We start from the raw sequence: 144,179 nt of genomic DNA, 5'->3' as shown, positions 1-144,179 counted from the left end.
TTCGGGACTCCTTCTGCTCTCACTCTCCTTAGAAGGTTACTAACACTGGCCATTAGCTTTCATCTGACATGGAAACCTAGAGTTTGCAATGGAGAAAAACCCTATTTACTTTCTCATCTGTCTTCTTATGCACTTATTGAAATGCTATGCAAAAAGTGTAGTTAACACTGATTTGTCAAGTTCTTTTTATGAGGAAAAAAACATTCTCAGTTCTCCAAGGCAGATCTGATCTTTCCTTTCTTCCCTCAAGCAGATGTCTGAGAGAGACAAAGTAATGCTCCGGTCACCACGAAGGAAGACCTCCTGTTCTTCACACCAAGACCTGCTGAAATGCAGGCACATAGTTTTCTCCTGTCAGTCCATAAAGGGAAACATTACCTTGTCATGCAGCAGTCACTGTCATAGACTGATTTCAAGATGTTGCCTATTGCTAGAATAGCACCTGACCACCTACAAAGAAACTAACAGCAAGATTCAGAAAACAGGGAGCAGGAGAACACACATTCAACACTGCAGTATGTTGGGTCTTAAGTCTGTACACACATAGGCAGGCATATATGTAGAGGGAAAGACAGAGAAAGAAGGGAATCTAGTGATGGGATGGTTTGCACCAAAGCTGCTTTGTTACTTCCAAAAATATCTGGTCCAATACGAAGTATTTCCTCCTCCTATATTCCTGCAAGCTTTGATTCTTTCTCCACCTAAAGTAGCCATGTCATTGCTTCTGAAATGTAAAGCCAAATTGCTTCTCAGAAAAGCCTAGCTGAGTTCTGGAATCATGTGTGTAGTTGAAGCACTCCAGCTATTTGACTGCCTACTTGTATTTGAATCACATGTTTCGTGCCAGCTATATAAAAAGATTGTTAACAAATGGCTGTTAAAACTAGAGACCTTGAAACTAATTATGTGCAGTGCTGGAAAAAACCTTGCTCTGCTAATTGAGCAGAGCTCATTACTTCTGAAGTAGGAAAGTCTAGCCTCCACTTGGAGTAAAACATACGGCAGGGTATACAAGTCAGTAGATGCATTTGAACTGTTACACTTCAAAGGGCTGAGCACCGATTGATCTGTTATTATCTGAAGACGGCAACTGCTCAGAGGCAGAGAGAAACTGAAAAAGTTTTGAGTTACAAGCTTAAACATGGAGTTCGGAAGAGTTTAGCTTTGCACTGATTGATTAAAGTATAAGAACACAGTAAATACAATTTAAAAGTTAAATTACCATATGGTTATAGCTAGAGGTAAATTTCAAAAGTAGCACATGTAAATAGTTTCTTGCTGTCTGAACAAATAATTTTACATTTAAACTAAGTTGTTTGGTAACTGCTGCAATTGATTTCTGCTTGTAGTCAGTTACTGAATGGTTTTGCAATTCATTTCAGTAGCCCCAGGATGAAACTCTGTATCTGCCATGCATATAATCTTCAATTGATACAGATTATGTTCATATAGTTAAAAGAAAAAAAAATTTAAAAATTAAAAAAATTAAAGAATGACCCAGCTACCATGTTCTGCCAGCTATTAAAGGAAATTGCCATCTTAAATGAAGGAATTTTGCAAAACTTGTTACAAGATTTTGGCATATTTAATCCAGTGTGCTGTCTGTGTTGGAAGAGTTTGGGAGATACAGGGAGCAACCCAGGCAGACCAGAGCCCCTCCAAGGAGTTCAGTGTAGGCATCATTCTGTTCAGTCAAGGTGGATTTGAACTTTGGAGTTACTGAGTTACTGGAAGCACTGCAGCGGTGCAGTGAAACACTGTGCAGCACTGGGCTAGAGAATACTATTTATGATTCTTTTAGCTTGTTACCAAATAGCTTCTAGGTTCTTCCGAAAGCCCAGTGAAAGTTGCTGTGGTTTTGCTTTCACTTTCAATTGTGGCCAACAGCCAGAAGTACTACAAGCAGGAGAGGAAGACGTCTTGCCCTCAGTACCCTGGACCTGTGATCCTTAGGAGACAAAGAAATCCAATATCCTCAGGATGACCTCTTCAATAGGGATGCAGTATTACAAGTTCAGCCCACAACGCCCTAGTAAGCCTTCTCCCCATGGCAGTCACAGAGCTGAAAATTCAACCCCCTTAGTTTTTACAAAGCAATATCAACAGGAAGATATCACATGGGAAGCACTGCTTGGTGGATCCCCATCAGTGCACATTTCCCACCCCCTGGCACAGATGGCAAGTAACACAGAATCCTCCATGACCCATTTTCAGATCCATTTGTCACCTGTTTCATATGCTTGTGTAAAATTTCAAGCTGAAAAAAAGCTCGCCACAGTTGTCACTGGATTAGAGGGAATCTCTTTTTCAGCTCAATACAACAAACATTTTTTCTGCCTTTGAAGAGACCCAGGTTAAGCCTTAGTCTATGGGCAGGATTGTACAGTCTTTGAAGCTCCACAGTGGATGCAACATTCACTATTTGACAGCGGAGAGGCATCCACCAAACGGTACAGAGTTACTCAGGTTTGGTAGTCATGGTTTAAAGGTCAGGGACAATACAAAGGTGGGACAAGTCCCAGTAATGAGAATAACAGGATTCTTCATCTACAGAGTGGAGGCAGACTATGGCATAGGCTGCTGAAGTTGCCCACTCCAGCAGATTCACTCCTCTGCTGAGGAGATAAGTACTTCCCATTTTTGTGTACATGATTTGGGTGTGCAGAACCCCACGATGGAATGGGGAGTGGAGGAGAGAAAACATTTTTCTTTCCATGAGGAAGCATGGATCTGCACTTTTCCTCAACTAGAAGGATTTCAGAAATTTCCCAAAGGCAAAGAGAGTTCTCAGTCTTGCCCTTGCCTGAAAGATCTTTTTTATTGCAGCAGAGCAGGGGAAAAGTGCAGCCTATAGGGCTTGAGTCATGAGAGTTATCAGTTGTAACATTCATCTATTTAATGCTAATTAAGTACAAGACAGTTCAAGCTGAATTTTTATGTACTTCACAGAAATCACATAATGGCTCAGAACCACAAAAATTAAAAAGGGAAGACCCATCTCAAGATAGGCCCATTTCTGAGTGAGTGAATGAGGGACTCTTAGCTGACTCAACATTTTTTGTCACTCACAGTGCATAGCCCTGGACTACGTTTTCACTCTACCTGGAACATTGTTTCTGAGTACAAGCATGTCAGAATGGACGTGAGGCTGTTTAAAGCAGGGATCTTGCTAGAGGGATGTTGTTTTGAAAGGGCAGCTTTCCTGAGAAATGGACATAAGTAACTCAGACACCATATGCTTGCTGTGAGGCTGTGCAAGGGCACGTGTAAATTGTCATGTGGCTGTGAAGTTGGATGCTGAGCTGCTGAGGGCACCAGAGTCAAACGCAAAGTAAGCAGCAGATTTGGGCGCAGCACTCTGATCAATATTTAGTGGGTGGAATTCATATTGCTCCTGCAGAGAGGCATTGGATGAGGAAGAAGAATCTGATTTTGGTAAGAAAGGAGGCATTTTCAGCTTGGATGATCAGAATCAGTTTAATTTGACCCTATACTCAGCCCTCAGAGTTGGCTGTACGTTTCTCAATGTAATTGTCTCCTGAAAGTTTATATGTCAAAAATAAGAACAGAGATTAAAGACCCCAAGTCTGTTCCCTATTCAGATTCAGCTGTGGTTTTTTTTCTTGCCATCTCTGGACCTGAATTCAGTATGAGTTCTCTCCTAAAAGTAACCGATTAACATATGAGATCTTCTGGCATCCCTAGTTTCAAATGAATTGCAGTCACTGCAAATGGTCTGATAAAATCAGATTGTTGGATAAAATCAGGAAATCTCTACATTTATTCTCTCATATTACTGAGCAGGCTCAATTTCATCATGGTGAAGTAGAAGCCAGTGGTTACAATTACTTTTCTTTCCTTTCATGTATTTTTTAATATTTTGGTTTAAGATGGTAAAATTACAAATTAATAAATCTGCACCATCCACTCAAGACTCTGTATAATAATATTATTCATATCTCTATGATTAGCAACAGCTGGAATAAATTTTAGAAAAAATATTAAAATCTATATTGTTAAATGAGCCACATGGAGTCACTGTAATTTGAGGATGGTGAAAGTTTCCATAAAAGCTACTGGGAAAGGAATGCAGATTTTTTTTTTTCCAGGTGACTTTTTTGGATTTTATTTTTGCAAGCAGCTACAGTTTTATTTTCCAGTGCTTAACTTTCTACTGTTTATGTTGAACAAACACTCCAGATAAAACAATGCATGAATCAGCCACTGTGGGCACTGTGTCTCACTAGTCCTGTTACACCAAGGTGTATGGAGGAGCTCTGGCAGCATTAAAGCAAGGATAGGTTCTCAAGCACAATTACAACAACCTAAGACAACACCAGTGCTATGCTATCTGGAAAGTTATCATGCAGGTCTGCTTTTCACCTGCAAATATCACCATGTGTCAGCTGCTGTTTTCCCAAAGTGTTTGAGAAATTCAGACAGTTAAAAATCAAAGCAATAAACCGCTGTACAGCTTCTCAAACGAAACAATCTGAGTCTGATTGAGAAGAGCAGTGTCAGGAGGAAGCGGGATAGAGGAGGCAGATAGGAACGACTGGAGTAGCTTTTCAATGCTCCCTTTTGCCTCTCCATTGTTTCCATAGACCATGCACCTAAGTGACCCTCAAACTGGTGGTAGGATAATTTGGACCCTCCCCAGTGATCCTTGCTCTTCAGCACTCATCTGCACTCCTGTGAGTCTGTTGTGAAAGGTAAAATATGTTGTAAAACTCAAGGAAATTTTAATAAAAATATTAAACCCATTCTGAATGAAAATGATTATGTGTGGAAACACCAGAAGGACCAGTAGAAGAAGCGCTGTGAGAATGGTAGGTGCAGATGGCACCTAGGTCACCAAGACGCCAGCACATCTACGTGCAGCTTACAAGGACCTCCCTAAACTGAAGACAGACTACACACAGAGTTAAACAGAGGACAGACTGTAAACCAAAGCCCTAAAGAAGGGATAGAAGGAAGAAAAGAACAGCTTTAGAGCCATCAAACATGCAGATAAGGAGAGAAAAATAAATCCTAATCCAGGGATGGAAGAGGATGAAGAACACATGAGGGCATGAGAGCGTGTGCAAATCCTGTTTTGTTTTGGGTAAAATCACCTTTCTCTCCTATATTAGCACACATTGAGCTTTGGTGCTTTGTTACTGCAGTGTTACAAAATTTGTTTTGGGGCTACACACCTGGCAATGTTAGAATTATGAGCCATACATGCTAACAATACTTACACATCTTTTATCCATGTGAATGCAAACTCTTGGCTTGCCTGAAATGCTCTGGGGAGACACAAAGATGATTTTTCTGTTTTCCCCAAGACAAGCGCACACATGAGCTCAGGATTTTCATCTCCTCCTGCTAATGGGGACCGCAGGACTCCCTCCTTTCAGAATCTGGGAACACAGACTCTTTCCAAGCGGTTGAGTCTCTCTTGCTTTCTTATGCTCACCCACACTCCATCATTTCAGCTGACTTCTCCTGCCTAATTCCACTCCAGTGTTATTCTCAGCCAGTAGGAACAATAGAAATTCAAAGGTTATATTGTTAAACAATTTAGAAAAACAAATTACTGAGCTTCGCCTAGCTTGGAGCCTACAAAATTTCCTATGGCTTCAGCCCAAAGCTAAAAGTCACCTGTAGTTCAGCTGAAACACTCTTAGGATCCCTGCAATGGGAGGCTGGAAACTTCCTGGACAGCATGTGGAGGCTGGAAGTCGTAGAAATCAAAATAAGCCACAGTTTGAGAGAAAATCTTGCGTGCTTGCTGTTACTAAACCTGCTCAGCAACACCTCTGTGTAGGGTTTTCTGTCACCTCTAGTAGACCAGTCCCATCCCTGGGACATCACATCAAATTCAGGTGCCTGGCTCTACCCTCACTGCTACATCCTAGGTCCTTCTTAGTTTTTCCTGTGGGCTGTTTAGAGGCTTTCAGAGATGCTCCATTTGCCCAGCATATCTTAACTATTACCAAGTTCATGCCACATCTCTCTTCCTCAGGCACAAAGCAGCCTTTGGTAGCTTAGATGTCACGTATGCTAAGACAGAGCTTCCCTGGAAGCTGCTTCAAGAATAATGAGTGGTTCTCCACAAGACTCAAGGATTTTTGTGACCTTCATCATCACCTCAGTGCAAAAGGCTGACACTCTACAGTATAAACAAAAAGGATAATAATAGCAAACAAACCACTCTATCAAACCACAATACACCTCTGTACTCTTACATGGGAGAAGATGGAGAGAAAAAACCTAATTATCTGAGAGTCAACATAATTTATATCACTACTGCTTAAACAGACCTGTTGAAAAAAAAGGGTAAAAACATACCAAGCTTGTTCTGAAGCTTGCTAGTTTTATAAGGGAAAGGACTTGAGAGGAGCCTGAAGGAAAACTCAGGCACAGCCCAACTTCAAAGAAGCGCTGCAGAGATCCACACTTTGCAATTTGGGCCTATTTCTAGATATCTCTGTATTTACATAAATTGTCAATTGTGAAGAAGAGAAAAATCATAACGATGGGGTTAGTTAGTCTTTTTTGGCATGAGGCTGGCGTCTGCCATGGGAAATTAATCCGTGCTAAGCTGCAGTAAGCTGAGCTGCTGAGTTTGTATTCATGTCACTGAGACCGCTTATACTTACTGCTGTTCTATAAACTCTTATTAGTCAGACCTGACAGTGGGTGACATCCTGATGAAAAGAATAGCCTATGGATCACCATTCATTCAATAACAGTTTATAAAAGTTATATTAAATGAGCCATTTTTCCTAAGACCACATACCAAAATATTTTTGGGAGATGACTAAAGTGATACTGGGGGATTTTTTTTTTTTTTGGAGAAGGGGATTAGAAAGTTCCAGGGTGCTTTGTCACTGAAATAACCACATCTGTCAGCTAAATTGGCACAGCTATTATATTTAGTTTCTAGACAGAGTTCCTCAGACGCTGAGGTCTTGGATACCTCCCAAAAGGTTTGCTCTCTGGACAGTTGAAGCAAAATAAAATTAGAGGGGAAAAGTAGTTCACAGCCACAGCTAGCATTTTAATTTTTTCTGAGTATTACATGGTCCAAAATGTTCTTGAGAAAAGATGGGCTCATGACGGGTGACTTGACAGGAATCACATTTTAATTTCCTTCATAAAATTTTGCAAGCTTCTCTCTCTCTTCAGTGGCCACCCTGTGGTTGTTGCCTTTTGGGGACCCATACGATTCTCCCTGTGAGGAAAAGATATCCCAAGGCATTTCCTTTTTTCTTTTGCAAGATGCGGTCAGAGGATCCCATTAAATTTTTTAATTTGTTTAACTGGCTTCTAACTTTGCAGACTTCTGTCATGCCATAAAATTGACTGATGAATGACAGAGCCCTGCTAGGTTTAGCTAGAGTGTAATGTGAGCTCCCAGGGCTGGAAACAATAAAACACCATTTTCTGAGAGATGGGGTTTTGCAAGGGACGTGCTAGCCCTGACTTCACCACACCCTTTCACTTTGTTAGCTCCAATTCGGCAAGTTACGGCTGGATTTTGTTACATTTTCTGTCATTATGAGCCCTCTGTTCTTAAATGTAGAAGAGGATCCTCTGGGTAGCTCAAGGTCATTTAGGAAGAGAGTCAATGAGCACCATGCTGGGGACTTGCTCTGCATATATGGGAGCCAGCATATGGGTTGCATAATGACACGGCCAAGGCCCATAGAGAGCAGTTCGTAAGAGAATTTAAGATGAATCAAAAGGCAACCTCTCCCCTCCCACACTGACCTTCTTTGGAGCTGCCCTATGCTGAAAATCCTCTCTCTTTCCATCTATCTATGTATTTTCAGAGGACCGTGGGTTGAAAAGAACAAAGAAACATTACAGTTCGTCTTTCAGCTATCGTTGTCACGTGCTGCTTTTGGAAACTAAATGACGAGATGTTCATGCCACATTTCAGCTCACTGTCATTAACACAGTCAGGCTGTGCTTGAAGAGAAACTTCCTCAAAACTCAATACTGTTTCCTTGGCTTTCTAGGTAAACCTGATCAGATCTGACTCCCTCCTGCAGAATATCCTCAACATCCAGGCAAAGACAATGATAAACATTTTCACCTCGTCAGGCTGCCTCCAAGTAATCTAATCAGATCTGGAACATTTTAATCCATAATGAATTGGTCAATCCAGCTGAAAGTGTCACTAAGTAATCACAATACCAAGCCTCAAACTTTGTGGACCACCCTGCCAGCTGTGCCAGCCTGGTCTCCCAGCTGTGCCATCAGCTGCACAGGCTCTAACCTGCCACCAGGACATGAGAGGCACCTGCACACAGGGGCCTAGCTTTTATTGCAACCACCCACAGAACCGCAGTCCCTCAGGCCTGCCCAGTGAAAACCTCCTGGCCCCAATTCGGGCAGGGAAATAAGGCAAAGAACTGGTGGAAGAAAACAAGCTTTGGCTTCATTATTGAAGCAGCATGGGTATAGGAAGGCTAAGAGATGTGCCCAGAGCTAGAAAGGAACTCAGGCAGAAAATACAGGCAGGAGGTGAAACCACATCTTCTGACTGTGAGGCCATCTTCGGCTCCTGAGGCCACGCAAGGATTGGGAAGAGAAAGATCTGTATGCAGTATAAAGACTCCCCACTCCAGGTTTCCCTAACTCTTGTGTTCTGGTTTGAACTAGGAGGAGGAGGCAGGAGTGAGGAAAGTGGGCATCAGTGTGCTGGTGCTTCTGGTAAGAGCTTCAGTACTAGCTGTTGTTACAGCTACTCAACAGAGCCAGCTATTTCTCTGCCCTGGCCAAGCACTGCTACAGTGCCCAGGAGAGGCTGGAACAAGGCTTTCCCCAAGCTTTCTGAAGTTTTTGTATAGACTTTTTCAGTCTTTGCACCCCAGGATTTTGAGACAGGAGTAAGACAGGACTTGCTCAGGAGGCAAAATCCTGTGCCCTCCCACTGCTGACCTCAGGACATGATTATATGTAAATCACCCCTAGAGCAAAATCCCTAACAGAATATGATAGGATGTCACATCAGTATAGCATCTTGCAGCAGCCTGTGCTTGTGTCAGAATCTGAGAAGCAGGAATGCACATGCCCTTACAGTGACAGCATAGGAGATTTTGTTTTGGTTTTGAATAAATGATTGATAGGGTAAAGGCAACTGGAGGGAACAGGTCAAACACAGCTAATGAAAAAAGTAGACCCAGTCGTCATTCTGTTATATCACTTGCTAATAGAGTAGTGTTTGGAAATAGCTTGTGTGTTGTAAGGCTTAAGGTTATCAGCAGAGTGACTGCAGAGAGCTAGTTAGAATTCATCCTGCATCTGTGACTGTAATCCAGCAATTTAGACGAAAACATGTACTCTGCATAGGTGCATGACATAGACTATTACTATCATTAATACAGTAATGGTCACAATAAATCACATATTGAGTGTCTTTGTTATTCCGAGGAAAACTTAATTATAATTTCCAAACTGGCAACATTTGATTTACTTTTTGCTATCTCTGAAATTGTATAATTGGTTCCCAAGTTACAACTCCTGCAAAATCTCTGCCTTGTCGTTGGTAGGAGATGTGCAGTTACAGCTGCAGCCATCACTGGCAAAGATAGCTTTCCCCTGAGAATATTAATTTTTAACATAAAAATGAAAGACGAGTAAAATTCCCCTTAAAAGAGGGGAATGCTTGGGAGGTGCCTCTCAGGGAGCCTCCCCTTGCACTGCTGAGCTGTCTTTGGTAAAAGGAGCTCTCTAGTGTCCAGTTGTAATACTGCAGTCCAGGAAGAAGCTATGAGCATACAACCTCATCAAATAGATGTGCAAATGGAAGGCCCAGGTCTCTTCTTTTAGGTGCTCAATGCTAATGTGTCATGTGCAAAGTGCTACTTAATCATCACCGTCACCAAAACCAATACCGTACTCCAAAGTTTTAAGGCACGGCACAAAGGTCTGGTTCATTCCCACCTATCTTTCTGAATCTGTTTCTTACAGGAACTTCTCCTGCACTGATGAAGTAGCTGCTGCTTGGTCTGTGGGGCAAGGATGTGTGTGCATGTCTGCCAACATACAGCCATGGAAAAAAGGTTTAAACTTCTGTTGTGCTCCTCCTCAGAGACAGCAAAGTGTCTGCCATTTTGGGGATCTAAGGTCATGTGCACATACTGGTTTGAGGTAGTATATCTGGTACATATGAATGCCTAATTGCAACTGCTGACTTTTAATGCATGCACCTGATTAAGTGCAATTGTCTCATGCCAGACAAAACAAGCCCATGGTCAGTAATCCTGGAAAGCAAATCACAATAAAGATTTGTGGATAGTAGTGTACAAAGGCAGATAGTCCCTCTGTCTTTCTAAAGTGAAGACCGTAACATTTTAATTGGCAGTTATTATACAGGTTTGAGTACATGCTAGAATAACAATATATTGTCTTTACACTGCTTTTAAGGCTTGCTTTTTTTTTTTCAACACGTTAGTGATGAGCTCTCTAATGTTGATAAAAATGAATTTTAAAAATCTATTTGGTTATCACAGATGGAGAATAATGATTTGACAAATTGGCAAACTGAGAGTATCTGCAAATATTATGAGACACTGGAAGCTCTTATAATATACACCATCATTTTTAATAGCATTTTGCTATTATGGTACCTCCCTTGTGGATACTGTGGTTCAATATTGCAAGTATGAAAAACGATGCCATAGTTGAAGCTTTGCCACCGAAGCTTTGCCACCGAAAAGCACCATCTTGTGTTTCCTATGCTCTGCTTCCCACAGCAAGGCTTATTCTAGAGTACAAAATAAATTAAGATGTAATAATTAACTAAATGTGTTTCAAAGGCAAGAAATCCCACACAGGGCTAAGTTGCTCACCTTTAATCACTGCAAACAAAATGACGGTGGATTTCCTGCAAGATACTGTGAGATAGAGGTTTAAACATTTTGCCTTTAGATGTCTTTGCAGCAATTTTTTCTTCTCCCATTATTGACATTTGTTTTCTGAGCTCAGCTTACAGAGAAGCCATAGTTTTAGTAGCTGAAAAATAATTTCAAGAATATAAGCCAAAAGCAACAAAGAATCTTAACAGATTCAGGTCACTCATGACAATAATCGTTTTTTCTCTACTTAGCATTTCAGCTCAGTATTAAGGTGATCACTCTTGATAAACACAAAAGTTATCAATACATTATTATGCCTAAGCACCCTATAAAATATCTTAAGATACAGCAGCCCATTTTCCCTTTATTTCTGCAAACCTGCAGGCATGGTATTAATGGTTTGACCATTGTCGTGACTTTTTTTCAAAATAAAACAAACTGTTGATATTTTCAGACCAGAAAAATAAAGCAAAGTGTTTCTTGCCTCCTCAGAAAACTCTTTGTAAAAAAGTCCTCTGATGCTTAATCTCAAAAACATGTGTCCCTTTTTCATTGAGATTTAGGTTAGAAGGCACTGTTAAGATCTTGTCTGAACTCCTGCGTAATACAGGGTGGAGAATTTCAGCAAAGTCCATGACTAAGTTCAGTTTTATTTGCAGTGTTGGGTCCTTGTAATGCACAGAGCCCTCACTCCCCACTGCTGAGGGTGTTGCTGTTGAATTCAACCAAACTGGAACAGAGCCTTAGAGAACAGAGCAGTTCCTGGAGTCCCACCACCATTTGTCAGGTAGAACCTGATATTTTACATGGTATCATCTTCGAAACTTATAAACCAGAAAATGTGTAAACTGTGTTTTAACAAGAATAAAATCCGTAATTCAGGACAGCACAGAAAGCACCTGGTTTCATGCTTCATTTCCTTTTTAAAACATAGAAGAGGCTCAGAGAAGCATCTGCTGAGCTTCTGAATGGGTTTGGATCAGCTGCAAGTGCTTGTTTGCCAAAAGCAAGTCCAGCTCACACATGAAATCAGGCAAATCTCATTTGCTGGGTCAGTTTCACATTTACTTCCCAAGCAGATAGCAAATCTGGACTGGTGGTAAATGTATCTGACAAAAACAAGCAGAAGCTCTGCATGTCCTTTACCACATGAGATTCCTAAATATCAGACAGTTGCAAAAAGAAAGTACCTAAACCTTTGGGGTTTAATTTCTGTTTTTCTTTCTCCACATTTCCGGATGCGGATTGATGGAAATCTCTATTAGATAGAGATTTGCAAGTGGAGAAAAATATTGTTGTTCCATGAATACTTTAAATACAGTATAAGTAGTTAGTTAATGTACAATTTCAGACTCTGAAGTAGCCACAGCATCTATCTGAGATCACTGAGTCACAGCCTGAGGGCCACCACAAATTCAGTGGAAACTCCAAAGAGCAAATCAGAATTTTTGGAGTGCCAGTGACCATACAGAAGAAATGTCTTCATTTGGTTGGTGTGAAGGGCCCCCTGGAAAAAAATTACTCAGAGTGTAGAAATAATGAAAAGCATCCATCTTACTCTCAGCTCAGCTGTGATTTTATTCTCCTTATTGGGGTGCAATGTTTACTTCTCTAGTGACCACACACACACACATCACCCCCCCAGAGCCTAGACAAGGTCACAGGTTTCAAATCTGAAGGGAAGTGCTGCAACTGTCAGCCCAAGGCACACTAACAAAAGGGCCAGCAGGAAACAGTCACTGCTGCTGTTCCTTCCAGCCAGCACTACCACCACAAGAAACAAGAAACTTGTGGACATGGGCTGACACTGCTAAATGCAACATCACAAGTATCTTCTTCAGAAATACACAAGTCATACAGGGTGCATCTGTGCTGTCACAGGCACAGAGATGACGTGACCACCCCGAGGAGGCTGGCACAGCCTCGGTATCAGCTCTAGAAAATCAGCAAAGTCATGCTGCCCCTGAACTCACCATCCCACCTCACCAGGGCTACTCAGTGGAGGCACATCATGTGTGGGTGTGACCACAGCTTCAGAGCTGGTTTGGTCTCTGCTGTCACTTGCAAGGTGTCTCTGCCCAACACTTCCCACGTTTTCTCTTCCCAGGGTGACAAATGTTTGCAGATCCATAACATCTGCCTTTGCCCTAAGTGACAGCGATACTTTTGAAAAAGGATTTAAGCTCCTTTGAAACTTGCATCCCAATACACAGTTATGCTGTGTGTCCCCCCTGCTATGCACATAACATGTAAACATTAGCAAATCCTAAAACAAGCGCAGATGCTTTATAATTTATACTAACTAGGAAGCCACTTCATAGAGCAAGAAAAACATGAACTGGTCTGCTCAGACGAGTACTTTGGAAAAGCAGTGCATGGGTTAAAAAAACTTAGTATCTGGTTAAAAACTAAATAGTAATAAAAAAGGACAATCCAACTAGCTGGTTTAAAAATTCTCAAGAGAATTGTGGAAGGCTTTCCTTTGTCAATGAGCTCGACACAACAGTACACCCTTTAAAGCTTCTGCCCATTGCCTTGCAAGCTCGCTTAGATTTTCCTGTGCTCTGATTCGGAGCTGCTAGGATTAGTGTGAGTGTCGTGTCTGAACCCTTGCAGTCCCCAGCAGACCTCCCCAGCCAGCAACACTGTGGTGGCAGGATAGATTTCCTACTGAAGGACAGTGGGAGATGCCAAAAGGCGAAGGATCTGGCCTCGTTACTAGTGGTGGTGTTGACAGTGAGTCACCCAGCTGCCTCTGCTGAAAATCAATCTCTCTTTCTCTCCAGTCCTGATGAATATTGATGAACTTCACAGCATCAAAAGAAGCAAAGGCAGGACAGCTGTTTGAGGGGACAAACACTTCAGTTCTGGATTGGAAAAAAAGAGGCAGACAGGGGAGTGGTTGTGATGAGCCAAGACACTCTTCTCCCTCATTTGTCAAAATGTGATTTACAGACACACTTCCATTCACCCTGTGGCTGCCAGTTTCCACATCCTATGTCCACAAATCTCTCTTGCTAATTGGATAGGCAATATGTGGGCTGCCTCCTCTATAAAAAGCTACTCTGAACTGGGATGCTTCCCAGCTCATTTTAATAAATCATGGCTGTAATTAAATTCTTTTGCTGCATATTTCTGCAATAAAATCTGTATCATTCACTTATTAGCCTTCTTTACCATCCAGCTATCATTTTGTCTTGCCTCTGAAGCTGCCTTTCCTGCCTGGTCATTTGAAGAATGCCATTCACTTTGAACCCCTAATCTAATTCAGCTGCTTTTTCCTTATCTTCAGATCCTCAGTCTTTCCATCTCAATAGCCCCACTTGTGCCTCCAGCCACTGTCCCTGCCATCAGTGACCACTTCAACTCACTCTCGATAATTCTGCTCAATAAAGTTGTCCCATGGCCTCAAGAACAGCTTCCACCAGCATGTCAGCAAGTGCACATGAGGCTACCCCTTCCCAGTGATCAGCTGCCAAAAACACTTATTTAGGTAAGAAAACCCCTTTGCTAATGACATTTGTTCCTCTTCTTTCGGGGCAGTGTCTGTGCTCCCTTATGGACCTTCACAGAGTTTACCATACCACAAGGGTTACTGCAAAGCAGATTAACTGTCTTGACCTGAGCAAAAGACTCTGCCCCAGAGCTTTGCCTGACTCTCTGAAAGAAAGTGCAACCTGGAACTTATTGCCCTCAGAGCTGTCAGACCCTGGAGGCCTCTGAGTTTGGTAGTGAGGAGACGTGGAGCCCCTGAAACTCTTGTGCTTCCTTCTTGTGAGGAAGAAGTCAAGAGACTAAGTTTGTCAAAGTTCCTCTTAGATGCAATTCCTCTTGTACATGGGCAGAATATGGGGATGAAGCCCTGAGCTGGATGCTCACACTTTTGAGTTTGGCAAAGCAACAAGGCTTGGAAGAGCCTTATCAGCTAGGCTGTCAGCTGGGGTACCAGCTATCTTGCTACAGGCTAGAGCCATCTCAGATCAAATGCAGCTGTCTCAATAAAGGGCCCCTTATATCAGTCACGATGGACAGGCATTGCTTTGAGTAAGCAAAATATTTCATTATTCATTTTACTAACTTCTCTGGTCAGACGCAAAAAATCCATGCATTTGGAAATTCCAAATTTCTTTACGGGAGCTGCAGTTTTGAAGGCTCAGATGGCAAAGGGTTCCTGCTGGACTAGATCTGCCAGGACACATCACACTAGCTGCACCCCACACCAGCCAAGCAAGGGGCAGGACATTGGTGAATGAGGGGAAGTTTGTTCAGGCCCAGACTCTATCCTATACTGGAGACTGTGGCATGAGACACTGAAGTCACAACTCTTAGAGACATTGCAGTGACGGTCTCCAGCAGAGCTCTCAGCCTGGTGTAGCTTTTAGCTGCAAATTTGAGGGACTGGATGGATTTGGGGTTTTTATTTGGTTGGGTTTTTTAACCACTAAAGTCAGAATTTCCCATGGAGAGAATAATATTTTCTATTCAGTTCTGGCAGCAAAGACCTTGAGGCATCTGGGCAAACTGAAGTGTAGACATTTTAAGCAATTTGCCCACTGACCATGGCAAAGGCTGTGGGTGCAGTCAGGAGAAGAACCCAGGAGCCCCAGCCCTCACCTTTAAATCTCACTCAATCATCAGAACTTCCCTTGGTTTTCATTTTCCTAAAAGTCCTGTCAATCCTAGTGTCCAAAGGTAATAGGACTGATTTCAGGAGCCATGTTTTGGAAAAGAATAGCCCCCCAAAAAATGACAACGAAGAAATAAATTAACTCAGAAGCTGGATGGGATGTGGGTCAGATAAAGCAGTGTAAATGTCCAGTCTCTTCCTTGAACAATCAGTGTTTCAAAGTCATGGATGTGTGAAGCAGCATCTTGTTTTGCACTTCTTCAGAAAACTTATCAACTTCTTTTTTAAACAGGGTCATTTTTAAAAGGCAGAATGCTTTGACTTTTACCACCTGAAAAGCATAACGTAAGAAGTTTTAATGTGTAAAGTTATAATGTAGGGTTGGCTTTATACTGACACTTAGTAGGTTTCAGATTCAAAATAGATTGAGATATGCCTCTTTTTTGCATAACTCCAAGCTCAGCTTCAAACATGTAAGTGGGAAAATTAACATTAAAATGAATCCTTAAACTGCAATTACTTGGAAGATGCAGAGCATGAAGTATTCAAATGGCTCTCACTCAGTGACCCAGTTAAAATATACAGATCGGTACTGCAATTTGGTTGCAAGCATTTCAGAGTCTTGAGGATGTGGAGGCTCTACCCTGCTCCCAGTTTAACTCTGCTGTTTGTACTCTAATGCAGTCCATAGAAACTAGATGTTCAAAACACTTTTCTCTTGAATGCATTTCCATTAGGTTGTGATCTTCCTCAGGCCTTACAGGGGAACAGGAAAATACTTAAGGTTGCAGGTGAGCTTTACAGAGATGTGTCAAGGTATTGTATGATCATTGATAATATGTAGATACCACTTACACTGGCACTGAAAATGCAATTGCTGTGTCACATTATTATGAAGTAAAAATGTATTATAGCAGATAAAAGGGAAATGAAATCCTGGTGTTTTCTATTATATGAAAATGTCTTTGTTGAAAGAGGCATTGGTGAAAGTATCATCTAAATACTAAGAAGAGAGAAAATTAATTCATTTTTTTTCCTATTTATTAGAAAAGGCATATTCTGAATCCACCAAGCAATGGAGTGTGCTAATGTAGTGTTATAAAAGCAGTGTCCTTGCCCTACAACAGGGTAGCAGAGCTCACAGTCAGTGTGAAGGAACTTGTTAAACTTTGCCCTGAAGATCCACAAGTTGCTTGACTTCCTCCAAGCAAAAGGGACAAAGCTGTCATCTTTTCCCCTCTCTCTTTTGTCTCCTTGTGACCAGCCTCGCTATTTTTAAGAGAAAGTGCAGGAATGAGGAAAGCTTAGAGCTACTGTAACACTCCTGGCAGGGGAACATGGTCAAGGCGGGGAATTCCAGGAACTCCAGCCTCAGACTTGTCTGTGAGAACCAAAGCAAGAACCTCATCAGCTGACAGCACCAGCAAAGGCTTTTGTCTTCCCTGTGGATTATCTGCTAGGGGAAAAGAAGCAGGATATATCTGGCAAATGTACAAGTTCTGAATGCAGTAACACGTTGTGGCTGCATTCCCCTTTTCATTACTGGTTTCAGGTTTAATTTCTTTTTTTCTTCCATATTCATTCGCAGCTGCTGGGCAGGGTCTGCAGGAAGCCTAGTGCAGTAGTCACAAGCATGACCTTTTCCGTATCGCAGCAATGATGAGCTGTGGCTGAGATAAGCTGCCTGATGTTCTCCAGGCATCTCTGCTGCAGCTCTCCTGCTGACATCAATGGGGGACTGATGCCAACGCCTCCCAACAGCTCCCGGTCACATTCATCTCAAAGAGCCTTCACTCTCCTCCCTCTGCTCAGCAAAGCAGGCTCTTGCAGTGAGCTTTTCAATTGCCTTTGTAAATGACAGATTGTCTGATACAGACGAGAGCTGTGAAACAGTAACCTGCCTACTGATGCCCATGTGGGAAAGCATTCGTCAGCTTCTCCTTTTGTGGTAGTTTGAAGGTGTTCCTGCTTCTCCTCCAGATATCTACACCTGGCCCTCACCACAGGGCTTTGCCCTTTCAGTTGGATGGGGGCCACACAAGCAGTTAATCTGACGTTTGGCACGGGTGAGGTGATGAGAGCGTTCTTCAGGGGAGCAGGGGCACACAGCAGGGCATGGTGGTTCACTGGGAACCTGCCAGAGCAGTTCCACAGCTCCACTTCTTTTCAGCTACTTCTCAGTAGACGTGTACTACAGTCCTATCTACTATTCCAGGTACCGCAAGACAAGTGAAGGAATGGGAACCACTAGTGAGGAAATGGAAACACTAACAGTTGGGTTTTTTTCCGAAAATCAGTTTTGGGAATCAAACGGCAATTATGCTTACAAGGCAAAATGAACACATCTCTCATGAAATGTTATGTTTAAGGAGCAGCTACACAATGCTGTGAGGCAAAGTGTCATGTCTGAAAGCTCTTATTTCTGTGAAGAGTTAACTTTTTATTCTGAAAGAAAGCCCCAATGTTGTCAATAAAATCTAAATATTAAGGGCAATAGACTCAACCTCTCTGAAGCCACTGAATACCGAACTATTATTGCATTCAGTGGGGCAGAACTGGACATATATAGCGCCAAGACATACTGTAAGGACCTTTTTGGACTTTTAGTATGTCTCAACATCGCTGTCTCCACAACGACCACTTCCTGACTCAGCATGAAGGAGCACATCTTGAAGGAGACACATAGTCCCCAACAAAAACCACATCTGCCCTAGATGAGAACGTCAGCAGTCTCAGCAGTCACCCATCGAGTTGCACCTACGCGTGAGCCGGGTGGAGGGGAAACCACGGCGAGACAGATCGGCCCCTCGCCAGCACGACCACCATGGACACCCGGGCATGCGCGCATGGAGGACCACGGGGTGGCACCTACAACAACGAGCCCCGTGGAAATGGGTGGACAAACTGTGGGGACGGGGACTATAAAAAAGACAGACTGCGTACTCCCTCGGAGAGGGGAACCAGCTCGGAGCCAGGAACGTGGAGCATCATTGGACTGACAGAACATCGCCAGATCCCTGGTCGTGGTGGTGGTAATTAGTTGCGCCTCTACCGTGTTCTTGCTTAGGGATTCCGACCTTTTCCTTTCTTCTCCTCTCTGTCCTATCGCTCTTATTAGTTGTTACAGAAAATAAAGTTTATAAGGTTATTCAGCATCTGACCTTGTTTGTGTCTTAATCTCACTCTCAGGATTGTTTAAGAACCCTCCCCGATATCGGATCGGGACACATACCTAGGTGCTCACAGGCTTAGGTCTACACCTATGTTTCAAAAGTTGTAGGCCACACATATTTCCTTTGTAAGATACCATGAACATCAATATTTAACAGTCTGATACAGAAATCTGATGAGCTGAGAAAAGAATAAATACAGGACCAGCAAATAAAAATGAAGCATGGAACAATATGGAGAACACTCAGCCAACCATTCCATTCAAAGCAGAGCTACCTTCAAAATTTGCTCAGGCTGTTCAGGGCCTTGAAGAGCTAAGTTTTGATAATTCAGGGCCTCTAGCCTCTCTGAACACATCTTCAGCTCTGCATCTCTCTCTGGGATAAAAACTTTTCCCATAGGCACTGTAGGAATTTCCCCTGGTACAAGATGTGCCTGGTGCCTTGTCATTTCTCTCTGGGCACCTCTCAGCAGCTCTGTTGTCTCTGTAACCCCCATTAGGTAGTTCAAGGCAGCAATAAAGTTCCACCTGAGTCTCCTCTTCTTAAGGCTGAACAAACCCATCTTCCTCAGCCTTTCCTTGAACATTATAAACTCATTCCCCCTGACCATGCTAGTGACCGTCCACTATCATTGCTCCAGTTTAGCAATGTCTTTATCACACTTTCTGGGAGCCAGAACCAGATGCATCCCACCAGATGTGGCCTCTCAAGTGCTGAATAGAGAACAATCATTCCCCTCAACCTGTCGTCTGCACTGATATCAATGAGCCCTGTGTTGTAGAATCACAGAATCATTCAGGTTGGAAAAGACCCTTGGGATCATCAAGTCCAACCATCAGCCCTACTCTACAAATTCTCCCCTACACCATATCCCCCAACATCTCATCTGGTGTGTTTGGCTCTTGTTGTTGAAATAGTACATTCTTGACTCATGTTCAGCTTGATGTCCATCAAGACTTCCACGTCCTTTTAGGTTGAGCTGATTTCTAGACAGCCAGTCCCAACTTTTACTGTTGCATGGAGTTATTATTTCCCAAGTGCAGGACTCTGCATTTGCCTTCTTGAATTTCATGATGCTTCTGTCATCTGATTTCTCCAGCTTGTTCATGTCCCCCTGAATGATGGCAGCCTTGCCCTCCAGCATATCAACTACTCCCAATATACAAAATAACTGGAAGAAACATCATGAAGGAGATGATAGTCAGCTTAATGGTACTGCATAAACTCAGAATGGAGTAGGACCGACAGTTATGCCATATCCATTCCTTTACTGGAAAACGCTCTGTGCTGCTGTCCTTCATGAGGTAGTTGATGCCCTTACTTTTGATGATGAAACCAAAGGATGACATGGTTTACAGAGGGACCTTACAGAATCCCTTTGAGAATATTTAGCAAGGACTAGTAGAATCAAGGTGCATTTTTACCTCCACCTCCAGTCCCAGAAATCAAAATTATTAGCATCAGCCCAAAGCATAAAGCACATCATCTGATCTGGGAAAAATGATGCACTTTCCTGTGACCTTAACTCAGTCATATAGGTCAATCAGCAAAAATGAGCTTCTTAAAATAACTTCTAAGCTGAGCTTCACTGCTCCTCTAAATAAGCATTTGTCCACAGGAAAAACAAACCAACCACCAAACAGCTATATTTCCTCTTCAGAGCTGCTTTTTCATTCAAATAAAAAGACAACAACTAAGTAGCAACAAGCAAGAATTAAAGGGAAGATAATGCTGTGTTCTTAGTCAAGCAAAACCTAAAAATTCTTAGAGTGAAGGGGAAAATGGTTCCTCTTCGTGAACTGTGCTGACAGCACTATCTGCACATTCCTCTTCCGGTTTTCACTCTTGCACACACAGCAGTGGCTATTACTTGGCCTGTTTGGATTGTCTATCATAGCACATTGAAACACCATGCAGTAAATCAATGCAAATCAATTCTTAAACTCATTAGAAAGAGTCAAGTGTGTGTTTAGAAAAAAAAAAAAAAAAAAGGAGAAACTCACCAGCTCAAAAGCAAACATGGGACAGCTTCCAATACAATATTTAGACCTGGGTGGCAGGAAGAGCAACTGTGAGAACTCACCCATCTGAAGGAGCAGGTTGACAGCCTGTCCTAGGGATGGAGACTCCTGCTGTCACTGCCCATTCCATAGATGGTCCTCTCTTGAGAAGGGCTCACTGCGCTGAGCTTCTCTAAGCCAGGAGACTTAGCCTCATTTTCTTTGATTTCAGCAGTTTTCTAGATTGAGGTCCAGCACAGATGTGCCTGAACTGTTCACAACAAAGAGCTGTTGTAGCAACACCAGCTGAGTTAGGCCAATACTTACCTACATACTCCCTAAAAGAGGTGCTTGAATTTGGGAAAATAAATGAACAAGAAAATAAGAGCTCAGAGAAAGGGTCCTCAAAGATTCCCCCCTTCAGCTCTCACAAACCTAAGGGGCTCAGAAACCTGTAGTGGACTTACAGCCCAGAGCAGAACACCAACCCCTTCCTGGCCAGCTCTGAACCACTGCTGGGGGACAGTGTGCTGGGTGATATTTCATGACTTCCTTGTGAGGGCTTCTGGTCTACAGAAACATGTTTGTCAGTTCACTGACAGTGCAGGGTAAGGAACAGATAGGAAAAGAAGAAAGCCAAGGATGGTAACTATACAGTTAGGAAAGAGACGGAGACAGTCAAAGGAGGTAGGGCACGGAAGGAAAGCACTTGGTAGTTTTAGAACAGTCATTTCATAAAGCAAAGGGCACAGGGAAATATTGTACCAACTAGCAAGAGGAATGGTATGTGAAAGGCACTCTGTTTCTTGGCCTGGTAAATGCATGTGCAGCCAGTCTTTGAAGTGGGACATGTGCAACATTACTCTACACTGCTCTTTCTTTTTTCTCTCTCTTTTTCTCCCAGAGGATGCAGAGCTGGGGGAGGGACTCCCCATCTGGGGATGACTGCAGAACCTCAGTGATTGCCCTTGGTCAAAGCCCACAGGCTCTGGAAGTGGAGTAGTGGTTCAGGGATCACTGCCTCTCCCTGCTGTAGTGCATTGCTGAGGTGGCCAGACATCATCTTGAGGGGCAGCAGCTCTGGGTCACCTTCCTCTCTTCCCCCTTCCCAGCCTTCTCTCTGCCATGGCTGTTGAGCTGAATAGGGCAGGAAAATCCTGCCCCTTTCAAAGCAAGGTCACAGCTTTTCCTGAGCTCAAAAGGGAGCAGGCACTTTGGATGCACAGTCTTGCTGATATGAGGGAACTGGCAGAACTGCATCAGCTCCACTGGGTAGCTTTGCCTCCACAAACGGCAGGGACAACCAATTATGGTGCTCGGGCATCTAAGAAACCCTGCAAACTATGTGTCAGAAGACCTCATCCTGCACTCACCCCAGGCATATTTTGTCTCTGCAAGAAGCAGATTCCTGACATCTGTCTCCCACTGATTTCAGGATTCAGCAGATTCCTGCCTCTGAGGGCATCTCTGTGCTGTGAGAAGCAGCTACTTTTGCTGCCTGCTCCTGAAACTGTTTCTTGCTGAGCCTGAAGCCACATCCCCTCTCCAAGGCTCCTCATGCCAGCAGCACTGTACAATGCAGGCTAGGACAGAACAAATAATTTTGCCACTAAAAAGGCAATTTCAGTTTCCTTGAAATCCCAGGATGTCTGCAAGCAGTTTTCACCAAAGAAAAAACATAAACATAAATTTCAGATTCGTTAAAACAAACCCTTTCTCTTAGACGATCTCCACTTGCAACAGTTCTTGACAGCAGTAAAGAAAGGAGATGCTGCCACAGACCACTTCAGTGACCAAGTGTTTGGCAGTCAGCTGGGATATGGGAAATGCCCGAATTAGGGCTGGACCCACAGGTTCCAGTGTCCTTTCTGTACCCTGTCAGGTAAAAGGGGAGTTTTGGAGATCTCCCTACTTTGTGGAACAGGGGAATGCCTCTGTCACAAAGCCCCATGAGCTCCTGTCCTGAGATTTAATTAGCAGGAGCTAGAAGGTTTGTGCTGTCTTTTGAGTCTTTAATATTCAGCTGCAGGGAGTCATTATTATATTAGAAAACAGCCCTTCTGTTGGAGTCAGGATCAAAGCTCAAGTAGGTTTGCCCCACTGTTTACCCTAGATTGTTTCCTCAGAAAAATCCTTTTGCACATGACCATTTCCTTGGGGTTCCTGCTTCCCTGGTTCTGCTTGTGTATAATCTAAGAGAAGCCGATGCCAGAGAAGACCACCCTGGCTGAACAGGGAGCTTTGGCTGCAACTCAGGGAGAAAAGGAGAGTTTACAGCCTTTGGAAGAAGGGGCTAGCCACACACAGTGATTACAAAGAGGCTGTGAGGCTATGCAGGGTGGAAATCAGAAGGGCTAAAGCCCAGCTGGAAATTAATTTGGCCTCTACAATCAAGGATAACAAGAAAAGTTTCTGTAAGTATGTCAGTAGCAAAAGAAAGACCAGGGAGAGCCTCCATCCCCTGCTAGATGCAGGAGGAAACATGGTAACAAGTGATGAGGAGAAGGCTGAGGTGCTTAATGCCTTCTTTGCCTCAGTCTTTAATAACAAGATTAGTTGTATTGATGAAATCCAGCCTCCACAGACAGAAGACGGAGACTGGGAGAACGACCCCCTGCAATCCAGGAGATAGTCAGTGACCTGCTGCATCACAGACAGGCACAAGTCTATGGGACCAGACAGGATACACCCGAGGGTGCTGAAGGAGCTGGCTGGGGTGCTCGCCAGGCCACTTTCTATCATTTACCAGCAGTCCTGGCTGACTGGGGAGGTCCCGACAGACTGGAAATTGGCCAGTGTGACGCCCATATATAAGAAGGGTTGGAAGGATGATCCGGAAAATTACAGGTCTGTCAGCTTGACTTCAGTGCCCGGGAAGCTGATGGAGCGGCTCATCCTCAGTACCATCATGCAACACATGAGGGACAACCAGATGATCAGGCCCAGTCAGCATGGGTTTATGAAAGGCAGGTCCTGCTTGACAAACCTGATCTCCTCCTATGACAGAGCGACCTGCTTATTGGATGAGGGAAAGGCTGTGGATGTAATTTACCTTGACTTTAGCAAGGCCTTTGACACCGTTTCCCACAACATTCTCCTGGCGAAACTGGCTGCTCGAGGTTTGGACAATCGTACATTGCGCTGGGTAAAAAAAATCGCTGGACGACCGGGCCCAGAGAGTTGTGGTGAACGGAGTTAAATCCAGTTGGTGGCCGGTCACGAGTGGTGTCCCCCAGGGCTCGGTTTTGGGGCCACTCCTGTTTAACATCTTTACTGGTGATCTGGAGGAGGGGATCGAGTGCACCCTCAGTCAGTTTGCAGATGACACCAGGTTGGGTGGGAGTGTTGATCTGCTCAAGGGTAGGGAGGCTCTGCAGAGAGACCTGGACAGGCTGGAGCCATGGGCTGAGGCCAACTGGAGGAGTTTCAATAAGGCCAAATGCCGGGGGCTGCCCTTGGGCCACAACAACCCCCAGCAGCGCTACAGGCTTGGGGAGGAGTGGCTGGAGAGCTGCCAGTCAGAGAGGGACCTGGGGGGGGTGATTGACAGCCGGCTGAACAGGAGCCAGCAGTGTGCCCAGGTGGCCAAGAAGGCCAATGGCATCCTGGCTTGTGTCAGCAATAGCGTGGCCAGCAGGGACAGGGAAGGGATCTTGCCCCTGTACTCGGCACTGGTGAAGCCGCACCTCGATTCCTGTGTTCAGTTTTGGGCCCCCCACTACAAAAAGGACACTGAGTTACTCGAACATGTCCAGAGAAGGGCTACAAAGCTGGTGCAGGGTCTGGAGCACATGTCTTATGAGGAGCGGCTGAGGGAATTGGGATTGTTTGGTCTGGAGAGGAGGAGGCTGAGGGGAGACCTCATCACCCTCTACAGCTACCTGAAAGGAGGATGCAGAGAGCTGGGTTTGAGCCTCTTTAGCCTAGTAGAAAGCGACAGGATGAGAGGGAATGGCCTCAAGTTGTGCCAGGGAAAGTTCAGACTGGATATTAGGAAGCATTTCTTTACAGAACGGGTTGTTAGGCATTGGAATGGGCTGCCCAGGGAGGTGGTGGAGTCCCCATCCCTGGAGGTGTTCAAGAGTAGGGTCGATTTAGAGCTTAAGGATATGCTGTAGGTGGGAACTGTGCTAGGCGAATGGTTGGACTAGATGATCTCCAGGGTCCTTTCCAACCTAGATGATTCTGTGATTCTGTGAATATCTACCTTGCTTTCCAAACAGCATCTCTCTTTCTCTCCAGAGGGCAAGCTAACCTGATCATTTTTTCATTTTCTGTCCGTGAGCTACTAAATCCAGGGAACTGAGTCTGTGTAGTGGAAACTCAAGGAAGCACTGGCTGCTAGACCTGCCTAAAGGGTATCTTTTGTCCCAGTTTAGCTGCTAGGCCCACTTTATTCTTTGAGTGCAATGTGCACCATGTAAATGCTGTTAGCTTGTTACCCCTGGGACAGAAAATTAATCAGCCTAACCACAGAGAAATGACATGTTGGCTTGTCAGGCATTTCCCCTCCTCCACAACTCCTTTTGTTACAAAAAGAGAGTGCCAAAATGGGAAAGAAAGCTCTTGTTTATCTTTCATGTGCAGTGAACGTGAGCTCACTTACCTGCTGAACCCACAAGGATACCTGTCCGTTGTTCCCTCCGCTGGCGCAGCCCCACAGATTGTGCTGGGTCTCTGCCCAACAGCCACCCAGAAGGATCCAAAAGAAGTGGCAGAGGCTCAATAAAATAGATGTTGTGCCTCACTCTGAAATAGATACGGCAAGATGAGCTGGAGAGGAAGAAAGAATCAATTTGTCTCCGGCCCCTGTAAAATCACAGACTGTGTTCTCAGTAATATGATCAGATTGGGGGCTAGATGATCAGCTTTGGCAATTCAGATAGAGTCTGTCTGCCAGCACTGTAATTGTAAACACAACCAACATCTGAATATAATAATAATAATGATAAAAAGTAATGTTACCATGGCCCACACCCACTGGGACATCTCATTTTTGCTTTGGCTTTAAGATAAAGGATGATGAGGATGTTTGGATCAACAGCTTCATTTCAGCCAGTGTTTCTGATAAGTCTGTCACCACATTTGTCTCTGGAAAATATTAAACACAACATAGAGCTCATTCCTAGATGATATAGGCAGCTTGTTTTTCTCATTTCACCACAAATCTTATTTATACATACACTGAAAATAGATTGATACCACACACAGAGCACATCTACAGGGCCTGATTTTCCAGTGTTATATTAGATTTATGATCTTGTAATTCCATAGACTTTAATGAGTTTTACCAGAATAAAGTTGGTTCCTAAAGAGAAAGGATGTATTATGAACTTGCACATATTACTTTTGTATCCACCCAGAAACGTTAGTATAGGCAGACACCTGGCACAGATGACAATACTTAAATTTGCCTCGTATTCCTTTTTATAGGACCCTGATTTCGGTTGCTTGCAACTGCCAAACATTCAGTGTTCAGGCAAAAATTTTCCTTCTAATGTGCTTGTCTCAGGCTAAATATTTTCAGAGTTCAAGCAAAATTAGTCCAGCCATTTTGAAGATGAATTTAGGGAAAACCACAGTGTTTCATCAATATTAAGAAAGGCTCCAACCACCTTATCTAGAAGCTCTTGAAGCTTTGAAGAAAGGCTTCAGAGCACTGAAAGGAAGCAGTATGCTGTATCCCAGAAGTGGATGTGCTGCTGCCTTGGAAATCTGTCCACAGTCCAAGAGAGATCTACCCAAAACCAGGAGTTCACACTCAGCAGTTGACTGTGCACCAGGCCCCGAGTTACCCATGTGTGCTTGCACTGGCATGCTCTGTCGCAATGGGAGATCTCTGTACTCGCACAAGGCATGCAGCAAACCCACAGTGGATGTTTATAAAATCATTTACAAGGAGCTGATCAATGCTGCAAGTGTTCTGCTACACAGCCACATGATGTTTGCTCCGCAGGCTTCAGCAAACAGAGGCTGGTGGAGTTCAGAGGGCCACAGAGATAGCAGCTGGGCAATATGGGCAAGCAGCAAACTTTAAAGAAGGCCAGAAAGGGGGAATGAGAAAGCTGCCCTAAGTTAGGGTTGTGTTTTGGGTTGTTTTTTTATAAAGGGCTACTGGCATGCCCTGGTTAGCACTGTCAAAACATCCCTGCTATTGTCTTTGCTTAGGCAGGGCTACATTCATTTCACCTGCTTACCCCTAAGGAAATACAGAAAATACTGCAGAACAATATGCTTTTCTTGGTGCATGAGCAGTCTTTAGACAACACAGAAACAAAATATTTAGAGTGGACTGGACCTCTGGAGTTAAAAGTCCAATAGCCCACCACCAATTTAAAGCAGGGCCAAGGACCAAGCAAGACTTTTCTGTAATTCTCTGCTTCTGGGGATCACTGTGGCATAAGACAGAACAGCAGCATGGCAGATAGCACCTCTCCTTTTGCCACCTCGCTCTTGGTGACAAAGCGCAGATTGTGCAGGTAGAAGGAAGCAGCCACCTTCACAAGCCACAGAGTGAGACAGGAGCTGACACAGGAGTGATATCTGTGGATGCACTCTTCTACAGCAACTCGAAGTCCACCTGAAGAACTCCCTAGCAAAGAAGGTAGCTCACTTTCTCTAGCAGCTGGCCATAGAGACCAGTGGTTCCCACACCCTGCAGCCCAGCGGTTCACAGTAAACGCACAGCACACCCCATGTTATTCAAATAGGGGATTCCACCCTTAACTTACATTTAATTTTGATGTTTAACAGAACTCTTGCAGACTAGCTGCTGACCACTCACCGTGGCCACTGACAGTTGTGAGCTGGAGACCACCCTGACAGAGCCAATAGCTCTTCAGTGCCCTCACTGCACAGTCAACTCAAGTGGAAGTCTCTGCTAAATCTCAGCCTAATAGCTCAGCCATTTTGCTGACCCCTGTGAGGGTACATATGGTTCCATATGGTGGGAAAGCAGTTTTTTTCAATTTGCTCCTAAGACCAAGTGTAGGAAATTATATACAAACCAATGTTAAGAGAATATTAAGGTTGCAGAATCAAGAAGTTACAAGCCAGAAACTGGCTGACAAGGTCTTAGTCACATAAAAGATCTAAATAAATGTGTCTTGATAGCCAAAAAATGCTCTCTGAAAGACAGGCTAAATAAACAGAAATAAAAGAATGAGGTTGCTTTGTTTGAGAACAGCTTCTTAAATCATGATCATCTTTCCAGACCATTTCCCTCTCTCCTTCCTAAACTCCTGCCAAACTGCAGCCAGGTTTAACATGAAGATTTCATAAAAGGTTAATCTTTGCACTTGAGAAGTAAGTAAAATTTGGGCTTCAGAGGTGATTTTCTTAGATCATTTTGAAGAGTTATAATGGTGTAAATTGAGTACCTTAAATTTACCACACTGAAAAGCTGCAGTGCTACATAATTCTTCCTGTAATTTTTCTTCCTCTATAAAGATGACATTCCTCCCTGTGGTGGGACTGCTATAGTTAAGGGTTAGACTTATCAAGGTAAAATCTGCTTTCAGCAAGAGGAAAAAATATTATAGAACAAGTCTGTTTAGGGTTGCACAAACAACACCAAATTCCACACACCACCACCCCCCCACCACCACCACCACCTCTCTGTCATCAGAGACATCCCAGATAAGTGCTGCATTTGGTAAGTTTGAGTAAGGAAAAAACATTTCCCATTAAAGCCAAGGAAGGGTGCTTGCTGTGAGGCAAACAGAAATATCCCCAGGCGGAGTTGCATCTGGCTAGGAAGAGACAAGCTAGCAGTTGGTGAGCCCTGTTGCCCGCGATGGCGGAGGAAGGCTGACCAGCCACGCAATCCCCACCATGCATTGCCAAAGCATCAGCCCAGCGTACACCTGCTATTCACAGCAGAGTCGGCACGGGCAGCAGATGTTCATGGGTTGGCACTCACATCCCAGCCTGAAGCGTTAAATTGACTCATGCCAGGGAAGAGGCGGGATGTTGCCGCTCCAGCTCCTCGGGTAATTTCTGAGCAGTGTTGTGCTCAGGGTCCTGTTGTGCGAACAGCAACGAGGGTCTGAACAGAGGAAAACAAAAGTTACACTGTGGGAGATATCTTTGGAGCCAGTGCTGAGTACCTATCAGCCCACAGCCTACAGGAGACACTAATCAAAAGGCTTTGACAATACCAGGGAAGAAAATAATCAAAGAAAGAAATGTGGCAAACCAAACAAGAAAGTCATATTCAAAATAAATTCAAACCCTTTTCCCTGAGAACTCCCGCACACTGCAAGCCCTGCAGCAGCTTGTCTCCAGCAGCTACAGGCTTCACAGAGCCTTATCCGCAGGTCAGAATAGGCAGCCGAAGCAAGCAGTCTCGAAATCTGGTGGCACTGTTCACACAGATCCTGCTGAGGAGTTGAGTGGGATTTTCAAATGCCAATCAAGTGGGAAACTTGTAGAAGAAATGAGTACAGAATCAGCACAGGCTGCAAGAGCCTAAAGCTAAAAGGACAGAAGTGGAGGATAGCCACAACTTGAGGCAGGGACGAAGAAGAGGGTGATTAGTAAAGGAAGGCCCATTTAAAATGGGAACAAGTCTTAGTCCTACCTGTCAAGTTCTGTCTTTCACTGATAGGAGCTGGTTTTTTTCTCAGGAGCATTTTTACTAGACCCCTGAAACTGCAGACATCAGTGAGAGCAGGCAAAATCATAGCTCTGGAGAAGGGCCAGAAGAGTTCAAAGCCCCTGGTTGGCAACCAGAGCATATCTGACAAGCACTGAGGGAAAATTTATGAGGTCCTGACTGCTAAAAGAGTATGTTTGGGATATAAAAAAGTAACAATTATGCAACCCACACTGTTTATTCTTTTCTTATGTGTGGAACTTTGGGCTAGCATGTTGAAACATAAAACAAGCTGAACACTTTTTAGATAGGATTTAGAGCATTCCCAGACTGACATTTAGTATCATGCCTTGCAGTTGAGCATACTATTCAACAAGCCACCTGCCTCTATAAATGTCACTATTTGGGTTCAAACTTGGTTACATATATCTCAAAGGAACTCCTGCTCTTTCAGTTCCTGCCTGTTTACATGGGGGTTTCATGCACACAGCACTGAAAAAGACAATTTGTAGAAAATAAAGGTTAAAGTCCTGGGTGATTTCTTTTGCTGGGAAGCAGTAGAAAGGGGTATATGAAATTTGCATTCCAGTAAAGACGCAGGACTGCCTACAGAATAAATTAATCCTGGCTTGTGCAACCAGAAACATCGTGAGAAATGACCCATGTGCAGCAGAGAGCAATGGATCACCAGGTGAGGTGACAGGCAGCTTTAGGTTTTAATATCTGGCGATTCCTGAGCCTTTTACAAAGCACCAGAGCTGCCCACAAGGGCTCTGTCTGGCTGCAGGGAATCCTCTTTGGTGCAAGCGCTGCAAAGACGTCGTCAGTAGTCATCCAGCCACACCCATGGTGGCAGGCAGAGAACAGAGTGTGAGATGCAGGGAGGCAGAAGCACGTCAGGGCTGCCATGTGATGGAGTTTTCAGAGTGCACAGTCAGCCACACCACAGTGCAGTCCCAGAAACTGTATTACCAAGTGCCTCCACTCTCATCAAGAGAAACGAAGGCAGCACTTGGAGCCAACCTCCGCCCAAGAGCAGCTGCACCAGCAATGGCTCCAGCACCGGCTGTATAAACCACCCTTGATTCTGGCTATATGCTCAGGCAGCTATATTAGAATCAAGAAGTAATTTAGATTGCAAAGGATCTCTGCAGGCCATCCAGTCCAACATCCTGCTCAAAGCAGGGCCAACTAGATTAGGTAGGTCGGGGCCTTGCCCTTGTTCACTAGGATGAAACACACGCCGCCACAGCTGCTCTGTTGCCTCTTTAATCACAGAGACATATTACCTAGATGTGTGCTCCAAAACCACAACATTTGCCACATGGTCTTAGGGTGGGGATCCTGTTGGGCAGAAGCCACTGGTAAATTTACTGCCTAGCCTTATATCACAGTGGACCACAGAGAGGGCTCCATCAAACTCTCATTCCTTTGCTAATGCAAAACTGGCAATTTCCTGCTTTACAGGGAAGAAAAAGCACATAGAATGTTTCCCTGGTGCCTAGTCACACCAAGGACCAGGGAGATTAGGAGGTGAATATGTTGAGATAGTTCACGGAACAATTAGGGGTGCTCCATGTCTCTCTCTAAAATGTCAATATGAATAATCAGGTCAGAAAACTAGTATTTTATAACAGAGACATTACACACATTGCTCTGCTTTAATGAAGCTCTCTTCCACTTGGCCTGAGAGACTGGATTTAAGCATTTTGGTATTGGAAGGTATCTGATATCTTTCTGCAACCAGCATCAATTAAGCTTTGAATACTGCAAAGAAGAGGGCAGCTAAGCCTACACCTGTCACCTCATGCAATCAAACCTAACCAAAAATTTAGCCTTCTGGGAAAGACAGATTGGTGACAGACAGAATGAAAAACATCTTGATGGCTAGCTGAGCTCTGCTTGACCTTATCTTCCTAACAGGCTCACTATTAAAAATATATATGTGTTACACATACATCATTGAAGATCATGGGATGAAAAGTCACACATGATCAAAGTCCCAAGGCACAACTTCTGGCATGTAATGGGAAACACTTTTTGCACTTTGTTGCGGAAGGTTTATAAATGGTTGTACTCCAAGAGTCGAGTACAACTTCTACAGTTAACTCTTCCTAGGTAGAGAATATAGTCCTTCAGGCAAAAACTGGGTGATGGTACATCAATTGCAGAAACGAGTTCTTGCTTGGCACAGGCAAGATGAGTAGTCTCCATTACATAACAGCCATTATTTGAACACATGGGAGAAATGAAGCAGGGATTTCTAGAACCATATGAATTCTAATATAGAACATAAAAATGTCCCATACTAAAAATAATCCTGAGGACAAGTCCTTATACTAAAAGCAAGATTATTGTAGATGAAACTTCACATCCTTCCTGCAAGTGAAGGGAACAACATATACAGAAGTGAAGCTCTTATACATAAAGAGTTGCAAAGCAACTTTGTGACTCTTACAACCAAGGTTTGCCACTCTGAACAAAGGCATTCTATCATTCCCTGAAATAAATAGAAACAGGGCCAAATGCAAGGTAAAGGTAATAGCAGGAGGAAAAAGTGCCCTAGACTGCTAACAAGGGCTATTCAGAAAACTGCTAAAAGGGATGCTTGACAGAGGTTTCAGTATCAGAAATCATGTGTGTAGAGCTCTAGGACCTTCTCCGCTCAAATACTCCTTCCTTGGATATTCAGTTGGCCTAGGGAATCAGGGTGATGGTGGGCGTTGAGATTTCTTTTTCCTTGATCCTGACTGGCATACACACTCTGCCAGAAGGAACCCATGAACATGTCAAAGTGAAAAATAAATCTATCTTTACTCTAAAAACGTTACATCTTTAAATGTTAGTCACCCATAGAATGGTACAGCTGAGCCCAATATGATCTTCTCATGGACCCAAAGGTTGCTGTAGACCAAACCACAGTGTCAGAAGTATGTAATAAAACCTATAGAAATGCCTTTTGCTATCAGCTTTCCTAGGAAATGCTGGACTTGAAGCAGCTCTCCAACACCATCATAGAGATTGCACCAATTTAAATCATCACAATTTGCAAAAAGCTATTAGTACTACAGAGCTCTGAACTACAAACTGATCCAGCAAAGTAGATAAGTAATAAGGGAACCTCTTTCTTTCAATGTCACCCCTGACTGTCTGTCTCCCTGCCTTCTGGCTCCTGTAGCAAGTCAGGCACATGGTAAAAAAATGTTTCAAGCCAGTGGGTGGCATCCAGTATTATATGCTGCATGTGTCGTTGATAGTTTGAATATATCAGATATTTTTAGCTACTGTAAGCAGTTCTAGGCAATCAAGTATTGTAATGAAGAGCAAACAGAAGCTCAGTTGTATCAGTTCAGTTAGGATTTTAAGGATTCAAGTTTTTCAACTCTGACAGTAAATGTGTTGGGATGGTACGAGCGGAATTGCTCCTTGCTCTGGTGTAGCAGATCCATTTTAGAAGAACAATCTTCGCAAGCACTCCCCACTGTGCTCAGCTTAGTGGATAGTTATTTCAGTAATAGTAGCTTTCTGCAAGGTAACAGGAAAGGTAGCCCTGGTTGGAGACATACAGAGTTATCTGCCATGGTGAAAATCTCTGGGTTCCAGTGGGCACGAAGCCACGCTATTTGAGAAATGACTCAGAGAGTATAGACAGAAAGATTATAGAGCAGCCAGTCTTTTTAAGACCAAGCAGGAAGCCAGCTGACAACCTGCGTTGCCCGCCCAGCCGAAGGGGCCTGCCCGGGCAGGCGCAGGAGGGGCAGCCACAGCACCCTCCGCCTTCCCCCGCGGACGTGCCGGGCGGCGCGGGGTCAGCACCGCGGACAGCGGCACTGCCGCTCCCGCGCGGCCCACGCGCGGCCCGGGGGCCGGGGGCAGCCGCCCCCCCGCCCCGCCACACAGCTGCCGGGGTGAGTTAAACACCGGCAGGGCGCCCAGGTCACACGGCTCAGAGCGGCGCCCCCCACGCGTGTCCTTCGGAGCAGGAGCTGCAGGCCGAACACCGGGATGAACGTCTCGGACCTGCTGGAGGAACTGAGGAGCTTGGGTGGTTCGCGGCAGAGCTGTACCTGAACGTGGCAGGCTTCGGCCTGGTACCAGAGGAAGAATGTTTCCCCCACAAATGACAGCAGGAATCAGGGAGAAAGCTACAAATGTGTTCTAAGTTGCTGTGAAGGAGAAAATGTGCTCTGTAACTGTATTAATAGCTCTCACTCTTCTCACTAAACATGTGCATACCTGTGTGCCTCCTCTTCCTCACTGCCACATTTTTATCTAGACCTTCCCACAGCCTGGTCTCTCCTATCTGGCTTTCCACTGTATCCATAAAGAGACAATACATCTGCATTGATGGATCACTGCAAAGAAGCTAAAGCTCTTTGCACTAGCAAAAGCTCAAGACTGGAAGGCACAGTTGTGCTGGCTGTGCATCTCTATACTAGGGTTGAGCAAACAGCTTCAGGGTCAAGAATGTGCCTCTACTTTCCCCTGCTGTAAAACTATGTAAATGAGAGCAGGTGCCTTTCTCAAGCTTCAAAAGCCAGTATTTATAGCCTTTTCTCCTTCACCAATATGCTTTGTCATCTTGGAAAAGGTTAAGAACATGGGGGTCACAACCCATCTCCTTGAAACCTCCAGACATCCCTCCATTCATATAGTTCTCACGTGCTTAGATCCTTTGTCAGCAAGACGCTCCTTCTTCTCTTGTGAATAATGAGCCACCTGCTTCCCTCAGCACGCAGAACCTACCAGACACCTGCTGACACTTTGCAATCCAAGCAGACACTGATTTCTGATGTAGGTTCTCCTTTTATACCTCCCCCTCCCACAAAACTCTATAGTTCATGTGATAGAGTTTATACATTTTATACCTCCCCCTCCCACACAACTCTATAGTTCACGATAACACAGAACTCTATGGTTCATGCTTCAGCTTTTGGACTGTTCTGAGGAAGTGACATACCCTTGCAGTTGAAGCTACCGCTACTTCAGGCAAGCTGTAGTATCCAGAGTTAGAAATTGCATGGTAGTGGGACTCATGCCTAATGCTTATTGCCTTTTTTGTTCATTTCCTTTCAATGCAAAGTCTAATTATCCTCCGACTGTCTGAAGCAGAGCCACTTCATTCAAGATCATCGCCATTATTGCATTTTGAACAAGTTAAACACCTGCCCTCCTAATCATCTCTGCTCACATGGCCCAGCCAAGCCATTCTACCACTACTAACCCTGAATTCCCCTGCCCATCTTAGAGAAAGAACAGCAAGACTGACTGGATAAAATCTTGAGCTATCTTCTCAGATCTCCAAGCTGACCCTGCTTTGGGCAGCAGGTCAACTAGAAACCTAAGTTCCCTTCTAACCTGAACTATTCAGTGGTTCTAAGTTCTCAAGCTGGGACAGTAATAGAAATTGATAGAAAATGCAGCTCTGTAACACACTCACCACATGTGTTGTATGCTTCCCTTCTTTAGGGTTTTCCCCTAATTATGAAGGCTAGGCTAATGGTCTACACAAAGCCCAGGATCTGGACACCACACACCCAGGGGCTCACTGCATTCAGTAACTCATAATCAGAACTTTACCTACCTTTAGGTGCTTCTATTCAGCAGATTTCCAGGCTGTTCCTGCTCACTGCCTTTTTTCAAGGTCCTACAAATTTGATGTTCATAGATTATCTTTCATAGCACTCACTGATGAACTGCTGACCTAAATGCACGCTGACAAGTTTCCTGAATGCTGTAGCATCATTTACTTGGGTTAGAGCATTCACAGTAAAAGACAAAAATAAAAAGCACCAAAAATGTCACAATAGATGGTGCAATTAAGGCAACATAACACACTGTAAAACAGAAGAGGAGCCACAGCTCAGCTCCTGGGCAAGGAAAGGCTGTAATTCACTGTAGCAAGACAAAGCATATGCATCAAATTACTTGTGTTTCAGAAACTCATGTACAAGCATCAGCAAAATTGACTATACACTTGCACACAATCAGGAAACAAGTGAAGACTTTTCTTCTGCAATTACTGTTCGTTATAATCCTCCTGAGTGTTTCTCTTTCCCTTCCAAATAAACCCACCGGGGGTGTACCCACATTAGCAGAATTACCCACCCAACCCAGACAGCTCACGTCCCTAAGCTTGCTTTACAAGAAGAGAATGAAGCTGGCTTTGCCAGAGGGTAATTTAGAGCATCTGATGAGCCAACTCTGACTAACCCCCACTCTCCTACAAATGCCTAACAAGATAAGCCTCCTAACCTAAATTAGGTGCCTAAAATCAGGTGGTGTGCTTATTTTTTACCTTATGTCCACATTAGCACTACACATACTAGTGCTCACCTGTGTGCCTTCAAAGATCGTATCTACAGTTGGTAATTTTTTTTCCCCCTATTTTTTTTTTTCAACCAAAAAGGCGATATTATAAAAAACAGTAAGAAAATGTTATTGTATGAAATCATATTCTGAAACAGAAATCATTCAGGAAAGGATGAAGTGCTTCCCAGTGTTTTAACACAGCTTTGGAAATTCATTAGATTATGAACTGTTCGTGTCCTGTTAAGCAATCTCCTGCAGCAGAATACATCTTGGACTCGGACATACCATAACACAACTGACCCTGGATGAAAGCCACAAAGATGGCAACAAATAGCACATATCCTCTGACATTAATTTGTCGGTGCTTTTTTTTCCTGCAGCAGTACTGTCATAAAGTAAAATCTGGAGTTAAAAGTCAACTATAATTCCATACCCAAATGAAAAGTAAAATTAGATCTTTTTTTTCCCCTAAAATCTGGATCAAAGCAAAAATATGAAGCTATAAACTGAGTCTACAGTTTATAAACAAAGCAATACGCTCTTTTTCTTGTCATAGTTAACCTTGGATTTGTTTGCCTCATGTCTTCTGTATCTTTCCCAACCTCCTGTACAGTTACAGAATGTTAATAAATCAGGATTTGGGTCCTAATTCAGTAATTGGGCCCTGAAACACCGAAAAAAATTGCCCAAAATTTATTCAAACACATTTTACACAACACTGTATCTAAAGAAACAAACAGAATAATAGAATCTCATGATTAACAATTCATGGTTTGTGGAAATATCTATTGACAGAAAACTCTGGCATCGCTCCACAGTTCTTCTTAATTCAGCAGATCACAGCCACAAACCCCCAAGAGGTGCATATCTGAGAGGAAGACAGAGGAATTCAGAATCATGATTAAGAGAGAATATTTCTTTGTTTACAAAAAACCAGAAGCTGAAGATCTAAGGCGAGATTCTGACACCCTTGAAGACTGCTGCATCCTAAAGCTATAAAACAGACAGTAAAGGAAGAGGGTAACAAAACCTAATCAGAGCAGATGGGAGATGAACACAAGCATTCTGCCCCACCTTTCTGTGACAGGCAGCCAGGCATGGTTTGCAACCACAAGCAGCTGCTACTTCAGCCACACAGTGGCAGTGGTTTTTCAGTATGTGTTATTTTATTAGAAGAATATCAATCACTAAGTAATAGAAAATCCCATTAAACAATCAAATGCACCTTCAGAAGAATTAGGAAGAAGCAACCACAAGAACTGAGGCAGCCTGAGACTGTGCAGGATTCACCCTTCTTGACAGAACGACCTTTGGCAGCCAGGAAAGTCCTTTAGGTCCTCCAGCCTGGTGGTCCAGGCAGCCCTGGGTTCTGAAATCAGACACACTTCCAGATCAGAGGAGCACAATGGGAAAGTATTAGCAACCTCCTTACCTCAGTCCTACCTTTATGAGATCAGAAAACCTTCTGATTAACAATACAATAGGATAAACATGCTGTAACTCAACATCAGTAGCAATTCTTCCTTGGAGCAATTTCCATGCTTGCTCTTCCAGTGAAATCAGTGCTCTGGGGAATTCTGGTGCACGGACTCTCTCTTGGCCAGATTGTTCCCCCTGCCCCCAATGATTCAGACAGATCCTGTCAGTCTTCAAAACAGTAATACAAAACAAGCTAATCACACTGTTCACCCTAACTAAGTTGATTCTTGTTTGGCAGAATTCAACAGCTATGATCCTTTTTGTACTGAGGAACAGACTCCATGTGTCTGTTTAATGTCACTTCATGCCAACACATTTCTGAGTGGTCTATACATAGAAATGGATGGTGATAGCTGGTTCTGTTCAGTGCACATTCAGATGCATTGCGGTGTTCTCCACTCACTCTTGTTGCAGTTTTGCTTAACACCCTGCATCCTCCAGAAAGACACTTGTGGCAGGAGGAAAACGCAACACAGGGTGTGCTTTCTCCATACAGATGTAGCTCCTCCAGAGCACAGCCACAACTCCTACTGAGGTCCCAGCGCCAGCCCCACAGCTGTGGTCAAATCCCTACACATAGGTGCAGCCATCTGGCTCCACTATCGCACTCTGCACAACAACCTGTGGAGGCAGTCAGGTGCAAGGCAAGGTATGTTGTGCTAAAAAGGACAGTACGGTTTATTTATATTTAATAGAGTAGGGAGACTTTGAAGCTGCTTAAGGCACCTGTATTTGCTGCAGTTGCATACTCTGCTCTACAAGGTGCTGAGAGATAGGAAGACACTATCTTTAATAAAAAAGAAAACATCCATTATTCATATACTGATAACCTCTCCAGACTCTCTCTATATATTTTTCTCTCATTTATATGATTATGGAGAGTTTTCTTGGTGTGCACACAAATCCGTGTAGCTTGAGCTCTTCCAGAAAAAACATAAATTCAGTAAGAAACTGAATGGGATTGGTTGAAGTCCCAGTAATTTAATCAAACTGGCAATTAAATATTTTAAATTATTAATTTAACACACCTGGTAACAAAAGAAAGCAAACACGGATTATCTTTCCCCCTTGCTAGGGACTGACCAAAAGAAATAACCATTTTAACAGATTTGGAGTTAAAATTCACCTTAAGAATGTGATTCAAGCTAAAAGAAGATCAACACTCTGTTAGAGGGCAGGAGGCAGCATAGGAGCCATATATTTACTTTGGTAAAAAATACACCCTTTAGAAGCTGTTAAAAGTGGCAATCACAATTTACAACTTCACAACCAATCCCGCATGTTTGTTAATACCTGCAAAGAGGCTATAAACTTCCCAACACCCTGATACATGGTACAGATGATACCACAGGTCACCTGGAGTTCTGCTCTCACATCACCAGGTTCACTTCAAAGCCTCAAGAGGAATTAGCCATCAGGATGTCATTTGTCACCCAGACGAGAATGATTTTTCTACAGGAGAGCTCATCATATCAAGCAACCCACACAAGATATGATTAAACAATGTCACTGCTAGACAGATTAAAAATGCAGCTCAATAGAGGAACTCACTGTTACTAAGCAATTTCATAAATTAAGTATGTTCTGGCAGAGCTTCTCTGGAAGTTATTAGCAGTGATCTAAAAACTAGGACCTAGCAAATTTCTTGGGTGAAATCCTGACTCCATTAGAGCAAATGGCAAAACTCCCAGGCACTTCTACAGAGCCAGAATTTTAATTTCTCATGCCAGCTGCAACATACTGCTATGGCTTTCGGCAAACGTACACTAACCCAACCTCCCCAGTTATAAAAATGGGCCACTAACCACTGGTCTTGGAGAGACTGTGGGGGATTCACAGAAGTGCCCTTGTACAGAAGAGGGCAAGCATTATCGATAAGTACAATAAAGCAAACAGGCTACTTCAGCAACTCACCGTCAGGGAAATACTCAAATACCAGGCTTGTAGTTTCAGCAAGATTAATCTCTTGTCCTGTGAAGGCTTAGTAAAACTATCTTCTTTATGAATTCCATGCACAGAAGACTGACCCAAACTCTGGTGCAATCCCTTCTCTCAGGACTGCAAGATGACTATCTTCACTAGTTTGATATTTTGAGAATTGTATTTGGATGACCCATAATGATCTTATCTACATCAAATGTCAGTTATGTTCTTCTGCAGGCAAAGCGTGCATGTGAATAGTTGCCTTCATAAATCTGAGATTAACAAACACACACTGCTACACAAATGCACACATTAACTCTGGATAACGCACACATTTGTTTAAAATTAATTCTGGAGTGTTCTTGCAAATAAGTTTTATGGCTATATGAAGAGAGGCTATAAAATGAGACTGGGCTCCTTGGTAGGTGGCATGTTACATTTTTTTAAGAAATATTATTCCTCCCATATAAATGCACAACAGATGTAACATTCGACCTAAGCAGTAAGATTTATTACTATTTTTAAAGCAAATGCAGCACAGCTTAAGAGAACACTGTACAGAATTCTTTAAGCTAGGAAGAAGTTCTTGTCATCGATGCATGTTTTGCATTTGTCAATTCCTGCCCTCAAAGCCAACCCACAGTTTAGTATTTTAGGCTTCTTACAGAGGTGATGATCCTGCAATTCAATCTGCTAATGTAGCACATAGCAGTCTCCCTCTAGTCACTGCAGGCATGGGCTCCTATCTTTGCTTCTAATATCAAAAGAAATCTGCATGGCCTCTTTGGTCTCTTTTTTTAGCCCAAAAACATTTCCAGTGATTTACACATGCAGTCAAAAGCAATATTCACACATTGTTTGGCAATGAAAAAAAAAAAATTACAGCTGTGATCAAAGAACAGAGTCTCACTTACATTGTCTTATATTCATTTCTTTACCTCATACACTTTTGTATAAATATTTATTGTTTCATATTTTCTTCAGAGGCCATAGCTCTTCTGTTTTCTAAAAATAACCTGCTTATGCATAGTCTTCTCTTCTCAAAGCACTGTTCTTCTTCCTTTTGTTAAGTTCATTTCCAAGATCTCCGTGTATGGAAAGTAGTGAAAGAGGGATATGTGCAACTTTACTAACAAACATGTTGAAAATACCTAAAAACGAGGAGCAATTCTTGGACAAACACCTTCGATGGTAAACAGTCCTGTGAAAAGTCAATAGGCCTCCATGTTACATAGTAATTTTGTATCTTGTGTAAGGTCAAGAAACCTGAAAATTAAACCATAACTGAACATAATATTAAAACCTCATTTCAAGAAAACACAAATTTTTGTTGCTCAACAGCTTCAACTATCAAGTAATTTTTCCATTTTTGTATTTCACTTTATCTAACATAATCCCAGATGGTCCAGCAGGCAGTCCCTGACCAACATTCTCCATTCACCTCAGCTGACACTGTTGTATTCACATTGGAGAAAGCAATGCATCTGAAAGGTCATCTCCTACCTCACCATGCACATTGCCTAGCACTTAAAATTGTGAACCACTATACAGCCTATAAAGAGAAACTTAGGACTAATATACTGCTTTCACCTCATTTTTCTGATATGGACAACTACCAGCTTGTAATCAAAATTGCTTTCTGATCCCAAGTTCAAAGCACCACACCAAATCTGGGTCTGCCTGAGTACATTCTCTTCCTGGAGAAAGGCATGGGACAAAGTTCTTGGACACTCCTCTAGAAGATCCAGGCAACACTGGGAACACTGCAGATCTGAGATCATATTGAATGCATCACCTCAATTGAAATGGATGCTTTCCCAATTCATAATGATTACACATGCCTGCAGACTCTTTCTGAACTGCTGTACCTCGAAACTCTTTAGTTGGAGAGTGGTTCATCAGTTAGCTCCCTAGGCATGGAGCACTTTAAGTAGCCCTTTAGTAGAAGGTATGTTGACAATCTAAGACAGGATGTAATCCCACTGAGTGTCTCCCATCAGTGACTGCACATCAGTCAGGACAAGAGGTTCCCAGACTTTTTAAAGGGATGCATCTGTTTTCTGCCAGAGAAAAATCACATGAAGTTTTTTCTTCTCATTAATGGCTGGCAGATTTAGGGTACTGATATCCATACAGATGTTGCCTACTCTATCTGAAAAGTATCTGAGTGCATCTGTAGTGAGTATTGGGATTTAGATCCATAGGCCAGAGAAGTTTCTAACCTGGAACTAGCACTGCCTTAGTTCTCTTTCATTTTACATTGGTTTTGTTTGGTTGGTTTTACAAAAGTAGTAGCAGTGGAAGAGGTGTCAAAAGCAAGCAGCTTCGCCTGTTCATATATCCTCTTTATGATAGGGCTTTATGCTAAGACTTTCTGGTATCTGGAATAGTGTCTGGCTTCCTTTAACACACTGGGAACATCCATCTCTACCGTATCTCATCCGTTTGGGGTAAGATTTGACATCCAAGGGAAAAGAGCTATTTTCACTCATAAGATTAAGGAGTTGATAGCCATGCCTGCCATATGCTTTGCTGTGATGAGGGAAATATGATCCCCCGTCCACCTGCAAAAATACAGTCTCTTGGAGTTGAAGAATGTCCTCAATCAGAGATGGAGATCCTTGAGGAACTGACCACCAGACTGTCAAACATTATCAAAAGATTGACTAGGGCATTTCTCAGAATTAAGACTGGGTAATCCATTACATGGTGCATTTCTGCCTATCCTTTGGGAAAAATTCAGTACAAGGTGTGGGGATTTCAAAGCATCCATATTAAGAAGGAAATCACTGAAAGGTGCCTCAAACCACAGGCAGAAGTGAGGGGTTTTTGTAGTTCTCCATCATCTGCATATGCCAAATGAGAGACTTTGTTCTATAGATACAAATGCAATGTACAGGTTGCTTCAAGAACAACGGGATTTTTTTAAAAAAATTGTTTAAGCTTTACCTTTTCAGGTATTTTGAATATCCCCTGAATATATGATAACAAAGTGGTTGGCAAATGGAAGGAAAGAAGGGAAACAAAGAAGGCTGAAAAGTATTCTGGAAACAAAAGTTAATCATTCATGTTGTCTACAATTCCTTTGGCTCACAAAAATCTCAAGATAGACTCTTGTTCTATAGTAAAAAAAAAAAAATCCTCTACTGTCCTACCTTCTCTCCTCTACAATGTATGATGGAATCCAGAGTCACAAAATTTCTGAACTTCCTGGACTTCAGAGGTATGTCCTAACCCAGTTCATTTCATGCCTCCCTGACACCCTACAGGCAGTCTTTTCCCCTAAAGCAAAGAATCTCACATTATCATTTTGTGTAACATTCTTTACATATTTTGCCTTACACTCCCAAAGCACATCTATTTCAATCAGACTGTGCACATGTGGGTTTTGGGGGACTGTTGGAGTTTAAGTTTTTATAGCTTTTTCCTTAGCTTGATATTCTGCACTCTTCCTGGGCTGGTCATTTTGATTAAAGATTTTGCTTTGTAATGGAAGCAAACCAAGTACCTCAGCTTTGAGAGAGAGAGAACAAAAAGAAGCAGCCAAAACATGTGGTGATTCTTATTTTCCTTTCAAGATTGACAAAACAGCATACGCAATTCAATACCCAGGATAGTTAATTTTATCTGAAAAAGCAGTTTATCATGTAAGTTAACATTTGCTACGATTATAACCTACATAATGCTAATTTCCCATGTAAAGCCCCCACGGTATCCATACAAGTCACCTTCTTACTCTGTGAATGTGGGCATGGGGCAACATAGGTCACCAGTTATCACCCTTTGTTTCATTTTACAATACATTTATGATTCTCTGTACTTCCATTGGCAAATATATCACGCTTCGTTGGCTGATACTGGTATCTGATATTCCGTTATTACCTGGCTTCAAAGTCAGACAGTAATGCACTTTGTGTTACTCTCCCTTTAATGCAGTACAAAGCTGGACACAGCTCAGAAAGAAATCCCTAAAATCCATTACCTATTTATGATCATGTACAAATGGATATTTATCATGTGAAAAGAGAACCATATGTTAGAGTGGAGGCTAGAGCCCAATAAATCTTTTTGGATGAAAACCCTTTTCAAAAAAGGAATAAAATAATTAACATTTGCTTTTGCCAGTAGAAACATTTGCTCATGAATCTCATGGGAAGGGAAGGGCATTTAACCTTTTTACATGCCTCCCCTCAGACATCTCTGACCCCCACTGCAAAATAGACAGCAAAGATTCCCGACTCCACACTGCTGATTAAATCCCTTGTAAGAAACATCTGGATGAAATTTTCTTGGCAGTTGATTTGAAAAGTATACAAGAAGCAGAACTAGGGAGCAGCCATAGTTCAGCTGAGTGACACAAAGATGATTCTATGCAAAAGCAGATTTTTCCTTGAACACATTAACTCCTAAATATTAGCTTGTGACTGTACAAGCAACCTCATTAGCAGAAGAAAAATAAAACCCCCTTCTACTCTGCACGCCAGTGTAGAGAAGGCAAATGGGCTTTGAAAGAAACCCAACTCAACAATCTCTTTTTTTAAAATAAAATAATAAACAGGCTTAAGCAGTTTACCTGCCTAATACTTCAGTTCACAGGTAAGAGAGAGATCATCCATGTCTTTAACTTCAAAAAAACATTTCTTAAATTTGTGAAGGATTTAAAAACTTCTATGTTTTTTGAGAAACTCACAACAAACTGGATGTAATGCCTTCCTATCGTGTCAGTCAATACACCCCCAGGCCTAAATTTGCAAAAGTGATGTATAATTTTCGTGGCCTGACGTTCAAAATAAAGGATGTCCTGGCCCTCTGCTGCTTGAGCTTAAAGAACCTGTGCAATGCAGCTCAATGTATTGTTCCCTTTTGGAAATACAGAACCTGGAATTCTCAGAGTTTTCCATATGTACAACAGACCTGAAAGTGAAAAATTTGCACTGTTGCTATTAAGTGAGTAGCAGCAGTGAAAAACCTAAAAACCTATATTAACCAGGCCAACTATACTCTGCAGCTGCTGGGGGGGGGGGGGAAGAAAAAAGCAGCAGCAGAGAACAGCACCAGACACTCTGACACAGAGGTGCAGGAAAAAGGAAAGCAGTGGGAAACCTTCTGCCCCATGGCTGCCAGGCTGAGAAAATTCCAGGGGATGGGGCAAGGAACAGGCAGAGACACTTCAGCCTTTTCCAGAAGCCAAGGCATAGAGTGCTTCAGATTTATCAGACTGAATTATAATTACTCTGACATATAAAAAATGAAAGCTTCAGCACAGTGCAGGGCCAGGAATCTGTAATTCACTACAGTTATTGAAAATGTGATGGGGGATGGGAAGAGCTTTGACTTTTCAGTCAGGGTACTGCTCTAAAGGAATACATTTTCAGTATGTGCTTAAAATTGCTTGGTAAATATTATGAAGTCATAAAGAAATTAACACATAGAGACAAAATCAAGTCTAAACATTTTATCTGCAATCCAAACTTCACATTCTAAAGCATCCCTACTTATTTTGGCTGCACCACTGCGATCTCAATAGATCTAAAGGAGGAGTACCTATTCAAATTAGTACTGCTATCAGTTTCTCACTAATGAACATATTCACAAACAGCTTGTTATATGTGTTTCAATTTATGAGAAACCAGTCTTCAAAATTTAGGAAAAAGTCTGGCAGATAATGAAATTTCAGCATGGAACAAGAACAGCCAAATGGAATGCAGACCAGAAATTCAACCACAGAAGTGTAAGAGTAAGAAGATATAAGTTTGGAGCTGTTTTTCTTCTAGCAAGATGAATAAAATATTGTAAATATTTTGTACCATGTTATTCAGTACTGCCACTGGAATGGTAATGAATGAATAAAACCAGAAAGGTTTACAGAATCCCAAGTAAAATCCAATATTCATCAAAAATAGTGGAAATAAAAAGTTGCCAATGTAGAACATCTACATGCAAGGGCCACACTGCTTGTCCAGGCAGGAGGTAATATCAATGCAGATTTAAGGTAGACACCTGCCATACATGCCATCATAACTCAAGCGAATTGATTTTATGGCTAAGAGCAATAATTTAAGACTACTGCATCAAGGGAAAATCTGCAATCTTTTTAAGACCCTTTGATGTACCCAGTGTATGCTTTGCAACTCCAACAGACACCTCCCTCTACACATTTGGCCTGCACCAAATAGGGAAGATGAGACAATACTCCGAATCCAGCAATGTGTACGCAACCAACAAAAATTAAACCAAGTAGTAAAAAGCAGGTGACTGGAAAACATGGAACCAAAGCTTACAGTGTATCAAGAAATATCCTTACACTTAAAAAATTATAATGCACTCCAAAAACCATTTGTTCAGGCAATCCATGTACAACAGAAGGCACTGTTATCCATATGAATCTATCAATTCTGCACAGCAAAAACCTGAGAAGTGCAACTCAATTAGATGCAGCCTGGCCCCTCCCAGTCATTCAGGTTCCTTGAGGACAAATGTTTCCTTTCAGTTCATCAAATTATAAAAACACCACAAGAATTTGTACATTACAGTAGCTGGTTAGAAAGAGCATTCTGGTGGGGGAAGCACACTGCTATTTTCCATAAAACCTTCAGCAGCATTAAATTACCCTCCCCTATTATTCAGAAGTCACAATGATTTCGAAAAAATGTAATGATGAGACCCTTCCCATGGACCTTTGTAGCTGATCCTTCAGTTGCCACCAGGAGTACTTCCAGCAAAGTTAAATGCTGTGATCAGTCCTTTGTTGTCAAATGTGTAGCTGCTTTGTTGTTCTATTGTCTTACTCTCTAGAATTCAAAAAAAGAAAAGGATATGAAAAATAGTGTATAGGGAACGCTTTTGCCAGAGACAATACAGCTTGACTAAGAAGGCAAAGTTGTGGAAAAAACTCTAGGTTGAGTCAAAATTTCATTCCCTAGATGCAGTGACAGTAATAAATCTCACTCAGATTTTCTCTAAATGCATAAATGCACACACCTCTACAACAGAGCTGAGAAATGAATCCTCGACAGTCATGTTATGTTAAGACTATCCTCCATGCTTCTGAATTAAATCTGAATTTATTTTCCATGATACAAGCTTTCTAAACATCTAAAACCTTACACGGACTGTGACAGCAGCATTAGCGGTTAAGAAGTTACAAAACTGCTAAACACATAATAATCTGTAGCAATCTTCATCAAATGCCTGGCTGACAGCTAGATATTGCCTTAATTTGCTCTTCATTTCAAATGTCAGATTGTGCAAAACTAGTTGTTACCCCGTTCAAACAGCAGCACATGTCAATGAGAAGGCAATTAATTAGAAGCAACAGTAATCTCTCTGAATAACACACATTTCCAGGCAAGAGATAATATAAGTGCAACATCCTACTCACGCTTCTCAGGAAATGCTAATTAGCACAGAGATTTATTTATTCTCTCTGTTGTTACAGATTTGATGCAGTTCCAACATTCCTGCAACAGAAAAAATGGCCCCAGAGAAGTGACTCACCTGCAGCACTTCGCCGGTGTTCTGCTAATGTATAAATTTCCTGCAGCTGTTTCTTCTGATCCTCACTCAATGGTGCTGTCAGTGAATGGTACCAGGCTGCATCTCGGCTCTGCACCGCTGTCAGAACAGGAATGGGTGAAAAGTGATTATCACGTTACACTGCAAGTTAATTTCAGAAGAACAAAATGAAACACACTGGATCCCTGGTTGGTTTTAAAAACAGAATTTGCACTGCAAAACAGGTTCAGTATTCTTAGCACAGAATTCCCACTGGAATAGAGGCCATCCATTCTGGTGAACTTAATCACATCCTCTGCTTTCTGAAACAGAAAGTTAACCATGTGGTCATTATTCATGGACAATGATGAAGTGAATCTTCTAATTTAAAACCCATATCAAAATTAAAAGCAAGAGGATTAGTCAAACAGGAAAGGGAAAAAATAATTTCTCCATTACGATTTTAACATCTAGAAAGTGACAAATATTTCTATATATAGGAGTCCCTCTAGTGACCGAGTCCCACTTACTTAGGCTGTGATTGAAAAGTTCTGAAAGAAAACATGAAGAGAATTCATCTCTGGCGTATTTGCTACCATTTGTTTTTTGCAATACTTTTAAGCCAAAAAATTCTTAGGACTAACATTAGAAAGCAAGATCACATTTCCCAGTTTCAATAATCCAAATTATCACTCATAACAAAGAAAATGTTTTTTCCTGGTGATGATTGTAAACACCTCCAAACTATTTTGTGATGTTTTATCATTCTGCCAACTAGTAAACACATACCTAGAAGTGCTTGTGTGAAAAACTGGTATTCGTCAACACCATTTTCAAGGTCAAGAGGTGTGCTGAACCCTTCAAGAGCAGTCTCTTCCAATGCATCTTCATCCCAGTCGTCATCATCATCATCATCTTCATCCTCTTCCTCTCCACCTCCACCACCACCACCTCCTCCTCCTCCTCCTCCACCATGATTCTCTTGCATTGCCTGGTTCACTTCATTTGTCTCCTCCTCATCACTCGGTATCTCTTCTGCAAAAGCATTGATGTGTTTTGTAAAAAAAAAAGTTTAACAAGTATAAGGAAACAATGACTTATGAATGAATAATAACTAATACATTTAGGGTTTGGGCGGAAAGGGGACCCTCTGTTAACATCCTTCGCCCAAAATCTTATAATTATGGAAAAATGAAGCTGTTAATGTTTCCTACATTCAAGACCAGTTAAACTTTTGTTTCTAAGCACACCTGGAAATGTGAAACTGCCATCATTTTTCTTTCTATTTATGCTGTCATTGTGCAATTATAGGATCCAAAAATTTTGAGGAAATGTGTCTTTGACAAAGTATTCCATCGCTGTGCTTTTCAAATTACAAACAGAGACTTGCATAGACTTCACAAATTGACACAAAACAAAGAGAAAACCAGATGTAGACCAAATATCTGCCTGCTGTTCTTCAGAGTGCTCCTTTATTTGAACAAAGTTAAAATAGCATCTTTCTCTTGGCTTTACCTTCCACCCCGTTTATGAAACAACAAGTACATCCTGAATTAAATGCAATTCCAACATGTAAATCTAAACACTGCTATTTCTTACTTAAGGAAAAATATTTCTGACTTATAATCAAGATTAAACAAACCCCCCTCCAATTCCAAACCTTCAGGTTCTCCTGTGCTAACAGTTTGGAAAGAATAAAGATGACTATGTCTGCAACAAGCAGGACAGAGATTTGAAAATTAATGTGCTGTTTCCATACTGTATTCCTAGGCATTGAGAAGAATTCTGTAATTCCATTACAGGACAGTCATGTGTGAAATCTGAGTGGATTACATAATCTGTTTACATCCAATATAATTTTCAGACCTCAAACCATCTATCTCCTGTTCCAAGTCAAATACAGCCACACATATCTGCCTGAAATGCTGTGTAAAATTCACTCCCTGCAATTCCCTCCACAAGGTATTCTTTGATGGTTTTTTCCTTCTGGCAGACACAGCAGTAAGAGGTCTGTCTACTCCAGGAACCTCAGATGTCTCAAACCCGACTTTGCAAATCACTTTCCATTTGGACAAAGAAAACTTGCTAGGATTTCCTTCAAAGTTCAACCAAACAGGTCTTTCAAATAGCTGAGTACTAGGAACAGCTTCTTTCCAGGAATCAAGAATATAACCAGTGCAGTCCTGGCAAACTCCTGCTGCCTACGCGAGAAGACAGAGCACATTCACAACCCAGAAGAGCAGACTTGCAAGTTTTATTGTAACTCTTAAACCAATGCTACCCTTTCACAAAGTGTTAGCTGTTATATATTGAAATGTTTTGATTATATTTTGGGAGGAAAAATCAATTCCTAAGATGATCTTTCAAGCACCCAGTAAGCTGAGCTGTTTTCAGCAGACTAATGAGTCTTAAAAATGAACTGCAATTTCTTACCCCCTTTAAATTAAATCCAGACAAAATCCACAATGTGAAAAGGGGAGATTTTACCATTATCTTCTGCAACGTGTTTTTCATCTTTAGCATGATCCTCATGTTCTGTGAGTTCTCGTGAAGCGCAAACTTGTTTTAAGCCCAGAAAGAGGAGGAGGATTGAAGGGACAATCTGAGCAGCCACAGCATCCACTGCAGGCGGTCGGTTCTGCAATTCCATTAGGATGCTCAGTCCTATTATACACATCTTTCTGTCATGGAGCCTGAAACAACACACACTTGTTAGACAAAACCAGACTTTCACTGTAAGGATATGTAGGGAGCATTAAAGTCCTAGTGTTTAACATGGCAGAAGACAATGTCAGAGAGACTATGCTCAAAGTCTATGTTTGAAGCTCCTAAACACATGATTTCCTTAGCTCGGAATGCAAGTTCCCCCTGGAAAGTACTTGTCCAGTAACAATTAAATACCTTTCAAGCACTGGTCAAATTCCTGAAACAACTGTTTCTGATTACCCAGTGCACAGTTTGCAATGCTAAATAAATACTGTTTAATAATTATGTAGAATATCTTGTCTTTAATAAAGCATTTGATACAGATTATCATCATTAAATAGGATGGAAAATTAATTTGCCTTGGCTTCGACAGCAGTACCATTGCAGGGATTGAAATTAGCAAAAAGACTATTATTGAAGAGTAATGCAAGCAGGAATTCACTGAATTGCAGGGTGCATTTATAGTGTGCCACAGGGCTAGCTGTATTTAAATATGTTTATTAAGAGTCTATCAGAATGGCTGCATTATAAATACAATTTCTGACACGTGACTCCAGTGAAAGCAGGGAAATAATTCCATCATATCAAGAATAACCGGCTGTACACTCAAACAGGGAACTAGCAAATGAGTAGACCTCCAATAAAACAAACAAACAAGATAACTGTAGGGAAATAAAATCATGAAATTAGTAGCAGAAATATATTTATATGACCATAGCCAGGAAACTAGGTAAGAGCCTATGCTCTTAAAAATAAAAATTGATTTTCACTTCCAGAAATAGAAGTTATTTTCAAACAAGACAGGGAAAAAACTCCTAACTGCCTCTGCAGATACTCTTTGGTTCTCCTTTACTGGAAACACCAATAGTATTTAACTCTTCTCTAACATTATGGTATTTTGCTATTAATGGCTTGAGGGAAGCTTGTTTTATTTGAACTATTCAATTTGATGCTGACAGCTTCTGTGCAAATTTTCTACAAGACAAGTAGTTCCAGCAAAAAACTTCAGCAAGACCTACAGAAACCAAGCAAATCTCCAGAGCTGGCAGAAAATGGCTGTCCTCCAGACTCTCAGTAGATACTTCTGTTACTGAATCAGTTTTACTTTGGAATGAAGAGGAACATGTTGAGACAGAAGAAACTAGGAAGATTTGCACCACAGACTGCAATAAAGCTTACAGGGGAACAGCCAACTCAATCAACCACTTCAAAAGTTGCTATAGAAATATAATTTTAAAAGTGCTTACAGTTTCATTACCAAAGATCCTATGTAACATGCTACTGATCTGTAATACTCTTTAAGGAATACAAGAGATCATGTATTACAGCTTTCTGAACTTTACATGAGCTTAAACAAGGCTGGGCATTTAGAGAGATTTCATGACACCTCCCACGTTGTTAGTCCTTTTAGGGCTTAGTGAAGTGATTCCATTCTGAGAGTAGTTGACAACAACAATAAATTCTATGCGAACATGCGTAACATTATGATCACAGAAGACCTTCCAAGAAAAACAAAGTCAACCGGCATATCAAATGGCACACTTTGTCATAATGGGTTTGGCTGCTCCATTACATGTGTTGAAAAATGTACCGAAATGCAAGCAGGCAAAGAGCATCCTTCCATCACTGCTAACGGCAATACTTTCTTTTCAGAAGGAATGGGGCACAAAAGAGGGCATACAAATCAACCAAGGAAACTGAGTCAACAAAACAGGGTCTGCTTTCACGAAAAAATAACTGTGCCTCTTACTCCTGTCAGTTTATCTATGTTAAAAACAAGGTCATTGCCATTTGCTCTCATGCCAACACTGTGAAAACCAAAATCCAAGCTAAAGATGCTACGTATGAATGAAGCATAGCTTTTTTGGGAGAGTGGTCCTTACTGCAAGTACAAAAGGAAAGAACTCTCTACCTCCTCTCTCTGCCAGCACCTTCATCCAAGTTTGACCAAAGCTCTGTAATCTATGCACAAGATTTCTATCCTGCATCTTGACACTGGGGAGCCATGAATTTTCTTCAAGCCCCAAATGTATAATGAAGCACTGTGAGTGTACATGCGCCAGAGTAGTTAATGACACTTGGCACTACTTTTTATAACACGTTTGAAAAAGCTACCGTTACACAATGCCAATTGCAAAATGCAACACAGTAAAATGTAAAAAAATCTTAGTAATTAGTGGCTTAGCTTCATACTAAATTATCTTTTCTGGACAGCAAATGAAAGTGCAAGAACCAAGCACTGCTGCTTAAAAGGAAGTCATCATTTGGAAGCAGCAAATGGCCAAAAAATACAGCATATTTGTCATGCTCCATTTTCAAGCTTCTAAACAGAAAAGTTGTAAGAATGAACACATCTTCAGAATATGCATGTTTTTAGAACACCCAGCAGGACAGCAGAAATCCAGGCATCAAGCCATCTTTAGTGAACCTAAGCCAGAAGGAGACTTGTTTCTTGTACCTGTCAGAGACAAACACCAGGACAAGCATCAGCCTTGCCTGAGGTTCAGCATTCTGCTACACCTCAACTGTATCAAGTACCCTCAGGACTGAATAAGCAAAACAGAGTTTTACATCATTTACATCTTTTCATAATGGCAAAGAATGGTTTCAGGACCATTGCTTTGCTATCAAGAGGGTCATTATTTCAGCACCCTTCTGTCTGCATGAGGGAGCCTGGATATGATTCTCCTTAGTGTTTTGCGTTTGAGGTCCATCCTTATTTGCACAGCAGCACACAAGAGTCCTCCCTAACAATCACGGACTCTGCTTGCTCCCTCAACGGTATATCAAGCCTGGAGTGCTAAACATGCAACACATGGTAGTGCAATGCACAGCTCCTAGGCAAGTCTGTTTTTAACAAGCTGCGTGTGGTCTCCAAAATCTGCAGAACCTTTTCTTGCTAATACACTTCCTTCCAATACAGGACAAAAAGATCTAAGAATCTTTTGAATTTTAAACCAAGCTGAAAGTATTTCAAAGGGAAATCACTAAGCCTTTACTGGTCTGCTGTGCTCCTTTATGTGAGGATCAAGTTGCTTTCGATTACATCAATCCAGTTCCTCGACAAACTGCAAATAATTAGCCATTTCCTTCTAGCTGCAAAGTTGGAACCAACCCCATTTTCATATATAAGACTGGGATTTTTATATACAAATCTGAGAAATCTAGGATTTCTAACTATTTAAACTCCTAGCAAATAAATCCCTTATTCAGCTCTAAAAAAATAAAATTACTTACTGAAGGGTTTTTTAAAGCAATTTAGATTTTTAGTATGAGAGTAAGCATAAGTCATGCAGAAGTCTCACTCAAATTTCAGCTGTCAGGGAAAAGGTGGAAAGTGGTAAGGAACAAATGTTTCTACAAACAGCTTTTCAGATTGAAGTTATTGTAGAAAACATTTAGAAGTAAATAAATACAAAATAATGGGCATTATGGGCACACATCCACAGCTATATAATATCCACAATGACATATTGGATTTATGCATAGTCTTACAATGAGCTCTGAGCTTACCTTACCTGGATCATTTTTAATATTCAAAATTTCTAATCAGTTTTAAATAGATTCCATACTTTTAATAACTGGAAGCACACTTACTTATCTTACTGTAACTGCTTTTCCCCTTCAAGATGTATTATTCCCATGGATTCCATCTCATGCATTCACAAGTGCTGCTCAAGAAATACTGCATTCTTTTGGCAAACACCATTGACTCCAGCCTGAGAGCATGCAGACACGCACAACCCTACTGCTGGCAGAGCAGGACCTATGGCTATTAAAACTTCACAGGAACAGAAGAATGACACAGGGGTATGAGATTTATGTGGACAAAGCATCTTCAAGAGTCAATTTTACCAGAAAGTCACAGATTTCCTGCCTGGCTGACAAAGAAACAGTAAGATTCACCTGGTCCTTCACACCTGGATGTGGATCTGCTTTGATCTCCAATTTCTCTAGGATCTGTGAGTCTTACAACCAATTTGAATTAAAGCCTAAAACTGCCACTTGCTGGAAAGCAATCTAACTGTAAACCAAAGCTGCAGTGAATGATGGCTGGTGAGAAAAAAAGGACTGTACAAATCAGGGTGCCCACTGCCGCCTTTACTAATGAAGACATGAGGTCTGCAGAGATGGACACAAGGAAGGCTTTCAAGAAAGCCACATTTTGTTTGCATTTCTGTCTCTTCCTGTTCAGTTAGGCGTCTAACTATGTGGCTGCTGTTCAGATGATGAGCCTTACTAGCCTTACAAAACAAATGGTCTTCCAGAGGCAGTGCTGTCCTGAGGGAAAGGGATGAAGTCCCTTAGATCACAACACAGTCCCTGACAAAGTAGTACTATAGCAAAAGCCCTACACCCAGAAGCCACATACTGAGGAGTGAGCACTGAAGGGATTTAAGCGATATTACAGATACTTACTTCACTGCTGGTAGTAACAGATCAAGAGAGACACATTTTAATCTTCAGCTGCCATTCAAGTGCACAGTCTGAGCAGAATCTAGCATCATGATCTCTGTGTTTCATTTTCATAGGCTTTGTCAACTTTTGTCTCAGCTCTGAAGAATAATTCATTTGAACAGTAGTTGCAGTAGCTGATGCTTTTCAAAAAGCAACACCAAAGAACTGAAAGTTAAGCTGTAGCTCACAGGAGTACTTGAGGCTGGAGCCTAGTTAGATCTGCAGCTTTTCTCCCCTCTGAACCTGACTAGTTTCTCACTGAATGCTCCATGATAAACTGTTTAAGGCTATAAATCTCTTTCATTTTTGATTTCTTTTAAAAAAGTAATGACAAGTTTACCACCTTCAGGGAATATCTTCTTTCCTACTGTCTCTGTATGCATTCAGCATTTGATCTGCAGTAGAAAAAATGACAGCACAAAAAGCTGAATCTCGAGAACTTTGCTTCAGCCATAAAAAAATAAATAATTCTAAAACACCTTGCTCCTTTCTAGAGTTGGTAGATACAAAAATAATTTAGTAAGTAACAATAATATTACCACAAGGTGTGGGAGGGGTAGACTAAAAAGGCACCATTTTTCAGCCATTGGCCCTCCAAAAGAAATGAGGAACACTGGGTCTTTTATGCCTTCTTTGACACCAACTCAAGTAACCCCTCTAATTGATGTGTTTCTATTATGTTAAGATACAGGATGCACTGCAGACATTTCATATACACAGCAGGTAGTAGAAGTCAGAATGCTTGGGATAATATGAACTGTCCATTTTGTTATAATGAATAAGAGATTTTTTCCCCCCACTTTTTATCAGTTTAATTTAATACTTTTTTTTTTTTTTAATTCAAGGAGAGACTGCTATGGTAACACCTTCAAATACAGACACGAATGGGGAATCTGCATAAAACCTGTATATACCAAAGCAGGCAATTTCTTTTGTATCTCTAAGTGATTTTCATTCTAGTAAAACAGACAGAATTAATGTCCAGATCTGAAACAAGGCAGTCTATGCTGCAATTCTACAAACTACTGCACTTTCCTCCTCATCCCACTAAACTGTGTACTTAGGCCAGAGAAGGGAAGAAAACTATTTTTACTGTGTACATATGGTATGTTTTAAAAATACTACAAATGACATGCTGAGAGCAAAACCTGCATATACCAGTTGGTTATTGATTGATTGGGAGTCACTATTCTACTAGAGTTATGAAAAAGGTAGTGCTATAATGCATTACACAGCTCTAAATTCAAGACGGACACTAAATCAGCTATACCAAGAAGGCATAAAATTCTGTTCAGAGAGTAACTCAAGTAAGAATTGGTATGGAGAAAAGCTATTTGGATAACTGGGGAGTGAGAAACCACCTTGTAAGAAGTCCCCTAGAGACTTGTTTAGAAGTGGAAAGACAAGACTGCACCAATAAGAAACAGGTAGGAAAAGAATGACAACCTGGGTGGATAAGGTATGCACCTCCGGGTCAGGAGTTGCCTGTCTCAGCTCATGCTCATTCATGGCAAGACTCCTAACATACTGACATGGGTCCCTTAGTTTGTTGGCATAGACTATGCACAGAGAAGAGTCTTACATTCTAAGCCTATCCATACACCTGCAGTCAGATGCCAGCCTCCAATGACAAAACGTAACTCATAGCAGGAAAGTAATAGGTAGCTGTTAACTAAATCTGACTGTGTGCTTCGCCCTTAAGTGGATTTGAATCTCACAGCCAGACACCACATCTCAGATGAGAGGCAAGCACTAGCTGTCAAGCACGGGACTTCACATCCGCCCAACATCAAGCACATGCTTAGCTAGGCGATGACAGGCTCTGTCCACCTTCATTTACTTTATGAATGTTCAGCTCCTGTCCAAGTGCATGCTAGTGCAGTGTACACACATGTTCAAGGGACGTCAGAATGAAGTTTATGTTCAGTAGTACATTAAACAGTCAGTAGTACATCAGTGGCATAATGATAAATATGCAAGTTGATCATGAACAATTCGCAGGGATTAAAATCAGAGTGTGGGATTCATTGGACAGAATAATGTTATTTAACATTAAATGGGGCAGTTAAAAATACTTTATAAAATATAGGACAGAAAATACGTATACAGTATTTCAGAAAAAAAATTTAACATCTTTCTGAAATCCTGCTGGTCAGCTCTGAATATTACCTCAACGCATGCTGGATCATCTCTTGGAGAAGCAGAGTTTGTGATTAAAGAACTTAAAAAAGAATTCTGAAATATGATATGTATTGTACCCTTGCATCCTCACAACACAGAAAATTCAGCATAGAGCTCAAACTTTACTGATATCACAGCAATTAGACCTGGTGTGAATTACTGTTATTTATACTAACTAAAGAATGAGAACTCTTTCATCCCCATGACTAGGGATACAAACAGAAATGAACAAAAAAAATCAAACCCACGAACTTTTTTAAAAAGAAAAAAAACATAATACTTGCCCAAGAAAACAGTCTGTGTCATTCATCCACTGGTTTATGAACTGTGCAGTGATGGGCTCAGGATTTTGTGGAAATCTGATGTTCTCTAAGGTGTGCAGAAGCAGGTCAGGATTGTAGTAGAGTGCAGCTATGGCAACCTGAAGACACATGGTACGAAGCTCACTTGTTTTAACTCCTCTAGTTAACCGCTCCAGAACAGCCTCCACAAAGAGTGGAATACACTAAGCATATAAAGGAGAAGGAAATAAAAAAAAAACAACAGGCATTATATATGTTGCCAGTTTATACAAAAGTTTAAACTACTTTTATCAGAATTGATCTCCAGAGTTAACTGAAGTCCAAGTATAACCTAGGAACACATTCCATTCACTTCCTAGTATAAAAGTATCTTAAGCCTCCAATTACATGCTTATAAATCTTCCCAAAACAGCTATTCTCTGAGCTAAAAATTGCCAATGTTATTCTCAGCACAGAGGATAATATTTGGGGCCATTTGGTGGAATTTGTTCTAGCATGTATATAAAAGGTTTAGAAATGAACTCAAAGACATTCTCATCTTTGAATAAAAATATTCAACAATTTCAAAACTAACAGGCATTAAAAATGAAATTACCTAAATCTGCAAGAAAAAGAAAATAAGTTTTTCCTAATAAATGTAAAGTGATGTTAAATTCCTTATAAAAGTTTGAAATGAATGAGTTTACTCAAATAAAAGCAAGTGTCCACAAATTTCTACACAATGAAGTAAACATCTATATATATTTCAGTGGGCAGGTTTATGCTTTATAATAATTTGGGAAGCATTACGAACATTTTAGTTTATGAATTTCAGTTCAGTGCGCAACCATTTTAATTCACAGAGTTGTGGAGCTCAGTTAAGCCTTCCATCACATAGTTATTTCAATGCAAATGCATACAATTAATTTTAATCCCTTCCAAATTTCTTTTAAAAATAAAATCTTTTAGGGAACACTTTTATCTTCAATGGCTTCAGATTTACATTAGTAAAGTTATATTGGTTTCAGTGAAATTAACTGAAAATTTATCACTTAAGTCCATGGATTGCACTGTGGCAATATCAAATATGATATGTTAAAGTAATTTAGGCTGGAGTGTTATGTAAAACACAAGACCAGAATTTAGCCCTTAATAGTAAAAAGACTACTATCTAACAGTGTGTTCAAAGAAACTCTGCAAAATTGTGATTATGTTTTTCCCAGCAAAAATGATCTAGCCACACTAAAAATTTTTCATTTCCCTATACACTGAATAATTCAAAATATCAAGATGGACCAAGTTCATATTGCTTGGAGAAACAACTTCAGCTGTTGGGTATGTATAGTTAACTTCTCAGCCACAATAGTTTTAATAATGTGTATTTTCCATCAAAAGGGAAATTCTATTAAGAGAAAGCAAAAAAAGACAATCCTGTACATCATACTATATCCTTATCGTTCAGTCTATATTAATTTTTTAATTATGCTCACTAATCTCTAATCTCAAAAAAAACCCCAAAAGACAAATCCCACAACCTTACAAACTGTCCTGAGCTCATTTACTTCTTTCTGTATTTATCTCCGTTCCTACACTTTAAATTTCCCTCAAATTCTCTAATTCCAATGGCTTTTCTCAGGAATCATATACATATCATTGGAAACCAGTAAAAGAGAAAACCTGTTCAATATATATCACCTGGTCAATGCCCCGTCCTTTGCATTGAAGAACAATTACTTCTAGGAGTTTGGCTGCATGGCACTCTGCATCTTCTCCTGCATCTCCTGTTAATACCTAATAACCAGAATGACATTTTAGTTTATTAGTATTAATTACCGACAACTTTGAAAGCAAATGCTCCTGTACCTGCACACATCAAAAAACCTCTACGTGACATATACATATGTATTCATTCTATATTTTGTGAGGAATGAAGAATCATAAAAAATCATCTCTACAGGACGTAAACAAGGATAATTGGCCAAAGATTAATTAAAAAATTTAGAAGAAATTACTATAGTTCTTTATGAATGTTAGTATTCTTTTTATGTCATTGCTTTCCCTTTTTTAAAGGAAATGTTACTTACAAGAATCATTGATGTTTTGCACATTCTGTTTCTGGTTTTTTACTTCAATTCTAATAGACACTGGCAGACTAACAGCCTGACAAAGTGAAGTTCTATCTCTAGGCTAGTTTCTGATTAAAAACAAGATGCATGCAATCACCATAGGTATATGCACATACATGTGAAACTGACTGCTGCTTCTCAGTACTTTTCAATTCTATGGTCAGTACCAATCAAACCTGACAAAGCAGCAGAATTCTAAAACACATTTAATTTCTATAACTTTCTTAAAAATAAGCAAGATGCCTAACACTCTATAATTCCCAAAATCAGAGAAAGGCTGCAGCGTGATCTCATAGTTTCTTATATGTGAGAGAATCAGCATAGAAGAGAATATGAATGCAGGCAGAACTTCAAATGAGTTTGCACCTTAGCTGACAACTAAAGAAGCTAATCGCAAGATACACAACCCAAGGAAATCAGGCTTCATTAATTCCTCTACTTACCAAAATAGCTGTTTGTAGAAGAGAGTCAAGAAGAACAGCAACTTTCTCCCACACAGATTTGTGCATGTAATTTTTTAAAAAGCATGTCACTTAAAAAGTGTGAATGTGTTATGTGTACTTGGAACTGAGTTGAGACCAAATTTCATTTCGTTCTGAAATGACTGGCCACCACCTGGCATGTTCAGGTCACTCCACTAATCTGACTGCTGACTACCAGTGATAACTGCAACAATAAGAATCAGAAACCTTACCTTTTTACACATAGCATAAATGATTTCTAAATGCTTTGGGTTAGACAGCAAAGTATCTGTGTCAATGGTCACGTAATTATGTAAGAGAGGCATCATATCTGCAGAACAGGGAGAGCAAAAGAGAAAATTACAAAGTAATCCATGCAAGTGCTAACCTGTGAGGCTGTATTCCTATAATGGAATTTAGATTCTTGGGATATGGCTGGAAGTTCGAACTCAGCAAAACTCTACCAGAATTGCTCATGAAGTGCACCATACAGGGTGCAGCTCCAGAAGAGAAAACAGAATAGGGTTACATTTTAATTAATTAATTTGTAGTTTCACATTAACTTAGTCTATTTCAGCTTTCTTTGACCTCCTACAATAACTGATCATACTGACAGATTTAAACATGCTTCTCCTACTTAAATACACTCCTGTTATACTCCCACACTAAACAGACAGTCAGGGCATGACTCAAACACATGATCATTTTAAACCAAGACATTAAATGGAAGCAACCCTTATTAAAGCAGGTTTAAGAGGTGAATTTCCAAACAGTGAAAGCATCAATAGAATAGAAGTGATCATACCTGCAAAGTACTCAAAGCAATCCTGCTGGAAAACCTCATACAGAACACCTAAAAGCTGCCACATTTGAGGTGAAATCATCTGGCATGTCAAGCTGTAGGCCAAGGAAAGAATTTCTTCATAAAACTCTGAAAAGAAGAAACAATTGGACATAGGGTGCTTTAAAAAGTAATTTTAGCTTGCAAATACCTTGAAATCTGAAACCAAGACCCGAGTCACATAATAAGACAGCAATGAGTAACTAAATCAATACACAGAAAAATAATACAAATTGGAAAGGATTATTTTAGATGGGCCTTATGCTGGCTATAGTTACAATAATATGCATAGTTTTTCATTATAAATACACACCAGAAAAATATATTACCAGCACATCAAAGACCTTGCTTCTAAATGATATATTGAAATATTTTTTTCCTCTCAACCTTTGTTTTTTCTTAAAGGCCTTAGCATAAAACTCTGTAGCTCTTTAGTGCAGTGTACTGATAAAGCAGTAATTTAATTTGCAGACCATGTCCATAAAATCCTGATCTAGTTGCAAACGCCACCCTTTAACATAGCTAGCTAGAACTAAAATCAGAACTGTATCTTCTGCTTTTGAGTCTGACCTCCAAAACACAATAACCAGTGTGACTGGTGTATAAGAGGAGATCAGGAGAAACAAATCATCACTGATAATTAACGTATTTTTTCTTTAAAGAAGCACACACAAAAAAGATTAAGTTCTGTTCAAGAAGACAGTATTGTCTGCAGTAATTAATTAATGAATTTGCTATGTAAAAATATGTAATGTTTTTCTAAAAATTATCTCTAAAACCTACCTATAACATGTTTCTGCAAAACGAGGCCAATAATCTGTAAACAAATGCTCTCAAGCTGTTGAGTTATCTGAAACAAAAACATAAAGCAATTTATTTAAAAACTCAGAAATACAGTAATTTCATCAATGTATTTGACTAATTCAGTTTGAGAAGTCCTTCAAAGCAAAAAGGCTTTTATCACTTTTTAAGTGATGCACTAAAGATCACAATATTATGAAATAAGGTCTCACTGATGTAAGCACTCAAATTTTCAATAAACGGTATTGCTTTAAAACTTGTCACTTACAGGATTTTTATTATTTAAAAAAAAAACTTATTTTATGATTATTCTACAGATCCTGTCAAAAGCTGTATCTGTTGTCCTGTCTGGATATAAAGTGACAATGTACTCAAAGCATTTGAGATAAAGTCTCTGTCCAAAAACTTCGAAGTAGAATGGGTTAAAAGGAAGAAAGGAAGAGATGTTTTTGCCTGAGGTCCATGGAAAGCATGCTAGGGTAGGCTCAGCAAGAGAAACACATGCAGAAATTGGAAGCATACAACTGTGTTGAAGTCAGGACTCAGCCCTGCCATGCCGGACAGAGAGACTATATTTAGAAATTAAATTAAATTACAAGGAGAACTATATGGCCACATTATAAGTCTAATTAAAACCAGCAAACACAGACATTTCATGTTATTATTACAGGTCATTCATTACAGACATAATCTTGCAGAATGCCAAGCTTTCTGGGTTTGTTCTAGCAAAGGAATTAAATGTGACCACAGATTCATCCACTTACCTTCAGACACTTGACTCAAAAGTTATATCCCCTAAACTCTCTCCATACTTAACAGTGAAAAAGAAATTAATTTCTAAGGAGTTTTCAGTTTCACATATCATTTCTATATCATTTATACAACTTCTAAAATGATTTAAGATCCTGAGATGAAGAGCGCTCTGCACAATATTTTAGTTTGTGCTTCACAGAACAGAAAAACAAGCTGCTAAATTTATACCAAAAATAACCCAACCCCAAAGGTTTTCCTAGGCTAAAACCTGAAGAACCACTTCAGACTATCATTCCTGATGCTCAACTTAGCTTCCAGTTTTCATTTTAGCTTTCAAAAGATGCAAGGGGTTCTTGTAAAGGAATGGAAGATGGTTTAAAAATTGAAGGAACCCAATGGTCTTACAAGAAAAAAATTAGTATTTTAAATATTGTATTTTTAAAATTATAAGCTTCACAAAAATATTTCACACTCACAATGAAACATTCTCACTGTAAGTCAAGGAAGCAAAACAATCTAAGACAAAGCACTTTTATGCCAGCTGATCTTAAAACTACTGTAATACAATTATCCCAGAATAAGGGCTAAGGATTTCACCCTTAGGATATAAATTCCTCTCAGATTTGAGAGCTAAACAATTAAGAAATCACAAAAGTAAACTGGGCTTTAAATTCAAATTTGTCAGAGATCACTTGGTACTAACTCACCATCTTGCTATAGTAATTACACATTCATGTCAGCTCAAGTTATGCAATATGCATAGAAGTGCTTGTTGACATGAATGGAAGGCATGAGGGAACTGCAGGAGAAAAGACATATAAAAGAAAATCTCACCTCCTTGTGATCTTCCACAACTGTCAGGATCGTGTCAATTGTGTGCAAGATGCCCATGGCCATAACTGTTTTGTCCTCTACTTCCTCATATTCCTCACTCTGAAGTACTTTACCAAATATTTCAGCCTATTAAAAAAACCAATCAACTTGATATTCAAGAGCACTCAGATTTCTAATTTGTCATGCAAAACCAAGACACCTAATGTAACAGCAGCAATGCCTTATCTGTAAGAGCTGTCAGTGTTGAAAAATATGCTCCTTACTTTTGAAAGGGGAATACAGAAAATTAAAAACTCTGCTTTTTTTGAGAAGTCTGGCTATGTTAAATCACTTGAAATGTTAAATAGTTAGAGCTTGGCTCATTAAAACCAGTGACAAAATTCAGTCTCTTGAAAAACCTATAGATTTTAAAGACACTTCATACAGAAGAAGAAATAATGTGAATACCATAGGTGCACCTTTATAAAGATTACTTTAAACAGTGCGCAATTCAAACAAGTTCATTAGTTTACCAAATTAGCATGTGCCTCTGACTGGACTGTTGTTTCTTACCAGGTGTTGAGTCATGTCAACAGCGATAGTAGCTACTTCCTGACTGTACTCGCAGATCATCTTCTGGATTACATTAGTAAGATCATCATTTTCCGTCTCTCTAACAATGTGCAAGAGCTCTTGCATAACTGGCCTTACATAAGGCTTCACATATTCCTTGGCTAAAAAACAATGGAAACTAGGTGAAATCAACTATCCATAAACACAAATATACAGTAGTTCAAAACTACTAAGTAACTGTCTTGAACAAAATAAGTTTAATTCACTATAAAAAAAATTAAAAAACCCTACCTAAGGCGGTTTTACAGACCATAACTAGCAGACTAACAAAATAAATGGTACATTTACCACATTCAATACCGAAATGCCATCTACAACAAAAATCCACTGTTTTGGGGAATACATGCCCTCGTATCCAGGCAGCATTAATTCTTAAACATACACACTCTCTCATTTCACTGAAGAAAAACAAAGACAGGTGCTATTTACTTTATTAAAACAAATATGTTGATTCTAACTTCTTTTGTGCAGAGACTTGCTGTAAAAATTTGAAGTCAGAATTCTGGGATGTATACAGTAACTCATGAGCAAGGGAAACTGTCTAAACATGATGAAATGTTCTGAAATCTATGTCTTTAAATAACAGAAATCTCTAGATAAATCTGCACCAACCTCCTCATCTCTAAAAAAATAAAATAAAATCAGTGTATACAACTGATGAATCACTGTAGTATACCTTGCTCTTGGTTGCTTATTAACGTCTGAAGAGCTATGGCTGCTTCTACTTTGACAGGCATTTCCTTATCATCAATCAGGCTCTTCTTTGCCAACTCTACTGCATTCCTCAAGTTTAGCTCATTGTGAAATTTCAAAGCGCTGAATGAATGAAGTACCCAACAGGACTGCATGACAAAAAGAAATGCAAGCTAGAGACTACTGCAATTTTTAGCACTTTTTAACTGATTCAAAACCAATGTGAACTCTGTTTGCATGTATTGCCTTTTTTTTTTTTCTTAATTATGGTGCATGCATACAGTAAATGTAACACAATTTTTGCACTCAAGCACTTCTTTACTTTCCTCTCCCAAATTCCAATAAATTCAGTATGCATATAATTGGCATTCATAGTTTTGGTCCTTCTGGAGGGAAAAATCAGAACAGAAATTAAAGAAAATTAACTGTTTATGACTGACATGGAAACTCAGGAATTTTCTTCAAACTACACTCAAATTGACATTGTCTACTGTGTGGACATCCTACTTATACTTCACGGCCATCCAACCACTCTAGTTATTGAGATCTGCTAATGAAAAATGGTCACAAAAGGGCCACAACCACTGTTCAAATTCTCAAGTCTGATTGATGAGGTAAACAATAATATGACATAGACTTTACATCAATGAATTGAACTGACAAATCATTTTTAAATCAAAATGCTGAAAAATTACTGTAGAAGGTTGTTACTTGAAATTTTACTATGTATTTGTTTTATTTCTTTCATTAACATTCAGAATTAAGTCAAACTGCAGAGGAAAGAATCATGAAAAATACCAAAATTGATATATAAATGGTGAACTTACTCTAGCTCTGAGGTACCCCAGGTTAGACATGAACAATGGAAACACATGATTCTGTAACATCAGCTCCATTTGATCCTTGAAGACACTCTTCTGTTGGTGTAAACACATCTTGATTTTGGAGACCATTTATTTTACATACTTCATTCTAGGCAGTAATCCATGTAAACTATGAACCATGGGACATACAATGTTTTGTCTAGGTAATAAAAGTATTCTCTCATGAAGAGATCTGGATCTCTTACCTTGAACTGAACAAAACTCATAAGCATAGCAAGGTCAAAGCCAGGTAAGTGAAAGAACTGTACATATAATATTCAATTCTGCGTTACTCATTACAGTACTGTAAACTGGAATTTTCATTTTCCGTAAGGCAATTGATTCCAGCTGATTTTTCTTTAAAAGTAATTAGGATCAATAACCTAGTACCTCCATTCTTCCTACAAAGGAGTACATGCATACCTGAAGTTAAACATAAGCTTAGTATGAAAAAGATCTGAGTTTCAAATTACCTGCTGTTACTATAAGCATCAAAACTAATTATTTTACACAGTACAACAGTATCTGACATCTTTTTTCATGTTTATTAAAGAATTAAGTAATTCCTTTGTGACAGAAATCTCCTTGGCTGGAGAAGGATATTCAATGAAAATTATCCTTCATTATTCCAACCTTGGCAAATCCCATTTTGTAATCCACAAAAATTCTGCAAAAGTTACTGACTTTTCAGCATTTCAGATCAGATCATGCATTGATACATTGGTAAAAAATAGATGGCAAATGTTGGTAAGATGTTGCTTGTAACATGTAGACAAATCCTGCACAGACAACTCACATAAAATAAATTACTTTTAAAAGGAAGCCTCCAGCACAAGGCTGCCATTCTCATGCTAAAAGTGGTAACTTTTTGGCGGTTACTTTTGACATGGCGAGAGGGCATACTTTGGACTCTGCTGTCTATGAAAGCATATGGAAAACTGCAATCAATATCATGTTAGAGAGCAACAGTATGGATTAAATGTGTATTCAAATTCCACACAAATACACAAAATTCTGAAGATACTGTCTATAAAAAAATGGAGGAAGGATAGAAACTGTGTTTTTAAAAGTTATTTTCAAAACTCCCAACTGGCTGATGAAGTAAGACTTAAAGCCACATATTGTAGGGTAAGAAAGCTGGAAAGCTAGACAAAACATTCCTGCAACATGTTAAGTAAACATTTTTCTGGAACCAGAAGCAGCCCACAATAGCGCAGACTGTTGAGGGGTTTGCTAAAAAATCATAGGCAATGTTACTGATGTTTGCTTTTTTAACACCCTTCCATTTTACTAGTAAAGCAGGAGAGGACCAAGGGACTCTTCTGTAGCAAACAAACAGAGCTTTGAAGAAACTTGAGAAGAAAAATCTGCTTATAAAATGGGATTATAAAAACTAGGAAAGAATGTTAATATTTTTAAAGAAACAAACCCTCAGATTCTTACTGCACAGTGCAATCTCTCTGGACTTTATGGCTAAGGGCTAGCCATACTTTAAAAGCTAAGACTTTTTTATTGGAAATGCCAGTTGATAATAAGAATTACAAACGTTTTTCACTTCCTTACCCACTTACCTTCAGTAAAATATCTGCTAGGGATCCTATAACATGCAAAGCTCCATCTTTCTTCCTTGGATCAATGTTTGGCTCTGTCAGAATCTGGTAGCAATATGCCATCATTTTTGGTAATACCTATGCAAGACAGAAAACACACAATCTCCTTTAGTCAAATTATTTTAACAGTATCATTTAAGTTAAAAAAATAATGACATTTTAAAGTAGAAATTTTATCTTGCCCAAAGCAACTGTGAGGTACTATGTGTAGCATCTTTCCATGGTTAAAATTTAGAAGGTTCCTTTTCTAACTTTTCAGCCAAACTTATCAAAATTAAATTAATCTCCTTGAAATTTCTCAATAGTATAAGGTATTTTTGTTATTTTGAGGCAAACCAAAAAAGGTGATGAAAAGGCAAGTGGCTCAAACAGTACTTCACCCATGTTTTTCCCTTAACTTCCATGGTTTGTCTCACACGTATAAATACATATGTGTGTGTACACATATATATGAAGATATACATATTCAAGAACATGTTGGACTAAAACCTCATAAACTTATTTTAATCTATTGATTCTGGCAATAACTTCAAAAGTTGACTAGACTTAGAAAAGTTTCTTGGCAAAACCAAGATGTTTAATGTCATTTCTACACCCATCATGTGCTTATCAGATATTACGACATTTTGACAGCCTCAGTATAAATTATGAAAATTAGAAGGTCAGTGGGCAAGGACTGTTTTGATAATAAAGAAGTAGAAAGGTCAGAAGCTACTCCACCCGACATAAAGACTATGCACTTCTCTGTAAATCTATCTGGAAATGGAGATCCATATTTACTGTTTGTTAAAATGGTACCCAGAAAAGAGTTTGCAATTTTAGCAAACTGATATATGCTTTCCAGGGCTTGGCTGGGTACGTTTGCACGAACCACTGTAAGTATAGAAAGATCTACAGAAAAGTTATGTCCTCATTTAAAGAGTAGCTGTACGAAATTGGTTTCATTCTTGGTAATTTCCCTGTCGTCAACAGAATAAGGCCAAATGCCGGGGGCTGCACCTGGGCCACAACAACCCCCAGCAGCGCTACAGGCTTGGGGAGGAGTGGCTGGAGAGCTGCCAGTCAGAGAGGGACCTGGGGGTGCCGATTGACAGCCGGCTGAATATGAGCCAGTGGTGTGCTCAGGTGGCCAAGAAGGACAATGGCATCCGGGCTTATATCAGGATTAATGTGGCCAGCAGGGACAGGGAAGGGATCTTGCCCCTGTACTCGGCACTGGTGAGGCCGCCCCTCGATTCCTGTGTTCAGTTTTGGGCCCCTCACTACAAAAAGGACATTGAATGACTCGAGCGTGTCCAGAGAAGGGCAACGAAGCTGGTGCAGGGTCTGGAGCACAGGTCGTACGAAGAATGGCTGAGGGAGCTGGGGGTGTTTAGTCTGGAGAAGAGGAGGCTGAGGGGAGATCTCATCTCCCTCTACAGCTACCTGAAAGGAGGTTGAAGAGAGCTGGGGATGAGTCTCTTTAACCAAGTAACAAGTGATAGGACAAGAGGGAATGGCCTCAAGTTGTGCCAGGGTAGGTTTAGGAAGCATTTCTTTCCAGAAGGGGTTGTTAGGTGTTGGAATGGGCTGCCCAGGGAGGTGGTGGAGTCCCCATGCCAGGAGGTGTTTAAGAGTCAGGTTGACATAGCGCTGGGGGATATGGTGTAGTTGGGAACTGTTAATGTTGGGTTAATGGTTGGACTGGATGATCTTCTAGGTCTTTTCCAACCTAGACGATTCTGTAATTCTGTGAATTTTACATAGCATCAGTGAAAATTAATAAGGATCAGGTTCACTCTTTCCCCTGCTACAGTGTGGGACTGCAAACATGGGAAAATACCAGTACATCTATTTCAACTCAGTTCATATCTGACAGGTTCATTTTAAAGCTGCAAGATTAAGCCACCTATTTATTTATTTATGCATACACACATATTTTAATTCTCCCCAAATTGACGGCACTCAGTCAGGAAAGCATTTGGCTATGTATTAGCAAGTAGATTTTTCAAGACTAGCTTCCTGTAGCGTCTTCAGTTTTAAGAGAAAATGACATTATTAAGGAAACTTCAAATAATTAAATACCACTAGTTCCATACCTCTTTTCTCTTCTTTGCAGCAGTATAAAGGAGATTCTGTGCTGCTGTTGTGGTGGATGCATAATCCTCAAACACATCTAACAAATTTTAAAAAAAAAAAGGCAAAAAAAAAATTTCCTCATCTGAATGACATAATAATAACATTTTTATAAACCATCTTGTTTGTGGGATATAACAAAATCAGGGTGAATGTGTTACTTCAAAACTATTGACACAGTTTTCACGTCATGCTTGAAGAGTCAGACCCAAGCTTATGTCACATAGTTTATAAAAGCATTTACTTCTTGCCTTCCAAATTTACTGACCACTCATCATTCCCTTTATTAGGAATGCATTATTTATTCATTAATTCTTTTGAGACCATATATTTAAGGGATGAATAATCTTGGCTTTATTTTCATTAAAACCACTATAGGAAGAACAACAATACATTCCAGTACCATCTGTATACCATATGTACACATTTTTTGCTTGATTTTATTAAAACCTCATTGGAAACTTTTTGTATGTAAAAACTACTTGGATCTGGGGTAGTTTTAAATCTGTTGAAAGTTGAAGCTTTTTACGTTCATTCTTTACAAGTAAATCTCCTTTAATCACATTGAAAATATAATTTGTATCAGGAAAAAAATCTATGCCGCCAAACATGTTCTAATCCAAACATTGCTACACAAATTGAATTAAATAAAAACATCTAAAAAGGAAACTTTAAAATGTGGTCAAACTTACACACTAACTTGAGAACTTGAAGATAAAACATGATTAAGAAATACTACCAGACTACTGGAATTCTTGTTCCAAACCCAAATGGGGCTCACTAAATTTCAATTTAACCTACTTTCATGCTTTTTTTTTAACCTTCCACAATATAATTTAAATCGTTATTTAACTGTCTCAGCTACATATAATAAGGGGATTCACTACTTACACAGAAAGAACTGTATTCATATACCAAAAATCAGCAACGTATTGTACCCCAGTGATCAACACTGTATCATGATAGGTGTTCTGCATAACAACTCTCCAAGTTTTTTTTAATTCTTCCATGAGCATTTAAATCCTGTTTTCAAATATGTTAATCCTAAATCAACTCATTAAAAATTCCCAAATGGTAAATATCTCTGTGGTGCCTGTCTTACAGGATTTTTCCAACTAAAATCACTGTATTTTGAAAGTAGCCCTCTCTTTTTCAATTACATGACTCTTTTAATAAAAGCAGTTATTCATAATATGGTCCTGTGTGATATGCCAAGATTTTGTACTGCGTCTTTTGAAATAATACATATATTTAATAATCTTACAATTTAGCAATAATAATTGCCAAAAAAAATGCTGAAGACATTTAACAATTTTCAGTAGGGAAAGAGCAAGTCAGGCCTCTTCTGGTCAAAGTGAGAGCTGCAAGAACTTTCAGACAGCTGGCACATCTGCAGTTCAGAATTCTGAAAATGGCATTAAAAAGCAAGCAAGACAGCCTATTTGGGCTGCACTGAGCACATGTGAAGTAGAAAGAAAAATGTTAAGAGAATAATTTAGTTTAAAGCTACCAGCCAAATAGCCAAAACTCACTTGATCTGCCTTCTTTTTTTAACTACAGATTAGTGAGATTTAAGAAACAAATTTTCTTCTTCGTATTGTATAGGACACTGCTGAAGAGAGAGACATTATTGTGGCCATGCTGTTAATTGGGACTAGTGTACAGTTATGATGAAAACAAAAAATAAATGCTAAACACAAACATTTACCAAATTTCATGCGGATATATTCATAAGGATCCTCTTGCCAGAGCTCTTCATCCTCATCTTTGTAGCACATCAGAGAGAATATCACTTCCTCTGTTATACTCTAATGTTAGAGAAGTCAAATACATATAAGTACACATAAAATCAAATTCCAGTACAGCTTCCCTCTACTATGCACTAATTTACTAAACCTACTGTTCTGAAGAGTAAGATTATTTTAATCAGTCCTCTTTTATTTTGGCTAACAGATACAAACATACAATCTACATACTTTCCTTTTCCAAGTCCCAGACAGCAGTAACTATATAATCTGTCTTTAGAATAATACAGTATCACACACAAAAAATACTTCAAACTTCAGGACATAGTCTATAAACAGCAGAATATTGCGTTCTGCAGAAGGATCTCATCAGTGCAATATTTAACACGAGAATGGATTCAGAGTCCTTCCTCTTAACAGTCATGGAATTAACTACCAACAGGGGAGCTTACGATATGAAAAAATAAAAGCATGAAAATAATTTTTCATTTGTTCTTAGTTCACTTCTAAAACATGTCCTTAGAAGAGAGTTCTGTCCCTCATAGTTCATGTTCTCTTTGCCCCCTATTTTTATACTACAATCAATTATGAATTTCCAAATCTATACACAATTCTGAATACTAGCAACTAATAAAAGCCAGAACACCATGACTGTGTGGCAGACTTCAAAAATAATAATAAAGGACTTACGGAACATAATCTTTAATTGAGTTAACAATATGTGCAATAAAAGGTAGTCATAATATTGAAAAAACCCACCACATTCATGTAGAAATGCTATCTTTTTCCCTGATTGATTGTGGCATGAAATATTTGTGAAATCTTTAAAACTGCAAAACTGGTGGGGTTTTGTGAGGTTTTTTTAATGACTCTGATGACATGCAGTGTTTATGACTGGGTTTTATGCACTGACCTGTATGTGTGGCTTCATTTGCTTCCATGTTACAGAGTGAATAACGCCTTGGTTCAAATAATTTAATGTTTGCTGAAGAACACGTGGTGCAACATAGTCTTTTTGCCTGTATTGGTCTAAGATTCTTAAGAGAACCTAAAGAAATGACAAAATTATATTTTTAAATGAAGACTGAAATTCTCTCTCATGCATAGACATGCAGTGCACTTCGTCAGTGAATATACATGGACAGATTAAATAGTTTGACAGCAGAGGTTCTAGTGTCAGTAATCACTGTAATGCCTTTCATCCAAAATTCAGAAACCATTTAAATATTAAGGATATAATGCTGCAAGCATTTATGTACATGTCTACTTTACAACTAGCTCCACCATGTGATCACTTGTGAATGTAAACCAAAGATATACTTCAATATTCACAGGCTCACAGTTAACACAGGCCTCAGCAAAATTTAGAATAGATAAGGAAAAGTCACAGTGAGATTTTCAAATTGGTTGGCTTCTAAATCTGTTAGTGGTGTCTGTGTTCATTTTTTTAAGGACAGGCCCCTAAAGAAATTACTTTGGAAGAACAGTGATAAGAATAGAAATACTAAACTAGAAAAGAAAAATAGGTTAGCACCTAAATCTGTGATTCAGAAGAAATGCAAAACCCTTAACTTCAATTTCCTGTTGCATCCATCAGATAGTATCACCTAGCATGCCATCACACAAATCTTCCTTAATATAAAGGCTTGCTCTACTAAGAAAAACCTACAGTATAGAGCCACTAATCTGCACTAATGGCAGATGAACTATATAGTGTTAATAAGTGTAAAGAATTGGCATGTACATGAATAACGATAAAAACCAATGGCAATGCATAACAAAATATAGTCATATATTTTCAGAAGGACAATTCTGCTTCATAATTCTTCAGAACATTATAATAAATCTTATTTTGAATGTAAGACCTTCCTTAGGAATACTGTATATGTATATCTTTTATATGATACTCTCCTTGGGCAAGAATTGTCTATATCTCATATAGACTCTAGCACGATGTCAGCACTTAATAACTGATGAATAAATAATGAAGGTTTAGTAACGAAATAGTCACAATAAAATTCTTACTAACTCTGCAAGGAAACACGACAAACCAGCATTTAAGAGCCAGAAATAGAAGAAATGCGCAGATTGTCCAGTCCATGTATCTTGAAAGATAAACTGCTCCCTCTGCTACATAGCCTAATCTCTTAACAGACAAACTGCCCATGGGAATCTGTTTTTTCACTCAGGAGTTCAACATTGCAAGGAGTTTAGAATAAACTGTTTTCCTTTTCATTTAATACTTACAGTCTTATCACAACCATTTTTCTCCTTAATTCTTAATATTTACATATTTACACAGAATTAATATGTGATGGATAAACTATTCTGTTACCAAACTGGATGGAGAAAAGTAATTTTGTTTCGCAGACAATCCTGGTATTTTGAAATCTAGTTTAACTTTGACTTGAAGTCACAACAGCTTGACACCCTGCATCAAAGACTGGAAAGAAGCCTGCAGATGCCATGTCAGGGATATTTCAACTGCCAGCATGCTGAAGAGCCACATATTCTGGAAATATGCATTATCCAAACACTTGTCACTTGAAAAACAGCATTCCCAGGTGTTTTTCAAGGTTTACAGGCCAAAGGAAATCAAGAGCCCAGAATCATGAGCAGGAGAGCGTACTGCATTCTTCCGGATTCTTAGAAGCCTGTTTGGAATATGTAACCCAAAAGCCTGAACACTCAAGAGCTTTAGCTGAGACAAAAGCCTGGGAACTACCACTCCTAGTCATCTAGTATATAGCAGGCTGAATGAGAAATTGAAGGAGCTGTGCCAAAAACCTCCAAGCTTTGGAGCCAGCACTCTGAGGGCTTTCAGGCACCCAACTGCTACAGCCATTCCACTAAACCAGGGAAACGCTGGAAGCCTGGAAGCCCATGTTCCCAGGGGGCCACAGTTGAGCTGGCAGAAAAACACAGAAAACTGACAGGAATTGCCTCTCTTCTGAGCCACTTTATCAGAACTGAACTGTCTCCACAACACCATGTTAATCACAAATAATCAGCATTCCTCAACAAAAATAATTTCCTTCCAAACTGTGAATTTATGCCGATTTTCATAAAATATGCTTTCCAATTATATCTTATTGTTGTTCTCCACCAACCTTCTAATCTGCTTGTATCTTCCTGAAATAAAACAGTATCATTGGATTACTATGCCTAAGCTGTTTGAAGCAAAAGCACTTACTAAAGACTGGCCTGAAAATACACCCTTCTATGATGTGAGGCCTCTGCATCAACAGTTTTTTCTCTCACCTGTATGTAGAATGTTTAGACATGATGATAATACCATTTTATCAACACTTGCCTTTTCTGAGAATTTTCCTCCAGGGTTTTTTGAATTGCTGAAAATTTGTGTTACTCAGTTTTATGGCACTGAGTCCTAAAGAACTTCTCAATCACTAAAAGGAAAACCTGACTGATGTCATTCATTAATGAATTAACTTTGATACGAGCACACTGTTGAAAAGTAGTAACATTTGTTCAGACAAAAACATCTAATTCAGAAACAAATGAACTGTACTTGCCTGTTGTATGCCCACAGCATAGGTTTTTAAAAAAAAGTCTGAGAATTCAAAGTACTCTTTAGTTACATTTCCAGGACTTCCATACCTTTAAAAAGAAGAGGACACAGATATTTACATTGTGAGAAGTCTACCGTGTCAGGAAAACACAGTACTTTCTAAAACACAAAGGACCCTGAGTAGTCTTCCATCCCGAAGGAATCCTCTCCCACAGGTTACATTTAAGCCATTATTTCCCATATAATGCCCCACTTCCCTTTTCTTTTCTTATATTATCATAGGGTACAATACTATAACCAAGTAAATATAGCCACCTTTTTGTCATAAGCTCCGTAACTTCCATGTTTACAGATTTCTTTTCAAATCTTTCCCTGCCTTTATGTTTGAGAAGAAAGCACTTGTAGCTCAATGTAGTAAAAAAAAAAAAAAAGTTTTTTACAAATGTGCTTTTCTGTGGGCTAGTTTCTTGCCATCTTAAGAGAGTCAAATCATTTCAATGAGAGCTCAGACCAGTGGCTGTGACAGTGCAACACAGAGGACAGCAGCAGGAACATCTCTTCAGTGACCATGAGCTGTTAAATCAATTAAACTGTCTTGTCTAATTATGCCTCAAGTGACCTTACAGATTTGTAACCCAAATTTGGTTTTTAATCAGTTTGTTAGTTTGTTACCGTTCAAAAAGACGAGCTACGATATGCAATGCCCACTTCTTGCACTTCCACCACACCAGCTCCGGCCTATCATCTTCATCAATTTGCAAAGTCTCCTATAAATAAACACATTTATTTTAAATTAGCTGTATTATTTTAAATTTATTATATTAAATTTATTTTAAATTAGCTGTGAGAAATGATGCTTTAAACATTCCTTGCTGACTAAACTAACATAAATGCACAGCATCGACTAAAGTTTTGGTTCTGTTAACAGTTATATAATATTCAGGAACTTTAAAATATCCTAATTACTCAATATAACTGTATGTATGTAATACCTTTACAATGCCTGTACTTTAATTTTCAAAATTATGCGTATTTAAAAAATGGAAACTCTCACATATACTTGAATACTACACAGTGGCATGCACTCTGGCTTAAAAATTAAGCATGATACTAACTCCTCCAAATATATACAGCCTAACCACATACTAATGCAAAAGCTATTCAAAGAATTTTAAGGTTGTGAAATAAATTTCTAAAAAACTTAGGAAATGCCAGTTCATGTTGTACATACACAAACAAGAATTTAATTACTATTTTTATGTTGTTCTTCAAGAAATGATGGCTGGATGAAAGAAAAAGAGGAACAGAGACAGATGATGGGTTTATAAAAAGCTTTTGATTGTTGTTTGAGAGAAACCGGCTAAAATATTTAGAAACTTCCAAAATATCCGAGACTGGAGTTTACATGGTGTCACTACCTCAGACAATGAAAGTCTGACAGCTTACATGATCTCCCTGCTTTCTGTCAGAAACACCACTTATTCCAAGGATAAGAATCTTAAATAGATGACATCTTAAAAAAGGAACATCTTCACACTGACTGTTCCTCAAATGCCAACACAGAAGTATCAGAGCCTTCAGAAAACTAAACTTACTGGAGGTACGTTTCTATCAATGATAGTACGGAAGATCTCCATCCACTGAGTCATAGTCTGGTTATTCACCAACTGGAGTGGCAATGCATACTGAAATAAGAAAAAAACCCACAGTCATGAAATACTAATTTTCTCTGGAAAAGGTAGAAGATGTTTCTACGTAGTTCCATTCAGAGGAAGATGAGGTTTTAAGTAAAACTAAAACTAATTAGGTTAGGTATCAATACTACTCTAATTGCAGCATTCTTGGTTCAATTTACAGAGGAATTTCTGAGCAGACAGTAGTTTAAGAAAATTCCTTGGTCTGAGAACTTTCTAACTCTGTTTCTTCCTCTTCTTCACAATAGCCCAGCTAAATTATAGGGACCACAGTAGGGTCTGTATTACAGGGTTTGGGTAAACCAATAGCATTTTAGTAAGTCAAATGTACTCTTAGTTACCACCTAGCTACTATCTAATAAATCTTACTTCTCCACAAAATCCAAACCGAAGTGACAGTATTCAGGCAAGCTACTGAAAAGTAAAATAGGATCTTGGGATCTTTTTAATCCTCTCCCCATCTAATAACAAACTATTTTTGCATTTTAAACCCCAGTAAAAATTTTCAGGCTGCCTCTTATTTAGGATATTGTTTTGTTTCTCACTCTCTAAAAGTACTTCCTCACCAAACTCATCCCTGTAAAAGCCAAACTCATCTCCCTCAAATGCATGTGCCTCAATAAATAATTTCTGTCAGATCTTCAGAAGATAATGAGAAATGCCACCTACTGAAGTGCACTATATGACATTTCCACTATTGACACTTTCAGAGGCCAACTAGCACAGTCTAGATACCCATGAAGTTTATACCAGGTTATGTGTGACTTTATAAAAACAGGAACATTTTTCTAGTAAGCTTACAGGTAGGATGTGCAGAAGTACCAAGGTTCATTTAAAATTTAACTCATGTGACCAGTTTTTAAGTATGAAAAAAATCTATTAAAATAATATTTTTATAAAAGCTGTTTATTGTACATGACTTTTCGCATCCAAATTGCTATTCTTATTCAATCGCACCCATGAGTGTACTGAATGGGGTTGTGCCCAACAAAGTTCTGGTTTTCCTCTACACAGATGCCAACCTGAACAAGAGCATAGAAGATTTTTAAGATTTGTTTCTGAAGCAGTACAGAGTAATGGGAGTTATCAGGCAGAAGCTGGATCATCTGCTGCTGAATCCGAGGCAAAAATATTTGCATTGCTGCTATGAGAGGATCTCGCTCCTCTGCTTTTTTGTATCTGCAAAGGAAACAAAAATGTTGGTCCAGGATCTACACACACGAGATTCTAATGCCTATTCCCCACCAGCAATTTCATTTTTGTACCGTAAAAAAAAATTAAATTAATATCCAGCACTCACTCATTCACTCTCCCCTCCTCTAGCCCCAGTCTGAACATTTTGAGCAAATTTACTAACCTATAAATAGAGAATTGAAAAACAACAAATGTTACCTTATATAAATGCAGCTATTGGGAGGAAGAACTAATGTTCTTTACTACTGAATTGTCAGCTCACAGGAGCAGGGACTTGAATTTCTCTGACGTTCATACCAATGCCAAACCCAAGTTGGGTGCTGAACAAATAGGAGTGAACAGTCATTGAAAGGGAAAGACAATTCCTTTGTTTGGAAAAGATTCTCTCTTTCTCCCTTTACATTTCTTTTGTGTGTTTTACACATATGTTTCTAACAACAGATAATAATTTTTTTAAAATGACTGAGAGACCTCACCACACTTGTCCAAATTTACACTTTGTGGATTTAGACTGTGAGAAGGATGGTACAAATAACACTATGCAATAGGAGTATATGACAACAACAGTACTATATTCGTGACACAGAAGTAGAAAATAATTTGCATTCATATATCCAGTATTTGGGGAATCTTCAAACAAAAAAAGTTATAAATGCTTAAGAAATTTTTCACAGATGGGTTAAATCAGATCAAAAGTACAAAGCCTCAAGAAAAGATGTCAGTAAATTCATACAGATTACTGCTGGCATCTCTGCTTTCAATTCACTGATGATATAAAGATGATGAATAGTTTTCATTTATTTGCAGGAAAAGAAGCATATGATAATTATTAATTCCCATTTTCTATCTGAATTCCTTGTAGAACTGCCAGTGCTCTTGATAATAATGTCACTCTCAGTAACCAGCTGAGACTAAAAATACTGATTCCTCATCTACTGATGGACATCAACTTACTCATAAGTCTTCACCAGCTGATACAGGCACAGGAGGCTTCCAAGCCAACTCCCACTGTTCTGAGACTGCAAATAGTAGCCTATCTTGTCCACCACGGCTGTCCAATGGCCAGGAAAGTCATGTTTAATGATAGCACGGAGGCACATTGTCAGCTGGGCTCTATGGCAGGAGGAAAAGAGCAATATATTCTAAGTAATTAAGAACATGGCATAGTGTTTAATATTGAAGTATAGATCCCAAATCTTGGTTTATGGGCCACAATATATTATTACATCATAAGTATCATATGTATTTTGACAGCACTGAAAGAGTTCTGGGAAGTGGCAGAGGAAAAGCAAGAAAAAACATCCCTGGGTATTGAAGGAAGAAATTAATTTCAGAACATTTTAGCTACTTTTCTCCCTTCCTCCTCCCTCTCTACACCCATCAGGCAATATCTGAAAACAATTAATTGCTCAAGAAACTTGCTAGCTTTGTATTCTGAAAATTAATGTTTAGATTTCTACACACCTATGAGGCTGGAAGCAACCACAAAAACACAAATTTGTACAATTTTATTAAACAATATTGGCCTGTGTTATGATCCAAGCCAGAGGCTCCTCATGAAATTACAATCTTGCTGGGACCTTCTAGAACAGCACTCTCTCAACCTCCAAAGCATATGACAGAGCCCATTAGGTAAAAAATTATTATTCCTCTCCCTTTACATATTTTTAGATGCCACTCACAATGGTAAGGCAAGATAGAATTGTTAATTGACTAAAGTGAGATGTGACTAAAAAAAACTGAGCAGCACTGTACTAGAAGCTGTAAATAAATACTCTTGGCTCTGCTAAGGAATAATGTAAAAAAAAAAAAAAAGCGTGCAGAAAATATTGGTTCTTCTATGTTAAGTTTTCCTTGGGTATCCTCTTGCAGTCCATTACATAAGGAGCCACTATTATAAAGTAGTTCAATATGGGGCCCTCCACCTACTGATCCTTTTAGCTTTGTACAAACTTACGTCCCCCTCAAGCCTTTGGAGTTCACGCTTGTTGCTGATTTGGTTCCTCCTCCCCCCTCATGCTCGCAAGCAAAAAGTGAAAAATATCAGTATTACAACATCAGACTAGTTCCAGTAAAGTTTCTTTGACTTTTTTAACTTCTGACAAATCTACAAGTTTAGCCAGTATTTAGAAACCCTGTACTTTATTCCAGGTGATTGTCCCAGGGTTTTCAACCCTCTTTTTAGATGTAGGTTGCCAATGTAACATCAAGGCATTTTGAGTATCAGGTTATGGAATGATGCCTGAACTAGGTTGCAAAAAACTCTTCAAAATTCCATTATCTTGCATTCTTTTGTATAAACCTGTCCTTGGCATTTATGACATGATGGCAGGGGAAACTAAATGTCTTTATTACATTATCACAGAAACAACACAAGCGTCCTTACCTTGTAGCACAACCTTGGCAAGGAGCACCTAACTCTTTCAAGTGGAGACACTAATCATTGGCATCAGAGTATGTTAGAAAAGCTGAACTGGAAATGATGATTTAGTTCATTTTCTTGTCTCAGAACAGGACCATTTATACCCTAAGCATTCCTGGCATGCGTTTGTCTAATCTATTTGTAAAGACCTCCAGTGACAGAAATGCTATAGCGGTCTAATGCATTCTGATGCTTCTTTAATTTTTTTAAGTGTTTTCTCTAATCCCAATTTCAATCTGTAGTCAATCACTCCTCTTCTGGATATAACTACTGACAAAAAACACACCTTCGGGCACCTAGCTGGTAGAGAGGAGGAGGAGAGAAGAGGAAAGTTTGCTTCTGTTTTTCAAAGATGAACATCTATACACTACAGCCTAATCCCACCCTGTCAGCCTCACTTGAATTAGAGTGGTGAACAATCATATGTCTGTGAATTTCAACTATTCTTCCAGCAAAAAGACAACAGTGTTTCATCATTCTTTTAACATGTTAAAACCAAGAATGCTAATACACATTTAAATACTGAGGTTACATATAAAAATTGCAAAAGTAATTGAGAAAAGGGCTACTAGAAAAAAGAAAACAGATCTCAGGCAGTATTTCTCTGAATGGTTCATCCTGTATTGCAGATAGCCCTCTATACTACCTGCTCTGAATCAGCCAAACAGACAGGCTGTCACTACAACAAGTGTTATAAGACACTTTAAACAACACCATAAGAGAATAAATCACATCACAGGGCTCTTAGCCGAGTTACTACATTTCTGAAAAACAAGTGCACATAAATATGTTAAAATTGATTATTACATTTTCAAAACAAGCAGTTGCTTCATCTGCCAAGAAATTGAGATGTCTCATTAACTACATCTGGACTGGTAGGTCTGAGAACTTGAGCTATAGAAATATCTCTACACAATGTGAGGTACCTCACTAAGTCAGGAGAACGAATTATTCCTTCTACAATGTTATCACGAATCTGTTGACGATCATTTTCATGAATGTTGAATGGAAATACTGCTTCTCCAGGAGGTGGCTCACGGTCCGGCCAGTACTGCGTCACCATGTTCTTCAGGTAAATGGCAGCTAAGTATAAACATTGGGGAAATAATAATTTAATTTTCACACATCTCCACATTACTCCATGCTCAACATGTAGTACAGTCGAAAGTAGAACAAAGAGTTGAAAAGACAATTAAAAACCACTGCATGAGTTCTTAACAGTTACAGGCACTAAGCACAGCTGAGTCTGAAAATAACTTTTTTAATGATTCCACACAAGATCAGCCCTAAGTGCTTGGTCCTAAACAGAACAGGATAGTATTTAGTCAGCTTCTGTTGGGGTACATTCTTTATTACATCAGTCTTCCATATGGACATAATATTCCATCATTCTAAGCAAGCAAACAAAACACTACTTATCTGCATATTTACTCATCCCTTAAACAACTACTCAAGCTTGGTAAGTAAAGTTTTGGAAGGCTCATGTAAACAAATATCTGCACACACAGATGGGACACTCTGCTTGGGGAAATGCCCAGTACGAAACTGGCACATGGCCTACCTTCTATTCAAACAGAAATGTTTGTTGTGAATTATCTAAGCTTTATCTCACTATTAGGATTTCCCATAATCCTTTAGAATTGTTCCCTTCTGTCTCACGTGAAAAACCATGAAAAATAAAGTTAATCTTCAGCTGAAAATAAAGCAGCATTTATGCCTCAGTACTAAAATGTCTGTAGGCATTCTTCATGAAATGTAGGAAATATGGTGTAAGGAATTAAAAGAATGTTCTTAATAAACTATTATCCCTGTACTATTTTGGTTGATTACTAGTTAGGGTTTTAAAGTATAAATAAGATATCCTTGGGTACAATCATTTTTCTTGGTGGTGACAAATTACAAAGTACAAAAACATGTAGTTTGTAAAATATTTTACAGGAGCAAGAGGAAAAGCAGTCCTTTGTCTATGACATGCCAGAATATTCATACAAGAAACAGGTCCAGAAAGACCAGTCCAAGACTTTAACTTACTTTGTCCATAGATCCCGTTGTTATAAAAATTTTTCGCTTTTAAAAAATTTCCAAGGAAATCTGTTGACTTGCATAATTTACATATGTTTTATTATTTTAAACCCCTACTCTGTAAAAAAGGAAAATTAAAAAAATATATATATATAAAAATTATGTTCTACATACTTGGGTTTTTTTTCCCAAATGACACTGAAATGAGAGATTAATTGATAAAAATGACCTTATGGAGTCTACATTAAGCATCAAACTTTACTACAGAACAGTTTAACAATGCCATTCAAAGTTGGATTATCTTTGAAAAAATAAACACCAGCATGATAAACAGCATATGTCAGCATGCCCCAACAGACTCAGGGGATTAATAGGATCTGTACAAAAAAACACAACAGTGCTTCTATGGGAAATATTGTTCACTCAACAGAGCTGTGAGCGAAACAATATTCATCAGTTTCTTGAAAAAGCCGCATATTTTCTGTATCTGTCAAAAATACTGTACAGGAATAGTTAAAATATATTATGAGAATTTAGAATCTGATCTTCTAGAAATGTATACCCTAAAGTCAACTGCATCAGCATACCTGAACTCACACACACAGTTGGGCAATCTTTCTAGACATGTTCAGACTATAAATTCCTAATTTACCAGTGATGGTACCCGCCTTCATACCTACTTTTGTGAATGGACACCATAAATATTAACTAAGCATATATGGCTATCCTTGACCTAGGGAACTATGGGTTTTTTTCATTTTTCAGAACTTCCATTTTTCCAGGAAAGGGGATTCAAAGACACAAATGAGATCCACTTTTTTAAAATTTCCACTTGTCTTCGCATCACTACTTCTTCACCACCAGGAGAAAGAATACCTAAGGCTCCCTGCGTACTCAGTTTTGAGCAGAAAACATTCTCTTTTCATATCAGTATCACAGCAATACAGTAGGGATCAGTACAAACACAGGGAGGCCAAAGCAGGACTCTACCTCATACTCATGGCTTTATCCGACCCTCATGTAGGAAAGAAACAACAAAGATAGACCCTTTTCATTTCCACGTGCAGAACAAACGTGAACTTACTTAAATTGCAACAGCTCAATACTCTGTCGAAATAACTAGCAGACTGACTTACTACCAAAAGTGAAACAAGGAATTTATCTCACCTGCTTGACGCACTGGAAATTCAACTTGATCTGATACTATGATTTGCAGTAGACTTGGAGCAAAATTGATGATCTTATAGGACTGAAATACATATAAAACACAGTTAACAAGTCACTGTGTCTAAAGAAGACTGTATTACCAAAAGCTGAATAAGAAATACAAACTAAGTATTTTGCAGTGTTCTTTGATTCTGCTCATGAAGTATGAAAGGTTTTAGCCTTGGATTTACCCAGATCTGCAGAAATCCAAATAATTACTTGTAAAAGCTGAGCATATAACAGCGCATGGGTGGAATAAGTAATGTGGCAAGGCTCTCTATTAGAGATTAGTGATAATGAATATTCAAATAATTCTGAGAATGCATAGTGAGAAGCACTACAAATCTTGAATTATTTAACTTAGCCTCGTAAGTCAAATGGATATTGACATGCTTCATCAATACATACCATTTATTTGCAAAATAGATTGTGATATAATAGCAATACTGAATTTTGAAGAGATTAAGAAAACCACTTTAAATTATTTTCAAGTGTAAACAACATCTGCATTAGCCATATATTATACAGACATCTTTTAACAAACTAGATGTATAGTGCATCTTAACAGAGAAATAAAAACTGGGGAAACACAGTGGAATAACCATTTTTAATTAAAATCAAGCATACACAGATAACATTTCAAAACCCACAGCCTTCCTGGGAACTTTTCAAACACTACATCAGCCATGCAGCTGAAGAATTTCAAAGAGAAAACAATGCTCACTGAACTTCGAGCAAAGCACACCAGATTTAAAAGATGTGAAAATCTGATAGCATTATACTGTTGTCATTCAACAGGGGTCCTCCAATGCGAAGAATTGTTGACTCAGCGTGGTGCAGTTACTGCTAAGCCTTGGCAACATCACTAGTTACCAGTAGGTTAGATCTTTCATCACTTAGATCCATGTGCATTATGTTCAAAGAGAGATGTTTCTTGGGGCTAGATGGCAGAAGCTTTCTTTATTTCATCTTTAATAGTATTTCTTTCCAACTAGATTATGCCTGGCAGTTCTGTGGTTGTTTCCAGAGCTGTGCTTTAAGTACAAGTATAGTACATCCTCCTGTAAACTTGGCCTCATTTGAAAGCTGTGAAATAAGAGGTACATTCTACTCTTCATGCACCCAGTTCCTTGATCTAACATTTCCATAATGAGGTAAAATTACATTGCTTTCATGACACCTAAGTGTAACGGCTGCATCACAACACTATCATTCAATAATTTTACCAAATCCCTTAATTTTCTGGCCCTCATTTTACTCATTATAATGATAGTAATTTTAACCTCCTCTCTGTTCAGAGACTCATTTGATGTTTATAGAGTAATCTGAGATCTCAGATAAAAGCAGTAACAGCAAATCAAAAGCATATTCTCCTGCAATTCCCTTCGCTATAAACTTTAATTATCCCTAAGAAATGCTTGAAATAAAGTAAAAGCTGTAACAGACAGCACAGGAACTCCATTTATCTATGGACATGCTGAAATACCAGCTTTCAATGTCAACTGGTTGAAGCATGCTGGATTCCAAAGACCACCTTTTAATGGAGTATCCTGGAGTCCAAAGCTTGCCCTTCAATCGCTACTGGGCAGAATCTGTACAATGTTGGTGGGTTCTGACAGGGGCCGCAGCAGGCAAGAGCATCCTCCAGCGCTCACCACCCAACTCCTAGGGAGATAAGGAAAGCACAAGGAATCCCAGCAGCACAGAAAGCCAAAAATGTGCATGAACACTAATCATCCTTTGAAATAGTGCCAATATGCTGTTCTCAGATCCAGTTTACACACAGCTTTTACTACTATAAACACACCTATTAAGAATGCAACCTTTTTGGGGGTTGTTTTGTTGCTGTTGTTTTCCTGCAGTAATCCTACCAGTATCACATTTAGGGTGAACACAGTGAGAACAGTATAAATTATTTCCCTTTCTTTGTGCAAACAGCTTTTACTGAATCTACATTAAAGTCATTGCTACTCCAGGAAGCTTTATTGGTACCACTTGTGCTGGCGTACAACTGCTACCCCTGAAGTTTTGCCAGGATATATACAAATACAGTTATTTGGCCTGCGCAGCAAATCCTCTCAGCAAGCGCCTGGAGTGACAAAAGACATGTTATGCAGAAGGTACGCAGAGTGTCTCAGAGGGGGCCTCATCCCTACCAGCACACTGCTATGAGGGTTTCTTTACACTTTACACAGTGACACCCCTAAAGAGATCACTGGGACACAGTATTAGGCTCCCACTAAATCCTTTTACTCCATACTACTGTCATTACCATAATTCACATTTTCACATAGCTTTGTTTTCTACTCTTTATCAGAAATACAAATGCTGTAGAGATCAACAGAGATTGTGTGCCCATTTTAGAAACAAGACACCCAATTCTGTTGCATTTGTGAAGCTCAAATACCATCCCGCTCACTTGTGTGGCAACAAACCCGGTCAGGAAAACTACATGCCGCTTGCAATTTTTAGAACAGAGGACTTTTTAAAAAGCTCCATGCAGCAACATTTTTCCTATACCAGCACATTCTTGTTGGTTTAGCTGTCATGCTAATTGTGGTCTTGGGATGTATCCTTTCTCTGCCTTGCACAGGAAACCATCCAACAGGTCCTGGACACCAGCAAGTAAAGCTGTATGTATCACGTGAGCAGGTGCAGAGCAGTTGTCAGGTGTATACTGTGTAAATGGGAAGAGACCTCGGAGCGGGATGAGTTCAGCAAGACAGTTATTTATATTGTTACAGATGCAGCTAAACTTTTACAAAGGGAGAGCTGGAATATCGTCAGTCCCACAGAAGGAATGGGACCTGCTCAGTTTGAAGAGCCATGCCCAGGAGCCACAGGGAGGCACCAGACCGCTGAAAAAGACCTTCAGCCCAACTTGCGTGATACAGCATGCTGCTTTGTGCAGTTTATGAATAATTACATTGCCTTGAATTCACATTGTTGTGATTTGGTAAAACTTTCTGTGAAGGTGCTGATCAACGGCATTTTATTTTGAAGGAGAAAGTATAAGTTTTTTAAAATAAACTTTCACTGAGTACTTACAAAGAATGATTATTTTAAAGCTGTGTAAAACATACTGACTGCTTTTGCATGAATCACAGATCAGAGCATTTATACTAAAAAACAATTTCATCTAATTTTCATTGAGTTTAAGAGGATGGAATACAGCAATGTGCAAGACTAGCAGCTAAACTGGGAGAGGCATACAGCATTGTTAAGATGCAGTTGGATACATTTACAGCGATGGAGAAGAGAAGACACTGTGTCCCATCAGTGTCCACTGTCTCAGGATCTGTGCACTGCAGCTGTACAGCTTTCTGCACTCCATCCTTTCACCTTTGGCCTAACATGTATTCTTCCCCACCACAGCATCACAGATTCAGTCATCAAAAGATCAGAGAACACATCATTTTTTGCCTATTTTCTCTTCCATTAGATTAGATACAGAACAGAGAACACCCAAAAAAGCCTCAGGTGGGCCACTGGAAAACAACAAGATGAACAACATCACATGTAAAGGACTAGAATGCAACAAGAGATAAGCAGGAAAAATATATAAACATTTCCCCAAATGGATCCTACGAAGCAAACACTTTTCACATCTAACCTTCAGATTTGGCTTTCAGGTTATCATGCATTATATACTAATAAACTCATTTGAGCAAGCATTATGCTTGAGTCTTGCTTGCTGTCACATTTAAAACCCACAACAAGCAACTGCTCCATAATCACATTTGTCAGTAGACTTCCCACTGCACTGATGGCAACCACAGAGGCTGAGTGTGGAACAGCACTGGAAGGTGCCTCTTCCCCTGCAGAACAGCAACAGGACAATCTAGAACAATGGATATAGAAAACTAGAGCCTTCGCTTTGGTTCTACAAGGGAAGACAAGATCATCCTCCTCCACCAGCAGTAAACATCTCTGTTCCTCTGAATCCAAGTATGGCACATAAAAATTGCTGAAAAATCAAGGCATTATCTCTTTGCAAAGACAAATACACAGAAAAAATTTGTACCTTAAATACATAAGCAATTAACTGTTTACAAAGATTATTTGAAAGCTTATGTACATTTGATCTGAAAGCTGAACTATCTGGTTTACTAAGTTTTATTTTCTGTTTTCTGTGCACTGAAAATATGTTACTGAGAAATTCCATCAGTATTTGTCACATGCAGGAATATTTTACAGTTGTTAACAGTATTTTCTCTCCTGTTTTTTACACTGTCAGTCACAGACAGCTGTTAAAACGAACTAGAACTTCAAAAGACACCTTCTCTTTCCCTGTTGACACCCAAAGGTATTGGTTGGGGCGGGGGGGGAACACACAGCATTTTCATACACAGTGAAAATAAGCATGTGTAAGAATCTACCTGAGCTTTTTTCCTCAGTGGGTTCTGCTGCCAAATTAATCCAGTTTTAAACAAACTCCACTTTCCACACAACTTCTAATCATGAAAGTCAACTTCCTCATCAAATTGGTCTTCACTACAAATACCTGAGATTCCTTCCTCTAGGTAACATGAGGTGCTCACTGTCACTTTGAGTGGCCTTCAGATCCCTGCCTACTCTGACAGCCAGCTCAACAAAAGATGTGGAAGGTATGGAAGGAAGCCCAGCTTTATTCTGGACTCTTCTGCTTCTGGGCAATCTTCTCTCACTTCTTTCTCTTCTTCCAGCACTGCCACTCAGTTCCTGTCAAAGCCAAATGCTGCAACTCATTCTCAATATTTAAACAAGCAGCTGTATTTCTGCAATTGTGATCTTATTTCCCCCCAAGAAAAGGCCAAAGAAATGTATTACAGCAGGTTGAACCAATTAATATTAATGCATAAATCTGTATGATATTCTATCTGAACTGGAATCAGAATGACTTTGTACATTCACACACACAATCAGAGAGTACATTCCACAACACTCCAAGAACTGGCACATGAAAGCAGTAATTAGCCACTAAAGAAAACAAAAATTAAAACCAGAAGTCCCTGAAGTTCATGAGACAGACCTAACAAGAGTAATGGCCTAGAACAGATATCAAAGAAAGGTGCACAGAAATTGCATCTTTCTTGGCATGATAATTGACTGTTCTAGTAAGTACAGTGTGATTGATAAATATCATAAAAGTGCACACCAATTATGATGTGACAGAACTGAAGAAAAAAAGGGCGTGAGAACAAAAGAAAAGAGGGAGATGGAACGATGTGCACACTTATCAACAGGCTAAAAGGAAAAAGACAGCAGTTACATGATAGACTGACCTGGCAGGAAATTACTGCTCTAGTTTATCAAGAATCACATTTCAGACAAATCCCACACTCACATTTCTGTCCAGGTCACTGAGAAAAGTGAAGTTTGTTGATGACTCAGGAGTAGCATGCATCACCCAAGAAGGTCGGTCAGAAAAATCCTACAAAGAACTGAATGATCTTTAGAATTGCACCAACAAAAATGGAATGGGTTAATCAGACAAAGTACGTGGTCATGCACTCAAAGATAATATGAATTTCTTCTAAAAGCTTGAGGTTTCTTAGTGAGGAAGTCCTTTACCCCCTTTTACCATGAGGTAAAAGGACCTCAGTATATTAAGTGATAAGAAACATGTAGACACTGGACACGAAGAAGGTAATTGTAGTTTTAGAGGATGTATGAGGTACTAGTGTCATGGAGTGTAAGACCTTCTGGAAACACAAATTATCAGATTGCACAAGAATGATTAATTCAAAAGGAAACAAGTGCGGAGAAGATCTGTGCTCTCGTATCACTGGATTTCATAAATGCACTTTTATGATAAGACAAAGGAAATACAGCCTGTTGCGGCTAGGAAAAGAAGCCGGTAGGGATCAGCCTTTGACAACTAAATCAGATAGGGTACCAAGAAACCTATTCTAGTTAAGAAGATCGGCACAAATGGATATAAATGGACCATAAGTTAATTTTGTCTGGAAACCAACACTTGTTGCTAGCTGTGGGAGGAAGAAAATTCACAAACAGCCTTCCAACAGACATAATAAGGGTAAAAAAAGTGAATCTTAATTCCATTTCTGAATGCAGTCAGATGATGATCCAGAAGGCAGACGGCAACTTCACTGGTTTAGCTCTATCTTTATACGGGTGCAGGAACACATAGAAGAGGCATTTTCAAACATGCTGGGACTTTTACAGGTAGGCAAGCTTTCACTCATTTCAACTCCTTTCCCAATGTTCTACGCTGTAAGCAAATTATGGAGTCGGGACTATTATTATATTGTTCTAAACAACTTTCTCTATGGGTACAAGCAATGAGGTGCCTACAAAGAGGTGCTATATTGGTGGACTAGTAGGATTTATACTCTCTGGAGAGCTCCTGTCACTACCTGGATTCAAACTTGAAAGCAAATGTGCACCGCAGACGGGCTAACACAAAAGAAGTCTTACCTCGACACCCATTAGCATGTATCAGGAGCAGCATCACTAACTATTGCACAGAATAAAGGTGACATTTGTTCTGTTTGGTCAAGTGTTATATTACCACTCCAAGGACTTATTGTTGGAAGGTTTTCCGTTTGGTTGGGGGATTGGTTCCTTTCCTAGAACAAGATAAATGCTGGAACAGCATCTGGATTCCAGTACTTGCAGAAACACAGCGATATGTCAACACTATCATTAGATATGTGGGAGTCTGACATGTCACTTTGAAGTCTTGCTTCAAAAGCACTGAAAGGCTTCAAGATGTCAAAGGCCCACGTTAAGCAACATTCCTCAGGAGCACTTTTGTTCCACTCATCCAAAGAATCATGTCAAACCCAGCACCGCATCAGTACATTATGTCAGCCAGATACATCATGCTTCGTTTAGTAACAGGAAGCCTACACAATAATAGATATGTCTTAATTTCAAGATTCATTATTTATAATAGTTAGAAAAGAGAAAACGTGCCAGCTATTTTAAATAAAAATCTGTATCTCAACCCGTTCTCAATAAATATACTTGCACTCTTGAATTTAAAATCTGTGTCTTTCAAGAGAACTACATTATCCATCACTTGAACTTAAAATATTTTACAGATCTCAGTCTTAGAACACTTTCAAAACTTTTCCTGAGCTTCACATCATTTAATTCATGATGTTAAAATAACAGCATTAGGAGCAGGACCCCGGAATCCTGACAGCTGCCTATTTGATCTGAGCTTGCCAAACATGCAGCCGTTTATTATTGTAGTTTTGACTCCTGTGCAACAGGCTGCTAACAAATATTTATAATTTCCCTCTCAGTCCTTAATAGTAGGGATAAAAATAGGTACTGATAAATTTTTAAAGTAACTATGCCAACTAAAGTAAAAAAGTTTGCATTTTTATCTAACTATCCCCAAGAACATTCTCATTGTCCAGCACTTAATCCACTGATTTACTAAGGGAACTTGCCAACAGCTAAAGCAAGGATTAGCTGTATCTAATTCAGAAGGAGTTTTAAATTGCCTAAACAGAAAATTAAGCTGGAGGAGCAATCCTGAAGTAATTCCTGACAGCCAATAGACCCTTTTGTTAATACACCAACACAGCCGAAAAATCCAAGTCGTCCAGTAGAATTGACCAACTATTCCACTGAAGTATAGAGGCTAAAGCTTTATTAATGCCGCGCAAGGCAACCTTGCTCTTTTCTCAAATGTCCAAATTGCGATTGTGGCACAGTTTTGATTCAGTGCATACCGCCGCTACATTAACTGTGGGATACTGTGATAAACTGCCCATAAAAATCTACTGTGCGTTTCCCAAAGCTGAACTTGGCACGCTGCTGAACGGGACAAAACGCACCCCTCAGAGTCACTGCGATCTACCACCGGTAAGAGCGAGGGAGATCCGAACGGAGCGGAGCTCACTGTCATGCCTCCCCGCCCCAAAACACGGAGCGTGAGGGCTCAGGCCATGCCGAGTGGGTACTCGACTGCCGCACTTCGGTACGCCCCGCTCCCAGGGTCGCAACATTAAGGCCAAAACTGTGGGAGGGCAGCGATCGCGCCCAGCCGCCGGGCACCTACGGCGCAGACCAGGGGCCGCCGAGGCCGCGCTCCTCGCCCGCCCCCCGGAGGCTCCGAGAGCCGGCAGGTCTCGCAGCGACAGCGCCCGCCCCGGGGGTCCCGGCAGCCGGAGCGGGGCGGCCCTGCCTCCCGCTGCCAGGCCGCCCCGGCCCGGCCCTGCGGCCGAGCGCCCGGGCCGGCGGCGCGGCGAGGCGGCCGCTGACAGCCGGCGCGGGAGGGCCCGCTCTGGCGGGGGATGCCACCGCCGCCCCCGGCCCAGCCCCGCTTTCCGCTGCAGCCCGCGCCGGGGGAGGGCAGCGGCGCGGGGAACCCCTCAGCCCCTCGCCGCGGAGCGGAGCGGGCGGTCCCGGCGTGGAGGAGGGGGCGCACCCCGACGCCCCCCGCCTCCCGGCCCAACCCCTGCCGGCGGGGCCGGGCGGCCCCGTGCCGCGCGGCGGCCGGGGCGCGGCGCGGCGGGGCGGGGGCGGGGCAGGCCGGCCGTGGGTCCCGGCCGGGGCCGTCCGCTCCCCTCACCTGATTGAGCTCGTTCTCGGCGGCGATGCGCAGCTTGGGGTCTATGGTGCCCTTCAGAGCCTGGATGATCCTGTTGGGATCCATCTTCCCTCGCCGGCAGGCAGCGCGTCCCCGGGGGCAGGAGGAAGAAGAGGAGCCGCCCCCGCCGCCGCCCCCCCCGTGCCACAACCGCAGGCTCGTGTCCCCCAACCCCCCCCGTCCCTCTCCAGAGCCATTCACCGGTTTGCGACAGCTGGGTATCGGGAAACGGGCACTGCTTTACGGCCGCAGCGCCGCCTTCTGGCTTCGTGCAGAGGTCGGCGAGGAGTGGCCGCCATCTTGTTGTACGGATAAAAAGTCAGCCGGGATGGCTCGTGGCGGATGGGGGCGGGTTTCTAGGCGGTAGTTGTGTGGGGGCGGCCATGTTGCGGTACGGAACGCAGGCTGTGGAGTCCGGCGCGCCCAACTCCCTGAGGGAGAGGGCGGCCGGGGCCGCGGCAGCCGCGGTCTTCACGGTGCGTGTGCGGCTGCCGGCTCCTCTACGGCCCCCAGGGACGTCTGCCCGTGCCCCATCCCTGCAGACATCAGTAGGAGACTCGGCTGATAACAAACCGTCGCTGTCGTGGCGATGTGGGGGAAGCCGCGCCCTGTGGCACCGCACCCCGGCGGGGGGTCAGCTGGGCTAGGGACAGCCAGGCCGGCGCGGGCCGGGGCCCAGCACTGCTGCCGGCGGACAGCTGCCGCTGCTGCCGTTGTGCGGAGGTACCTCCGTCCATCGCTGCTCGGTGGCCTCTTTTGGTACCGTACAGTGAGCGGCAGCACTGGCTAAGGCACGCCAGTCCCACAGACATCTGATTGCGCAGCTCACGGGGTGCTTCTAGACCCTCTGCGCCGACCGTCTTTGCCAGCACATACTTGTACCGCCCTTAAAAAACAAAACCAGGAAATAACCTAGTTTTTCTTCTTAATAGTTTACTTCTTTTTCCTAGTAGTTTTCCAGCTTGTGTACCAGTCTTGATGATTCTGGATTTGCTAACATGTGAGTTGTTCACACAAGAATTAAAAGTGAGAACACCAAGACAGAATGGTGGTGAGGTCAGCTTCATGGTGGAGAACCAACGTTATCCAGGTACCTAAGGTATGTGCAGCTGGACAAGAAAGATTTGCAACAGGCAGAGAGACAGAAGTTTGCTGTAAGGTGCTTCCTAAAATGTGCAGTTGGGACATATATCATAATTGCTACTATGCTTCTGAGCATGTTTTTCAATGATCCTTATCATTATGTAGATTTGTAGACCCTGAAAATGGTTTGCCTATCTTAATGGTGTTCGCGTGTGAAAGTGGGTGGAAGGTGCTTACCACTCAGGTTGTCAGGAACATACAACCACCACTTGTAACTGCAAGCATTTGCCCCATTGTGATTCTCCACCTCTGTCCTATTTTTCCTCTTAAATGATAGAACGTATAAGTGAACCAAAGGAAGGTTTAAACATCTGTGCAGGTGTAAGATGACTGTGAAAGGTGCAGTTCACAAACCAACAGCATACCAGAAAAACCTCATGACTAATATGATTTTAGTGAGCCAAATCCTTTGGTTACTTCTGCAGGTGATGTTTTACATAACATTTACAAACCAGAGACATCTTATTAACTGGTAGAAAGAACAGAAGGGCTATTTGATGTGTTTTGAAAGAGTCAGACACAAGGGCAGTTACAAAATCATCCTATTATATAGATGCCTTAAGAGTACAATTGTACAATTATAATGTAAAATGTCATTTCTCATTACTGCTCCTCAGTTAAGAAAACAGCAGTACTTCCTTCAACTTACTTGACCTATACTGAAGAATACTTTTAACACTGCTGAATGCACCGGAGTGCCGTTTGTTGTAGGGCTACCCTTCTCTAACCAAGGCGCCTATATGGTAATGCTTGCCATGACATATTTACTGCCACTAAAGCACCTAAAGCACTTAAGTTCCTAAATTGTTACAAGGTAAATGTTAAAGCAGCTAATACTATAATAACTTCATACAAAAAAAAAAAAAAAAAAAAGTCCCTTAATAAGTTTGCCTATAATTAAAAAGAATCTGGCTGTAAAAATTAATTACACCTACCTAGCATTTGGAGATTGTGCGTGCTCTTGTAGTTTTCATCACTTTCTGAAGTGGTGCAGAACACCTGATCATTATCGCTCAAGAGCTGTTTTTCTGTTCTCCAGTAATGCAGCTCTACAGCATCTAGCAAGAAATTGTAGATACTTTATTTACTTTGTCATTTCTTCTTAGAAGCAGGCAGGAGTATGTTCAGTAATCATAAAATATAAACAAAAACTAACATGAGTATATAAAGTATATATTGTTAATTATGGTAATTCTTTGTAATTTTCCTATTTTGGTTAAGATAGTAAATAATAATAGTCCAGTGAAAACTGCACATTTTAAAGATCCTGGATCATGTACGATACTAAAATGAAGTTATTTCAAAAGATTTGTAATGTTATATGTCTACTTCCTTTTTCCAAATTGGCATGTTAAGGACAGTTTAAAAGCAGTTCTGTTTTACTACATTTCTGTGTATTCGTCTGTGGTAGGTGAACTTATAAGTTATGAAATTTATTCATTGAGATACTTTACTCCTGTGGAGCTGATGATGTAAAATATATCAATAAAGACCAAAATATGCTTAAAGGCTATTTTAACATCTTCCTAAAATGTTTTTCATCATTTTATTGCACTTACCACTTGTATTTAAAACAAGCACTTTTAACACACAACATTCCCTACAAAAAAAAGTGGAAAAGATCTTACACCTAAGGTTTTGCTTTTAAGGCCCACTTTTTGTGCACACCATCAATGGGGCAATGCCAGCAAGTCTCTAAATCAAGTAACATCCAGTTAAACAATGCTTGTTTCCTTTGTAGTGTCAGCAGTGATTTAGTTGTGGGAGTATTGTTGCAAGCATTTTAGTCTACCTATGTGCTGGGTTTGATGTATGCCTGATACTGCTTTCTGTAAAACATGAATCGCCATAAATACCAGTGGCTGTGTTACTCTAAAAATAAGTTTAATCATTAATTGAAATATTTCTATGTAAGTTCAAAAACTTCAGGATGAAAGTAACTTCTTATAAGCAAGAACTTGTATGCCTTTTTGTTAGAGCAAAGATTCTGTTAATATTTTGGCCTTCACCTACTTCAAAATAATGGATCTGGAACTGAATTAGAATGTTGTTTGGGTTTTTTAAAATCTGTTTTTCTACTCTGCAAATTCTCAGATTTTCTTGTCATCTATCTAACACTGCTGGTGAGAGAAGACACAATGTGAAAGGGGCAAGCGATATACAAAGCAACTAAAAAAACAAGTAAAATGAAATACAAGTTGCTCCAGCTTGCAAGTACAGAAAAAAAAAAAAAAAAGGATGTGAGTAAGTGGGAGGTGGGGAGATAAGGGAAAGCAAAGATTTTTATTTTTTTTTAAATAGCTCTCCAGGTGCAGTATAACACTTTTGAAACTCAGTTGCTGAACCCAAGGATTTTTAAAGCAACGTAAGTTTGACCTCAACAAAAATCTGACCAAGTTCCTGACAGAGTTGCTATCAAGATAACTTGATCAAGTTCAAGAACTTTGGGAGGTGGAGAAAAACTGGAAGAGCCTTACATATTGCAGGTTACTCAGAATTAGTCCTTTGACTTGTGGTTGTTTTGAAATGCAGGCTTTAGCTGAATGCTATATGTAACATACTTTCTGCTGGGATACTTTCAGCTCCATTACCATGCCAGCCAAGTTCCTTTATGATAGCATATGGTTGTAAGTTGTAGTTAATCAGAGATACTCACAGGAAAGTATGAGAAAGAAGACAATGATCCTTTTTGTGACATGCTACAAGCTAAATGTAATCCACTGTTTTCAATATAGGGTTTACTTCACTGTAGTAAACTAATGACAAAGTGACTGGATTTGTACTTAGCATAAATCCTTAACTCCATATCAACCACAGCCCTTACTCATCTAAGACCCAAACAGTCCAAAAGTTGTATGAACTAGTACTCTCCAGCCAAATTAGTACTTCCTTCCCCCCCCCCAAGTACAAGACCACCTGGAATTGTTCCATCAGCAGATACAAATGTATAAGCTTTTTCAGTCTTAATAGAATTGTTTATAGTTGGGATAAAAGACACAAAATTAAGTTGATCAGAGACTTGTGAACAAGGGCATAACTAGAGTTAACTTATTTTTATCTGGTTATGGTCTAGCACATCTCCAATTAGAATACACAACAGACTTTTCATATCCTCCACAAGACTCTCAAACAATTTTCTCAAAAGACTTGTATAGATTTGATAAAGAGCAAGGATGATTTGCAGCAGATAAATGTATGCCAGGCCTTTGATCAGAGTTAAAATTCCAAAGCCTTCTCCCCCACTGACTGCTTTGTCAGAGCAGCTGTAGATAACTTAGAGCAGTCAGGGAGGAAAAGGTACATAAACTGAACCAGTACAACAGAACAGTGACATTCTCTGCACCACCACTGTAGCCTCAGGATGGAAGATTTCTTAGCTGCAGAAAGGCAGCCATGACAATTCTGGCAGATCATTCATGGTCTCTCACTTCCATAACCTGGAAAAAACACAGAAATCACCAGTCCATTAGTATTCTGAAAACTTTAAGAAACCCTTTGTCATGGTTGAACCCCATGAGCAGGCAGCGCAGCACCACACAGGCCACTCACACTCCCTCCCTCTCTGTGGGATGGGGGAGCGAATTGGAAGGGCAAAAGTGAGGAAACTCATGCGTTAAGAACAGTTTAATAGGTAAAGCAAAAGCTGCACGCTCAAGCTAAGCAAAATAAGGAATTCACTCACTACTTCCCATCGGCAGGCAGGTGTTTAGCTGTTTCCAGGAAAGCAGGGCTTCACCATGCTTAACAGTTACTTGGGACATCAGGTGCCATAACTCGAGTATCCCACCTTCCGCCTTCTTCCCCCAGCTTGTATTGCTGAGCACAACATCATATAGTCTGAGGTTTGACCCCTTTGGTCTATTGGGGTCAGCAGTCCCAGCTGTGTCCCCTCCCAGCTTCTTGTGCACCCCCACTCTGCTCTCTGGCAGAGTGGCATGAGAAACAGAGAAGGCCTTGACACTGTGTAAGCACTGCTTAGTAGTAACTAAAGCATCCCTGTGTTATCAACAGTGTTTTGGTCACAAATCCAAAACATAGCACCATACCAGCTACTCTGATGAAAATATACTCTATCCCAGCCAAAACCAGTACATCTTCCCCTTTCAGGGTAGTTCCAGTATTTCACTGAACTTCAGAGAAAGAAACATAGAAATTCACTCTAAAATCTAGTGTTAGCTCCTCATCCTTATAGTTTATCTTCAGCAGGCTGCCCGAGGTAACAAAACTGGAGAGAATTTAGGTGGTATCTGATTTGCACAGCAAAGACAGCAATAGGAAGTTAGCAGAACTGTGATGTCCCTGTGTATGTTTTAATTAGACCTCCTGATTATCTTCCTTATATAGCTAAGGCATATTACCTAGTGCAACACTTCAAGCAATTTCATTTAACAGCTACAGAGGAAAAAAGTACTAGCAGACAGTATTTACATGAAGTCTATACTAGTGTTACCTCAAATATTTTCAAGTTGTAAAACTCACCTGTTAAATGCTTTGCCCAGAAGTAGACTATCCATCTAGGTCTTTAGTCTGCATATACTGAGGCAGACCAAAACTGTCAGTAAATAATGCATTAAATACTCTGAAATACTTAGAGAAGCTTTCAAAAACAATTATTAATCTAGAAGCATAAAGAATGAGTTATAAGGTATCAATATCCTAGTGTTCATCACTGAGAAATCATATGAAGTCATGTGTTTAGATATTTTGAAGATTAGAATAGCAATTTTCTACCAGTGGATTTTGGCCAGCTCTTGGTGTGAAAAAGATAGGTGCTTTGCTTGGTCTTCTGCAGCATTTTTTTAAACATAGTCTTCGCATTTAAGATTCAGTATTAGCCTTCTGAGTCACATCTAGTCTGAAAACTGTTCAATTGTAATTATATTCCTTTTTGTAACAGAGGTCAGCTAGAGCTGTACTCATGACTCTGTCTGGAAACACAGTGAAAACCAGTAGTTCTAGCCAAGAAGGTAATATGTGAGAAAAACACAGAATAAAATCAATCATATTTTCAGTTGTTCTATGGGAAAAGAATTGTCCAAGTTGTATTTTTTTAATAACAAATATCAGGGAAAACCACACATTGTATTTTAAAGTAGCTGGTAGAGATTATTCCAATCCAGGCTGATAAAGCCTACAAAAATATGAAGTTTCTTAGAGCCATCCATTATACAATTTATAGTCAAGTTTACTATTGAGGAATGGGATAATGACTAGTTTCCATGTTTCATCATATCTGCAGACTTGTGGCTGTGATAGTGTGTATTCTTTTAGCTAGAAATTTCAAAATCCATCTTCTACAGAGGGACAACCAGCTCAAAAATAGAAGTTTATCTCAGCTATCTTAAATATATGCAAGACAGATACATAAAAGCTTTACTATAGCTCCCAGTACAATGAGTCTCAAACAAATGGTAACATGGGTGCACCAAGCAGTTGTACAGATTTAATTGAACTGGAGTATTAGAACACAACCTGTGTTTCATGTATTCACAGTAATCACATCTGAGGTTGTATAGGCAAATTAGCAATGCTGAGAAGTACTGTTAACTTGTTCTTAAAACATATGATATCAATCAACAAGTACATATAATAAAACCAGGTAGGATTAGCTGCATGCTAAATGAAGAAGCCTGCACTAAGGCAGGCTGAAGTGCAAGGCTCTATGCACAATAGTGCTCATTTATTTACTAGTCCCTATATAGACAGCCTGGGAGAGGGATGACTGGGCCAGTACTCTCCACCTGTCTGAAAAAAAACATCTGGAGTTGCACATCTGTTAGAAAAGCAATGAAGTCTGTCTGTCCACTGCTGCAATGCTATTGTAAGACAAAAATTATCCTGGCACTTCAGCCTATCTACTATATTCCCATACTAATATACAAGGGGAGTTAACAGTCTAAGAAAAAAGTCCTAAAGTCCTGCCGCTTATTTCTATAATACTCAATAGAGGGTAAGTCTATTGGCTAAAGTCAGAATTAGCATGTTTATAAAATATGGGCTTAGTATTCAATAGTTAAGGCTTGACATTTTTGTCCATACTGGTAAAAAGTAGGTTCCCTAAATCTTTATCCTACCTAGACTTCTCAACTCAGAACTTGCTAAATGGATTAAACCAAAATTTGAAGTATTATCACCCTCTAAAAGTCTACATGAAAAAGAAATCTAAACTTGGAGTAAGCCCAAGATCTTTAAGCCAGTTACTTGACTAACAGTCATGCCAGACAACTTGTTTTGGCATCTGCATGGTAGCAGAGAAGAACTGTTTGAAGCTGGAGCTTGTGAAACTGGTAAAGCTGCTGTTTCTTGGTAACATCAGGTCTGAAGTTTACTCTATTTAGGTTTTTACTTTTATTTAAATAAGCAGATCACTGAACTATTTTTATTTTGCATAGTTTTAGTTCATCCTTAGATATACCAGTCAGGCTTTTGCACTAGCTACTGGAGTACACTAAAGTACTTCCTACTGCTAAAACAACTGTTGAAGCTTTTGAAAGTAGAGAGCACTAGGGACCCACAGTCTTACTAGTTCATACTTCCATTTTAAACATTGAAACACTCTAGTATTTGACATGCTGCAGCTTAGACAAGGACACACATCATGGCTTTTCTGTTCTCAGGCCACAAGCAATTGCTGAAGACTGGTCAACAGATAGGCTATTAGCTGTAAGAAAGGAATTTCATAAATACTTCCTCACATTTGTATTCAGGTTTGATTTAAATACAAGCAGCAGGCTTCAACTGCAAATACTAAGTTCCTCAGCAGTTCTTCTGAAAGAAGATGACTCGCATTAGTCTGATTCAAGTCTCATGGGGGAGGGAAGCCATATACAATTGTGCTTGACAAGGGTCAATTTTAACTTTAAAATATACTGCAGCTGAGTAAGTGTGAACCAACCCTTCAGTGACTGTTTTGAAGTTTAAGAATTTCAACTACATTGCTACTGAAGGCCAGGTGATGTGACAAAGCTACATTTTGACAGGATATACATTTAAAATAAGTAGTCCTAACGAAGTATGTAGCATTTCACTTCTAATTTCTTGACCTTTTGGTTAAAAAGAAAAGCAAGTTTGTAACTAAATCTTGAATTCATTTTGATCAAGGAAACTCTTGAGAATGACATCAAGCAAAAACTAAACAAATAAGTACTCTCACTTAAACTATACTGTTTACCCTGTATTACTGAAACTTGAAGACCAGTTCTATGTAATATGCAGGTATACCCCACATCAGGAATAAGCTCAGTTTGCTATATTTTAAAAATAAAGACCACTGGCAAGATTAATACTAAAATGCATATTAACTTGTTTTATTGAGGCACAACAAGGCATTGTGAATAGCCCATACTTGAGGCAATCAATAGTGTAGTAAGCTGGACATTAATACAGTTTAGGGTAAGTGCAAACAATATACATTCACAGCTTTACTAGCAAGGCTACATCACAACTGATAAAGTGCCAAATTAGTGCTGATTCAGTACCCCAAATCCATGATTTCACCTTGCACAACAGGACCATCATTTCCCCCGATAATGGAACCACATATCTTCTATAAAGTCAGTAGTAAGTGCAAAGCTAGTCCCACCCCCCTCCACCAAAGTGTTTGGAGCAGCTCTTTTGTAAACATCGCACTGGATTTTAGTCCTGATAAAGGAGGTATCCCGAAAAGGTGGAGTATTTCCAGCTACTTCCATAGATGGCTCCCCGATGCAGACGCAACCAGATCTGATCTCCCTGGAACAGCTGCAGGACTGCATGATTACTAGCTGTTTCATGATCAGGAGCCCCATCATTTGCATATGCTGACACTAGGACCTCTTCATTCTTCATGAGATTCACATATAGGGGAACATTTACAGCCAGTTTCAGCATGTGGAAGATGAAGACATATGTACCATTCACCGGACAGTTGAATCTACCAAGCTGGATATCAAAAGTTTCTCCAAGGTTGTTCAGCAAGAGATCAAACACAATTGGCTGGTCTAGAGTTCCAGGGGCCAGGTTGGATGTTCTAGCGGCAGAGAAGGCAACTCTCATCTGCTGTGGGAGGGGGTAGACATGCACTGGTAGTATGGTGGCAGCTTGGCTTGTCACTGGCATATCAACAGGGGTGATGCTGCGGGAGTCTCCCTGCCCAGAGTCCCCACTGTTAAAGGTTTCATTGTCTCGTTCTGGACTGCTCACCTGAGAGGAGTCGCTCCACCCTGCTGTTAAAAATCATTAGCAATGATAAATAAGTATAACAACAAAAGCATACCCTTAAACCTGGAGGCATAATCTTATGCAACAAGTGTATGGGCTTTGCAACAGATTTGCCTTTCAGCTACATCAAGTTGTCAAAGGACCCCAGTGAGAACAGAACTTGGAAGCTGTTTTACATTCATCACACTTGCATTCAGCAAGATGGGCCATAATTTAACCACAAGAAATCACTTTTCATACTTTTAAGTAGAAGAGGGCAGTAGCATGCAATAGTTCTAGCTTTTCTATTTGCCACATACGTATATCAGCATAAAAAACATATGCTAATTTCTCAGTGGAGATGAGTGATTTCTGAAAAAATTGACAGAATTACCAAGATTCAAGTAGTCATTTAGTCACCTTCATGATCTGAATTTGCACTTCAAGTTACCTCAATACTGTTCTTCTGGAGCTGCATCCTAAGTAAGTCATATCAACTTACGATAATAGAATATTTTAAGTCTGAAGAACTAGAATTGTTTAAGCTTTTTGGATCCCACTCTCCAAAATAAAGCAGTTTATCTTTTCAAATGTTCAAGTCAAAAGGGTCTAGAATGAAAACACTGATAGATCTGAGAAACTTAGACCAGTCATGCTCAAGTTGCAAACCACTGTTATTTCCACTGGAACACTTTAATGTATCCACTAAATCTCAGTGAAGTTACTGTATCTTAATGCTGAGTCCTTCTGTCAACTCTTTACTCAATCCCTTATTTAATTCTCTTCCTCTGAAGTATATTCTATGAGTTCTTCCTCAGATTGAGATATTACCTGCTGCATCCTAAAATTTTCTTATGATACGTCATATCTCTAGTTACTATTCATCTCACTTCTTACCTATAGCATTTTACGTCCAGCTTTCTCCAGCACATACAAAGCAGGATTAAATCATCTTGTTTACAACTTCTCAAAATACATGCTATTCATGATTGGATTCAAACAGCTAGTCTTATGTATTGCTTTAGGTTTTGTACTCCATGGAAGTACAGAGTAAAGCTGTATTCCCAAAAAAATTTTCATAGAAAAAGTTATCTTACAAAGTTTCTGGGATCTGATAGCTTACCCAGAATCAGGGAAGACCATGCAATTAAGGGAAGAAGCTAAATGCAACACTGGAACTACCCTCTGTCTGTTTTCCTAGTCAGTTAATTTGTGAAGAAAGTTCAGTAAGGTACCATTGTGTCAGAACTTAGTTCTCAATTTGGTGTCTTCACATGTCTGTGAAATTAAATCTGCTGCTAAGCTTCCATCTAGCTTGGTTAATTTATACCAAGCTTGATCTGTTTGAGCAGTGACAGTACACTTTCTCACTATTCACAGTAACATTCCACTTCATCTGCTACATCCAAGCACATGTATATACCACTGGGAACCTGATGTTTGCCTTACCTCTTGAATTTGCTCGAGGACCACTAGTTATCCCACCTCGTTTATAGCACTGCTGGTAATTAACATCCTAAAAGAGAACAGAAGTATTAGAAAGATGGCTACAAGAAATCTGAGAACAAGTGGGGCCAGCACAGACAATGGAGTTCAGAATTAAGATGCAGATAAACAGCCTTATTTATGGAAAAATCTACTTTTACAATAGCTTGTATGACACTGAAGAGCTATTTCAATGCTTGTTCTATCGTTAGTTTCTGAACTATATGCTCAGTTCAGTTCATTTTGCAATACTTTAAGTCTCAGGTCTGTTAGAAGTCCCTGATTCTGTAAAGAATATTTCAAAGCTGAAGATCCTTCTCCCACCAGGAACCTTTAGACATTTTATTTTTTTGCCTAAGCACATTCTTAGTCCATTTAGGAGTTCATTATTTTATGCTACAGAAGCATTGAGTACCATCTTTAAAATCCATAGAAAATACTTATTATACCACTTTTGCCATCTGTTTGCATTTCAGAGATTCCATTCAGACTAAAATCAACCTATCATACAGAGATGTTATCCATCTGAACTGACATCAGCTGCTGTCTACTGTTCCAAAAAAGGGTTTTGTCTAGGAAACAAAACCTATCTCCAGCTTGTAAGGAATAGTTCACCTGTTAAGATAATGAAAAGCTACAGTATTCGAAGACTTAGCTTCTGTATATAGTGCTCAAAAGGCTACTGGAAACAAAGTTAATACTTACCCTCTGTGAATATGGCATTCCAGCATAATCTCTACCAGGGAACTGCAGCTGGCCATAGTTGCCATTACCTATTGAAGGTGAGCCTCTGTAAGCATCAAAACCTGTCCAAATAAAGTCAATTACTCAATATCTTTTATTGTTTATTAAACTATGCAATTACACATCTATTCCTTAGTGAGACACTGGTCCAAATTCTAAACTACTATAAAGAATTCATCTCATTAGCTACTAAGAACTACCCACTGTTGATGTATCAAAATTACATGTTTAAAAGTATTAACATCAGACCTCAACAATTGCCTGTGATACTAATGAGACTTCATGGAATAGCTGCAAAACTTGCTAGACTCAGAGGCAGGATTTAACATAGAATTAAGAAATACTTTTGCAATTACTGTTACATGTTTAGGTGCTACTATAATATTCAGCCTCTTTAGCTATATTAGACCAACTACCAAAGAGGAGTTGGAAGCAATTTTGTATGAGATACTACCAAACCCTTAACTGCTGTTAAGTTAGAACTATACAACTCATTGTCTGGTATGTGTTCCTATAAGGTACTGAGCGAAGCCCAATAACTGAAACAACTATCACAGACTAAGTGCCCTTTCACTTCAGAGTGGAGTAGGCCACAGCTACCAACAACCTTAAGTTAGTATCTGCTTGAAGTCAGCTGAAGCTTTCTATAGTACTTCAGCTAGCAGCAGAATAGCAACTGATTTGCAGAGACCAAAGGATTGTCCTCTTAAAACTCTTCAGTTTATTAATCCAGAAGGACTCTCCACTAATCCAGAACATTTCCCCCCCTCTTAATCCTGGTTTCTGCCAGTAATATTAAAGACAGAAGTGATAAGCAAAGAGTATCTGGTTTTGGGCAAATACCACAAGTGACACCTGAAGAGGAAATACCCACCCAGAATGTTAGCAAGATAGATGCCAAGACAAAGAACGAAAGAACGAAGGGGGTAAAAAGTTCAGAACAGTAAATGAAATAGCAAGAAAAGTCTACACAGTTAATTTAGTAACCTATTAGTGAAATTTTCTATTTTCATAATTAAAAAGGCTATGAAATTGCTCTGCCAGTTCACCTGACACCCAAAGTACAGGGACTACAAATAAAAGTCAATGAACTTGCTTAAATTCTACAGCAGAAGACCCTTTATCTGCACATTGCTCTTGAAGTCCTGTTTTCATAAGTTTCACATGTAGAAACTAAATTTAATACCATATTGTGTTAAATCCTGTTCTAGTGTTACTACATCAGATTTTTTCCTAAGGTGGTAGTAAATACAGACATACCTTTATACCCACCAGGGGAACGGTATGAATTAGCCAGTGACCTTCCACCTCTAGCCGATCCTCTGACAGACCCACGACTGTTAATGTAAGGCTGGGCAGGTCTGGGAATAACATTAGTCTGTGCTGGATAAAAGGCAAGGCTACCATTGCTGACAGGAACAGCTCCATCAGGTTGATAATTCACTGCTTAAAAGAGAAGGCACAGATGAATTCAAAGCTTTTATAACTGTAATAACTTACCACACCTAAAGAAGCAAGGGCAGTATTAGGAGGTTCAGAGACTGATTGAACTGCTCTGAATATCCTGTTCTCCTACCCCTTCATTACTTCAAATAAATGAGGATCCTCCCTTTTGTTCTGTAGACTAATGCTTGCTAAAGCACACTGTAGACAGTCCAGGCTGTCAGCATAGGCCTCTAATGTATTCAACAAGATTCAGTTGCATGGGCCAGAACATGCTTGCCAGCAGCATCAAGAAAATAACCAAACTAGAATAAAGTTAAGTAACACCTGATTAAGATTTTCACTTTGAACCAACACTGTTCTACTAGCAAGACCTCAGTGGTCTATCTGATAAACTAGGTCATCTCAGCATTGACATCCTTCAAAATGAGACAAACTCAATCTTATTTAGATAGCAATAAGACAGCTGTGGAAAGCTAGATATTTGGGTTCAGTCTCTTCAACAGACATTCCTACCACATGTTACTGGGCGGTTAAACCCCAAGCAACAGGTATCCAGTCATGCTTTTAATTCACAGGGTGGCTGAGTTGTTAGCTTTAAATACAGGCCTTGCAACCATGAATGTGTCTCCACAGGACCATGCTTTATAACAATCTAGAAAGCTTAAAACTGATCCAGAATGACAGTCTAAACTCTTTTCTGAAGTCCTTGCAGAGCCACTGCACAAGATTAATCCAAAGATTGTGAAGCTTCAAAAAACTGTATAGAAGGCTGATCACCTCTAACCTGTGATAAGAAGGAGCATTCAAGCTAAGCATGCTTTTCTGACTGCTATACTTAGGAGCTCTTCATATGTCTCACTGACTTCACACAGTCTATTTCTAGTATAATTCCTATGAAGATTCCTCTGGCAGAAGTTAAGCGTTCTTGAGTCATTTGATAGTCTTATAAATCCAGATGCCTAGTTGTCAGCTTCCTTTCATCCTGGAACCCATTGCAGTCATATTTGGGCCTAGTTTAATTTCAAATTTAGTGTCAGCCATATAAATTCACCTGGTACAATATCTAAATGTTAAGCAGGTCAGTTCTGCATTGAATAAGGCAACTCAAGAGTCCACTTAGATTTCTAGTATTCCTCAGGTCAGACTGAAAACTTACCCTAACTTTAATTAGCAGTCAGCAAGTCCCAGCACTAGACACCACCAGGGACCAAATTAGTGATTCTAAGTAAGTATTTCATCATTGCTTCAATTCTAAGCAAACAATTGTTTGACTGACAAGTATCACTACATACTTGAATTTCCCACCTACTGGGAATTCAGACATGTAAGTGACACTGTCCATGCAACTAGTACAGAAACTGGTTTGAATCAGCCTCTCACCCTGCTAGCCATTCTAAAGTGAAGCTTACATACCATACCATCAACTAGATTAGAGCTGATAACCTGAATGCTAACTGGTACTACATAACAGTGTTTAAGAATTTCACTAAGAACAACTCGCAGCACATGTTAATGAATTAAAATACTACTATAACCTGAAGACCTTTAAAGACTACTTGAAATACACATACAAGTTCAGTTCTCACCTGAAGACAGAGATTCTTGTGAAAGAGAGGTTTGTTCTGCAACATGAGAAGATTGCAACTGGCATTGAGGAGGAGTCTGTGTACTTGCTGTAGAGAAACTCTGGTTATATCCTGCTGAATATGAAGAATCCTCTTTAGTTTCCTGGTCTTTACGTGGAGGCAGTGGTGCATTCACTTTAAATACCTACAACATATTTCAAGACAAGTGCTTAACACTACCAGCTGAAATCTCTGCCTAATGCCACCACCCTGCTATGCCATTGTTTAAATCCACATACCTAGATCAGTTTTTAGAACAACTGTTTCTTAGAAATAATCAAGAACATTGTACTTCAATTAATCCTTTTCTCTCTCAGTAAACTTCTAAAACTTACTCCTGTTTACATAGCTACTACCCAAGAAACAGCTTGACTAACCATAGCTACCATGCAATAAACTATTCCCCTTCTACAGGAAATCCACTGACTATCTGTCCTACAACTTTTGACCTGAAGCTGGGACAGCCTATAATGAGATATTCACATCTGGGTGATTGGTTCTTTATACATGTTCATTAACCAATGATCTTCTGATCTTGGTTCTTTATACATGTCTTGAAACCTGATGCAACACTACTATCCACTTAAATACCATATTAGACATCTTAACCCCCTTGCTAAACTAAGCCTCAACTCTCCTACTTGTTTTATGTTCCCTCAGAAAACATGTAACCTAGATAACTGTCTTGCAATTCAAATTTTAATGTTATAGACAGGGCAGTAGGGTGGTGTGCTGGTATTACTGTTAGTTAAACCTAATGAAGAGTTCAGTGATGCCGGTAACGGTATTGCTTGATAACCAATAACCCAAGATTACCAGAACTGATGTTGTCAAGAGTGACAACCAGTATCAAGATCAAGTAAGAAAGTCTCTTGAGTAAGAGAATCTAAATTTCACATAGAGCTGTCAACAGTACTGGTACTGAACCTAGAGGTGTATCTGACCATTTTCTAAGACTATAAACTGTCTGAAGACAGACAAGGTCAAAACTACAGATAGAGGCAAGGAAGAGTTTCACAGCTTCACAGTTCTTGTTATTTGAAGAAGCCTGTATACTTAAAGTGAGAATGAACACCTTTCCCAGGGTCAAGAAATCAAGTACTGCCCCCTAAGAGGGAGCCAGCACAGAAACCGCTCATGAAGTATTGAGTATAAGTTTTGAACCATTATAAAATAATAAGTTCTGGTTTTTTACCTTACTAGATGAAATGATCGAAGTGATCCAAAGCAATCCTCTTTCTAAAAGAAATTTGACAGCCTGACTGCATAGCATCCTCAACATCCACATCCTAGAGTATTTATATCAAGTGGTCTACTTTTTCCTATAGTGAGGGTTACAAATGGAAGGCTAGTAAAGGACTAGGGCTGCAGGTAGGATCTGCCTTTAAGCTTCCATAAGCACAATGGCAGCAACAGGATGTTTAAACATCTGAGGACATGTAATCAAATGCTTCCATTACTGTCACTGTACTACCACTATTTGGCAAGGAACCACCTGACTCCTGGCTATCTACCAAAATCCAATGGCTGTGCTTTCCTGGTAGCAATAAGAATCTAAACAGTTCAGGGAAAAAAACCCCTGCACTGCAAAATTTAAGACTGCCACTAAAGGAATTAACATCTTAGCTATTTAGTGACAGATGTTTGCCAGTGACCCAAAAATGCTAAGAGAAATCTTGAATATTTAACATCTCTGAAAACACCACAGCATTAATTCAAGTGAACTTTCAGCGGTACCATTATGATCAAAAGCATGTGAACACAGACACTAGGTTCAGATAAAGTCAGAATGACTGAGACTAAGACTCCATATTTATATCATGACAGATGCTTATCTTCTAGACTGGGTCCCCAAAAAGACTCTTGATTCCTTGGTCATACCATACTGTTATTTCTCTACTTTCATAAAAAAAATCACCACTTAGGATAACTTAAATCTGGCTTAGAAAGAACCACCTCCTTATCACCACATGCCTTATTTATAATGTATATCAAAATTCTATACCTCTGAAGGCTCTACAAAAGAACCTCTCCTACAAATACAGAAAACCAAGGAGAAAGAGTTATGGTAGTGATTTACTACAGACCACAGCAGGATGTCAGATGTTTTAGTCATTAATACCTGTGCTTTGAAAGGCTATTAGCTACCTTCTTCCACTAAGTCCTACTACATATGTCCCAATACTGCAAGATGCAGATTGTCCAGCAATTTGTGGAACTGCACTGGTACATTTGTTGAAATGAAGAAAGCCTTTAGAGAATATCAGTTACCTCTTTAAGCATGCTTTTGAGCAAGAATATTAAATGAAGGTTTCTATCATCTTCTGGAAGTAGATGAGTAAATAAAATCAAGTACAGGGAAGGGAACATTAACAACTAAATGGAGACTCTTCCTCTGAGTCCCTCTAACCTTGCACTGCAGATTACCAGACAGTAGCAGTGTTAGTAATGTTAGATAACATTAGTAATGATGTATGGCCTGAAAAAATAGTATCCATTTGCAAGAAACACACTCAGACTGTGTGGACTATTCCCTAGACATCTATATTGACTACTCATTAACAAGATGAGATAATGAGCTACACCAATCTATATCAAGGATACATTTTCCGTTATTCCAGTGGACTGAGTTTTATCCCACTAATGCAAACAGTTTAAAAAGTAGCAAGACAGGTTCAAGCTTCAAGAAGGCTTTTAGTCCTAATAGCTATATACTCCAGGATTCTCTCTCTCCTCTGCAATCTTTATTATTTGAAATATACACATAAGAGTAGTTTAAGTACAGTCAACTACCTTGGGGCACAGCTATAAATCTGTTTATTTCAGGTCTGACTTCACCCTCAGTTCCTTGAAGCCACTAAGGTGTCCCAGTATTAGATTTTGGGACTATACAGAGCAAAGCCAGGACGTCTGTTCTTGGATGATGTGTTTTAAGTTCTGATGGCTTTGAAGAAACAGAGTTCTAATCTAGGTTTTTAACATTAAAACATCAAAATGATCTATCAAGTTCTGTACTGTATCAAGAGGAGCCAGTTCCCCAGTATTGGACTAAGTTATTAGCGTTATTGTCAATTATTCTTCCGTGGCCTCAAGCTACACACTTACAGTCTGCATAGCCTGAAAGGGAGCTGCTGTTATTGTGACAGAACTGCTACTTGCTGGAGGAGATTGAAAGCTTTGCACTGGTGGTACTGGCGACATGGAGGTGCTTGAAGTAGGCAATGGTGACTGTGGCTCACTTGGGAGGGGAATAGTAGCCTGAGGGAAGAACAAATGTAATGAGAGGTCACTTGATAGTTATCAGGCAGTAACAGAAGCAGTTAATTTGTTCTAAAGCCTAGACTGCCAGAAGTCAGCAGTTTCTACAGGATGACATTTGGACATAGTAGAGCTACAAAATAGCTTTTGCTTACAATTTCAAATCTTGCTGTGCATCCTCAGCAAACAGTACTTCTATTGCAGTCTCTGCTGATTAAGTGAAATGTGCCTATGAGCTACTATACATACCACTCATTGTAATAATTTCACAATAAAGAGACATTAGGTATTTTTTCCCCACGGCTAAGGAAACAAAATGCCTTCTGTTCCATTTATTGGAAGATGATTCTCTGGCTGATATCAAAAGTGACTTATCTTTTCCAGAGGAACTCAGGAAGTTTAGGAGGTTTGATTTTTCCCTCCTAACTTAACCAGTTATGTTTCAGATTAGAAATAATGCTGTGTTGTCCAGACAAAGTATTAACCAGCATTAAAAGTCTCATCTGTGCAGACAGCAAAATGGAGTGTTGATTTAGAATACCAATATTTATAGGAATCAGAAATGAAAAGGAACGTAATGCTCTAGACGCATTTCAGCAACCAATATATTTACCTTACCTGTATTTGTAATAGCTCACCTGGGCAATTTCAATCTTTTTAGGTATCAGTGGCTCAGAAATACGTGAGCTTGTCTGATACAGTGGCTGGGAAGTATATTTCTCAGTCTCTTGAGAAAGTGATGCTGATGCCTGGAAGAAGCCATATATTCACCTGCTATTAGAAGTATTGCAGAAAACAAAGTTCTGGTAGAGCTATGAAATACCAGTGCATAATTTGAAACAAGTTGTTTTTGAAAGACCATTAAGTCCAAAGTAAGTGTGCTAAATAGTCATCTTAACCAAAAGCTTCAAGTAATTATTCAGACTTAGATTACACTTCTTACACAAGGTTTTACAACTAGCCCTGCAAAGTCAGATAATTTTAAGAACTGTAAATTGCTTCAAGCAATGAAGTCTGACACATCTGTCTCATTGAATTAAATGGAAAGACATGTCTGATGTTAAGCTTCTGGTAAGCTCTGTTGAACAAGGCTTCAAGCCAAACTTTGGTTTGCTTTGGCAAAACATGCATGTTCTATATAGTTAGCTCACACTTGTAATCTTAAGTTTAAGAGTTGCTTATACTTAGATACACAGTCTAGTGCTAAGGACTACTGATGCCATTCTCACCATGTATATCATCACAGGTACAGACAGAACTGGTATGCACTTGCATACCAGGAGAGTGCACTGTAACCATGGAGTGTATCTGTAGTTGTGCTGGAACCAAACAAAGCTTATCTACTGCTTTCCATGAGAAGCAGGACTGGAAAAGAAAGACACCCCACTTCAAGCCTCAGGGGCGAGAGATAACACTGAACACAAACAACCTTAATTCCAAACAATGTTTGCAAAAAACCTCAGAACATTCCACTAAATCAGACGCTCTACATTATAGCACAGCACAAGTCTTCTGGATGCATATTAAACAACAAAATTATTTAAATTCTTGTCAGCACAAGTAGTGCTTATGACATTGTAGAAGTGAGAGAAGATGTCAAGACCAGTCCAGAACTGCCAATGCAAGAGGCAACAAGACTAATATCCCTGTAGAAACTGTTATATTCAACTATATAGTATATTAAGGAATAGAGTGCTACATGCATAGTATACTGATAGCATGTACATCAGCAAAACATTTAAAAAGCATGAACATTTCCCCATTATAATCTGCATACACCATATTAGGGTCCAATAGGGAGAAAGAGCCAGCTGTGTTCTGAACACAGCAACACTGAGCAAGAGATCTTTAAGACAGTGATCTGAAAAATTGAAACATTTTCAGCTCTAAGCAATAATTGAATGCTAGTTGAAGATTTAACTACACAAACACAGTTAAGAAAGCAAAGTTTGAGGTCTTGGCTGAACATCAGAAAGTCAGATTCCCAGTATTTCTTCAGTTAGTGCTTAACACATCTGTCTTCAGCTCACACAGAAGTCTATTTTCATGACAATATCCACCCTGATTTATGCATCCTCTGTGTTGTCATGAGAGGGAGTATTCTACACTAACCAAAGCAAATATTTATGTCACTCATATGTTCCCACAAGAATAGGCACCACACTTTCCAGCCTGCGTTTTTCACGCCACACCCTTCCCATTTCAAGAGGCAGACTGTTCACTTTGCATTCATGCAGTATTAGGAAGACTTGCAACTATAATAAGTTTTCCCAAATGTACTGCTGTTACTTGCATTCTGTCCCTGTATGTTGTTCAAGCATAGTTATTCAGGAGAGGCCCCACCACAGCTTTCTGTTCCGGCTAGTTGTCACACAGATCTTTGAATGCCAGTGAACTCCAGAATATATTACCTGTGGTGTCTGTGGTGTCACCAAGTCTTCAGTTTCAGAGCCAGAAAGAGTCTGATCAGCAGATGCTAAGGAAGTATTTGAACCATGCAGTGCCATGGATGAAGCAGCAGCCTTTCAAGAAGAGAAAACTGAGATAAGGTTTTGAAAATATCTTAAATGTTTGGTTTCACTGAAACTCACACTCTGGGCATTTCCAAGTAAAGCTCAGAATGAGGCAGGAGCTGAAATGCTTTGATTAGACTAAGTTTCTTTGGAATTGTTAGTGGCAAGGAAACATTTAAAAGCCAAAGTAGCAAGACATGCAAGCACAGTAAGTGAATTTAAGGTTCACTAAACCATGGCTGCCAAAACTTGAGACATTGTATCTTTGCCATAAGTGAAAATCTCAACAATGAAGACATGAACTATCTAGGAAAGAAGCAGCATGTTCTTCTGCACACACCTGTTAGCCGAGTTGAATTTATGGGTTAAATATTCCAGCTATTTCAGCATGTCTTCAACATATTTTTACTTTAAGAAAATTCAAACATTTTTTGCTGCTTGTCAAGGACAGCAGCCAACTTCATCAGCATTTGAGTGATCTTAAGACTTGCAAGCTACTACATTATACGAGATTTGTTGTTACAAAACTACTGACAATAAGAAAGATAAAGTACTAAGTCTATTCTAGTGAATAACCTCTGTGTCATTCCTTGGCTACTGCTCTGCCTCTTCAGGGCAATCCTAACTTCAACTTACTTGAAGAGGCTGTTGAAGAAAATCACTCTGACTTGGCAGTTTCTGTTCTTTTGGAACTGTAAAAGAATGCATTAAGCAACATTTACTTTTAAATTCAAACACTACATATAGTTTCAGTGTGCAGTTCAACTTTTAAAAAACATTTGATATATGAAGGTGCACACTTTTTAGTGTGTGCACTGCAGCAAATATTTAGATTTAGCATCAGTAAGCTACACCCAATTGAAAACCTCAGGGTTTTTCAGAAAAGATGACAGGTATTCAATGATAAAAATATTTCTACCACAAGAGATACCCATTTTCCAGTTTTAAAAAAGCAATTAAATATTTAATAAACTGGGTAATTTGTATTAAGACCCAAAATCCATCCACAGTTTCTTAACATGGCCCATCGTAGAAAACTATAGTTTTCTAACTGCTCTTTATCCTGAACTCATTCACAGCTTATGTCTACATACACCACATCTAGACAAGTTTGTTACACAGATACAGCATGTCAGTTCTGCAGCTGGGGTCAGATGGAAACGCCAGTCAGTGATTACACAAGCATTCCATTTCCAGGCAGATGCACCAACTTAAACCACCTCTAGCAACAAATAAGTAGGTAAGTGTCTCAAGCTCCCTTTTTTTTCTTTTTAAAATCAGACAGCAGTATTCTTTATACTTAGACAAGCTGTCTTCTCCAGGCCTACTGATCTACAGCCCAAGCAAACCCTGTTAGTGTTTGCAAAGTCCTACATACAACTTACACTTATAGTATTACTTACCTACAGGACTACTTGCTGGAGTAACTGAAGGTGGTTGAGATGAAACAATGGCACTTGGTGAAGTTTTGTCAAAATCCAGAATGGACTCCTTTTGAAACAAAGGATTATTGGTTGGGAGGAAAAAAAATTAAATATTCTCATCTGACAAGTTGCTGTTAGCTAATTAGAGCTAGATTCACTCATTCAGTGCAAACGCACACTGTCAGCACTGTTTCCCCTAACCCAGTAGGAATTGGAGCTTTGTGCTACAACAGCAGAGAAAAACATACTTGCATGAAGTTGTAAGTCCCTTGTATCTGAGTCATCAGATCCTGAAGTTTTTCCCTTCTCAATACTGGATCTTTTGGAAGAGTTGAAGTAGAGCAAAACTCTGCAGCTGGCTGATGTACAGGTTTAGGCACCTAATAAGGAGAAAAGATATTAAACCTAATACTAGAAGCAAGACAAACTGCCTTATCCAATATACTTTCAGAGCAACCTATGTGTCAGACAGTGGGCCAAGGAATTCTGTGCCATTATTGATATTTGCTGAATAAAGCTTTCACTTTGTTAAAAAAGCATCAGCCTACTGTTGCCACAACTAGTTAAGCCACAGAATTAATTCATTCAGTTTCTTGCAGTCAAATGTACAGAAGGCAGTAAGTCGCCTATGTTTAGTGCAAAATCAGCCACCTCCACATAAGGAAGCCCACATATTTAAGTTGAAGGCCAAAACAAACTTAAAAATCAAAACTGCATCACTCAAGGTTTAAAATATACTTCCTCCCAGTAGAGCCCACACCAGTAAGTACAGATCTTTTATTAGGATGGCATTTCCAGATATTCTGAAGAAACTGCACCTAAGAGATACATCACAAGCATGCTACTTAGGTTAAGACCAAAGTGCTCCCCCCAACAAGCAAGAGACATTCAGTGTACCAGCTCCTGCAGAAAGTATTTCATTAAACTTTTCAAAATTTGACATGAAAAATACATCTGTGCTCCCACATGGAAGCCTAACTTTGTAGCTAAATAAGGACTTCTGTAGGGCCTTATTACTTCCTGATTGTTTCAGATGGTCCCTTAACAGTTCATCCCAACTGATTCTCACCTCTCTTTAAAAAGAGGGAAATGTTTTGCCATAGAACCAGTAAGTCTGAGGTATAAAAAAATGATACTAAACTCCTTATATAGCAGAAGCCCTGTTATTTACAGAATGAAAGTAACATCAGACTGTCTAGATAGTGTAGCATGTCTTAGAAGTGGCTTGGGAAGAGGTAGGCTTGTTATAGGTATTTTAAAACCATAATTTTCAGTGATTCTCTAAACCTTTGCTGCTCTTATGTTTGTCTATGCAGCTAAAGGGAGGCAAATCTGAAGACATCAAGTTGCATTACTACAACAGGCCATTGAGAAACACAGGAACATGTGAAAGTCTTACTTTCCTACAGTACAAACATTTGTCTTTCTTATAGGAAGTTACTACTTCAATATACTGTATAGCAGTATAGCTGACTATTTATATGAAGTCATTAGAAGACTATGGCAGAAGGGTACATGTCATGAAATTTGTCACACTAAACCCAAACCAAATAGATTAAATGCTCTCTGTCCAGTTTTAGGACAACCCCAAAACCACTGATATTTCCTCAACAGTTACCTGAAACTAATCACTAGCATTTGAAGAAATCCCAATAGCATGCACAGGGATGAAACTTGCAAGGTTTAGTGAGCTTCACAAAGCATAATTCATGTACATGCAGCACATCATTAACTCTGGAGGACTCAGCTTCAATCTATATGGCCCACACAATAGCCCCTTGGTGAGCTCTGAGAAGTTTCACTTTAGAGCTAGAGTTCACCTTTGTACTATTCTAGCTTAGAGTTTCTGATGCACAACCTGTAGACTACTGACTATGCAAGTTTATATTGCTGTATAGTTTCCAAAAATTAACAGGAACTATAGCTATTAAAAATTCAAGTGCAGGACAAAAGATACAGCTGAATAAAGTTAAAGTTTCAGCAAGTTATACATTAAGTTACTAGGAATCTGAATCTTCTTGTCCACCACCTTTAGCCCTCACTTACAAGCAGGCTTAAGATTAAAACACTTGCTGTCATTGTAAGTCCATTATGGGTCAAACTGATTAATACTTCTATTACCCTCTTCCTCCTCACTATAGTTTACCAAGACACAAGTACACCCACCAAACTGGTTCTGTACACTTGCAAATGGGCAACAGAAGCTTGTCACTTAACCAGGTCAAGGCAGTGTCTTGAGGCTATTAAGACTGTCCACTAGCTACATAAGTTAGACTTGTACATTAAACACAAACAAGTAAAAACAGCCTTGAGAGCATGGAAGCAGAAGAGACTGCAGTGTTTCACTTGTGGTTGCAAAGATGATAGGTCTTATGTATGCTTTTACAATTTGTTAGAGTCTTCATCTCCTTCCCCAGCTCTTACTCTGCACATCATGCTGGTAGCATTCCTTACTTCAACTAGAAGAGCAAGCATACAGGGTTACATATACAATATTAGGGCTTTAAGCCAGGATTGAAACATTGAGACTCTCCATTCTGTGGAATTTGTTTTCTAGTCTTGCATATATTAAAATACACCAGCCAGAAGTAGTTACACTGAAGTTACCTTATTGATTTGCTGTTTTGCTGTTACTTAGTGCTAAAACTAGAATATTTAAGTGCAATACAGACCATATATGAAAAGTATCATGAAGGTAAAGTATTTCAGGTTTTATGCCTTTATAAGAGATGCTTTGAAAAAATTCAGGTACTTGACATCCTTAAGACGGTTTTAAACCAAGTTTTCTTTCTAGTGTACAGTTAGATACTGTTTATGGAAGTCATTACAAGCTGTAGCATATTCTGAGTTTAGTAACCTGTTAGTCCAGCTCAAACTTACACATGCTGAGATCGTTTAACATTAGTGGTTCAAACAACATTCAGATCAGTTTTATACAGTTTAGGGTCTAATTTGTCATAACAATGTTTCTAAAATTTAACTTCAACACTACTACAGAGCCAAACTTGCTTTCACATAGCAGACCACCAATTCAGCTCTAACCAAGTTTGCTGGTCCACAGGTTGCACAAACATTTAAATAAAATAGTTTAACAGGTCTGCACATCAGCTCACTTTGTCTTAGGCTCAACTTAGGTATTGCATCTTATGGTGCATTAAATTAAATTAGCATATTTTATAATCTCAGACCCTAGCAGTTTACTAAAAGATCTCAGAGCTCTAACAGTTATTTCAGGGAGTAAAGAAAAGTTAATTTCAGCTCCAGAAAGCAGCAGCAGTGACATAGGCCATGCCTAAATCCCTGCACAAGATCATTTATGGATTCTCCCTGTGAGTGAAATGGATCCAGCTATAGCACTGCATTGCCTGTTCTTTCTTCATATAACCAAAAGCAAGAAGTTTCATTACCCAAAAAGTTTAATTTTAATTGCTTTTTATGTGCACCTCAAGTCAGATATATTAACTTTCTGAAAATTGGTTATGGAAACTAGGTTGACAGTACACTATTTTCTACTCATTCAATATATTTTTGATATTAGGATTTGTCAATAGCTACTAAGCAAGAATAAAGCCAGCTGGCGTTTCACTCTGGTCTATATAAATAAGTCTGAATCCTTCAAAAATACGCTTTGTTTACTTACTTCATCAATCCATCTCAAGCAACTTCACATTTTAACATTTAATTTAGTTTAAATGCTTAGTGCACACCTGGACATTACTACGAAGATTCCTAGGCAGCTTGCAAGTTTCTCCAGCTGAGTGGAGACCCTCCTTTTTCCTTACTACATCAAAATTTTGTCCACCATTTAAGCCATCCATCCTATATAAAAATAAGAGCCCCTTCTCATTAGGAAGCATCTTGCATTTAAGCTGTAAGGTAATCTGACACCAGGAATTCCAAGGCATCTTAAAGTGCTTAAGACTATTCCAATACTTCAGACAGTTTCAGTTATAGTAATACTATGCATAGTTGGTGCACAACACCTACTTGTGCTCAGAGTTACTTAGTGAGGCAAACAGGTTTTGTACCTGTACCACCACCACCAGTGGACACAAGATTCTAACTCAGCTTGACTGTAGAGATGAATCAAGCTGAAACACCTTAAACCCATTTTGTTACCCAGTGCTGCATGTTACATACTCTCTTAATTTCATGTTCAACCTTCTGTTTGCGATCCCGCCTCTAGACACAAGAACATCCATTTTTCAGTTATGTCAAGTTTATGGACAAGATTTAAGCTTAATCATTTGCTATGAGTAACATGGAATGAATTGATTTCTGCTTTCTTACAGAAACATAGATAGTGCTGACACTGTACAAAAAAATTGCTCAATTCCCTGTATGTTCTTCCTGAAGTCTAACTCAGTTAAAACACTGCTCTTAGTGACATAATATGGTAGACAAAGTTCAGTTATCTGTTTTTAGTTATCAGAATTGTTGCTACCCAAGCACAGGTGAGAAAGAAGGTAATGTAACTAGAGTCTAGCAGCCTGCTCAGCTCTAAGTCCTGCAATAGCTTTCATTTTACATTTCTAAAACAAACTATGCTATTGTTAGACTCTCCAGGACAGCGGTATGGCTTATGCATTCATCTGGAAATACATATTTAAGCCCCTGTACAGTTGGTATTGCTTGATCTAGATGTTAGATCTCTCTTGAATCAGCAGCTATTTTAATCAAAAGCCTAAAAAATTACTGAAGTGCTATTTGCATGCAGCCACAGACAAAGTATTTGATCCCTGGATGAGTCATACCTGCTTTGTACTGATAACAGTGGACAGAGCCAATAGCTAGGGATGAACTAAGTTAATTCTTCTGTCTTATGCGTAAAGCAGTTATTCAAGGCTCAAACACAGCCATACTGTGTTGATGTAAAAAGCAAAGCAGACCATCTTGCTATTCAAACATAAATTTTAACTGCCAGAATTATTTCCCCCAAGAAAGAATGAAATAAGTATCTAAATATAGGCCTATAAAAATGCACCTTATAAAGTCTCTGCTATCAGGTAGCTTTAGTCCAATACACTAGTGTCAAAAGCTTATGACAGGTAAGACTACATATGCCAACTCACTTCTTTGGGTTCCATATCAAACTTCTTTGGCCCCATCTGCTCCTTTGGCCCAACACTTGCAGCTCCCCAGGACTTCGGAGGGTTCTGTAACTGCTGTGATGACACTTGCTGCTGCCTGTCAGCTTTTTCCCAAGCCTCTCGAGACTCCTGCTTCTTTTGTTCTGGCTCCTCCCTAACATGTGCAGCCCAAGCCTTCACAGGCTCCTGCTTCTTTTGATCTGGCTCTTCCCTAACAGGCATTTCCCATGATTTCAGAGGCTCTGGCTTCTTTTGTTCTGGGTGCTCCCTAGTTTGGGTTACCCAAGGTTTTGGAGATTCCTGCTTTTGTTCTGGTTCTTCCTTAACTTTGGTTACCCAAGGTTTTGGGGACTCCTGCTTTTTCTGCTCCTGCTCTTCCCTAACTTTTGCTACCCATGGCTTAGGTGATTCCTGTTTCTTCTGGTCCTGCTCTTCCCTAACCTTTGCTACCCAAGGTTTGGGGGACTCCTGCTCCTCTCGGGCACGTGCTATCCAGGCCTTTGGAGCTTCTCGCCTCTTCTGTTCTTCCTCCTCAACATGGGTATCCCAGGGCTTTGTAGACTCACACTTCTGTTCCCCCTCTTTCACACGAGCTTCCCAAGGTTTTGGAGAATCTGGTCTTTTTGGTTCTTGCTGCCTAACACGAGCTTCCCAATGCTTTAAGGTCTCTTGTTTCTGCTTCTGTTCCTGGTCTTCAATATCAACAAGCATTTCCCAGGACTTTGGAGGTTCTTGCTTTCTAGCACACTCAGCTTCCCAAGATTTGGGCTCTTCTGGCTTCTTCTTGACAGAGTATTCTGCTTCAGGCAAATAACGCCTGTTGAGAAACTATATAGACCAGAGAAACTTAATGGCTCCCAAGAAAACATTTTGCTACTACAGTTCAGGTCAGTTAAGTTAGGCTACCCAGCTACTGAAAATTTCAGACTACAGACTAAAAGCAGCAGAGCCTAGACAGTTTAAACACTTGCCACAAACTATGTGGACAGCCATGGCTTTATCCTACAACACTGAAGATTAGCTTTGCTTGGCATGCCAGAGAAGCATGAAACAATCTCCTAGACAGCACAAGTGAAACATACTTGAGCTGAGTGAATCTACCACCCTTATCCTCAATACTAACTGATGTTCCTAGGCAGTGACAATATCAAGTGCAATTGTGATTTCTATAAAGGTAGCTCTTCCTAAGCATCTAAAATACTGTGGTACTGTATTTGTAGACATTCTGCTAAGCATAGCAGCACCATCTCCTCCCAAAAATCTTTGGCCCCATGATGAAGTGACTCTCATTCTTAATCAGTGAAGCCCAGTGATGAATGACCCCCATTCTTAATGCAGTTTAAATACTAAAAAGTCATATTCTTGGATTTAGTACCACTGGACTTCAACTCGAGGCTGTGTTTACTGTCAGTGAGTCTGAGAGTTCAATGAAGATGTCCGGAAGTTTTCCTGAATTACCACTTAGTCATAAACAGGAAGTAAATATGAAGTGAAGAATGTACAAGGCTCACTGGCTGAGATTTTTTCTGACAAGTTACCAAAAAAGCTTTAGTCAGGTAACAGTGTTACCAATAGGTTACAAAAACTTGTTCTAGAGTACACCCTCTAGTGGGATACCTGGGAAACAGGGATTCAGCATTTTAAGAACCAGTATTTCCATTTACAAAAGGACACCCCTCCCCACCTTTTGAACCAAGTCTAATGGTTTTTACACTATTGCCAGTTGAAGCTTGAGTACTTAACTCAGGAGTCTGAAGAGCTGTTGAAACCAGTTTACATACCCCGGTGCACACAAGTGTCTTGGGATCCCTACTTCTGACAAATCAGAGTAAGACCTACATCATTCTCAGCTCCACCAGTATCAAGCCTACTGCAATAAGCTTAGCTTTTATAGACAGCTTTAGTAGATGTGTATTTTCTCTATCCCGCAGTACACAAAAGATCAGTGTGTTTCCACTGTAACGGCTGATGCTTTGGTTTATTCAGGAAAGTGCCAGAGCATTAAAGTACTACACTGCTTCATGTAATCCTGCCCTATTTATCCCAAATACCCCAGAGAAGCCATAAAAATTTGAGGTTAGAAATAGAAATGCAACCAAGTCTTTAATGCTCCCTACAAAAAAGCAACACCCATGTTGCTGTTCAGAATCCCTTTTAAGTTTAAAAGGGTTTCAGAAGCACAGTTATGTTTGACAAGTTACAATACTAAAGGAAAGCAAAAGCAGCTGAGTATCTTACCTCCTGTGGCTGTATTTCAGACTTCATAAGCTCCATAATGGATTCTAGAGAAAGGATGTTAATTTGTTTCAACTGATCAAATGCAGAAAGGCAGACCAAACAGTAGCAAGTCTAATTCCATTAAGTAGTAGTGCCAATTGCTAAACCAGATACTCTGAAAGCTCAGCTTGTCATTCAGCATGCTATTTTTAGACAAGCTTTTTTCCTGATTTGGTTTTACATTTGCAAAAGTTGAGTTAAGCAAGGAACATTTTATAGCATCCATAGTTTAGTTATTGTAATATAGAACACTCCCTACACCAGACACTTCTCATATCTTCAACATGGAGACTTGCTCAGAAGACAAATACATCCTGTTACTAGGAATTAGATCTTTTTCTACAATATTAGCCAGAATAGGACCCTGCAAGGCTTGCAGCCCATTTTACTGTAGTAAACATTGCAAGTAAGCAAGCTACAGCAAAGGATTTGATTTAGCATCAAGTTATGCAAAGTTAATGCTCAGTTCAAGCTTATCCCAATATTATGATACAGAAACTGAACCCTGTAATATTCCACCTGGTTCTTTGACAGACTCTCCTTTTGACATCTGTCTTGTTCTCTCAGATTTTCTATTTACTTCTTCTTCCAATTCTTTTACTGGCACAGTGGTGCGAGGAGTCGGAATACTTTCAAAGTAGCCAGAGTCTAGAAGTTTGGATAACAGGTCCTTCATGTGTTTATCTGAAGAGTAAAAATCCATGAAGTTAAGATACGAAAATTTGAAATTAAGGGGTATTCAGATCACAGATTGAGACTCCTTACTTCCTCCCTTTATATAAATTGCAAATTCTCCATATCTTGCTGAGTTACAGCAACAAAACGTTTTAGTATTGCTCAACTGCTTTACATATTACAGTTGAAGACATCTTTGCAGACCAAAAGTAAGACTGCAGCTTGTGTTTAAATGCACACAAGGTAAACACTGAGCCACCTGGTCTCCCACATGATTAGAAAAGGATTTGTTTACCACCTATAAGCTAGCCAGCATTGTAGAACATGCTTTTACTATCAGACTGCAGCATAGGTAAAGCTAAACCAAGTCACTATAGAACTGCCCTAGAAGACCCTGTCCCCAGTGATAGGATGTAAGTCAGAAGTTAAGAACTGCAAAAACAAGCAGGAAGGGAGAAAGCAAGAGACTGTTTCAGTCCAAAGTGAATCCTCTGAAGTTTTGGAAAAGAGTCAAAGTTGACATGGTGGAAGAAAAACTTAACTGTATACTCTGAGAAGCACTGTCCAGTTTCCTCCTTCATGCAAGAGAGACAGTAGCTTAGAGAGACAGACCTCAGAAGCAGCAGTGACACTAGAAATTGTTTTAGATGAGCTAGAGACAGGGCAGCCTTGTGAACAGGAAGAATACTCAGTGGAAGATCGCTCCTACCCATGACAACCCTATGAACAAGAACAGTAGCCCAAATTTAATACTGATTTTAAAAAATCATCTTCCAAGGCAGTGAATGCTAAGAAGTCGTAACAGTTTTATCTGAAGTTTAGCTTGCACACAAAAGAATGCAAGACTGACACTAAAGGGATGGAGATACTGACAAAATAGTCTCAAAAGTTGCTTAGATGATAGCCAAAAAACTACAAAAGTTTGGAGTCCAAGGTAATTTGGCAACTATCAATTCATGTCAACAGATACAGGGCTAAAGTTGTCAGGCTGTGGCAGCACAAGGCCAGTTTACACAGTCCAGAACTATATGAAGGGAGTTAACAGTTTTCAGTTCAACTATATGTGGAAATTAGATAGGGTACACTAGTGCTCTGGTCTAACAGTTTCAACATTGGAAAGATTACTGCCTCAGTCATCACAAGATTGGAGTAAACAAGACAAGCAAGGTCTGTTTGCAATTGGAAAGACACTACAGCTCAAATAAGGACAGTTTCCTCACAAGCAAGTTCTAAACAGGAACATAGAATGTGTATGTTTGGCTTACAAGCAGGGTTTCTGAAACTAAGCCACAGATGGAAGAAAACACATAAAGTCCCATGATTTTGGTGTGCTTAAGTAAGGACACTTGCAACAAGTCAAACTAAGACTGCACTGTGCATGAATGGAGATCACAGCAAGTTCCATTAATTACTATCCTTCCTTAGTGTGGTATCCCACACTGTAGTCAGACAACAGGTATGAACCTGGAGTTCCTACATGAAAGAATCTTCAATGCTGTGGGACCTTCAGCCTGGAGACAATGAAGCTTTGTAATACACATCAGTATACTCAACTGAGCTGGGATTTAATTTAATGGCTGGGAACAGTGTTCTAATCTTAACCCATTTGCACGTAACTATCCAGAAAGCTTCCTACTGCTGATTCTGTAAGGTATTCATGCATTAGCTTTTGAATTATACCATCACTATTCCTCAAAAAGGTGCTAATACATTGGTAGAAGAATGAGTCTTTACCTGGAAAAAGAAAGCATGCTGTACTGTTATTGATCAAACAACAGTTCATCCTTGGATGACTGAATTACACACAGCATTTTAAAGTGCTTAATTTAGTAGCCTTCCATGTATATTCACTAGCTTTAAGATGTTCAAATAGCACACAAATTTTGGACCTAAGTTACTTCTCTAGATGAGACACTTACATGTTGTTCCAACCACAGGTTTCTCACTTCCTTCTAGAAGGTCCCAGAAGTAGAGAGATGATTGCTCCATCTGATCTTCAACACTAGAACAAATGACAGTTTTACCAGGTAGAATCATAGCCAAGATCAAATGTTGCAGTATCCCAATACCCCTCATTTTAAGACACTAACATTTAGCCTTCCAAATGAAGGCTGTATACATAAGAGTGAATCCTAGGCCCATTATCTACTACTGAAAGTGATTCATATGTATCTGTTTGTACATGATTTAATCTAGCAAAGTTTTTGTTCATAATTAAGACAGAGCACCCAGCACTATCCCACAAGACCACATGGCTGGACTTCATTCCAAGCTGGGATTCCCAGACAGGGAACCAATTGCTGTTTAATCAGCTGATCACCTTGTTCATTGGATGCACACATGCAGGGGCAACCATCAACAGCTCCTGCCACTCTGCTAGTCATTGAGAAACCTTGACATAGGTTCATGATCCACCCCGCCCCCTCCAGACGATGGATTTTGAAGTCCATCATGGTGAAATTTAATATCCCAAAGGAAAGGATTATGCTTCTTGTGAAAGTAAAATACAATGAGAATAAGCTAGAAATAAAGTTATTTCACTGGGATGAAACTCCTGTTGCATATCTTCTTATAAGCAGCTGTTCTTTAGAAGTTAACATCAGAGCAAAGATAAGGCAAGTTTAGCATACGACAAGTGATTAGACATTTTAGGAACTTACATGATGTTTGAATATGGAAAGAATTACTCTTATCCATAAAGTGTTTCAACTTACCACCTAATAACTACTTTTTCCATATTTAAACACAATTCTTACTATGACATCTTAGAAACAGACAGGCTGTCATACTAAGTAAGCATAGGTCATCACAGTACAAGCATGGTGCCAACTTAGTACTGACATACATCTGTTGACAACCTGTTACCTTAAAAGGTATGACATTTTGTGCAGAGGTATCAGAAAATTCAAGTTCCTATAACTACTTTGAAGCCACCAGCAAGAGCACCTCAGGACTATCATAATCCTTTCAAATAAAGCAACATATCTGGATCATCATGCGAACAGAATATAGAACAGTTCTCCCGTGCTTTGCCACACGTTTTTCCCCCACTTCATGAACAGTGGGAGCAGCACACCACCAGTCTGCCTGCTTATGATAATACTGGACTACCTCCCCTCAACCCCACTGGGAGATGGCAGGGCTTGTAACTTTCACAACTGAAGCTGTTAATTACTGCAGCTTTCCTTTCATGCTCAGAGTGAGGTAAGTCTCCTACATTCCTAGCCTCAGATTAAAGCAAGTGTACTGAATAGAATTTTAATTAGTGTCCCAAAATATAATATTTCAAGACATAGCAGTGTCAAACAGTACATTTACTGTAATGAATGAAGCATACCAATTAAACAAGAATCTTGAACTCACCTCAAGTTCTCATTTCTTTCTGGACATGTCAGTTTTGCAAATCTTATGAGGTAGTCTAGTTCTTTAGAAGGCAAGTATATTGCACCATTCACACCACCTTTGAAATCTTTCTGAACATGCTCTTGAGTGAAGTTCTGCAGCACATACTGGACTTGAAGTATTGTACGCAGTTTTTTCTTCTCAGCTTCAAGCTTCAATAGACTCTCTCTTCGCTGAGCCTTCCTCTGTGCTTTCAGCAGCTATTTCAATACATGAATTCAACAGTTAAACACAAGGGTTTAGTAACATGTTTTATCCTAAAAGCCTATCAAGTTCTAGTACTTATCCTACACAGATAAATTAACTATTAATTTCAGTTAGTTAACAGAAGCTCCTAACTCTCTTCATATACCCAAGATTTCGCAAGCTCATTCCCTCTGGAAGAACTCCCCATTTATCTATTAATTCTCTACACATCTAGCTTTTAGTCAAAGTGGATACTGGTAACTGCACTTGTGATATGCCTTTATGATATTTAGATCCTGATTATGCCTGCTAGTTGCTTTATTGTAATGCTTCCACAACTGAATATAAGGAATTGATAGAATTTATACTAATGCACATAGCCAAGCCTAGCTGACCTTTAACATTTATCAAGTTAGTGATGCAAAAGTTGTCTCAAGTTTCTCCTAGCAAGACAACTGCCTCTTCACTTTTGAATACCCCAGTTTAATGGATACAGCAGAATTCTACAATTATTCTTATTTGTATTGGCAGAAGACTGAAGCACTCAACCAACAACACAAGTCACAGAACATACACAGTCGTCATGCATTTGAGGAGAAGTTTCTCATCATGTGCTAATAGAATTACACAGCAGAAGCTACCCAAGTAACTGCAGAATTTAAAATGCCTCAGCATCAGGTATGTTAAGTTTCTTTGCAAGATCTATAAAAATTCAGGTTTTTAGAACACATTGTAAAGAGTATAAAGATGTTGTTGCCAGAGTGGCCCCTAGTGTTCCAGTAATGGGTATTGGCTGTGAAACCCATACTGGTAGAGGTAGAGCCAAGAAAAATGCTAAGTGGGTTAGGCTTTAAATACAGCATAAGTTCAAGAATAAACATGAACTGGTAGAAGTTAGTGCTGGATTACTAAAGTCACCTAGAGAAAGATAGACTGGGTCACAATCCTTTATTTCTGATATTTTATGGGCATCTACACTGAAAGCAGCAATAGGAAGCAATCCAAATTTTTTTATATTCAGCACAGTAGGTTCTATGTTTGAGATACAATGACTGAGGGAACCCAAAGCAGCAACACTGCTGAAAAGGCTCTTATACCCCTGCTCACATAATGCATTGAGAGATTTACTGCACTACCTGGAATTACTACATACACAAGAAAAGCCTCTCTAGCAAAATTGTTTGGGTCTCAGTCAACACCAAGATAAGGCATTTTACCAGTCCTTCAGTGTTCTGTAAGAGGTAGAAAAATAATGCCAGAGCAGTGACTAATCATGTTTAACATCCACAGCACTACCTTGAATCAGATCTTTTCATAAGGATAGTATTTGCTTGAGGCAAGAGACCAGCTTCTCTAAAAATAGAACATTTGTTTACATAAAAGTAATGTATGTAGTGTTTTAAACCCTGAACAAAGACCTAAATAAAGCACTAAATCTGTGACTTGCCATGATTAGACACAGCTACAGCAGAGTAAGTGGCAAACTCCACAAGCTTCAGTAAAATTTTACTGAGAGCTGTACTTCACTGAAACTGAAAGGATTTAACCCCAGCACTTTTCCTCACCGGAAACACCAAAACATTCAGGTTGTACAGGATAATTGGGATGTCACCTAGGCCAGCCCTGAGAACAAAGGCTACACTGAATCAAGAACAGATTGCTTAGAGCTTTGTGGAGTCAGGTCTTGAAAAGATTCAAGGACAGATTTTACTATTTCTCTAGGCAGCCTGCTCTAGTGCTCAATTATCCTCAGAGTAACCATTTTCCTCCTGTCTAGTTGAAACCTACTATTTATGATTATTCTTCTCCTACCACATGTGTCAACAAAAAGCCTGGCTCCATCCTTTCAGTAATCTCTTTGGTATTTGAAGGCTAATATTGCATCTTCTACCAAGCCTCCACTTCACCAGGCTCAAGCAGCCCAGTTCCAGGCTCTCCTCACAGGTCTCATTTTCCAGGTCCCAGCCATTCATAAGCCCACCACTGGACTAACTGAAGTTTTCCTATAGCCTTTGATTAACAAGCAACCAGAAATAGACAATAGAAATGGTTAACAAGAACCAAATAATCAGTTCTCCTTAATCTACTGGTCCTCAGTTTAGTCTAGCCTTCACTGCTCCAGGGGGACACTTAATTTACTTTGCCTGCTGCCGACAAGGCAGTGTCCTTTCCAGTAGAGTTGCTCCCCCACCAGTCTGCACCTACACAGGGAATGAGTCCACCTCAGGCACAAGCTACCAGCAAGATGGTTAACAGTTTCAAACCTAAGTAAACTGCAGTCATCTCCAACACAGCTGAGTTCCAATAACTCAATTTACTTAAGCACAAGTTCTTAGAGAACTAGAGCAAATAACTATCATGGAGGTGAGTGGTACACAAATTGTCAGCATTTGCTCTGCTCTACTCAGTAGTCCAGACAGTTTAAACACATTGTTCCCCCAAGTTCCAAGACAGAAACTTCCTAGTATTCTGTATATTGGCATGTAAGTGTAGACATTAGAAGAGTAGCTCAAACTTCACGGTTACCCTTCCCCATGTTGTCAGGAGGTATTTTATACTTACATCTTGGCTAAGTCCTGAAAAAGTCTTCTGAAGCTCCTTGGCAAATTCCAGGTTGTGTACTACTTCATCATATTTCTCTACTGCCTCCTACAAAGGAATAGATAAAAAAGTGGTTTTCATGCTTAAGACTAATGGTTACATCTCAATCCCCTTGTACTTAAATTCTCACTGACAACTAGTCATTTAACGCATACGTCTCTAACTTTTTTAAAGATACTTTCATAGAATGAACGGTTTAGGTTGGAAGGGACCTTAAAGATCATTTAGTTCCAACCCCCTGCCATGGGCAGGGACACCTTCCACTAGACCAGGTTGCTGAAAGCCCCGTCCAGCCTGGCCTTTAACACTGCCAGGGAAGGGGCAGCCACAGCTGCTCTGGGCAACCTGTGCCAGGGCCTCACTACCCTCACAGTAAAGAATTTCTTCCTTAGATCTAATCTAAATCTCCTCTCTCAGTTCAAAGCCATTAACCCTTGTTCTATCCCTACACGCTCCTGTAAAAAGTTCATTTGTTCAATCACTTTGATTGTTTAAGTTACTTGTATTCACTACTGGAAGTGCATGAGTTAGTGTAAAGCACTCATCCAGTAGTTAAGGTTTTCTTCACACAATTTATCAAGCACCTTTTAAAAACTAATTAGCAAGTCGCTTAGCACTTGGGAGAACTACTTCTAAGACCCTAATGCCCACACAGCTGAAAGACACAATATAACACCAACAACTTCCTAGACAGATTGCATTACCTGTGCTTTTAACAATACAAATCCCAGAGTAAAACTCCCTGAAAACATCAAGAACCACTACTCTCATGACAAGCTGTAACTCAGCCTGCACGAAAGCAATAGCTTTCTTTTGTCACATCTGTTATTAACATTTATTAACATTATGCTGGAGGAACAGTACTGAGAAAAGTCTACTCAGCTCACAACACAGCATAGTATTGCCAGTGAGAGCATTTAGCTTGCTAGAAGCTCCTCATTTTTGAAACAAATGTTTCCTGAAGTAAGGCTTTAGGCAGTTTCCTAAAGTAAGGCACACACAGTAGCTCTGACAAGTATGCACCACAAGTAATTACAATTTAATCCAAACTGCTTGCAAAACAAGTTCATCACCAGATGTGTATTTCTTCCTCTGTGTGCAAAACAATGAAAAATATAGATGGCATCAAGTTACATTAGAAGTCCAGTGTATTATAGGCAGTTAAGTTTCTTTAGGCAAGTGTCCAAACTATAAAGCTTTGCTCTAGCTTCAATCACCAGGTCCCAGTACTTGTATATACATTGGGAATCTGGATCTGAAAGGTACAAATGCAGTATTTCTGTATCTTAATCACTGAAACTGGTGTCTTGACTAGATTAAATACTGAGTTGATACAATAAACAGCAAATACTACAATAGTCATCTGAACAGTTTGATTGCCACTGGTCAGCTCACTAGCAAGACTGAATCCAATTCCACATTTTAAACGCCAGGGATATCCTAGAAACTGGGATAAAAATACTAATACTTAAAAAGTTAAGCTCAGCTGAGAATACTGAAAGCCAGTAACCAAGTTAACTGCCATTTTCCAAAGTCAGTGCTGCTGGATGCATTTGCAATAAGAACACCTAAAGAATCCTTCACCTCTTCAGTTCCCCACATCTTAATTCCACTTTCACTGAACAGCTTCTCAGTCCAGGGTGTATACCAAAAGATAAACAGTCAGATTTAGAAGTAGCTTTAAAGCATGTTCAAGAATAATCAAACTTACACACAATACTGTTCAACAGTCTCAGTGACAGAAAACAATATATTGTATTCAACACATAATCTAAACACAAAAGCCTCTTGCCCACCTGACTGCAGATTGAGTTTAGAGAAACTAAAAGGTCATCATCCTACTTCAAACCATCAGAATTAATTTACTTCTGCACTTGAGATGGCAACAGACTACATCAGATTTTGTAGTTAAGTGCTAAATGATCATTCAGTCCAATAAGTCTACTCTACCTTTAAGTAGCAAGTTATCATCTCCCCCTTATCCCATGTATGCATAGTTCTCATTCACAAGTGATTCAGAGTAAGGAAACAGTATTTGTGCTATACTGCTGCACTGATGAAGCTAATAGTCAGTGAAGTATTTTTCTAATGGGTTCATTAGCAGGATCAGCAACATCACTGAAGTGTTGGTGCCCTTTATCATACAACTGTTCTTTAGCATGTGTGAAGTACATTTTTTAAATTACTCCTAGATTACTACAGCAATAAACTCTTTGGATTATGTGACACTGCTACTCAGACATGTTTAAGGAGCAAGAGCTTTCATGTTCTAGAAATTTGGTTTCAACTCAAATTCTTTCTAGTTCAAGACAGAAAAGAGCCTGATGTTAAAACAGCGGTTCTGGCAAGTTTAAGCTAGCTCCAGAAAGTGGCTCTCATTTGTTGAGTAGCAGTCTTGCACCCTGACATGCCAAATTCTATCAACCTTAACTGCAAAACAGACACATTGTTTTAACTGCATTTGAGACTGCCATTGACTCCCAGCCACCTAATGGCAGCACTGGAAGGACAAGACAGTATTCCCAACTAAGTCAGTGACTTACAGCTAGATTCTTGTATTAGGGAAGACCTTAGATCCCACACAAGTTAGACCAGCACCTTCCTTTCTAACAGGGACTGTTTGACAGTTACACTTTAACAGCTACTTGTAACCAACAGCACTGTGCAGCCAACAGACAATTTCAAGTAACACCTGTTAAATGAAGAAATATCATTAACTAGCTACCCCAGACATCTTGAGGTTTGGGTTCTAACACTGCAATGCCATGTAGATACGCTGAATGCAGAAACCTCATTCAGAAATAAAGGTGCAGAAGCACTGAAGCTGAAAGCCTACAGAGCAAAGTTAAACAAGGATCTTCTAGTACTTCAGTACACAACATGAAGATTAAAGTAGGAGACAAAACTTGTGGGTTCACCATTCAGCTTAAATACCAGTAATTTGTCCATTTGACTTTGTGAAAAATACCACTGCAAGCCTGTAGGCATTAATTCTGCAAAACTACACCATCACCCTCCTTCAGCAAGCTATCCCTTCTGACATGTTCACATTTTTTTGTGTTTTGAGGCTATCCACTGCTGCATAAAGCAAACTTACCAACTGGTCTTGATTGAGGACTTCTCCCTTCTTCAGGCGATCTTTGTAGTCTTCTAGTTTGAGCTGCAGGAACATCCAAAGTAAATTTTTATACCGATTTCTGTCTAATGTGGAGTATGGGGTACAAAGTTACATATTCTTTCTGTGTTTTAAGTCATCCTCATGCTGCAACAGAATAGGAATCTTACTACTTCCTCTCATTTTCAGAAGGAACACAAATTTATGCTATGCCTTTGATTTAGCAATCTCAGTCTCCAGGACTGTCTACTTCCCTTTCCTATTGTTGATCTTTCATTTCTTACTTGCTACCATTGTTTGATTTAATAAATACTAATGAACTGACACTAGATCTTTAAGGGGCTCCAAGCATATCCCCTGTCCTTATTTTAAATTGGGCTTTTTTAGCTTTTCCAAGTCAATGCTGGAATTTAGTTATTCTTAAACAATCCTACTTAATTTTCCAAAGCATGTCTTTCAAAATATGTATTCATTTATGTCACCAAGATTTTACAGCACTATTCCCTAAGAAACTAATGTCTTTAGGAAAAAATAAGATTTATTTCTAATATTCTGAAACAGCCTTTAAAAGCTGATGTAAACTACACAAAACTAAATTATTAGCTATTACAAACTTCTTTATACACACAGGGAAAAGGAGTTCACTGCCATGAAGTTCAATACAGTTGAATACCATTTCATTTCAACCCATGTAGGGTTTTACTGACAGAGTACCTACAGAAGCCAAGGACTAGGAAAACTTTCTACTCATTTTAATAAGCCACACTTATTTGCTGGTGAAGCCATATTGTCATTCACATGAAAATCAAAGACACTTGAAAAATTCACAACAATAAGCCTTCTTGGAGAGAATTAAAATACCACACAAAGTTGGTTAATCACACAAAGAAAACATGCTTATCAGACATTACTCAATTACAGCATGATGCATGACATGAGACAGCAGTAATACTGCGTCTCCTGCAGGAGGATCAAGTCCCCTAGCCACGTGGGTCAAAATCTAATCTACTCCCTTCTCACCCCAAGACATAACACAAAGCTTTCTAGACATTTAGAGAAGCACAGATTCATACAATTGCTTTACTTGTAATCCTGATCCAATACCGAAAGTAACAGCACCACCAGTATTTCTTTCATCTTACAGGAAATAGCATTTTCCCAATTAAAAATCATGCACACAGCCTTCAGTCACCTGCCAATCAACTGAAAAGTCTTAGAATGCAAAAGCCGGACTAGGTATAGCTACAATATTTTAGATGTATCATGATCTCTGTTCTTTTTCTTACTAGCACTGTTCTGCCCCCTCCCACATCCAGAAAAGCACAGCTCAAAGCAACAGAGCAGGCTTGGGAGGCTTTCTGTCTAAAAGCATTCTAGTGAATAACATTTGTCTATATTTTAAATATAGAAGTCAAAGATTTATGCAAAGGGCAATACATATTTTATATAATTTGACATTTCCATGAGTCAGAGGAAACCCTGTTCTAATTTCCAATTTTACATGCATTTCTATATCCTAATATTAGATGCATGTAATCAATAGAAGAAATATGAAGATTTCTGCAAGACTATAAAACATCTCCAAATCAATTCCAAGTTAGTCCTAAACTGATTCAGTCTGCTAGAGAAGCATCCCCAGTTTTGATCAACTCAGTTACTTCTACTAACTATTGGGCATGCACTGTAAAGCCAGCAGCTGAGAGCAGGTTTCTAGTTAGCTGCATTCATGATTCTCTGAAACAATAATGTCATGCTCACACAATGTCAAATGCAAGTACTCTGTTTCTGAACAGTAAGAGTAAAGAATACCATTCTTTACTATACAGAAGTTATAAATTATAACAAACCCCCACTAGCAAATCTGCATTTAGGTCCTTCCACAGGTTATTTTTAAAAATCCATGACTACCCTCTATATAAATACACAACCTTATTCCTGCTATTATAAAATAGGCACTGAGTTTTACAATTAGCAGCTTAAATGTGCCATACTAAAGAAAAACAAGTTACCTTCTTTTTCTCAATGTTCCTGATCTTGTGTTTGAGGCAGATAAGCCCATTATCAATGTAAGTCTCATAGGCCTGGGAAGGAGAGGCTGCCGAGTTGAGCACTGACTGCAGGGGGCTGGAGGGAGGCTGGCTCTCCCCAGACGGGTTCACCTGCTGCTTGGCCGCCTTCATGCTCTTGTCCTCCCTCTCCTCTGACCGGCCTGAAGGTGACGATGGGCGAAGGAAAGGGGCTTGGGAAAGCTGCACCATTGAAATGGATGGAGCTGCAAAGAAACTCCTTTTATTTAGCTCTCTTTCACCCCCCACCCCCCCGCCTTTTTAAAGTTACATCTTTTCTTATCACGCATTCGGAACATGTAGTCCCAAAACTCGGCAAGAATTTATCACAATCGTTCACACTTCTCCCTCCCCTTTCAAAATATCTGTAGCAGGAATTTCAAAGCAAGGCAAACTTTGTATTGTTCAAGTCTCCCATCCATCCAGACGCCAGAAATCCTTTACATCGGCAGAATTAGACAGCAGAGAGGATGATTCCAGAAACCCAATATAGTGTCCATATAAAACTAGGCAGGTTTCCTGCACACATCACCCACAAGGGGAAAAAACTGCAAGCAAGCAATTGCAAATCACGCCGCCAGCCTTGCGTCCAGGCTGCAGCCTGAATGAAGATTTAGAAGTGGCATGCCTGAAGGCATAGACCCTCTGCTTCTCACCCCCATTACACCAGTTTTACCCCTTCAGGATCTTTGCAGCAATCCAGCCGAGAAATTAAACTAAGAAGATGTCAATTGAAAAAGTGAAGACAAAAAAATGCTTAATAAAATGAGTAGCACACTCAGTTTATAACAGCAAAATTCTTGAGGAGGAACTGGTGTCTGCTTACACCCATCCAAGAGACGTGCCTGTGCCAGGGCAAGGCACCAGCTTTGATGGGAGGGGCTGGGCTTTAACCTTGAGCAGAGAATTTCTGTAAGAGATGCTCCGCCACCCTCATCTTCAACTACTTACTTACACCGGGGCTCCTGGAAAGCAATGACACCACATTTCTGCCGCCCTGCCCGCCAGGGAGGCCTGCGACCCGTCACCCCGACAGGTACCCGCCGCCCGCGGCGGGGGAGGCAAGGGGCCGACGAGGAGAAAAGCCGCATTGCCCCGGGGCGCCCGCTCCGCCCCGGCCCCGCGAGCGGGCAGGGAGGTGCCTCCGCACCCCACGCCACCCTCTCCGAGCCCCGCCGAGCGGGGGGGCCGGGGCCAGCCCTTCATCGCGCCCTTGCCAGGGGCGCCAGGGAAGCGCCTCCCGGGGAGGGCACGGCCGCCATCGACTCCCCACCCCACACGCCCCGCCGCCGCTCCCTGAGCGCGGCAGCGGCGGGAGAAGAGACCAGCGGGCGGCTCCTTCCTCCCGCCGCCGTCACGGGGATTCACCTCCTCCTCCTCCGCTGCCGCTCCCGCTGCGGCGGCGCCCGGCCTCGCTCCCGCCTCCCCGCTCACCTCGGTGCTCGCACACGCTCAGGCCCGCCCCGCCGCCCGCCCCCCGCCTAATATAGCGGCCGCGGAAGGGCGGGGCGGGGCGGGGCGGGGCGGGGCGGGGCCCGCGCCGGGGTCGCCGCCCGCCTCCCAATCGCCGGCGCCGCCTCACCTGCCCGTCCGCCCGCCTTCCCGCGCCGCGCCGCGCGCGTCACGTGACCCGGGGGGCGGGCAGCGGCTCCCCGGCCGCGTGCGCGGAGGGCGGGGCGGGGCGGGGCGCGCCCCGTGAAGGTCGGTCAGGGTGCCCCGCCCGCGGGGGGGGGGGTCGGGGGGCCGAGGCGGGGCCTGCTGCTCCCCAGGGCCTTGCGTGGGCTCGGAGACCTGAGCCACGGCCCTGGGGAGGGACGCGTGGCCTGGCACCAGCCCCTGCCTTGCTCTGCCCGTGAGGGAGAGGCTGGTGAAGCCACGGCCGGGCCTGGCCGCGTGTCTCGCAGCAGCCTCTCGAAACAGCTGGCCGAGGACAGGCTGGCTTCTCTCTCTCCGGGCATCCCTGAGGAGAGGGTCTCGTCACCCCCGTGCAAGGGGATCCTGGGCTCCACCTGTTCAAAACACAGGGCCCGGTCACGCCTATGCACTAGCGTGGGTTGGGTGGCTGTGGGACAGTAAGAAACGTTGGTCTGTGGCAGTTTAAACCAGCAGAAGGGATCCTCTGGGCCTGTGCAGAGCCCCTTGAGGAGATTTACAGGACTGTGTATCGTCTTATGCAACAAAAGATAAGTGTTATGTCCTGTATAAATTCAACCCATCATGTAAACACTTCATACCTAGTAAAAGCATTTAGGTCCATTGAACATGCACAATAAAATAATCACAAACTGCTGTTAACTTCCAATGATGGCATCAGTGCTGCACAAATTACCGAAGGTTGGAAGACTAGAGAAAACAGACCTACCAAAGACCAGAGGACTAAGCTGGAATTATGCTTACTGTGTTTCTCTTTTTGTAGCCATTACCTCAAAAAGCAATAAATAATATAGCACATTTGGAGAGATTCTGAAAGTTGTGAAAGTTATGAAAATAGAGGCATTTCAAAAGAGATAAAAATGAGTCAGTAAGGAAGGATTGCAAAGAGGTTTTTCAGAACACAAAAGGTGCTTATGTAGTACACAGGATGGATAAGAGAACTAGAGAGGAAGGGCTCATACAAAAGAAAGTATGCATTTAAAAGTAAAACCAAGCAAACAAGTGAGTCAACAAGGAGAATTCACAGAGCATCACAGAATAAGATTCAACCACATGGAACCACCTGTAGCATCCACAGTCTTGCCACTTCTCCTGGTTTAATCGCAATTCTCAAAGTCCTTTATTCTTCTTAAAGCCCTAGCTCTTAGAATGAGGTCACTCTGTGGGGCTAGTTTTCATGAGTGAGAAGAAATGCTGATGAATAAGACAGAGCTTATGTCTAGGATCTGCAATGTACACTGAAAGTCCTTCCAGTAGATTTCTGTTCTTTGTGTGGTTTTGATCAAAGCTAGCACTGATGGGCTAGATCCTTGCAAAGAAATTGTAAAATGAATGATCAATTAATGCATATATTAATAATAAGTCATAATTAATGTGCAGACACCTGAGACTTCTGTAAATCGTCATTATGGCTCTCAAACTACTTCATAGTGCACTTTTACAATTAGGAAATTGTTTAGAAGTGGAAAAAATTGAAAGAAAGTTTCACACAAGCCATATCCATATTTTAAAGTCAAAGGATATTTCAACTTCATTTTAAAACGACTACAGAAGAACTATTTGAGACTGGTGCCATGTGCATTTACAGTATATGTGTGGTCTCTAGAGTACTTTAAAGAGCATTATTAACATGGCAAGGTCAAGCACACCAAAGTCAGGAAATGCCAGGATTTTGGGCAGCCTAAATTAATTTGTTTAATGTCATTTTGCAGATCCATTGTGAAATCATCTTTAAGTAGATGATCAAAGGTTATCATAGTCTACCCACATATCGATCATAGCCACAGAGTCCTAGACTCTCAGCATTCCCAACCCAGGAATCTGTGCCTTTTACTCCAGGATCAGAAGGGGATTGCACTCTAATGGCTAAAGAAAAATACGCAGTTCATTTTTTCATGTTTGACTGATTCTGCTTATGGCCTCCAACTGGGACTGCCCAGACTTTTCCCAGTCCCAGCAGTTTATCCCACTCTCATTTTTCTTGCATTCCTATTTCCACTCTTGAACCCCAGGCTCAGTCTTTCTACCCAGGTCTGCATTGTTGTCCAAGTCGCAGGCTCCTCTGAGGAGCAGTATCTCCTTTGCAAACAGTTCCAACCCTTTGCCCAGCTACTTCTATTTTTCCACACCTGACTCTTTATCCAGTTTACCAAAACCCTTCCTAATCCCAGTGATATCCTGTGTCAGCCTTCCTCCCTCCAGCTACAGTGGCCCTACCCCCAGACAGCCCTGGTGAAGTCTGAGATCAGGTTCCTACTTTCATTCCCTGCCATCCCTTTTACTGTTGTCTTGTGAAACTTCAGAAAGTAAATGGATGTGTAGAATAAGATCAGCTTCTTGATAACTTTAGGAGAGAAAGACCTACAGTAAACCTGTTGCAAAGATTATACAGTGACGGACTAGAGAAGCCTGCTTCAGTCATGGAATGTCTCTCAGAAAGAAAGGCTGAGGAATTCTGGAACCAACATGGGATGAATACATTCGATCTCTCATAGAGGAATATTAGTCAGAATTACATGCAATTTACTGGAAGAACCTGAGGATCTCAGGAAATACATTGCTGCAAGGCTATGCTATGCTGCAAGGATTTCTTTCACATATATACCCTGTGGCTACCTGTCCGCTGTTCATAATTCAGAGCCAATGAGCCTGGTGAAAGTGTGCTTCACCCAGCACCTAGCACTGCCTTACACAAGCTGCTGCACACCACAATGATTTCTAACTAACTTTGCAAACGTTTCTTAAAGATTCAGTTCTCCCTTTACACTCCAGCTCCTTGTCTTCTGTGTTTTCTTCACAGGATCCTAGTTTCAGTTTCCTTCCTTTTTACCTCCCTGTTCAATCCTAGCAAACTGCTAACATCCCTGGCTCTTCTTGTGCAACCAGTGCCAGGCACCCTTTCCAATTCCCAGCCAGGTTTAATCTCACTCAGTCCTCACCTCACTAGAATTCTTGACTCTGTTGACTCCTTCCCATTCCCCTCATTTTGCTTTCACCCTCTGCCACTTTCTGCATTTTCTTCAGACATTTTACTCTTCTATAATGTTCAAGGAAAAGAAGAAAGGGAGCCATGAACGTAAGCAGAAATATTTACGGTGCCTGGGAGGAGCCATTACAAGCTTAGTCAAATTTCACCTATGTAGCTCCAGGCCAAACAAAGCATGTTTAATTAAAGCCCATGTTAACGCTTATAAAATCTGCAAGAGAACTGAGTTATATTCCCTGGCAAAACCATCTTTGGAGAATTTACAAGTTCAGCTGAAAGAGCTCTCTGTGGAATATGTGTGAACTGCCTGCATATGACCATATTACATAAAAGCCACTCCTTGACAGCAAAGTTGAAATTCCTGTTCCTAGGCTTCAGGTTTCCAGAATTTCAGTGAAAGTGCAGAAAGGAGCTTGTGAACCGCCTGTTTTTTCAGTCCTATTCTTGAAAATGGCTGACTTAGTGGGTCTCAACTCAGTTTGAGGCAGACACCTAGAATGGAAGAGTTCCTCTGGAACTGGAACTGAAAAAACTGTTAAAGCAAAAGCAAATTAAAAAAATAAATTAGGAAGTCCTGGGCAACCTTAGTAATGAAAGGGACCAGCTGAAGAGAAAGGTGTTGTGGTCCAAGCAGTGCGAGCAGCAGCACCTGCTTCTGCTAGTTTCTGTCCTCACTTCGGACCTCATCAAACCTCGGCTGCAAAAGGGGAAACATTGCTCAGGAGGCATTCATATGGGATTTCTTTTGTGTGTGTGTGCATGAGTGAAAATTGCAAAATAAATGAAGAAATTTCCAAGCATGAGATTAAAGGGAATGTTTGCCCATAAATGCTTTGCAATAGGGACTGGCACGTGAAAGTGGATTTGTTATTTGTGTCAAAAGCATTTCTTTCATTGACCCTACGAAAAAAGTTTGCCTACTTGTAAAATGCATTTCACACCTGTGCATGTTAGGTGTTTTGGCAGCTAAACTCTCTCCAGAGTTTACATGTAGAGAACATGCAGACTGTAAGGCTTTGAATGGCCACTGTGCTCTGCTGTGAGGACCACCCTCATTTTCAGGATGGCAATAGTACTTCTATATTTCCTGTGTTTCTGCTATTGAGCACATGAGCAAGAAGATGCTTAACTCAGTTGCAAAGGAAATAAAAGGGAGGAGGATAATATATGGGACAGAAGAGTAGTCTGAGTGATAGACTACTGGGGAAACCTTGGAAATTTGGTGTTAAAATATTAGTAAGCTTGTAAAATTAGACACTGAAAAGTTAGAAAATGGAAGTAAATTTTCCTTTAAAACCAATATTAATTCAGTTCATTTTATGTATAAATTGAGAAATTAACACATTTAGAGTGTTATTTTCTCCATGAAACCCCTCCCTTCTCCCTCTTTTGTTCTGTGTCTGGCATGGATGTGGCCTTAGAACAAAACTGGATCATGCACGCACAGTTGATGAACCTAGTTTTTGCAGGATTTAGAAGACTTAGAGTGAATGAGCAAAATAACAGCAAGAAAATATGTTTTTATGGATAATGCAAGTGAACACTGACCTTTAAGCTAAATTTATCCCTGTCTCAGCTACAAACTTCTGAATAAGTTTACATGAATATGATCTTCATTTTCTAGATGGCTTAGGATCTAGTTGGAGATACGGAGCATTCACAGCTGCAACTAACATAAACAGGGGGGATAATATAGTCCCTTGCATACAAGTATTCTGGAGAATGAGGCATTATATGTCTCAAATTATGCACTCAAAGTTAGCAACATATGTGACTTTTGCTTGTAGAAAAGGGGAATAATCCTGCTTCCACCATTCACAGGAACACTGATAAAAAGTTGCCCTATGTATTTCCCCATTCAAAACCAATGCTGTTTCCAAAACAGACCTTTATTATTTAGTTTTGTTAATTTGTGGAAAAATGTTTTATTTTTCATGAGCATAAAGGAGAGTTCTGTGGTGGAAAGAGTTTATTATGATTAGAAACTGTAGAGCTGCACCTGCTCACCGTTCTGTACAGGGAGCAACTACATGATACTGTGAGCCAGGTGTCCTGCCCTCATCTGCTCCTCTGGCACAGCCTAGAGAGTCCAGTGCTTCTTTGCTTCCCAAGAAGTAGCTGTAAATTGCTCAGAGACCCTGTCCTTCCATCACAGCCCAGAAGAGCCCTTTGATGCTGCAGGCCTCCATTAAGATACTATTCTTATGATGTATTTCTCTGTTAGAGCACTTCTTTTGCTAGGGTTTTCATTTCCATTAAAGTAGCTTCCCAACTGTTTTTTAAAACCTTTCTCAAATGTCTGGTGCCCTTCTTTTTCAGATTTCTGAGTTCTTATGCAAACACATTTTCTTCTCGCAGAATTTGATTTGCTTGCTTGTCCACTGACTCAGCTGCTGAATCCTTAATCGCTAATGGCCCTGGTCTCTGTAGCAGAGGATCTCCTGGCATCTCACAAGCATGAATCCCTGGCTGGCTGTAGCTTTATGACCATGGTGCATGGGTCAAAAATGTTTAAGTCAAATAGGTCTTAAAAATATAACAGCTTGACTTGGTAGTTTTTGTTATCCAGTTGGTCATTTTAGGCATGGCTTAGATGGTGATGATTTGGACAGCTTGGAAGCTTTCGTGCCATTCATCCTATAACCAACAACCCTAACTCCTCCAGAGAATCTAATGGCTTTTTATTATTCCCAGGGAAATAATAATGACAGATTTATTTCCTTCTTATTGCCATCTAAACACCTTTGATCTCAGGCTTTTGAGGTAGACCTGTAGAAAATATTTTCACTTGTGTTTCTCTTTGAATCTTACTAAGTCACAGCTGCACTCTGTTACTCAAATTTATTTTTAAAGTCTGATTTTAGACCATCGCTGACTATCTCTGCAGTCTGGTACCTTTCTCTGTCTCATTACACAATATTTTGTGAGGAAAGACAAACATAGGCTTCACTTTCTGACTTTTTCTCTTTAGAAAGAAAAGATGAGTGGCAGACAAATTGACATTCCTGAAATCTGTCTGTGACCTGAACTCAGGACTCAGTTTCTGTGTCTTCATTTATTTCTTTTTCCTGCAAGTTGTGAACAATTTCATATGCAAAATGTTATGCACCTGTATGTAACTGAATAAAAAGAGGGGCAGAATTGGGCAACTTCACAAAGTGCTATTAATGAGATTCAGTCAGGAGAAAAAAAAAAAAAAAACAACATCCAAAATCATTAAGGAACAAATCTTGAAGACTTTAGAGATTTTTAATCAGTTAGTTTATTTCATTAACATGTGTTCCTGTAAAAACTTAAAATTTACATGAAATAATATAGTATTTATGTTGAGAAGGTGATAACAGAAGTTTAAAATGCATGGTTAATAGAAATTATAGGGAAAAATCATAAATCAGAGACACAGAACAGCCCCCGGATAGCTTTAATAAAGTGGAGAGGTGTTTTCTAAAAATATACATGTGTATGCTTAATTTTATATTGCCCGTTATCTCACAAAATAATACAATGCTGAACATATGAATGCAAATAAACACAAGTTTAAGTATTTATAAGACAGGGCATCTGTTTCTTGAAGAACTCCAATGATACCTTGTAAAATTCAAAGTATGAAAACCAATTTTGATCATAGTCCTTCATTTTCCTACCTTTTAATAAAATCCAGGCTGTTTATTAGTTTGTATTCTAAACAGATCTTATATTTTTATTGCAACCATGATTGTCTTAGACTCACCAGCAAATAAATTGCTTATGAGCAATATCTATCAATATATTTTAAAACATAGCAGTTGATTTTTATAACAGATAGGAATATTGTTGACCATTTATAACAGGGCTAAAACCACCCCAACAATTTCATAAAACTCTTATTAGATAGCCAGCAGGATGCATTTATCTAGGGATTCTGACAACTTGGGTCTTAATTTTTTTATGCTATTAAAATGAATTGAATATTGGACATTGTTTCAATTACCTGCCTCACCTAAGTGCCATTTTCATTTACTCTCAAATTTGTTACAAACAGTAGTTCAAACACTCCCTTTTAAAATGTCTGCATAGAAACTAATCTGTTTTTCTCTTACCTTATTAAATTTTGCCATAAGAAGCAAGTTTTTACTTGAACAATTTGATTAAGTACTTTGCATTTTTATATTGGCTGTGTTGATATGATTGCAGCCATTCACACAAGTGTCGGAACACAGCAGCCCGAAGCCACAGGGAGTATAGACTGCAGTTGAGCCTCAAATTATTTTTTTCTAATTAAACATGTGCATAAACCCATGCTTTGAGCATTTGACTAATCCCACTGATTTTATTAAGACAATATACTCTACAAATTTAATTTTTCTTTAAAATTCATATTGGAAAGCATGGGGGCTTTTTTGCATTTGTTGTTTTTCCTGCTCTCAAAAATTGTGATCTTAATGGAATGGTTCATCTTCTTAAAGAGAAGCAGTAAGTGCTTCCCTGAGCTAAAAATCTTGACAGCTTTCCAGCACAGTATTTGTATGCTAATGGAAAAGTGACATGAAAGAATTTTACTTAGTTTATGAATAATTGTTTGCTCTCTGTATTATTCATTTAGTTCAGAAACATATGTATTATTATATTTTAAAAGTTATGAATACTGCTCAATTCAGAGGTCCTGATTAAAAAAACGAAACCAAAAAAATAGTGTTTCTACAGCACTTTGAACATGCAGAAACATAGTTACAAAAAAGCAACTAATGTTGTCAAAAGCGTACCACTGTTGTACCTCCTAGAGCCAATGGAATATGAGGAATGTTTTCTGGTAGGAAAAAACAGAACCAGTTCTGCAGCTTGCCAGAATATAGCAGAACAGTTTCTCTAAATTATTTGCAATTTTCCAGTTTTTCAGTGAACCCTATACTAGCACAACTGAAGAAAAATCCTGTGAACTGATCAGAGCCTTCAGCCTCCAGTCAAGTTAATGGCAGGAGAGTGCTTTCAGGACCCCAGAAAAGCAGATCAGTATTATACTCCTGCACCACTACCACTGCTGATAAGAAAACAAAGAGCTATGGGTGAGCCTGGGAGAGAGACAGAGATTTAGTGACCATCCTACAGCTTGGAAGGAAAACATAAAAACCACAACAAAGCACAACCTTGAAATCTTCTCTTACAGTAAGGCTGAAAGGCAGCATGAACAGATGTGGTTATCTTCATTTTTCAGTGATAAATAAATATGCATTAATTTCACAAACTGAAATGGCCTAGATTGACTCAAGAGTCAACAGCATAATACACAGATTGTTAACACAAATTGGAAAAAAAAAAAAAAAAAAATCCCTTTTGAATGCTGCCTTGTCTTACACACCTAGGTTGTGGCCACATTGTCCTTGCCACCAGCATGTCAACAAGAGCACAAAATCCTGGGCCATGCTGGATGCCTGGATCATGGCCACACTTCCCAGGCCTCAGAGTCCTTTGAAGCCACTTGAATTATTCAGTGTCACGTGTAGGGGTGTGAGCTGATGAGCGCTAGTCTGTTTTGCACTCATGTTTCATTCCCAAGATAGCCAGTTGCACGCACCAGGGCATAGGCTGGGCGCACCCCAGTTCAGGCTGTGTGACTGGTGAGTGGATCAGGTCTCAGGTGCAGAACCAGGATCCAGTCCATCTTAACACCCTGCAAGTCCTCTGGGGTAGGTAGGACTCCTGGTAGCCCTAGATCAAGTAGACAACTCTGTAGCTAAAAGCCTCCACTTCCAGAAATGCTGAGCCCCTTACAGCTCCCTCTGACGTCCATGGTAACCAGAAATGCTCAGCCACTCTGAAAATAAAGCCAAAAGCCCCATGGTCTCTAAATATTTGTTCACAAGTTCATCTTTAAGTACATAAGTAATCCTGCAAGACAGCATCCGGCCTTCATTGAAGCCACGGGAAATACTGCTGTGGGCTTCTTGGAGGTCAGTATTTTGCCCCTCACTTCCACTGGGCTTCTCATGTGTTCAGTGGAGGCCAAAATTTGACTTATGTGCTCACAAAAAAAAAAAACCCCACCTGAATATTTGGTTATATTTTATGAGAGAGATTTTAAATTAAAGTCGTCCACATTCCCCTTACCTTGCCATAAAGCCTACCCATGATGCTGCTTTTAGTTTTACACTGCCAAAGGTTTACTAGTTTCAGCTTTGCAATTTAGTTTGATCCTGTCAAAAGTTTCTTTTGTTGTGTAGTTCAAATATATCATACCATTACAGAAAAGTCCCTAAAATGGTGTCTACTGCAGCTAGGTGGATATTTCTGCTGTCTGCAGAGAAACAGAATAGAGAAATGCACAGTAAAAACTCAGAGGATCTTAAAAACCCATTAGAAACTTCATTACTCACCTTGATTTTATAAAGAAGATATTCAGATATGATAGCCATATGAAATGCCAATATAATTTATAACTGTTCTTATTTATTTATTTGTCTTGCTTCAGTAAGGCTCACAGGCTGAGTCTCAGTCTCAGCTTAATAATTGTGGGGGTTTTTTTCAAAATGACACGGGATCCACAGGCTGGGCACATCCCCAAGTATAAAAGGGCTCCACACAGGGCAATACAGTACTGCCCAGCTCCTCTTCTGCTTTTTGCTTTACATAGTGGGATGTAGCAGAGAAAACCCAACATGCCAAACCATGACAATTATGAATGACCCTCAGGCCAGAACCTAAATTAGTTGCCTAAATTTCCACTGCAACTTAAAGAAAATATCTTTACAAAACTTACGCCTCACCTTCAGCCTCTCGGCAAATGACTATTCTCACAGCTAATCAGGATATGATTATTTACCCTGAAATTCTATATACAGACTTCATCTTCAAGTAGAAAAATTATAGCAGTTTACTGGGCTACAGAACATATCTAACTTTTTTTTTTTTTTTTTTTTTTTCCCCACGTTTAGCTGATGTTACCATTGCAATTAAGAACACTACTCAAGCCCGCATGTCCAGTGAACAGAACTTTATGTGGGAACTTGGCCCGAAAATCATCACCAAGGATAAAAAATTATATAAAGTATCAGACTGAATTTTAGCAAGTTGACCAGATGCCGTCTCAGCCTTCCAAACAGCCTGCCCCTCCAAATACACAGAGAAGGAAGTTGCTATTCTTTTACACTGCAATTATCAAAAGAGAAACCTGTGCTCCACTGTGTGTGTGGAAAGGGAGGGGCTATTCACATGCGGTAGATTGAGAAGAAACAAAGTTAATTCTGAGTAGATGATTTTATGTGATTACTATGTTGCCAGTCCAGTAAAGCATGGACTTACGTGCTTAACTCCAATTTAATGTTAAACAACTTTTTTTGTAAATTTTAAGTGTCTTTAGACTTTTAAAAAGTACACTGGTTAGCTAATAAGTGGTTTGTTAGGCTCATGTTAATCATTCCAGCAAATCCTGTAAATGCAGCATTCAGGAGCTCAGTTAACATTATCCAGCACCTTTGATAGAAATGTCAATGTTGTCCGGAAATTTCCCACCCTGGGAGAGAACGCTTGTGGTAACGGGTAGCATCCTGCTGAGGGAGGGAAGCTAGACTATTATTTTTAATCATCTGTTGATTAGTTTAATCATGATTCCTTTTCTATTCATCCTCCAAATATTCCATTGTCCTTAGGGAGTAACACCGGTGTTCAACATTTTTTTCATTGACGCTTCTTCTTTCTAATAGCCTCGGGCTACCTGCTTCCCTTCTTCATCAGACAATTACACAGTATGAAGTGTTGCAAAGGAAAGGATGTCTTGAACTCATTATTTGGAGAGATATGTAACAATGAATTATTTGTGATGCTGTTAGAATAACATATGAAATAAATTAAGTGGAACTGACTTTGCCATTTTACATATGATAATAGAGAGTTTAAAAGCAATGTCTTAAAAAATTATGAAGTTGATTGAAATTATTATACATTTATTTTCTACCTCATACATTAATAAGAGAGTTGTGACAGTGATTTCTAAATAGGTAATAGAGAACAGTGAACTAACACACACGCTTTAAAACCATGATTTGAAAATTTCCCACTTTGTTGCATAGTCATGAGGCCTGTTACTTGCACATTTAATTTCCTTTGAATATTTTTAGCTCAGTGAATGATTATAATTATTAAATGAATGTACTGAAGACTGAATCATTTTTTATTTTTATTGCT

The 144,179-nt window shown here is 40.0% G+C and overlaps 2 protein-coding genes across 15 annotated transcripts; both read right to left on the bottom strand.

Moving 5' to 3' along the window:
- Window positions 1-39,452: 39,452 nt before the first annotated feature.
- Window positions 39,453-90,265, bottom strand: IPO8 (importin 8). 4 transcript variants are annotated; one of them, XM_074902091.1, is made up of 26 exons: window positions 90,138-90,245; window positions 83,139-83,269; window positions 81,566-81,647; window positions 79,303-79,459; window positions 76,909-77,067; window positions 75,783-75,939; window positions 74,662-74,751; window positions 73,739-73,833; window positions 73,071-73,155; window positions 70,451-70,585; window positions 69,501-69,600; window positions 67,756-67,832; window positions 65,639-65,755; window positions 64,032-64,121; window positions 63,188-63,353; window positions 62,452-62,612; window positions 61,900-62,025; window positions 60,295-60,361; window positions 59,476-59,601; window positions 58,904-59,001; window positions 57,779-57,874; window positions 56,087-56,307; window positions 48,945-49,150; window positions 47,247-47,492; window positions 46,461-46,577; window positions 39,453-45,754 (listed from the first exon to the last, which is right to left on the bottom strand). In XM_074902091.1, the coding sequence occupies exons 4-26, from the start codon at window positions 79,437-79,439 to the stop codon at window positions 45,657-45,659; spliced, it is 2,970 nt and encodes a 989-aa protein (XP_074758192.1). In that variant the 5' UTR covers window positions 79,440-79,459; window positions 81,566-81,647; window positions 83,139-83,269; window positions 90,138-90,245; the 3' UTR covers window positions 39,453-45,656. The 4 variants fall into 4 exon arrangements, with proteins under 4 accessions (XP_074758192.1, XP_074758189.1, XP_074758191.1 ...); XM_074902088.1 differs by lacking the exon at window positions 83,139-83,269 and having other exon boundaries at window positions 90,138-90,265; XM_074902090.1 differs by lacking the exons at window positions 83,139-83,269; window positions 90,138-90,245 and adding an exon at window positions 86,931-87,036.
- Window positions 90,266-98,605: 8,340 nt separating this feature from the next.
- Window positions 98,606-132,837, bottom strand: CAPRIN2 (caprin family member 2). 11 transcript variants are annotated; one of them, XM_074902076.1, is made up of 20 exons: window positions 132,752-132,837; window positions 131,327-131,589; window positions 129,300-129,362; window positions 126,164-126,250; window positions 123,377-123,615; window positions 121,933-122,015; window positions 119,858-120,022; window positions 119,300-119,343; window positions 117,044-117,889; window positions 112,220-112,351; window positions 111,951-112,038; window positions 111,184-111,239; window positions 110,446-110,556; window positions 108,673-108,783; window positions 107,882-108,034; window positions 104,738-104,921; window positions 102,966-103,151; window positions 101,667-101,767; window positions 100,926-100,992; window positions 98,606-99,502 (listed from the first exon to the last, which is right to left on the bottom strand). In XM_074902076.1, the coding sequence occupies exons 2-20, from the start codon at window positions 131,573-131,575 to the stop codon at window positions 98,934-98,936; spliced, it is 3,534 nt and encodes a 1,177-aa protein (XP_074758177.1). In that variant the 5' UTR covers window positions 131,576-131,589; window positions 132,752-132,837; the 3' UTR covers window positions 98,606-98,933. The 11 variants fall into 11 exon arrangements, with proteins under 11 accessions (XP_074758177.1, XP_074758179.1, XP_074758180.1 ...); XM_074902078.1 differs by having other exon boundaries at window positions 102,966-103,148; XM_074902079.1 differs by lacking the exon at window positions 117,044-117,889.
- Between the last annotated feature and the right edge of the window lie 11,342 nt (window positions 132,838-144,179).

Source organism: Athene noctua, chromosome 3, assembly GCF_965140245.1.
Source record: "Athene noctua chromosome 3, bAthNoc1.hap1.1, whole genome shotgun sequence".
NCBI lineage: Eukaryota > Metazoa > Chordata > Aves > Strigiformes > Strigidae > Athene > Athene noctua.
Note: the sequence above shows the minus strand (reverse complement) of the source record. Positions and strands in the feature narration are given on the sequence as shown.

Excerpts from the sequence above, each read along its gene's own strand:
- CAPRIN2 (XM_074902076.1), bottom strand. The coding sequence starts at position 131,575 with ATGGTGCAGCTTTCCCAAGCCCCTTTCCTTCGCCCATCGTCACCTTCA. Across the intron at positions 129,363-131,326 it reads GGAACATTGAGAAAAAGAAG|CTCAAACTAGAAGACTACAA; the intron begins GTAACTTGTTTT and ends ATGTTCCTGCAG. Across the intron at positions 101,768-102,965 it reads TTCCCCTGGTGGGTATAAAG|GTTTTGATGCTTACAGAGGC; the intron begins GTATGTCTGTAT and ends TTATTTGGACAG.
- IPO8 (XM_074902088.1), bottom strand. The coding sequence starts at position 90,221 with ATGGATCCCAACAGGATCATCCAGGCTCTGAAGGGCACCATAGACCCC. Across the intron at positions 81,648-90,137 it reads CCGAGAACGAGCTCAATCAG|TCCTATAAGATCATCAATTT; the intron begins GTGAGGGGAGCG and ends TATGTATTTCAG. Across the intron at positions 63,354-64,031 it reads TGGGGTACCTCAGAGCTAGA|TCCTGTTGGGTACTTCATTC; the intron begins GTAAGTTCACCA and ends TTTGTCATGCAG.